At 41.4% G+C, this 144,179-nt stretch overlaps 1 protein-coding gene and 1 pseudogene across 1 annotated transcript; one reads left to right on the top strand and one right to left on the bottom strand.

Moving 5' to 3' along the window:
• Window positions 1–24,044: 24,044 nt before the first annotated feature.
• LOC120032755 (zinc finger protein 2-like) lies at window positions 24,045–29,458 on the bottom strand (the record flags this gene model as incomplete). The annotated part of the gene is made up of 3 exons (XM_038978940.1): window positions 29,434–29,458; window positions 24,577–24,943; window positions 24,045–24,414 (listed from the first exon to the last, which is right to left on the bottom strand). Coding segments are annotated over exons 1-3 (762 nt in total), but the record flags the coding sequence as incomplete, so codon positions are not given.
• Window positions 29,459–43,572: 14,114 nt separating this feature from the next.
• On the top strand, window positions 43,573–121,061 carry LOC120032754 (annotated as a pseudogene).
• Window positions 121,062–144,179: the final 23,118 nt, after the last annotated feature.

Below are 144,179 nucleotides of genomic sequence, written 5' to 3'. Positions count from 1 at the left end.
TAACAAAAAAAGAGCTGTGTTACACTTACTGCGTTGGTGACGCACTTGAATCAAAATGCAACACTTCAAAATGTAGCTAGCTGTTTTCTACAAGTTGAAAAAGCTGCTTGTTTAAAAAATACATGTAATATGATAATTGTTGCAGATGTTTGTGTATATACACATGAAAGCAGTATAATAAATTGGTCTAATCAATTTTTATTAGCAATCTGACATCACTCCAGTATTTCTTGACAACATTCAAATGCTAATTGTCTTTATTCCACTACTGAAGAAGCATGACTCAAATCACCTCATATTTCAAACATTCAGCCTGACAAAAGACATGTTTTATTATTCCATGCCTCACCATTAAGTGAAGTATTGCCAATACATATTAACAAAGGGGTGTACGTTTGGGTTTGATTTTCATATTTACAATTTGTAACATTTAGTAATCATAATTATTTATGCAACCAGCTGACCATTTTTGGGTACAATTATATTGACATTGTTGCCCTACCTTTAGATATAATTATATTGACGTTGTTGCCCTTCTTTTAGAATATCAGGATTCATTCTCAGATGTGCCAACCCAAATGCATGACATTGGGGACTGGGCCCCGATCCAACAACATGCCTATCGAGTGAACCCTGAAAAGAGAGCGAAGCTCCGCAATGAGGTGGAAAGTTACTACAGATATTGCTGTTGTTGGTTGCTGATTGTCTCAAGGGTGGGCAGTCAGCAAGTTTTGCGTTTAGCCATTGCTTTGCCATGGATCACTATTTATTTTGTTCCAAGGGGACGAGAGTTCTAGAACTTAGTGAGTTTTAGGAAGACGAGAGTTCCAGAAGCTTGTGGGGGAAAAATATAGGATCTATTTGTTGTCTTAAGGGGAAAAGTGTTACATTTATGTTTTGAGGTTGGACTTTATCACGTATAGCACGTATAGCTCGTTAGCGCGTAGGACGCACTGATTGGTGTCACCTCATTAGTCAGTATGTGTTACACCTGTGCTGGCTTGTCCATCTCGTTAGTGGGAAGGTGTTTCACCTGAGCTGGTCCAGGTTCTATTTAAGAGTGTCTGGCCCAGTGCTCCAGTTGTCTTGATAGATGTGGAGAGTCAACACCTTTAGTTGCTCCACCTTTTTGGTTTGCTTCCTGTCTTTAAGTTTGTTATGTGTCTTTCATTTGTTTGCCTCTTCTTGGGCAGATTTAGTGGGTCTCATGGTGGGTGTCTTTTAGGTCCCAGTTGTTGTTACTAGTCAACTTTCAGTGGACACCCCCATAGTGTCTTTCAGAACCCATTATAAAACCCCACCTGTTTAGTTGTGGTTGTTGTCAGTGACTCTTTGTTAGTACCCTCTTCTATTTAAGGGACATTTCTGGTTTTCTTGCTGGGGAACGTAACAACAAACAATGTTGGATTTTGCATCCAATTGTTAATATTTTAATCAATGGAATTTCCTTAGAATGTTCATTAGTCTTTCAGTTAGTATTCTGTTTTTTATCCTCTTATGTTTGTTGTGTACTAAATATTTCTGTTAATTTTTTTTCTGTGATGCCATTGCGTTGCATGCATGTCTGAAATGTGCTGTATAAATAAAGCTTGATTTGATTTGAACATATTGTAGAACAGATGAACCCAATGACTGACCAATCAACAGACTGTTGCCAAACCAATGAACAAATATATGTAAAAGCAACACATTTCTTGGTCCATCTTATTATGAAAAACTGTATCACATTTCAAGCCTGCTGAAGGCGTGGTGGAGTGGTAAACACCACCCCCGGCTCTACCAGGGGCTTGAGGTGATCTCCCACAGCTCTGCTGGTGGAGTGGTAAACACCACCCCCGGCTCTACCAGTGGCTTGAGGTGATCTCCCACAGCTCTGCTTATGTCATGTTCTGTGGCCTTGCCGTTCCATTTCTTGACGGCCCCTGCAACACAGAAACACATTTAGTCATATTATATAAAACACTCAGGACCGGTTTCACATAAAAGGCTTAAGTTTAGTCCCAGACCAAAATGAGCTGTCTTAACTCAAAGCGACTTGCACAGACTTATATTAAAATAGTGGTAGATTTAGCCTGTTCTGGACTCAACAAAGCCGATTGCAAGAGGGAGGATTAGAGCTACTTTAGGACTAAATAAAAGCTTAAATGAATCTTTCAAAGAGGCAGGTTTAATTTCTGCTTCGTGCTGTTTGTGAGGGAGCCTGGACTATGTGGAATGTCTAAATGAAGACCAACATGCACTACGGAGGCCAGACCGGTACTTGTGGATAGGAGTAATCCATTACATTACTTTGAGACAGCTTTCATATGTACAAAGAAAATGCATTGGAGATAATATTTCTGCTTGAGCCTCGACTTCCCTCTCTGTCTCAAAGAGGAAGGCCTTCACCCAATTCTCTCCAACTTCTGATCACTTTGAGGTTTTAGGCATCTGGAATCTTTCATTGTGAAACTGGTGATTTGTGTGGTGCCAATGAAGCAACTGTGTGTTTAATTGTTCACAACGTCTGCAGGGCCATTTGTGAACTGAGTCTTTACATCAAGTCTCCTGATGCTGCTGGTCAAGCCAACTATAAAGTCTGCAGGGCCATTTGTGAACTGAGGAGTCTTTACATCTAGTTTCCTGATGTTGTTGGTCAAGCCAACTATAAAGTCTGCAGGGCCATTTGTGAACTGAGGAGTCTTTACATCTAGTCTCCTGATGCTGCTGGTCAAGCCAACTATAAAGTTTGCAGGGCCATTTGTGAACTGAGGAGTCTTTACATCTAGTTTCCTAATGCTGCTGGTCAAGCCAACTATAAAGTCTGCAGGGCCATTTGTGAACTGAGGAGTCTTTACATCAAGTCTCCTGATGCTGCTGGCCAAGCCAACTATAAAGTCTGCAGGGCCATTTGTGAACTGAATCTTTACATATAGTTTCCTGATGTTGCTGGTTAAGCCAACTATAAAGTTAAATTCTATGAATATGGGCAGTTCCCAGGAGTGATTGGCTGGTTAGATGGATGTCATGTTCCCATCAAGTATCCATCAACTCCTGATGCTGAGGAGAACCGTAACCATAACAACTAGTTTACCATCAACTCCTGATGCTGAGGAGTACCGTAACCATAACAACTGGTTTACCATCAACTCCTGATGCGGAGGAGTACTGTAACCATAACAACTGGTTTACCATCAACTCCTGATGCTGAGGAGTACCGTAACCATAACAACTGGTTTACCATCAACTCCTGATGCTGAGGAGTACCGTAACCATAACAACTGGTTTACCATCAACTCCTGATGCTGAGGAGTACCGTAACCATAACAACTGGTTTACCATCAACTCCTGATGCTGAGGAGTACCGTAACCATAACAACTGGTTTACCATCAACTCCTGATGCGGAGGAGTACTGTAACCATAACAACTGGTTTACCATCAACTCCTGATGCTGAGGAGTACCGTAACCATTACAACTGGTTTACCATCAACTCCTGATACGGAGGAGTACTGTAACCATAACAACTGGTTTTCCATCAACTCCTGATGCTGAGGAGTACTGTAACCATAACAACTGGTTTATCATCAACTCCTGATGCTGAGGAGTACCGTAACCATAACAACTGGTTTACCATCAACTCCTGATGCTGAGGAGTACCGTAACCATAACAACTGGTTTATCATCAACTCCTGATGCTGAGGAGTACCGTAACCATAACAACTGGTTTTCCATCAATGTTCAGGGTGGATGCACTCCTCATTTAGAGTTCGCACACATTGTTGCCCGTTGGAAAGATGCAACTCAGGATTGAAGGATTTCCCTCAACTCTTCATTGGTCTCAGTCTCAGAGAGGACAACATAGTGGACAACTACTTGGTGACAGTGGATATTAAGGTGAGAAACATGGTCTACTAATATGGTCTACTACATAGTAACATGGTCTACTAATAGTTACTACATAGTAACATGGTCTACTACTAGTTACTACATAGTAATATGGTCTACTAATAGTTACTACATAGTAACATGGTCTACTAATAGTTACTACATAGTAACATGGTCTACTAATAGTTACTACATAGTAACATGGTCTACTAATAGTTACTACATAGTAATATGGTGTACTAATAGTTACTACATAGTAATATGGTCTACTAATAGCTACTACATAGTAACATGGTCTACTAATAGTTACTACATTGTAACATGGTCTACTAATAGTTACTACATAGTAACATGGTCTACTAATAGTTACTACATAGTAATATGGTGTACTAATAGTTACTACATAGTAATATGGTCTACTAATAGCTACTACATAGTAACATGGTCTACTAATAGTTACTACATAGTAATATGGTCTACTAATAGCTACTACATAGTAACATGGTCTACTAATAGTTACTACATAGTAATATGGTGTACTAATAGTTACTACATAGTAACATGGTCTACTAATAGCTACTACATAGTAACATGGTCTACTAATAGTTACTACATAGTAATATGATCAGAGTAACTTTTTATTCACTCCAGACATAAATCCCACAACAGCTGAGCAGCAAAGATATAACAGAGCTCATATGCACACGAGAGGGATGGTCGAGTGTGTGTTTGGAGTATGGAAAAATAGATTCCAGTGTTTTCGCAATATACTTCGTTTCAAGCCAAGAAGATGCTGCAAGGTGATCATTGCTACAGCTGTGCTGCCCAACTACCTGAAGCAGCATGACTGTCCTGATGCTCCCATGATCAGCATCAAACAGATGTACCCGTGGCTGAGGCAGATATACCCGTGGCTGAGGTAGATGTGTCCGTGGCTGAGGCAGATATACCCATGACTGAGGTAGATGTGTCCGTGGCTGAGGCAGATGTGTCCGCGGCTGAGGTAGATGTGTCCGCGGCTGAGGTAGATGTGGCTGAGGCAGATGTGTCCGTGGCTGAGGCAGGTGTGTCCGCGGCTGAGACAGATGTGCCCATGGCTGAGGTAGATGTGTCTATGGCTGAGGTAGATGTGGCTGAGGTAGATGTGTCCGTGGCTGAGGTAGATGTGTCCATGACTGAGGCAGGAAATGACCAACGAGGACTTGCACACGGAGTTGCTTCACATTGCAGCACTTCAACTAGATGAGATGCATTTAAATATGGAATGTGTTCATTATGGATTATTTTTGGTTTGATAATGTTTGTTCTGTACAAAATTCTCTGGTTAATGTTTCATGCATTGTCATCTTCTTTGTTCTCTGCTGAAAGGTGGTGGCAGCATCTTCTCTCAGGGATGTTATAGCAGATGTGGAGGGAACACACTCACTGTGTACTAGCTCTTCCAACCTGTTCACATTACACACTCACTGTCTACTGGCTCTTACATCCTGTTCACATTACACAATCACTGTGTACAGTCGTGGCCAAAAGTTTTGAGAAGGACACAAATATAAATTTTCACAAAGTCTGCTGCCTCAGTTTGTATGATGGCATTTAGCATATACTCCAGAATGTTATGAAGAGTGATCAGATGAATTGCAAAGTCCTTCTTTGCCATGCAAATGAACTGAATCCCCCAAAAACATTTCCACTGCATTTCAGCCCTGCCACAAAAGGACCAGCTGACATCATGTCAGTGATTCTCTCGTTAACACAGGTGTGAGTGTTGACGAGGACAAGGCTGGAAATCACTCTGTCATGCTGATTGAGTTTGAATAACAGACTGGAAGCTTCAAAAGGAGGGAGGTGCTTGGAATCATTGTTCCACAGAGTCTATAAAAGGCAGAGATCATTTAATAATAGAAGTGATGTCACACAATATGAATATGAGAAATGTGAAATCCTGATAGTAATGCAGATCTCACCTCTAGTTGTTGTTTCTTCTTGTAATCCTGATAATAATGCAGATATCTCACCTCTAGTTGTTGTTTCTTCTTGTAATCCTGATAATAATGTAGATATCTCACCTCTAGTTGTTGTTTCTTCTTGTAATCCTGATAATAATGCAGATATCTCACCTATAGTTGTTGTTTCTTCTTGTAATCCTGATAATAATGCAGATATCTCACCTGAAGTTGTTGTACTCTTCTTGTGGTCACATTTCCATTGAATTCACAGCAAATTGCAGCCCAACCCTCTTGTTCTACTGCTCAGTAGCAGCAGTGTGCTTTTTACCTTCAATAACTGGATGGTTTGACAACATTTGTTTTGGAGCGTTTTAATGAGCAGCATTAGACCAACAGAATGTGTTCATATTGAACCTAATCAGGATTAACCCAGGTGTTCATACTGAACCTAATCAGGATTAACCCAGGTGTTCATACTGAACCTAATCAGGATTAACCCAGGTGTTCATACTGAACCTAATCAGGATTAACCCAGGCGTTCATATTGAACCTAATCGGGATTAACCCTGGTGTTCATACTGAACCTAATCAGGATTAACCCAGGCGTTCATACTGAACCTAATCAGGATTAACCCAGGTGTTCATACTGAACCTAATCAGGATTAACCCAGGCGTTCATACTGAACCTAATCGGGATTAACCCTGGTGTTCATACTGAACCTAATCAGGATTAACCCAGGTGTTCTCATTTAGGCTTACTTACCTGACTCCAGGACTCCAGTCTCCGACGAACTAAGCCTAATTTAAGCCACGTTCAGGAAAGCTACTTAAATGTCCTAGTTTAACTAGTCCTGGCTTAATCTAAGCCCTGCAGGGTCTGAATCAAACCCAATGTCCACCTGGTACACTGGCAGGGTCTGAATCAAACCCAATGTCCACCTGGCACACTGACAGGGTCTGAATCAAACCCAGTGTCCAGTGGGATTGATCTGTTTGATCCAATTGTTTGTTTCAGTTTACAGTAGTTGAATCCTTTGATGTATTGTTGATTTCAACATTTTTCAGTTTCAACAAATGCACTGGGTTGGTCGAAACGTTATACTGTTTTGACATAGTGGAAGATATACTGAATTTATACTGTTTTTCATACTAAGATGGACCAAAATATGTGCTGGAGAAGACAGTCAGCTACATTTTGAGTTTATGGGTCCCCAACACTAAGAGAAACGCAACACTTATTTGTCATCACTCATATTGCGCGAGAGAGGGGGGACATCCTGTTAAAATTAACAGCTCAAAAACCACACAGAATCTGGGAATAATGTGTACATCACTGGTTAGAGGATAATTTCTAGAAAACAGCTTGCTACATTTAAGTGCTGCATTTTGATTCAAGTGGGTCACCAACGTATAACCCAACTCTTTTTGTTAGTCACTTTTTGTTAAATCACATAAATAGTACTCATTCAATTCAGAGCCTGGATTTTCCCCCTGAGGCTAATATCCATATCATGTTGAAATCAATAGAACAGGGGGCAAATGTTTAGTCTTCTACATTGTGACATCATTAAAATACTCCAACTACAATGTTAAAACATTCTACATTGTGACATCATTAAAATACTCCTTCTACAATGTTAACACATTCTACATTGTGACATCATTAAAATACTCCTACTACAATGTTAAAACATTCTACATTGTGACATCATTTCATTGATATCATGAAACAACTCCTTCATGTATGAATTCTCTGATGTTTGATCAGAGATCTTTTATCAGAGTATCTCTTCCCACATTGATCACAGCTATGAGGTTTCTCTCCTGTGTGTGTTCTCAGATGTACTATCAGAATGTTTGGCTGAGTAAAACTCTTCCCACATTGATTACAGCTATAAGATTTCTCTGTGTGTGTTCTCTGATGTGTCGTCAGATAGTTAGATGCAACAAACCTCTTCCCACATTGATCACAGCCATAAGGTTTCTCTCCGGTGTGTGCTCTCTGGTGCACTATCAGGCTGCCTGACTGAGCAAAACTCTTCTCACATTGATCACAGCTATAAGATTTCTCTCCTGTGTGAATTCTCAGGTGTCCTTGTAGTGAATTTAATCTTGAGTAATGTTTCCCACAGTAAGAGCAGCAGAAAGATTTCTCTCCTGTGTGAATTCTTTGGTGTACTTTAAGTGAATCTGATCTTGAGAAACTTTTCCCACAGTCAAAACAGTGGTTAGATTTCTCTCCTGTGTGTGTTCTCTGGTGCACTTTTAGTGAATCTGAACATGAGTAACTCTTCCCACAGTAAACACAGTGGTTAGATTTCTCTCCTGTGGATCTCTCCGGGTGTTTCTTGAGGTGTTCTAATGTGGAGAGACTTTTCTCTGCATCATGATGTTGTTGAGGCTCCCCAGAGGACCCACGGTAGTCCCGTCTCTCTCCTGTGTGAACAACAAAGTCAGACAGATGGTTTAAGGCCCACAACTGCAGAAATCCACTGTAAAAGGTGATGCCAACAGCGTAGCCATGACGTTGTACAACAATTGACGTCTGTAATGAAAGTTAAAATGATTTAACAAATGTCTGAATATGAGAAATAATAGTCATATTTTGATCTTGTTTTCACATTAGTAGTAACATCTAAGATTGTAGGCTAGAAATAAGTTATTCATGTTGTTGAAACTCTAAGCAGTGTGCCAGCTGACTTTTGGTCTCCAATATTGGCCCCTTTCTGTGTTTAATAAAATAGCGGCACGAGGGCAAAGCACATACAATTTGGTTGCAGAAACTCCTCCCTGCTAATGAGGAAACCGATAGTTATGGATGTAGTATATCTGGTAATGAGGAAACCACTAGTTATGGATGTAGTATATCTGCTAATGAGGAAACCACTAGTTATGGATGTAGTATATCTGCTAATGAGGAAACCACCAGTTATGGATGTAGTATATCTGGTAATTAGGAAACCACTAGTTGTATGCAGTTGTATGCAGTATATCTGGTAATGAGGAAACCACTAGTTATGTATGTAGTATATCTGGTAATGAGGAAACCACTAGTTATGGATGTAGTATATCTGGTAATGAGGAAACCACTAGTTATGGATGTAGTATAACTGGTAATGAGGAAACCACTAGTTATGGATGTAGTATATCTGGTAATGAGGAAACCACTAGTTATGGATGTAGTATATCTGGTAATGAGGAAACCACTAGTTATGGATGTAGTATAACTGGTAATGAGGAAACCACTAGTTATGGATGTAGTATATCTGGTAATGAGGAAACCGCTAGTTATGGATGTAGTATATCTGGTAATGAGGAAACCACTAGTTATGGATGTAGTATATCTGGTAATGAGGAAACCACTAGTTATGGATGTAGTATAACTGGTAATGAGGAAACCACTAGTTATGGATGTAGTATATCTGCTAATGAGGAAACTACTAGTTATGGATGTAGTATATCTGGTAATGAGGAAACCACTAGTTATGGATGTAGTATATCTGGTAATGAGGAAACCGCTAGTTATGGATGTAGTATATCTGCTAATGAGGAAACCACTAGTTATGGATGTAGTATATCTGGTAATGAGGAAACCACTAGTTATGGATGTAGTATAACTGGTTATGAGGAAACCACTAGTTATGGATGTAGTATATCTGGTAATGAGGAAACCACTAGTTATGGATGTAGTATAACTGGTAATGAGGAAACCACTAGTTATGGATGTAGTATATCTGGTAATGAGGAAACCGCTAGTTATGGATGTAGTATATCTGGTAATGAGGAAACCACTAGTTATGGATGTAGTATAACTGGTAATGAGGAAACCACTAGTTATGGATGTAGTATATCTGGTAATGAGGAAACCACTAGTTATGGATGTAGTATAACTGGTAATGAGGAAACCACTAGTTATGGATGTAGTATATCTGGTAATGAGGTAACTGCTAGTTATGGATGTAGTATATCTGGTAATGAGGAAACCGCTAGTTATGGATGTAGTATATCTGGTAATGAGGAAACCACTAGTTATGGATGTAGTATAACTGGTAATGAGGAAACCACTAGTTATGGATGTAGTATATCTGGTAATGAGGAAACCACTAGTTATGGATGTAGTATAACTGGTAATGAGGAAACCACTAGTTATGGATGTAGTATATCTGGTAATGAGGAAACCGCTAGTTATGGATGTAGTATATCTGGTAATGAGGAAACCACTAGTTATGGATGTAGTATATCTGGTAATGAGGAAACCACTAGTTATGGATGTAGTATATCTGCATAGAGCAAAAATGGTGAGCCAAGATTTTAGTTTTTCCACAATGTATTCAGAATTTTACAGCGCAAGATCAGGAGTGCTACTCAAGGAAACTCACATTAAGCTCTTTGTATATTCACTAATTCACCACCGTGGGGGAAAACTCAGGGGAGTTCTCATAGGCTGACAGCAAAAATAGCCTCTATTTACAGGTTGCTTATGAGTGCATTTCACACTACTTTGGATTATAACTGTAAGGCTCGTTTGAATGTCCTGATTGATATAATGTTGGTGTTATTGTCGAAAATGTACTACTTTATATTTAAAAATGACTTCAACCAGTAAAATGCTCTTTGGCTCCATCAGCCTGACAATGAAGGTTTGTACACTAAGTGTTGAATAAATTGGCCCATAACTTAACCTAACAACAACCTAGACCTACTGTAGGACCCATACCTTCATCTAACAACAACATAAACCTACTGTAGGACCTATAACTTCACCTAACAACAACATAGACCTACTGTAGGACCCATAACTTCACCTAACAACAACCTAGACCTACTGTAGGACCCATAACGTCACCTAACAACAACATAGACCTACTGTAGGACCCATAACTTCACCTAACAATAACATAGACCTACTGTAGGACCCATAACTTCACCTAACAACAACACAGACCTACTGTAGGACCCATAACTATAACATAGACCTACTGTAGGACCCATAACTTCACCTAACATAGACCTACTATAGGACCCATAACTTCACCTAACAACAACATAGACCCATAACTTCACCTAACAATAACATAGACCTACTGTAGGACCCAAAACTATAACATAGACCTACTGTAGGACCCATAACTTCACCTAACATAGACCTACTATAGGACCCATAACTTCACCTAACAATAACATAGACCTACTGTAGGACCCATAACTTCACCTAACAATAACCTAGACCTACTGTAGGACCCATAACTTCACCTAACAACAACCTAGACCTAGGACTATCAATCAATCAAGTTTATTTTATATAGCCCTTCTTACATCAGCTAATATCTCGAAGTGCTGTACAGAAACCCAGCCTAAAACCCCAAACAGCAAGCAATGCAGGTGTAGAAGCACAGTGGCTTGGAAAAACTCCCTAGAAAGGCCAAAACCTAGGAAGAAACCTAGAGAGGAACCAGGCTATGAGGGGTGGCCAGTCCTCTTCTGGCTATGCCGGGTGGAGATTATAACAGAACATGGCCAAGATGTTCAAAATGTTCATAAATGACAAGCATGGTCAAATAATAATCAGGAATAAATGTCAGTTGGCTTTTCATAGCCGATAATTAAGAGTTGAAAACAGCAGGTCTGGGACAGGTAGGGGTTCCATAACCGCAGGCAGAACAGTTGAAACTGGGACAGCAGCAAGGCCAGGTGGACTGGGGACAGCAAGGAGTCATCATGCCCGGTAGTCCTGACGTATGGTCCTAGGGCTCAGTTCCTCCGAGAGAGAGAAAGAAAGAGAGAAGGACCCGTGTGGCTCAGTTGGTAGAGCATGGCGCTTGCAACGCCAGGGTTGTGGGTTCAATTCCCACGGGGGGACCAGGGTTCAATTCCCACGGGGGGACCAGGATGAATATGTATGAACTTACCAATTTGTAAGTCGCTCTGGATAAGAGCGTCTGCTAAATGACTTAAATGTAAATGTAAATGTAAGGAGAGAATTAGAGAGAGCCAAGATTTTCAAAATGTTCATAAATGACAAGCATGGTCAAATAATAATCAGGAATAAATGTCAGTTGGCTTTTCATAGCTGATCATTAAGAGTTGAAAACAGCAGGTCTGGGACAGGTAGGGGTTCCATAACCGCATGCAGAACAGTTGAAACTGGGACAGCAGCAAGGCCAGGTGGACTGGGGACAGCAAGGAGTCATCATGCCCAGTAGTCCTGACGTATGGTCCTAGGGCTCAGGTCCTCCGAGAGAGAGAGAGAAAGAAAGAGAGAAGGAGAGAATTAGAGAGAGCATACTTAAATTCACACAGGACACTGGATAAGACAGGAGAAGTACTCCAGATATAACCAACTGGCCCTAGCCCCCCGACACAAACTACTGCAGCATAAATACTGGAGGCTGAGACAGGAGGGGTCAGGAGACACAGGAGACTATAAATCATTTCATATTTCAGGTGAAACATGGAAACTAAAATGTCTTTGTCATGACATTTCATAACCTGATCACCAGATAATTTTGTGAATAATCCCACTAGGCTACTCTGTAATGTGTTGTCATTCTAAATGTCCTGAATAAAGGAAAATAGCTCTGTGTGTTGTACAATAGCCTATCTATCAAGGAACAGTTCTCTACACATTATGAGCAAAGTATCTCTGTGTCCAAACAGACTAACGAGACCCTACAGTAAATCAAGCAGACAATAACATTATCAACATCAATTTGTTAGGGATGTTGGATCCAACATGGAGCACGGCATAACTGTCTTTACCAGAGTAACGAATGAAGAAGCACTTTGGTTGTTGTTGCATGTCGTGATGTTTGTCATTTGACTGTCAAAATTGTCCGACAGCAAGATCCAGTATTTATGTTGAAGTTTATCACAAGCTGACTATAACTACTGTTCCCTGAAGGAGGGAAACTAGGTTTTCATAATGCTGACCCAAAAGTGTGTGTCCCATCATTGCAGCTTACTGACAACTGTCATCTTTATATTTTGGATTTTGGGGATTTTCTCTGCCATCATTCTGTATGTCTCTTTTTATCTGCAGTTATGTTTTAGTTGGGTTTTGTTAGTTGGGTTCTAACTGGTCTCCGGTAGTTGGGCTCCAGCTCGCTGACCATAGCTAGTTGACTAAATAGCTAATGTTAGCTGGCTGGCTAAGATAACTGCATATAGCTAATGTTAGCTGGCTGGCTAAGATAACTGCATATAGCTAATGTTAGCTGGCTGGCTAAGATAACTGCATATACCTAACGTTAGCTGGCTGGCTAAAATAACTGCATATAGCTAACATTCTTTGATTGGTTAGATGGCGTTATGTATTTCCAAAACGTTGGTTTACTTTAATCACTCAAATCATGAGTGGAAACGATTGGTTTAATATGAAGTTATACATCAAGTTATTTCTGTTGTAGTTTACATCATAGGGAATAGGCTGGTCCTCCATATTACATCGCACCTGACTTTGGCATTCTTCTGATTTCTGATTGGTTTTATGTAATAAGGTGTAACTTTGCATTGGGACTTCAAACATATATTTCATTTGATATTTTATAAACATACACATACAAATTACAACATCATACAAACATTAACCACATCACACCTGCCCAGACCCAATAGAACACACCTCCATCTCCATTAACTACATCACACCTGCCCAGACCCACTAGAACACACCTCCATCTCCATTAACTACATCACACCTGCCCAAACCCACTAGCACACACCTCCATCTCCATTAACTACATCACACCTGCCCAGACCCACTAGAACACACCTCCATCTCCATTAACTACATCACACCTGCCCAGACCCACTAGAACACACCTCCATCTCCATTAACTACATCACACCTGCCCAGACCCACTAGAACACACCTCCATCTCCATTAACTACATCACACCTGCCCAAACCCACTAGAACACATCTCCATTAACTACATCACACCTGCCCAGACCCACTAGAACACACCTCCATCTCCATTAACTACATCACACCTGCCCAGACACACTAGAACACACCTCCTTCTCCAGCGCCTGCATCACTCTCCTCCCCATAGCCTCAAACTACACCATTTGATTTCTCTCGATCCCCCAGACACTAGACACTAGTCTCCCAGTCCCTGCCGCTGAAAAACGTCCCTACAGCATGTTGCTGCCACCACTCTATCATAAGTGCACCTGGTGACCCAAAACGGCCTTCGTGCACCCGGTAACCATGCCATAAAGACCTGATTGGTGGAGTGCTGCATAGATGGTTGTCCTTCTGGAAGGTTCTCCCATCTCCACAGATGAACTCTAGAGTTCTGTCAGAGTGACCATCGGGTTCTTGGTCACCTCCCTAACCAAGCCCCCCCCCCCCCCCCCCCCGAATTCTCAGTTTGGCCAGGCAGCCAGCTCTAGGAAGAGTCTTGGTGGTTCCAAACTTCTTCCATTTAAGAATGATGGAGGCTTTTCCAAATCATGTCCAATCAATTGAATTTACTACAAGTGGACTCCAATCAAGTTGCAGAAACATCTCAAGGATGATCAATGGAAACAGGATGCACCTGAGCTCAATTTCGAGTCTCATAGCAAAGGGTCTGAATAATTATGTAAATAAGGTATCTTTTTTTATATTTTTTTTATAAATTTACAAACATTTCTAAAAAATGGATTTCACATTGTCTTAATGGGTTATTGTTTGTAAGATTAATGAGGATTATTTTTTTTTTTCACTGACTGCATTTACTGGCTACATTCACTAGCACCATTGTTCTTATGTAATATAACCATGTACAATGTCTTAAAGTGATGGACTGTGCCATCCCCACGGCCTCCCAATGGATCAGTCCACTCAGACAGGAGCCTCCCAATGGATCAGTCCACTCAGACAGGAGCCTAGTACAGTGTAGTCTACTAGATGGGGTCAGTCCCAGTACAGTGTAGTAAATGGGGTCAGTCCTAGTACAGTACAGTCTACTAAATGGGGTCAGTCCTAGTACAGTCTACTAAATGGGGTCAGTCCTAGTACAGTCTAATAAATGGGGTGAGTCCTAGTACAGTGTAGTCCACTAAATGGGGTGAGTCCTAGTACAGTGTACTAAATGGGGTACGTCCTAGTACAGTCTAATAAATGGGGTCAGTCCTAGTACAGTCTACTAAATGGGGTGAGTCCTAGTACAGTCTAATAAATGGGGTCAGTCCAAAAAATTTGTGCTGTGTAGAAATGACCAGGCAGGAGACGGGAGTACAGTTAGTTTTCGTTTGGTCAAAACCTCTCGAGCTCTACAGTTCCCGGGCACATCTATTAGGTGTAGTAACTGTCATAATACATCACCGCTTAGTAACATCATAGTAACTAATATAAACAGATGTAGATCCCAGATATTACACTCCTCCCCCATAGTGGTTAACTCCCAGAGGTTCCAATGGATTTACTGGCTGCAGTAACTAGTTCCATCGGGCCCTAGGACTTCCCAATGGATTTACTGGCTGCAGTAACTAGTTCCATCGGGCCCTAGGACTTCCCAGAGGATTTACTGGCTGCAGTAACTAGTTCCATCGGGCCCTAGGACTTCCCAGGGGATTTACTGGCTGCAGTAACTAGTTCCATCGGTTCCTAGGACTTCCCAGTGGATTTACTGGCTGCAGTAACTAGTTCCATCGGGTCCTAGGACTTCCCAGGGGATTTACTGGCTGCAGTAACTAGTTCCATCGGGCCCTAGGACTTCCCAGGGGATTTACTGGCTGCAGTAACTAGTTCCATTGGGCCCTAGGACTTCCCAGTGGATTTACTGGCTGCAGTAACTAGTTCCATCGGGCCCTAGGACTTCCCAGGGGATTTACTGGCTGAAGTAACTAGTTCCATCGGGCCCTATGACTTCCCAGGTGATTTACTGGCTGCAGTAACTAGTTCCATCGGGCCCTAGGACTTCCCAAAGGATTTACTGGCTGCAGTAACTAGTTCCATCGGGCCCTAGGACTTCCCAGGGGATTTACTGGCTGCAGTAACTAGTTCCATTGGGCCCTAGGACTTCCCAGGGGATTTACCTGCTGCAGTAACTAGTTCCATCGGGCTCTAGGACTTCCCAAGGGATTTACTGGATTTATTGGCTGCAGTAACTAGTTCCATCGGGCCCTAGGACTTCCCAGGGGATTTACTGGCTGCAGTAACTAGTTCCATCGGGCCCTAGGACTTCCCAGGGGATTTACTGGCTGCAGTAACTAGTTCCATTGGGTAGTAAGTCAAGGGGTCTGAATACTTAACATGTCAAATGGCCATCCCTAAGCCAAGCTGGGTAACGTGTCAAATGGCCATCCCTAAGCCAAGCTGGGTAACATGTCAAATGGCCATCCCTAAGCCAAGCTGGGTAACGTGTCAAATGGCCATCCCCAAGCCAAGCTGGGTAACGTGTCAAATGGCCATCCCTAAGCCAAGCTGGGTAACGTGTCAAATGGCCATCCCTAAGCCAAGCTGAGTAACGTGTCAAATGGCCATCCCTAAGCCAAGCTGGGTAACATGTCAAATGGCCATCCCCAAGCCAAGCTGGGTAACGTGTCAAATGGCCATCCCTAAACCAAGCTGGGTAACCTGTCAAATGGCCATCCCTAAGCCAAGCCGGGTAACGTGTCAAATGGCCATCCCTAAGCCAAGCTGGGTAACATGTCAAATGGCCATCCCCAAGCCAAGCTGGGTAACGTGTCAAATGGCCATCCCTAAGCCAAGCTGGGTAACGTGTCAAATGGCCATCCCATTAATTAAAACCTCTTAAAGATCTCTACAGATCGGTGTCCCATCCACGGGAAGGTTGAGCTAATGTGCGCTAATGGGATTAGCATGAGGTTGTAAGTAACAAGACATTTTCCCAGGACATAGACATATATGATATTGGCAGAAAGCGTAAATTCTTGTTAATCTAACTGCATTGTCTAATTTACAGTAGCTATTACAATGAAAGAATACCACGCTATTGTTTGAGTTTTTCAAAGTTATGAACTTGAAAAGAATACATTATGGCCTTTCTTCTGCATTTCAAAGATGATGGTATAAAAACAATACAAAAAACGTTTTTTTCTTTTCTTTGTATTATCATTTACCAGATTTATTGTGTTATATTCTCCTACATTAATTTCATCCCTAAGCCAAGCTGGGTAACGTGTCAAATGGCCATCCCATTAATTAAAACCTCTTAAAGATCTCTACAGATCGGTGTCCCATCCACGGGAAGGTTGAGCTAATGTGCGCTAATGGGATTAGCATGAGGTTGTAAGTAACAAGACATTTTCCCAGGACATAGACATATATGATATTGGCAGAAAGCGTAAATTCTTGTTAATCTAACTGCATTGTCTAATTTACAGTAGCTATTACAATGAAAGAATACCACGCTATTGTTTGAGTTTTTCAAAGTTATGAACTTGAAAAGAATACATTATGGCCTTTCTTCTGCATTTCAAAGATGATGGTATAAAAACAATACAAAAAACGTTTTTTTCTTTTCTTTGTATTATCATTTACCAGATTTATTGTGTTATATTCTCCTACATTAATTTCATCCCTAAGCCAAGCTGGGTAACGTGTCAAATGGCCATCCCATTAATTAAAACCTCTTAAAGATCTCTACAGATCGGTGTCCCATCCACGGGAAGGTTGAGCTACGTTCCATAAACTTCAAAGTGTTTCCTTTCAAAAGGTATCAATAATATGTATATCCTTGCTTCAGGTCCTGAGCTACAGGCAGTTAGGCAAAAATTGAAAAAAATGGGCGGCTCCTTAAGAGTTAACTGTTGAAATTAAAGATCCCAGAATATTTCCATATGCACAAAAAGCTTAACTATCTCAAATGTTGTGAACACATTTGTTTATATCCCTGTTAGTGAGCATTTCTCCTTTAACAAGACAATCCATCCACCTGACAGGTGTGGCATATCAAGAAGCTAATTAAACAGCAACACCAAACTGGAAGTCTTCCGACTAGCTTGGAAAGACAGTACCGTGCAGTATCGAAGAGCCCTCACTGCTGCTCGATCATCCTACTTTTCCAACTTAATTGAGGAAAATAAGAACAATCCCAAATTTCTTTTTGATACTGTTGCAAAGCTAACTAAAAAGCAGCATTCCCCAAGAGAGGATGGCTTTCACTTCAGCAGTAATAAATTCATGAACTTCTTTGAGGAAAAGATCATGATCATTAGAAAGCAAATTACGGACTCCTCTTTAAATCTGCGTATTCCTCCAGGGCTTAGCTGTCCTGGATCTGCACAGCTCTGCCAGGGCCTGGGATCGGGAGAGACACTTAAGTGTTTTAGTACTATATCTCTTGACACAATGATGAAAATAATCATGGCCTCTAAACCTTCAAGCTGCATACTGGATCCTATTCCTACTAAACTACTGAAAGAGCTGCTTCCTGTGCTTGGCCCTCCTATGTTGAACATAATAAACGGCTCTCTATCCACCAGATGTGTACCAAACTCACTAAAAGTGGCAGTAATAAAGCCTCTCTTGAAAAAGCCAAACCTTGACCCGGAAAATATAAAAAACTATCGGCCTATATCGAATCTTCCATTCCTCCTCAAAAATTTTAGAAAAAGCTGTTGCGCAGCAACTCACTGCCTTCCTGAAGACAAACAATGTATACGAAATGCTTCAGTCTGGTTTTAGACCCCATCATAGCACTGAGACTGCACTTGTGAAGGTGGTAAATTACCTTTTAATGGCGTCAGACCGAGGCTCTGCATCTGTCCTCGTGCTACTAGACTTTAGTGCTGCCTTTGACACCATCGATCACCACATTCTTTTGGAGAGACTGGAAACCCAAATTGGTCTACACGGACAAGTTCTGGCCTGGTTTAGATCTTATCTGTCGGAAAGATATCAGTTTGTCTCTGTGAATGGTTTGTCCTCTGACAAATCAACTGTACATTTCGGTGTTCCTCAAGGTTCCGTTTTAGGACCACTATTGTTTTCACTATATATTTTACCTCTTGGGGATGTTATTCGAAAACATAATGTTAACTTTCACTGCTATGCGGATGACACACAGCTGTACATTTCAATGAAACATGGTGAAGCCCCAAAATTGCCTTCGCTAGAAGCCTGTGTTTCAGACATAAGGAAGTGGATGGCTGAAAACGTTCTACTTTTAAACTCGGACAAAACAGAGATGCTTGTTCTAGGTCCCAAGAAACAAAGAGATCTTTTGTTAAATCTGACAATTAATCTTGATGGTTGTAAAGTCGTCTCAAATAAAACTGTGAAGGACCTCGGCGTTACTCTTGACCCTGATCTCTCTTTTGACGAACATATCAAGACTGTTTCAAGGACAGCTTTTTTCCATATACGTAACATTGCAAAAATCAGAAATTTTCTGTCCAAAAATGATGCAGAAAAATTAATCCATGCATTTGTTACTTCTAGGCTAGACTACTGCAATGCTCTACTTTCCGGCTACCCGGATAAAGCACTAAATAAACTTCAGTTAGTGCTAAATATGGCTGCTAGAATCCTGACTAGAATCAAGAAATTTGATCATATTACTCCAGTGCTAGCTTCCCTACACTGGCTTCCTGTTAAGGCAAGGGCTGATTTCAAGGTTTTACTGTTAACCTATAAAGCGTTACATGGGCTTGCTCCTACCTATCTTTCCGACTTGGTCCTGCCGTACATACCTACACGTACGCTACGGTCACAAGACGCAGGCCTCCTAATTGTCCCTAGAATTTCTAAGCAAACAGCTGGAGGCAGGGCTTTCTCCTATAGATCTCCATTTTTATGGAATGGTCTGCCTACCCATGTGAGAGACGCAGACTCGGTCTCAACCTTTAAGTCTTTACTGAAGACTTATCTCTTCAGTAGGTCATATGATTGAGTGTAGTCTGGCCCAGGAGTGTGAAGGTGAACGGAAAGGCTCTGGAGCAACGAACCGCCCTTGCTGTCTCTGCCTGGCCGGTTCCCCTCCACTGGGATTCTCTACCTCTAACCCTATTACAGGGGCTGAGTCACTGGCTTACTGGTGCTCTTTCATGCCGTCCCTAGGAGGGGTGCGTCACTTTAGTGGGTTGAGTTACTGACGTGATCTTCCTGTCTGGGTTGGCGCCCCCCCTTGGTTTGTGCTGTGGTGGAGATCTTTGTGGGCTATACTCGGCCTTGTCTCAGGATTGTAAGTTGGTGGCTGAAGATATCCCTCTAGTGGTGCGGGGGCTGTGCTTTGGCAAAGTGGGTGGGGTTATATCCTTCCTGTTTGGCCCTGTCCGGGGGTATCATCGGATGGGGCCACAGTGTCTCCTGACCCCTCCTGTCTCAGCCTCCAGTATTTATCCTGCAGTAGTTTATGTGTCAGGGGGCTAGGGTCAGTTGGTTATATCTGGAGTACTTCTCCTGTCTTATCCAGTGTCCTGTGTGAATTTAAGTATGCTCTCTCTAATTCTCTCCTTCTCTCTTTCTTTCTCTCTCTCTCGGAGGACCTGAGCCCTAGGACCATCCGTCAGGACGACCGGGCATGATGACTCCTTGCTGTTCCCAGTCCACCTGGCCTTGCTGCTGTTCCAGTTTCAACTGTTCTGCCTGCGGTTATGGAACCCCTACCTGTCCCAGACCTGCTGTTTTCAACTCTTAATGATCGGCTATGAAAAGCCAACTGACATTTATTCCTGATTATTATTTGACCATGCTTGTCATTTATGAACATTTTGAACATCTTGGCCATGTTCTGTTATAATCTCCACCCGGCACAGCCAGAAGAGGACTGGCCACCCCTCATAGCCTGGTTCCTCTCTAGGTTTCTTCCTAGGTTTTGGCCTTTCTAGGGAGTTTTTCCTAGCCACCGTGCTTCTACACCTGCATTGCTTGCTGTTTGGGGTTTTAGGCTGGGTTTCTGTACAGCACTTCGAGATATTAGCTGATGTACGAAGGGCTATATAAAATAAACTTGATTGATTGATTGAACTCATGTTATTCTGGTAAACAGTGAGAGACTAGTTGATTACGGACTAACAGTCTAACAGTTTGAAGGACACAACTCATGTTATTCTGGTTAAACAGTGAGAGACTAGTTGATTAAGGAGTGAGGATTTTTTGACAATTAGGAAATAATATGTCATGTTTTACTCGTACCTCAGCCAGCATTGTGAATGGTGTCTGATGCAGTGACATACTAGACCAGGGCAGTAAATCTAATACTTAGGTGCTTTTAGTCATGCATGAAAGGTCTGTGGTGGTTCTGTGGTTATAAGTTACATCTCTGGCCATGCTGGCAGGGTCTGAATCAAACCCAATGTCCACCTGGCACACTGACAGGGTCTGAATCAAACCCAAAGTCCACCTGGCACACTGACAGGGTCTGAATCAAACCCAATGTCCACCTGGCACACTGACAGGGTCTGAATCAAACCCAATGTCCACCTGGTACACTGGCAGGGTCTGAATCAAACCCAGTGTCAAGTGGGATTGATCTGTTTGATCCATTTGTTTGTTTCAGTTTTCAGTAGTTGAATCATTTGATGTATTGTTGATTTCAACATTTTTCATTTTCAACAAATGAACTGGGTTGGTTAAAAAGTGATACTAAAATGACATACCATGAACTATATTGACATAGTGGAAGATATACTGAATTGATACTGTTTTTCATACTAAGATGGACCAAGATATGTGTTGCTTTTGCACATATTTGTTCATTGGTTTTGCAAGAGTCTGATTGGTCTGTCATTGGGTTAATTTGTTTGGCAATATGTTCAAATCAAATCAAGCTTTATTTATACAGCACATTTCAGACATGGATGCAACGCAATGGCTTCACAGGTCAAAACAAATAAAAAACTATGAAAATAAAAATAAATATTTAGTACACAACAAACATAAGAGAAAAAAAAAGAAGAATAACAACTGAAAGACTAATGAACATTCTAAGGAAATGTCATTGATTAAAATATTAACAATTGGATGCAACATCCAACCCGAACAAGATGGACAAGCCAACACAGGTGTAACACATTCTCACTAACGAGATGGACAAGCCTGCACAGGTGTAACACATTCTGACTAACGAGATGGACAAGCCAACACAGGTGTAACACATTCTGACTAACGAGATGGACAAGCCAACACAGGTGTAACACATTCTGACTAACGAGGTGATACCAATCGGTTCGCCCTACGTGCTGTGGTGGAAATTCTACCCATAATCAATAATGAGGAGAGGCAAAATTAATAATCAATCAAGGTTTTACTTTTATTAAAAGACTTGTTATAACAAGGAGGCTTGCTTCTGGGTTATATACTATCTCAGGATAGGTGCAACCTCAGAGACGACGTACAATGGTTCCAAACACCAACCCCACACACCCTGTGCCAGACCTTGGACCCCAAATACAAGAGGTCAATAGTTCATATCAGCATATTCTGCAGATAATACATCGTAATTATCTATGTTACTTAGCTAATTCTGATTTCTCCACCACAATCTTTCCCCAGAAACAGGCTCCAAAACAACAGCTCTGTTACTGGTGTGCAGGATATAACCTTTACTCTGTGGAGGATCAAGAGGAACCAGTCAGTTTCTGTCATATTCTTGGCTGAGTGTCCGAACATCATGGGTTCATTCTACACACCCAGAACAGTTAGAACAGGCCTCTATCAACAAACTGTTCTATGTTATAGGAGTTAGGTTCTTTACCAATCTCAAGCACAATGCCTCGGCTTAAAGAATTATATTTTACTACACAAGCTTTAGTAATGTTTAACAGAAATTTCCCTCGCAGTGCTAACGAGCTATACGGGCTAAAGTCCAACCTCAACATAACTGGAAAAACCAAAGCCTGTAACACCTTCCCCCTTAAGACAACAAATATATCCTATATTTTTGTTGGACAAGTTTGCTCACCACCAACAAAAAACAACTTGCTGTCAGCAATTTAAAACAAGAAAAAACACATTAAAAAAAATACAATAGTATTATTTTTTTTATTTATTTCTCCTTTTTCTTTCTATAGAATCCTAAAACTCACTAGCTTCTAGAACTCTCATCCCCTTGGAACGAGCCCAAACAAAACTCATCTCCAATACGGAAAAACATGCAGTCATAATAAATTGTGATCCATGGCAACGCACTGGCTACACGCAAAACACAAACATTTTAAGTGCCCACCCGTGAGACAATCAGCAAGTTTTCCTTTAAACGGACATGTCTGGTTTCAAGAGGAAACTCCTGCAATATCAATAGTAACTTTCCACCTCACTGCGGAGCTTCTCTCTCTTTTCAGGGTTCACTCGATAGGCATGTTGTTGGATCGGGGCCCAGTCCCCAATGTCATGCTCTAGTACATTTGGGTTGGCACATCTGAACATGAACCCTGATATTCTATAAGCAGGGCAACAATGTCAATATAATTGCACCCAAAAATGGTCAGCTGGTTGCATAAACAATTATGATTACTAAAAGTTACATGATTTGTAAATATGAAATATCAAAACCAAATGTACATTAATATGTATTGGTAATAATTATCTTAATACAAACATCTGCCACAATAATCATATTACTTTTATTTTTTTGAACAAGCATCTTATTAACTGCACAAGCACCAGAAACGCTGTTGTTTTGACAAGTAGCAATAAATCGCTGATATCAATTAGGGGGAAATCAGGTTGTTCGTGCTGTTGAAACTAACACAACTAAAACACACATGGAAATGGGAGATATCTTTTACCTCACTGGTTAGAGGACAACCTGCAGAAGACAGTCAGCTACATTTGGGAGTGATGCATTTAAATTTAGGGGTCGCCAAACAAAGGAACGCAACACTTATTTGTCATCACTCATCAATATCACGTTGAAATCAATTGTGCCGAGAGGAGGGAGATGAGGTTACACGTCCTGTTAAAACTAACGGCTCAAAAACCACATGGAATCTGGGAATAATGTGAACATCCCTGGTTAGAGGACCATGTGTATAAAACATCTAGCTACATTTAGAATGAAGTGGGTCACCAATGCTGTTAGTGCAACACAGGTCTTTTTTTGTTTTGTTAAATGACATAAATAGTACTCTTTCAATTCAGAGCCTAGATTTTTCCCCTCAGGCTAATATCCATATCATGTTGAAATCAATAGAACAGGGGGCAAACGTTTAGGCTTCTACATTGTGACATCATTTCATTGATATCATGAAACAACTCCATGTATTTTCTGATGTTTGATCAGAGATCTTTTATCAGAGTATCTCTTGTCACATTGATCACAGCTATGAGATTTCTCTCCTGTGTGTGTTCTCTGGTGTACAATAAGACGGCTAGATGTAACAAAACTCTTCTCACATTGATCACAGCTATAAGGTTTCTCTCCTGTGTGTGTTCTCTGGTGTACAATAAGACGGCTAGATGTAACAAAACTTTTCCCACATTGATCACAGCTATAAGGCTTCTCTCCTGTGTGTGTTCTCTGGTGTGATACCAGGTTGCTTGACTGAGTAAAACTCTTCCCACATTGATTACAGGAAAAAGATTTCTCTCCTGTGTGTTTTCTCTGGTGTGATAACAGGCTGCATAAGTGAGTAAAACGCTTCCCACATTGAGTACAGCTATAAGGTTTCTCTCCTGTGTGTGTTCTCTGGTGTACAATCCGATGGCTAGATGTAGTAAAACTCTTTCCACATTGATCACAGCTGTAAGGTTTCTCTCCTGTGTGTGTTCTCTGGTGTGATAACAGGGTGCTTGACTGAGTAAAACTCATCCCACATTGATTACAAATATAAGATTTCTCTCCTGTGTGTTTTCTCTGGTGTGATAACAGGTTGCTTGACTGAGTAAAACTCTTCCCACATTGAGTACAGCTGTATGGTTTCTCTCCTGTATGTGTTCTCTGGTGTATAATCAGATAGCTAGATATAGTAAAACTCTTCCCACATTGATCACAGCTGTAAGGTTTCTCTCCAGTGTGAATTCTCATGTGTACTTTTAGTGATTTTAATCTTAAGTAACTCTTCCCACAATCAAAACAGTGGTGAGATTTCTCTCCAGTGTGAATTCTTAGGTGTACTTTTAGTGAATTTGATCTTGAGAAACTTTTCCCACAGTCAGAGCAGCAGTATGGTTTCTCTCCTGTGTGTACTCGCTGGTGTATTTTAAGATCTGATGAAGATTTGCAATGTTTCCCACAGTCAGAGCAGCAATGAGATGTCTTCCCTGTGGGTCTCTGCTGGTGTTTCTTGGGGTGTTTTGATCTAGAGAGACTCTTCTCTGCCTTGTCAGCATCATGAGGTTGTTGAGGCTCCCCAGAGGATCCACGGTAGTCCCGTCTCTCTCCTGTGTGAACAACAAGTCAGACAGATGGTTAACTTCTTATGGATAGGGGGCAGGCATTTTCACGTTTGGATGAAAAGCGTGCCCAGAGTAAATGGCCTGCTACTCAGTCCCAGTTGCTAATATATGCATATTATTAATAGATTTGGATAGAAAACACTCTGAAGTTTCTAAAACTGTTTGAATGATGTCTGTGATTATAACAGAACTCATATGGCAGGCAAAAACCTGAGAAAAAATCCAACCAGAAAGTGGGAAATCTGAGGTTTGTAGTTTTTTCAACTCAGCCCCTATTGAAGACACAGTGGGATATTGGTCATCTTGCACTTCCTAAGGCTTCCACTAGATGTCAACAGTCTTTAGAACGTTGTTTCAGGCTTCTACTGGGAAGCGGGGCTGCATGAGAGGTGAATGAGTCAGGACGTCTGCCAGCAGCCACGGGCTGGTCATGAGAAAGTTACCTCTCGTTCCATGGCTTTTCTACAGACAAAGGAATTCTCCGGTTGGGACATTATTGAACATTTATGATAAAAACATCCTAAAGATTGATTCTATACATCGTTTGATATGTTTCTACGACCATATATAACTTTTTGGAATTTTTGTCCGACATTTCCGCTGGACTTGCCCGCGCCTCGTGAGTTTCGATTTGTTTACTAAACGCCCTAACAAAAGGAGGTGTTTGGACAGAAATTATGAACTTTATCGAACAAATAAAACATTTATTGTGGAATATTTATAATGCCATTTCTGACTAATGTTGACTGCACAATATGGCAGATATTTCTTTGGCTGGATTGGGCTCTGAGCGCCGTACTCAGATTATGCTTTTTCCGTAAAGTTTTTGGGAATTATGACACAGAGGTTGCATTAAGGAGAAGTTTATCTGAAGTTCCATGTATAATAGTCGTATCTTTATCAATGTTTATTATGCGTATTTCTGTAAATTGATGTGGCTCTCTGCAAAATCACTGCATGTTTTGGAACTACTGAACATAACACGCCAATGTAAAATGAGATTTTTGGATATAAATATTCACTTTATCGAACAAAACATACATGTATTGTGTAACATGAAGTCCTATGAGTGTCATCTGATGAAGATCATCAAAGGTTAGTGATTAATTTTATCTATATTTCTGCTTTTTGTGACAACTCTCTTTGGCTGGAAAAATTGCTGTGTTTTTCTATGACTTGGTGGTGACCTAACATAATTGTTTGTGGAGCTTTCGCTGTTAAGCCTTTTTGAAATCAGACACTGTGGCTGGATTAACGAGAACTGTATCTTTAAAATTGTGCCCAATACTTGTATGTTTGAGAAATTTGATTTATGGAGATTTCTGTTGATTGAATTTGGCGCCCTGCAATTTCATTAGCTGTTGGCGAGGGGTTCCGCTAGTTCCCAGACAGGTTAAAGGCCAACAACAGCGGAAATCCACTGTAAAAGGTGATGCCAACAGTGTAGCCATGATGTTGTACAACAATTGACATCTGTAATGAATGTTAATTATTTTACAATTGTCTTAAGACAGTCAATGTTACGGATACAGGTATCCTGTGTGTGTATATCCTGTGTGTATTTATTTTCTCTCCTTCTCCCCTCACAGGTGGCAATCATCATTCCCCAATCAGAAGACACCTGCTCCTGTTTCCATTACCCAATCACATCCCCCAATCAGTCACCAATCAGAAGACACCTGCTCCTGTTTCCATTACCCAATCACATCCCCCTTCCCTTGGTTTAAAAACCCTGTCAGTTGTTCTCTCTGGAGCTCAATCTTTCTGTCAATGCCATCTGTCTGTAGATCTCTTGTTTGGTTTAGCAACTACATGTCACTTTGTCCGTTACCCTGTGAGTATTGTTTTTGTTCTGGTGTTTGACTGTTTGTTTGATGGTGGGAAACAGGGGTACCAAGACAAGTTGCCCATGGGCATACACTACCCGTAGGTAAACTTTGTCTAAGAACACTAGTTAGAACTGGGCGGACCACCCTCCGTATTTTTGGTTAGTTAGCTAGCTGTTGTTGAAGCAGGTAGTCTAGCTTAGGGGTGTTTATGGATGCTTATTATTTCTTTCCTTGGGTCAGCCCCTTTTCCCACTCCCCTTTACTGTGTGTTTACCAATAAACCATGAGTGTTTGACAGTAATTTAGTTGTCTGTGGTTATTTGTTCTCACTGTTCCTTTTTCACTAGTATACTTTGCATGAGTTATGTTACGGGTCTCGTTACCATCCCCCTAGACTGCTGGGCCAAAGGGATTCGTAACAGTCAAGTCAGAAACTATAGTAGTATTTTGTCTTGTTTTCACATTAGTAGAAACATCGATGATTGTAGACTAGAAACAAGTTATTCATGTTTTTGAAATCCTAAGCATTGTGCCAGACGACTTTTGGTCTCCAATATAAGCCCATTTCTGTGTTTGCTAAAATTGGCGCACCAGGGCAAATGAGGGCGATGCACATGCAATTTGGTTGCAGAAACTGCTCCATGCTAATGCGGAAACCGCTAGTTATACCAAATAGACCTACTGTAGGACCCATAACTTCACCTAACAACAACATAGACCTACTGTAGGACCCATAACTTCACCTAACAACATAGACCTACTGTAGGACCCATAACTTCACCTAACAACAACATAGACCTACTGTAGGACCCATAACAACAACATAGACCTACTGTAGGACCCATAACTTCACCTAACAACATAGACCTACTGTAGGACCCATAACTTCACCTAACAACATAGACCTACTGTAGAACCCATAACTTCACCTAACAACATAGACCTACTGTAGGACCCATAACTTCACCTAACAACATAGACCTACTGTAGAACCCATAACTTCACCTAACAACATAGACCTACTGTAGGACCCATAACTTCACCTAACAATAACATAGACCTAGGACTATAAATCATTTAATATTTCAGGTGAAACATGGAAACAAATGTCTTTGTCATGACATCTCATAACCTGATCACCAGATAATTTTTGTCAATAATCCCACTAGGCTACTCTGTAATGTGTTGTCATTCTAAATGTCCTGAATAAAGGAAAATAGCTCTGTGTTGTGCAATAGCCTATACATCAAGGAACAGTTCTCTACACATTATGAGCTAAGCATCTCTGTGTCCAGACAGACTAATGAGACCCTACAGTAAATCAAGCAGACAATAACAGATTATAAACATCAATTTGTTAGGTATGTTGGATCCAACGTGGAGCACAGCATAACTGTCAGAGTAATTTCCAGAGTAATGAATGAAGAAGCACTTTGGTTGTTGTTGCATGTTGTGATGTTTGTCATGTGACTGTCATTCAGAAAATTATTTCCTGGATCAGCTGATGATAGTTGAACATGTGACTGTAACTAAACAGCTACAGTATTAAGAATTATGTGTAACTATTAAAGAACCGCATTAATGACAGTATCCATTTGGGTGTTGTGAATCAACTTAAGGTGACTCTCGGATATAGCAAACTCTGAAATGATTTAGGATTTCTGTGCCCATAAACTGTTATCCCAGCATAACATAAGGAGAAACTAAATGTTACGTAGTTAGAGAGAATTTCAGAGATCTGAAAACAAAAAACTGTCCAACAGCAAGATCCAGTATTTAAGTTGAAGTTCATCATTTGATAAGTGTAACGTTATGACTATAACTACTGTTCCCTGAAGGAGGGAAACTAGGTACAACATACTATCAAATCCATGCCTCGCTGGAATCCCCGCCTTCCACAGGTGATGAGCGTGAGGCTTGTATATATTACTTAAATTTAATACCGCACTTCAACAACCCAGGAAGTGGTGGGTCCAAACAGGTGTTGTAACTCGTTCATAACTGGCACGCAGATCCGTAGAAATGGTCAGATAAATTGGCACTCCAAATGGAAAAAGTTTGCCGGAGCATAACGTCAGAATTTACGAAGGCCAGCAGCAGGTGGGGAATTGGTTATTTTCTTCTGGTTAAATTGATCTCTGGCTTCCTCAAGTCATTTGTGTGTGTTAATTATTTAATCAAACTCTTGAAACATCAGTTCAGTTCCACACATACAGTTGATTTTATTAAATTACCCATCAATTAATTGGTAGAAAGAAAATACTCTTTTATATCTGGGACACCCAGAACATACAACATACATGCATTCAGTCCCTTCCCTTTTTACACATTTTGTTACGTTACAGCCTTATTCTAAAATGGATTACATTTTAAAAAGTGCTCAATCTACAGACAATACCTCATAGCGACATCACAATAACCCCATAATGACATCACAATACCCCATAATGACATCAAAATAACCCATAAGTGAGAAAAAAGTTAGAAATGCTTGCATACCAGTGGTTGTATCCCTGTAGGACATGCCAGTAGGTTACAGTAGGTTCTATCTCTGTAGGGCACGCCAGTAGGCTACAGTAGGTTGTATCACTGTAGGACAAGCCAGTAGACTACAGTAGGTTGTATCTCTCTAGGTCATGCCACTAGGCTACAGTAGGTTGTAACTCTGTAGGTCATGCCAGTAGGTTACAGTAGGTTGTATCTCTGTAGGTCAAGCCAGTAGGTTACAGTAGGTTGTAACTCGCTAGGTCATGCCAGTAGGCTACAGTGGGTTGTATCTCTCTAGGTCATACCAGTAGGCTACAGTAGGTTGTAACTCTCTAGGTCATGCCAGTAGGATACAGTAGGTTGTAACTCTCTAGGTCATGCCAGTAGGCTACAGTAGGTTGTAACTCTCTAGGTCATGCCAGTAGGTTACAGTTGGTTGTATCTCTCTAGGTCATGCCAGTAGGCTACAGTAGGTTGTATCTCTCTAGGTCATACCAGTAGGCTACAGTAGATTGTATCTCTCTAGGTCATGCCAGTAGACTACAGTAGGTTGTATCTCTCTAGGTCATGCCAGTAGGCTACAGTAGGTTGTATCTCTCCAGGTCATAACAGTAGGCTACAGTAGGTTGTATCTCTCCAGGTCATGCCAGTAGGTTACAGTAGGTTGTAACTCTCTAGGTCATGCCAGTAGGTTACAGTAGGTTGTAACTCTCTAGGTCATGCCAGTAGGCTACAGTAGGTTGTAACTCTCTAGGTCATGCCAGTAGGTTACAGTAGGTTGTATCTCTCTAGGTCATGCCAGTAGGTTACAGTAGGTTGTATCCCTCTAGGTCATGCCAGTAGGTTACAGTAGGTTGTATCTCTCTAGGTCATGCCAGTAGGTTACAGTAGGTTATATCTCTGTAGAACAAGCCAGTAGGCTACAGTAGGTTGTATCACTGTAGGACAAGCCAGTAGACTACAGTAGGTTGTATCTCTCTAGGTCATGCCAGTAGATTACAGTAGGTTGTATCTCTCCAGGTCATGCCAGTAGGTTACAGTAGGTTGTAAATCTCTAGGTCATGCCAGTAGGCTACAGTAGGTTGTAACTCTCTAGGTCATACCAGTAGCCTACAGTAGGTTGTAACTTTCTAGGTAATGCCAGTAGGCTACAGTAGATTGTATCTCTCTAGGTCATGCCAGTAGGTTACAGTAGGTTGTATCTCTCCAGGTCATGCCAGTAGGTTACAGTAGGTTGTATCCCTCTAGGTCATGCCAGTAGGTTACAGTAGGTTGTAAATCTCTAGGTCATGCCAGTAGGCTACAGTAGGTTGTAACTCTCTAGGTCATACCAGTAGACTACAGTAGGTTGTATCTCTATAGGTCATGCCAGTAGGCTACAGTAGGTTGTATCTCTCCAGGTCATGCCAGTAGAATACAGTAGGTCATATCTCTCCAGGTCATGCCAGTAGGTTACAGTAGGTTGTAACTCTCTAGGTCATGCCAGTAGGTTACAGTAGGTTGCATCTCTCTAGGTCATGCCAGTAAGTTACAGTAGGTTGTATCTCTCTAGGTCATGCCAGTAGGCTACAGTAGGTTGTAACTCTCTAGGTCATGCCAGTAGCCTACAGTAGGTTGTAAATCTCTAGGTCATGCCAGTAGGTTACAGTAGGTTGTATCTCTCTAGGTCATGCCAGTAGGTTACAGTAGGTTGTATCTCTCTAGGTCATGCCAGTAGGCTACAGTAGGTTGTATCTCTCTAGGTCATGCCAGTAGACTACAGTAGGTTGTATCTCTATAGGTCATGCCAGTAGGCTACAGTAGGTTGTATCTCTCCAGGTCATGCCAGTAGAATACAGTAGGTTGTAACTCTCTAGGTCATGCCAGTAGGTTACAGTAGGTTGTAACTCTCTAGGTCATGCCAGTAGGTTACAGTAGGTTGTAACTCTCTAGGTCATGCCAGTAGGCTACAGTAGGTTGTATCTCTCTATGTCATGCCAGTAGGTTACATTAGGTTGTATCTCTAGGTCATGCCAGTAGGCTACAGTAGGTTGTAACTCTCTAGGTCATGCCAGTAGGCTACAGTAGGTTGTAAATCTCTAGGTCATGCCAGTAGGTTACAGTAGGTTGTATCTCTCTAGGTCATGCCAGTAGGCTACAGTAGATTGTATCTCTCTAGGTCATGCCAGCAGGCTACAGTGGGTTGTAACTCTCTAGGTCATGCCAGCAGGCTACAGTAGGTTGTAACTCTCTAGGTCATGCCAGTAGGTTACAACTCTCTAGGTCATGTCAGTAGGCTACAGTAGATTGTATCTCTCTAGGTCATGCCAGTAGGTTACAATAGGTTGCATCTCTCTAGGTCATGCCAGTAAGTTACAGTAGGTTGTATCTCTCTAGGTCATGCCAGTAGGCTACAGTAGGTTGTAACTCTCTAGGTCATGCCAGTAGCCTACAGTAGGTTGTAAATCTCTAGGTCATGCCAGTAGGTTACAGTAGGTTGTATCTCTCTAGGTCATGCCAGTAGGTTACAGTAGGTTGTATCTCTCTAGGTCATGCCAGTAGGCTACAGTAGGTTGTATCTCTCTAGGTCATGCCAGTAGGCTACAGTAGGTTGTAACTCTCTAGGTCATGCCAGCAGGCTACAGTAGGTTGTATCTCTCTAGGTCATACCAGCAGGCTACAGTAGGTTGTATCTCTCTAGGTCTTGCCAGTAGGTTACAGTAGGTTGTATCTCTGTAGGTCAAGCCAGTAGGTTACAGTAGGTTGTGACTCTCTAGGTCAAGCCAGTAGGCTACAGTAGGTTGTAGCTCTCCAGGTCATGCCAGTAGACTACAGTAGGTTGTATCTCTCTAGGTCATGCCAGTAGGTTACAGTAGGTTGTATCTCTCCAGGTCATGCCAGTAGGTTACAGTAGGTTGTAAATCCTAGGTCATGCCAGTAGGCTACAGTAGGTTGTAACTCTCTAGGTCATACCAGTAGACTACAGTAGGTTGTAACTTTCTAGGTAATGCCAGTAGGATACAGTAGATTGTATCTCTCTAGGTCATGCCAGTAGACTACAGTAGGTTGTAACTCTCTATAGGTCATGCCAGTAGAATACAGTAGGTCATATCTCTCCAGGTCATGCCAGTAGGTTACAGTAGGTTGTAACTCTCTAGGTCATGCCAGTAGGTTACAGTAGGTTGTAACTCTCTAGGTCATGCCAGTAGGTTACAGTAGGTTGTAACTCTCTAGGTCATGCCAGTAGGCTACAGTAGGTTGTATCTCTCTAGGTCATGCCAGTAGGTTACATTAGGTTGTATCTCTAGGTCATGCCAGTAGGCTACAGTAGGTTGTATCTCTCTAGGTCATGCCAGTAGGCTACAGTAGGTTGTATCTCTCTAGGTCATGCCAGCAGGCTACAGTGGGTTGTAACTCTCTAGGTCATGCCAGCAGGCTACAGTAGGTTGTAACTCTCTAGGTCATGCCAGCAGGCTACAGTAGGTTGTAACTCTCTAGGTCATGCCAGTAGGTTACAGTAGGTTGTAACTCTCTAGGTCATGTCAGTAGGCTACAGTAGATTGTAACTCTCTAGGTCATGCCAGTAGGTTACAATAGGTTGTATCTCTCTAGGTCATGCCAGTAGGTTACAGTAGGTTGTATCTCTCTAGGTCATGCCAGTAGGCTACAGTAGGTTGTATCTCTCTAGGTCATGCCAGTAGACTACAGTAGGTTGTATCTCTATAGGTCATGCCAGTAGGCTACAGTAGGTTGTATCTCTCCAGGTCATGCCAGTAGGTTACAGTAGGTCATATCTCTCTAGGTCATGCCAGTAGGTTACAGTAGGTTGTAACTCTCTAGGTCATGCCAGTAGGTTACAGTAGGTTGTAACTCTCTAGGTCATGCCAGTAGGTTACAGTAGGTTGTAACTCTCTAGGTCATGCCAGTAGGCTACAGTAGGTTGTATCTCTCTAGGTCATGCCAGTAGGTTACATTAGGTTGTATCTCTAGGTCATGCCAGTAGGCTACAGTAGGTTGTAAATCTCTAGGTCATGCCAGTAGGTTACAGTAGGTTGTATCTCTCTAGGTCATGCCAGTAGGCTACAGTAGGTTGTATCTCTCTAGGTCATGCCAGTAGGCTACAGTAGGTTGTAACTCTCTAGGTCATGCCAGCAGGCTACAGTAGGTTGTAACTCTAGGTCATGCCAGCAGGCTACAGTAGGTTGTAACTCTCTAGGTCATGCCAGTAGGTTACAGTAGGTTGTAACTCTCTAGGTCATGTCAGTAGGCTACAGTAGATTGTAACTCTCTAGGTCATGCCAGTAGGTTACAATAGGTTGCATCTCTCTAGGTCATGCCAGTAAGTTACAGTAGGTTGTATCTCTCTAGGTCATGCCAGTAGGCTACAGTAGGTTGTAACTCTCTAGGTCATGCCAGTAACCTACAGTAGGTTGTAAATCTCTAGGTCATGCCAGTAGGTTACAGGAGGTTGTATCTCTCTAGGTCATGCCAGTAGGTTACAGTAGGTTGTATCTCTCTAGGTCATGCCAGTAGGCTACAGTAGGTTGTAACTCTCTAGGTCATGCCAGCAGGATACAGTAGGTTGTAACTCTCTAGGTCAAGCCAGTAGGCTACAGTAGGTTGTATCTCTCCAGGTCATGCCAGTAGACTACAGTAGGTTGTATCTCTCTAGGTCATGCCAGTAGGCAACAGTAGATTGTATCTCTCTAGGTCATACCAGTAGACTACAGTAGGTTCTAACTTTCTAGGTAATGCCAGTAGGCTACAGTAGATTGTATCTCTCCAGGTCATGCCAGTAGAATACAGTAGGTCGTATCTCTCCAGGTCATGCCAGTAGGTTACAGTAGGTTGTAACTCTCTAGGTCATGCCAGTAGGTTACAGTAGGTTGTAACTCTCTAGGTCATGCCAGTAGGTTACAGTAGGTTGTAACTCTCTAGGTCATGCCAGTAGGCTACAGTAGGTTGTATCTCTCTAGGTCATGCCAGTAGGTTACATTAGGTTGTATCTCTAGGTCATGCCAGTAGGCTACAGTAGGTTGTAACTCTCTAGGTCATGCCAGTAGGCTACAGTAGGTTGTAAATCTCTAGGTCATGCCAGTAGGTTACAGTAGCTTGTATCTCTCTAGGTCATGCCAGTAGGCTACAGTAGGTTGTATCTCTCTAGGTCATGCCAGCAGGCTACAGTGGGTTGTAACTCTAGGTCATGCCAGCAGGCTACAGTAGGTTGTAACTCTCTAGGTCATGCCAGCAGGCTACAGTAGGTTGTAACTCTCTAGGTCATGCCAGTAGGTTACAGTAGGTTGTAACTCTCTAGGTCATGTCAGTAGGCTACAGTAGATTGTAACTCTCTAGGTCATGCCAGTAGGTTACAATAGGTTGCATCTCTCTAGGTCATGCCAGTAAGTTACAGTAGGTTGTATCTCTCTAGGTCATGCCAGCAGGCTACAGTAGGTTGTAACTCTCTAGGTCATGCCAGTAGGTTACAGTAGGTTGTAACTCTCTAGGTCATGTCAGTAGGCTACAGTAGGTTGTAACTCTCTAGGTCATGCCAGTAGCCTACAGTAGGTTGTAAATCTCTAGGTCATGCCAGTAGGTTACAGTAGGTTGTATCTCTCTAGGTCATGCCAGTAGGTTACAGTAGGTTGTATCTCTCTAGGTCATGCCAGTAGGCTACAGTAGGTTGTATCTCTCTAGGTAATGCCAGTAGACTACAGTAGGTTGTATCTCTATAGGTCATGCCAGTAGGCTACAGTAGGTCATATCTCTCCAGGTCATGCCAGTAGGTTACAGTAGGTTGTAACTCTCTAGGTCATGCCAGTAGGTTACAGTAGGTTGTAACTCTCTAGGTCATGCCAGTAGGTTACAGTAGGTTGTAACTCTCTAGGTCATGCCAGTAGGCAACAGTAGATTGTATCTCTCTAGGTCATACCAGTAGACTACAGTAGGTTCTAACTTTCTAGGTAATGCCAGTAGGCTACAGTAGATTGTATCTCTCCAGGTCATGCCAGTAGAATACAGTAGGTCGTATCTCTCCAGGTCATGCCAGTAGGTTACAGTAGGTTGTAACTCTCTAGGTCATGCCAGTAGGTTACAGTAGGTTGTAACTCTCTAGGTCATGCCAGTAGGTTACAGTAGGTTGTAACTCTCTAGGTCATGCCAGTAGGCTACAGTAGGTTGTATCTCTCTAGGTCATGCCAGTAGGTTACATTAGGTTGTATCTCTAGGTCATGCCAGTAGGCTACAGTAGGTTGTAACTCTCTAGGTCATGCCAGTAGGCTACAGTAGGTTGTAAATCTCTAGGTCATGCCAGTAGGTTACAGTAGCTTGTATCTCTCTAGGTCATGCCAGTAGGCTACAGTAGGTTGTATCTCTCTAGGTCATGCCAGCAGGCTACAGTGGGTTGTAACTCTCTAGGTCATGCCAGCAGGCTACAGTAGGTTGTAACTCTCTAGGTCATGCCAGCAGGCTACAGTAGGTTGTAACTCTCTAGGTCATGCCAGTAGGTTACAGTAGGTTGTAACTCTCTAGGTCATGTCAGTAGGCTACAGTAGATTGTAACTCTCTAGGTCATGCCAGTAGGTTACAATAGGTTGCATCTCTCTAGGTCATGCCAGTAAGTTACAGTAGGTTGTATCTCTCTAGGTCATGCCAGCAGGCTACAGTAGGTTGTAACTCTCTAGGTCATGCCAGTAGGTTACAGTAGGTTGTAACTCTCTAGGTCATGTCAGTAGGCTACAGTAGGTTGTAACTCTCTAGGTCATGCCAGTAGCCTACAGTAGGTTGTAAATCTCTAGGTCATGCCAGTAGGTTACAGTAGGTTGTATCTCTCTAGGTCATGCCAGTAGGTTACAGTAGGTTGTATCTCTCTAGGTCATGCCAGTAGGCTACAGTAGGTTGTATCTCTCTAGGTCATGCCAGTAGGCTACAGTAGGTCATATCTCTCCAGGTCATGCCAGTAGGTTACAGTAGGTTGTAACTCTCTAGGTCATGCCAGTAGGTTACAGTAGGTTGTAACTCTCTAGGTCATGCCAGTAGGTTACAGTAGGTTGTAACTCTCTAGGTCATGCCAGTAGGCTACAGTAGGTTGTATCTCTCTAGGTCATGCCAGTAGGTTACATTAGGTTGTATCTCTAGGTCATGCCAGTAGGCTACAGTAGGTTGTAACTCTCTAGGTCATGCCAGTAGGCTACAGTAGGTTGTAAATCTCTAGGTCATGCCAGTAGGTTACAGTAGGTTGTATCTCTCTAGGTCATGCCAGTAGGCTACAGTAGGTTGTATCTCTCTAGGCCATGCCAGTAGGCTACAGTAGGTTGTAACTCTCTAGGTCATGCCAGCAGGCTACAGTAGGTTGTAACTCTCTAGGTCATGCCAGCAGGCTACAGTAGGTTGTAACTCTCTAGGTCATGCCAGTAGGTTACAGTAGGTTGTAACTCTCTAGGTCATGTCAGTAGGCTACAGTAGATTGTAACTCTCTAGGTCATGCCAGTAGGTTACAATAGGTTGCATCTCTCTAGGTCATGCCAGTAAGTTACAGTAGGTTGTATCTCTCTAGGTCATGCCAGCAGGCTACAGTAGGTTGTAACTCTCTAGGTCATGCCAGTAGGTTACAGTAGGTTGTAACTCTCTAGGTCATGTCAGTAGGCTACAGTAGGTTGTAACTCTCTAGGTCATGCCAGTAGCCTACAGTAGGTTGTAAATCTCTAGGTCATGCCAGTAGGTTACAGTAGGTTGTATCTCTCTAGGTCATGCCAGTAGGTTACAGTAGGTTGTATCTCTCTAGGTCATGCCAGTAGGCTACAGTAGGTTGTATCTCTCTAGGTCATGCCAGTAGGCTACAGTAGGTTGTATCTCTCTAGGTAATGCCAGTAGACTACAATAGGTTGTATCTCTATAGGTCATGCCAGTAGGCTACAGTAGGTCATATCTCTCCAGGTCATGCCAGTAGGTTACAGTAGGTTGTAACTCTCTAGGTCATGCCAGTAGGTTACAGTAGGTTGTAACTCTCTAGGTCATGCCAGTAGGTTACAGTAGGTTGTAACTCTCTAGGTCATGCCAGTAGGCTACAGTAGGTTGTATCTCTCTAGGTCATGCCAGTAGGTTACATTAGGTTGTATCTCTAGGTCATGCCAGTAGGCTACAGTAGGTTGTAAATCTCTAGGTCATGCCAGTAGGCTACAGTAGGTTGTATCTCTCTAGGTCATGCCAGTAGGTTACAGTAGGTTGTATCTCTCTAGGTCATGCCAGTAGGCTACAGTAGGTTGTATCTCTCTAGGCCATGCCAGCAGGCTACAGTAGGTTGTAACTCTCTAGGTCATGCCAGCAGGCTACAGTAGGTTGTAACTCTCTAGGTCATGCCAGCAGGCTACAGTAGGTTGTAACTCTCTAGGTCATGCCAGTAGGTTACAGTAGGTTGTAACTCTCTAGGTCATGTCAGTAGGCTACAGTAGATTGTAACTCTCTAGGTCATGCCAGTAGGTTACAATAGGTTGCATCTCTCTAGGTCATGCCAGTAAGTTACAGTAGGTTGTATCTCTCTAGGTCATGCCAGTAGGCTACAGTAGGTTGTAACTCTCTAGGTCATGCCAGTAACCTACAGTAGGTTGTAAATCTCTAGGTCATGCCAGTAGGTTACAGGAGGTTGTATCTCTCTAGGTCATGCCAGTAGGTTACAGTAGGTTGTATCTCTCTAGGTCATGCCAGTAGGCTACAGTAGGTTGTATCTCTCTAGGTCATGCCAGTAGGCTACAGTAGGTTGTAACTCTCTAGGTCATGCCAGCAGGCTACAGTAGGTTGTATCTCTCCAGGTCATGCCAGTAGACTACAGTAGGTTGTATCTCTCTAGGTCATGCCAGTAGGCTACAGTAGGTTGTAACTCTCTAGGTCATGCCAGTAGGCTACAGTAGATTGTATCTCTCTAGGTCATACCAGTAGACTACAGTAGGTTGTAACTTTCTAGGTAATGCCAGTAGTCTACAGTAGATTGTATCTCTCTAGGTCATGCCAGTAGACTACAGTAGGTTGTATCTCTCTAGGTCATGCCAGTAGACTACAGTAGGTTGTATCTCTCTAGGTCATGCCAGTAGGCTACAGTAGGTTGTATCTCTCCAGGTCATGCCAGTAGACTACAGTAGGTCGTATCTCTCCAGGTCATGCCAGTAGGTTACAGTAGGTTGTAACTCTCTAGGTCATGCCAGTAGGTTACAGTAGGTTGTAACTCTCTAGGTCATGCCAGTAGGTTACAGTAGATTGTAACTCTCTAGGTCATGCCAGTAGGCTACAGTAGGTTGTATCTCTCTAGGTCATGCCAGTAGGTTACATTAGGTTGTATCTCTAGGTCATGCCAGTAGGCTACAGTAGGTTGTAACTCTCTAGGTCATGCCAGTAGGCTACAGTAGGTTGTAAATCTCTAGGTCATGCCAGTAGGTTACAGTAGGTTGTATCTCTCTAGGTCATGCCAGTAGGCTACAGTAGGTTGTATCTCTCTAGGTCATGCCAGCAGGCTACAGTGGGTTGTAACTCTCTAGGTCATGCCAGCAGGCTACAGTAGGTTGTAACTCTCTAGGTCATGCCAGTAGGTTACAATAGGTTGCATCTCTCTAGGTCATGCCAGTAAGTTACAGTAGGTTGTATCTCTCTAGGTCATGCCAGTAGGCTACAGTAGGTTGTAACTCTCTAGGTCATGCCAGTAGCCTATAGTAGGTTGTAAATCTCTAGGTCATGCCAGTAGGTTACAGTAGGTTGTATCTCTCTAGGTCATGCTAGTAGGTTACAGTAGGTTGTATCTCTCTAGGTCATGCCAGCAGGCTATAGTAGGTTGTAACTCTCTAGGTCATACCAGCAGGCTACAGTAGGTTGTATCTCTCTAGGTCTTGCCAGTAGGTTACAGTAGGTTGTAACTCTCTAGGTCATGCCAGAAGGCTATAGTAGGTTGTAACTCTCTAGGTCATACCAGCAGGCTACAGTAGGTTGTATCTCTCTAGGTCTTGCCAGTAGGTTACAGTAGGTTGTATCTCTCTAGGTCATGCCAGTAGGTTACAGTAGGTTGTATCTCTCTAGGTCATGCCAGTAGGCTACAGTAGGTTGTATCTCTCTAGGCCATGCCAGTAGGTTACAGTAGGTTGCATCTCTCTAGGTCATGCCAGTAGGCTACAGTAGGTTGTAACTCTCTAGGTCATGCCAGTAGGTTACAGTAGGTTGTATCTCTCTAGGTCATGTCAGTAGGCTACAGTAGGTTGTATCTCTCTAGGTCATGCCAGTAGGTTACAGTAGGTTGTATCCAAGTGGAAACAATGATCAACCCAATGTGGAAAGTGTCGAATTTGGTCAACAACAAAATGAATGGCTTATTTGCTACGTGAGGTTTACTTGATCTAACAGAAGTTTCGTAATGATTAAGTTGTTATGTGGACACGTGACATACCGACAACTTTGATAAAAACACTATAGGAGTTGTCTCCAGACCGCTATGTATATTCATGCTACTAGCTTAGCATCTCTCTACATTGAAAACAGGCGGTGGACGACAACAACCCTCATAGAACATAAACAATATATTACAATAATAAGATGAATCCACCAATCCAAAGAAAGGATAGGCGGGAGCTAGACAACCCGCAGTGCCGCTTTGTGGACAACAACTCCCCTTGTTAGGGCGGAGAGACATCTTGTCAGTATATCCATAATCTTTGGTGTTGCCAACCCAACTCTCGCATGGCACTATTGGGGGGCACGGTGTGCAGTAAATCATAACTACATGAAAATCACTACATGCCGTGCCCCCCAGACTGCGGTCAGCAGATAGACCCTTCTCAAATATATATGTTAAGTCACTTTTTGGAAACGGAACGGAGAAAACAAGGGGTAGCTTACTCTCTACGTCGTCTGATTCTAGACATATCAGTCATCATCCTGGGGCTCTCCGTTGAAGAGGTATTGACGAGCCAACTCCGAATATCCAAAGTTAAAAACACATTTAAGGCGGTACTTACTGGTGTTAATCAGATCTCCTATTTCCCCCTCTTCGTCTTTCAATGTGACAGTAATCTCCCCTTCCTTCTTCACTCCAAAAACTGCATCCTCCTCCTCTTTCACTCTGAACGCATCTTCCTCTTCTTTCACTGAAACGTCTTTCTCTTCTTCTTTCACTGTAACCGCCTCACCCTCTACTTCTTGTTTTACTGTGACATCCTCTTCTTCCTTCTCCTCTTTCACGACAATGTTCAGCCCCAGAGCTTCTTTCTCCGTCCAGCAGACCGCCTCTTCTTTAACAGGAGGGGAGAAGTTTAGGGAGCTCATTTCAGGGATGTTAGCTAGCTAGCTATCATTAGCGACTAGGCTAGTGCTAACTAAACCAGCCAGCTACTATAGCTGACTAATACAAAATAACGTAATATTAAATTATATAGGTTAACAAGTAGATAGGACAGAAGTGTGTCTAAAACACAGTAGGTAATATACACCGAAAGCGTATAAATAGCTTGAATCTTTCGGCTGTTGGCTAGCAAGCTACCGAGGTGGTTGACGAGCTGTTTATGAAGAACCGTCCACTAGATTATACGTCACGCTGGCAGCATCGCCTGAAAGACGCAGATCGCCAGCTGCTGACTGGAGGGGAAACGCAGTTGAGGATCATATTTTATTTTCAGACAAAGATTCTTTTAAATGGATTTAATTAAATAATACTATTATATTGAGACATACAAAGACCTGAATGTGTTGATTGATTAGTGCGAATATTTTTTTTTTACTACAGCACAAACTAAATCTAAATAAGTAGCTAGCTACTGTAGGTCTATACTGCTCCTACATGGTGTAACAATACATCATGTAGATGTATATAATGAACAGACTAGGTCTATACTGCTCCTACATGGTGTAACAATACATCATGTAGATGTATATAATGAACAGACTAGGTCTATACTGCTCCTACATGGTGTAACAATACATCATGTAGATGTATATAATGAACAGACTAGGTCTATACTGCTCCTACATGGTGTAACAATACATCATGTAGATGTATACTACCGTTCAAAGTTTGGGGTCACTTAGAAATGTCCTTGTTTTTTAAAGAAAAGCACATTTTTTTGTAAACAGTGTGTGGGCCTTCTTGTTCTTTAACAAAGCTTTTGTAAACAGTGTTTTTGAATGCAGCAATTCAACCATGAAGGCCTGATTCACGCAGTATCTGAACAGTTGATGTTGAGATGTGTCTGTTACTTGAACTCTGTGAAGCATTTATTTGGGCTGCAATCTGAGGTGCAGTTAACTCTAATGAACGTATCTTCTGCAGCAGAGGTAACTCTGGGTCTTCCTTTCCTGTGGCGGTCCTCATGAGAACCACCCATACCTTGTCACAACACAACTGATTGGCTCAAACGCATTAAGAAGGAAAGAAATTCTACAAATTAACATTTCACTAGGCACACCTGTTAATTGAAAATAATTCCAGGTGACTACCTCATGAAGCCGGTTGAGAAAATGCCAAGAGTGTGCAAAGCTGTAATCAAGGTAAAGGGTGACTGCTTTGAAATATCTCAAATATAAAATATATTTTGATTTGTTAAACCCTTTTTTGGTTACTACCTGATTCCATATTTGTTATTTCATTGTTTTCATATCTTCACTATTATTCTACAATGTAGACAATAGTAAAAATAAAGACAATCCCTTGAATGAGAAGGTGTGTCCAAACTTTTGACTGGTACTGTATGTAAATGTGATATTTCAGTTGATGTTTTCTTTCCATTTGAAACATTTATAAAAATCTGTTTTTGTTTTGTGATGTCATTATGGGTATTGTGTGTAGATTAATGAGGGAAAAAATATTTACATCCATTTTAGAAAAAGGCTGTAACGTAACAAAATGTGGAAAAAGTGAAGGGGTCTGAATACTTTCCAAATGCGCTGTATATATAGGGGCAGTACTTAGTGACATCACTTCATGAAACAGGAGTTACAAATATATAACATAGGTTCACAATATCAACATTCAATGTATTAAAATATATGACCAAGCTGGAAGTGTAAACGCCAGTCCAGCCACAATCCTAGAGGTTCACTGATGATCAACCTCCTCCTTCACATCTGACTCCTGATGATCAACCTCCTCCTTCACATCTGACTCCTGATGATCAACCTCCTCCTTCACATCTGACTCCTGATGATCAACCTCCTCCTTCACATCTGACTCCTGATGATCAACCTCCTCCTTCACATCTGACTCCTGATGATCAACCTCCTCCTTCACATCTGACTCCTGATGATCAACCTCCTCCTTCACATCTGACTCCAGTGATCAATCGAGAGCGTCTTCTTTTTTGGGGAATCCCGATGGACAACGTCATCCAATAGGCCGTCATCACCACCACCGCCCACAAGTTAATTGTCATTCAGGTTATTAATGGGAAGAGCATTAGCAATATGTCCTGTCTGGTAACTTGTCTCGTTCAATGGATTAACATTGGCAGGTGCACAGGGAGAAACCCCATTAAAAAAACTCAGTTGATCTTAAACTGCGGAAACACTTTTGGAAGTCTATAACTGCATCAAAGTCTGTGGCCTGTGATGTTGGGCCAAATGATAGTCCCTTATTATACAAGAGACAAAATTCACAAATTCTACAGCACAACGGCAGCGTCATGTCTTCAGTGTAAAACTATCCTTCTGGGAATGTTATGATGTCATAAAGTTATGGGAGGAGTTAGAAAGTTGGCTGTCAGAAGTACAGTTATACAATGTAAAATTACTTTTAATCTGTCTGTCTGTATATTTCAAAACATGGAATTTGAGGGTGCAGTGAGATACCCCAGAGTTGGATGATAATTTTCTCATAAATTATCTTAAATATTATACTTAATTAAACCTGAAAATCAACCAATCCTCTGTTGTTAATTCAATAGAAAGGTCAAATGCTTTATTATCTAAAAGTTGAAAGTGACGGAGAGAAATAAAATGATGCTGATGCGTGCGCTGGCTGTGTTCTAGTGGGTCTGGGCAGGTGTGATGTAGTTAATGGAGATGGAGGTGTGTTCTAGTGGGTCTGGGCAGGTGTGATGTAGTTAATGGAGATAGAGGTGTGTTCCAGTGGGTCCGGGCAGGTGTGATGTAGTTAATGGAGATGGAGGTGTGTTCTAGTGGGTCTGGGGAGGTGTGACGTAGTTAATGGAGATGGAGGTGAGTTCTAGTGGGTTTGGGCAGTTGTGATGTAGTTAATGGAGATGGAGGTGTGTTCTAGTGGGTCTGGGCAGGTGTGATGTAGTTAATGGAGATGGAGGTGTGTTCTAGTGGTTCTGGGCAGGTGTGATGTAGTTTTAATGGAGATGGAGGTGTGTTGTAGTGGGTCTGGGCAGGTGTGATGTAGTTAATGGAGATGGAGGTGTGTTCTAGTGGGTCTGGGCAGGTGTGATGTAGTTAATGTTTGTATGATGTTGTCGTTTGTATGTTTTTTATTGTTTATAAAAAGATAAATAAAATATTTTTAACAATGCAAAGTTACTGTTCTATTTTTGGAGTTATTACATTAAACCAATCAGAATTCAGAAGAATGCCAAAGTCAGGTGTGAAGTAATATGGAGGGCCAGCCTATTCCCTATGATGTAAACTACAACAGAAATAACTTAAACTGTATAACTTTAAATTAAACCAATAATTTGCACTCATTACTTGAGTGATTAAAGTAAACCACAGTTTTGTAAATACATAACGCCATCCAACCAAATATCAAATAATTTTATCTATATGCCGTTATCTTAGCCAGTCAGCTAACGTTAGCTATATGCAGTTATCTTAGCCAGCCAGTGTTAGGATTTATGTTTATGCACTATAGCTTGCTAGCATATTGTTTGAAGATGAATATTGTTTTGTTACACACACACACACAAACAATACAGATGTGTGTGTGTGTAGGTGTGTAAGGACTGACCAACACAGGCCATAAAAGCTGTGGTCAATCTGGAGAGGGGAGTGTTTGAGTGTAGAATCGACGGGAAAAAACAAGACGGATCTAATCTACCCAACAACCAGATGTGGACAGAGGAGAGCGCTAAGGGACTTGGACAAGTCTGAGTGACAGCAAAGGCAGAGCAAACTTTAAACCGCACTCAGCCTCTACTATGATAGGCCAACAGAAGAGTTGGAACTAAAGCTGTCATAGTATAAGAACTGCTATTTGAGTACATTCCACAGTTCCCTGTTTTACCCTGCGCGGTGATACAGCGAACCCGTATATACGAAAATTGCATTTTCCATTTATCGCATGAGTTTAAATAAAAATACTTAAAGTATATTCGGTGACTCTGAATCACATTTTGTCCTGATACCAGATTTGAACTGACTCAAATCTCTTTCACCAGCTAACATTAGCTATATGCAGTTATCTTAGCCAACCAGCTAATGTTAGCTATTTAGCCAACTAGCTATTAGCCTAACCAGCGTAGCCAACTAGCACGGTTATGGTCAGCGAGACCAACTACCGGAGAAAAAGTTACAAAACTCCCGTAGTCTAATTCACAGAAAACATGCTGAAAAGTAGCGATGGGTAAACAAAGCTTTCGGAATCATTGGCTCTTTCCAGCCAATTGTGTCAAAAATAGGTTCATTACTCAACGATTTGAGCGACACAGAATTTAGAACAGCCACATTTTATAGATGAAGTCACACACCGTAGCAGCGTAGCCATTATGTCATATATTAAACCACTGGCCGTGTTCGAGAGCATCAAATCCATATTGCGTTGTGGGTAAACGGTGACTGGCGGACTGATTTATAAATAATAATGAGTAGTTATTTATGATGCAAGGTGATTTGTAAATTAGTCAGTCAGCAGTCAGCAGCCACCTGCACTGTCGGCTGCAATGTCGAACGAGCCCAATACCAAACCAATCAGGTGTTCGACGAAATTATTCTTCAGACGTCATTGATCACGTGATGCTGATAAAGTGACACTGCTTTGAATTATACCGCTTAGCGACTTCAGTACAGGCCTCATAGCTCCAGTCTCAAACTTAACCCCGTACCTGCTGAAGAAGAGGAGGTCTGAACACACACAGGAGAGAAACCTTATAGCTGTGATCAATGTGGGATGAGTTTTACTACATCAAGCCATCTGATTCGACACCAGAGAACACACACAGGAGAGAAACCTCATAGCTGTGATCAATGTGGGATGAGTTTTACTACATCAAGCCATCTGATTCGACACCAGAGAACACACACAGGAGAGAAGCCTTATATCTGTGATCAATGTGGGAAGAGTTTTGGCCAATCTGGAGCGCTGACAGTGCACCAGAGAACACACACAGGAGAGAAACCTTTTAGTTGTAATCATTGTGAGAAGAGTTTTACTACATCTTGCTCTCTGACTGTACACCAGAGAACACACACAGGAGATAAACCTCATAGCTGTGATCAATGTGACAAGAGATACTCTGATAAAAGATCTCTGATCAAACATCAGAAAATGCATACATGAAGAAGTTGTTTCATGATATCAATGAAATAAGGTCACAATGTAGAATGTTTTAACATTGTAGTAGGAGTATTTTAATGATGTCACAATGTAGAATGTTTTAACATTGTAGTATGAGTATTTTAATGTCACAATGTAGAATGTTTTAACACTGTAGAAGGAGTATTTTAATGATGTCACAATGTAGAATGTTTTAACATTGTAGAAGGAGTATTTTAATGATGTCACAATGTAGAATGTTTTAACATTGTAGAAGGAGTATTTTAATGATGTTCTACCTTATCCTTTGCCCTGTTCAATTGATTGCAGCATGATATGGATATTAGCCTCAGGGGAAAATCCAGGCTCTGAATTGAAAGAGTATTATTTAACAAAAAGTGACTAACAAAAAAAGAGCTGTGTTACACTTACTGCGTTGGTGACCCACTTTAATCAAAATGCAGCACTTGAAAATGTAGCTAGCTGTTTTCTACAAGTTGAAAAAGCTGATTGTTTAAAAAAATACATGTAATATGATAATTGTTGCAGATGTTTGTGTATATACACACATGAAAGCAGTATAATAAATTGTTAATAAAATTGATTACAGACCAATCTGACATCACTCCAGTATTTCTTGACAACATTCAAATGCTAATTGTCTTTATTCCACTACTGAAGAAGCATGACTCAAATCACCTCATATTTCAAACATTCAGCCTGACAAAAGATACATGTTTTATTATTCCATGCCTCTCCATTAAGTTAATTATTGCCAATACATATTAACAAAGGGGTGTACATTTGGTTTTGATTTTCATATTTACAATTCATGTAACATTTAGTAATCATAATTATTTATGCAACCAGCTGACCATTTTTGGGTACAATTATATTGACAATGTTGCCCTGCTTTTAGAATATCAGGGTTCATTCTCAGATGTGCTAACCCAAATGCATGACATTGGGGACTGGGCCCGATCCAACAACATGCCTATCGAGTGAACCCTGAAAAGAGAGAGAGAAGTAAGGTGGAAAGTTACTACGGACATTGCAGGAGTTGGTTGCTGATTGTCTCAAGGGTGGGCAGTCAACAAGTTTTGCGTTTAGCAAGTGCGTTGCCATGGATCACAATTTATTTTGACTGCACGTTTTTCCGTATTGGAGACTAGTTTTTTGGGGGGCTCGTTCCAAGGGGACGAGAGTTCTAGAAGCTAGTTAGTTTTAGGATTCTATTGAAAGAAAAAGGATTTAAAAAATAATACGATTGTATATTATTTTTTAGAAATACTTGTTTTTTCTTGTTTTTAATTGTTGACAGCCAGCAGACACTATGTTTATATTGTAGAAGTATTGTAGTTGATTATGTGAAAGTTTTCTGTTGGGGGTGAGCAAACTTGTCCAACAAAAATATAGGATATTTGTCTTAAGGGGGAAGGTGTTACAGGCTTTTGTTTTTCCATTTATGTTTTGAGGTTGGACTTTAGCACGTGTAGCTCGTTAGCACGGGTAGCTCATTAGCACGTGTAGCTCGTTAGCACGTGTAGCTCGTTAGCACGTGTAGCTCGTTAGCACGTGTAGCTCGTTAGCACGTGTAGCTCGTTAGCACGTGTAGCTCGTTAGCACGTGTAGCTCGTTAGCACGTGTAGCTCGTTAGCACGTAGAATGCACTGATTGGTGTCACCTCGTTAGTCAGTATGTGTTACACCTGTGCTGGCTTGTCCATCTCGTTAGTGGGAAGGTGTTTCACCTGAGCTGGTCCAGGTTCTATTTAAGAGTGTCTGGCCCAGTGCTCCAGTTGTCTTGATAGATGTGGAGAGTCAACACCTTTAGTTGCGCCATCTTTTTGGTTTGCTTACTGTCTTTAAGTTTGGTGTGGGTTTTTCTTTTGTTTGCCTCTTCTTGGGCAGATTTAGTGGGTGTCATGGTGGGTGTCTTTTATGTCCCAGTTGTTGTTACTAGTCAACTTTCATTGGACACCCCATAGTGTCTTTCAGATCCCCTCCTAAAACCCCACCAGTTTAGTTGTGGTTGTTGTCAGTGACTCTTTGTTAGTTCCCTTCTCTATTTAAGTGACATTTTTGGTTTTCTTGTTAGATATTACTGCACTGTCCGGAGCTAGAAATACAAGCATTTCACTACACCCGCAATAACATCTATTAACATCTACACGTGTATGTGACCAATAAAATGTGAATTTGATTTTAAATACACGTCCTATTTATGGAAGATTCTGTTGGCTGGGGTCAAAATGACTCCAAAGGATTTGAAATTGTTAAAAGTCAATTTTGATACAGAAACTCTAATCCATGATTTAGATTTATTAAGAACAAGTTGATTGACAAAGTCATCAAGAATTGAATAAACCACATTTTGGCTATGATAAAAGATATGCCTCTGGGGTCAAAATGATCCATGTCAGAAGTATGGTTCAATGCAAATGTGTAGTGGGTGTAAAGTTTGTTTTAAACTCTCACTCATTAAACACGAATCAATCAACACATGCTTCTCTTTGAACGACTTAATATAATATTAAACTTTTAGGAAATAAATGAAAATAAACTTTTGGTTCCTCAACTGCGTTGCCCACTCCAGTCAGCAAATGGTGATGTGCGTCTTTTAGGTTCAGGCGACGCTGCCACTGTGACGTATAATCTAGTGGACGGGACGCTCTTTCAACAACAACAGCTAGTCAGACACCTCGGTAGCTTTCTAGCAAACATAGCTACAACATTCACGCTCTTTACACTGTTATGGTGTATATTAGTCGAGGTGTATTAAACACACTTCTGTCGTATGTACTTGTTGGCCCATTTAATTATATATTTACGTTGTTTGTCAGCTAGCTGGTTTGCTAAGTTAGCTTAGAACTAGGCTAGTCGCCAATGCTAGCTAGCTAACATCTCCGACCATGAGTTCACTAAGCTACTCTCCTCTTGCTAAGGAAGAGGAGATCTGCTGGATGGATAAAGAAGCTTTCGTGAAAGAGGAGGACGAAGAGAAGGTTGTTACAATACAAAAACAAGTAGAGGGTGAGGCTGTTACCGTGAAAAAAGAAGAGAAAGACGTTTCAGTGAAAGAAGAAGAAGACGCGTTCAGAGTGAAAGAGGAGGATGTTACAGTAAAAGACGAGGAGGAAGAAAAAGAGGAGGATGCAGTTTTTGGAGTGAAAGAGGAGGAGGGGGAGATGACTGTCACATTGGCGGAAGAGGAGGTTGGAGATCTGTTTAACACCAGTAAGTACCGTCTCTGCAGTCGTTGAACCAATATGCAGTAAAGGGGTTCTACACTTTAATGTTGTTCTGTAGGAATGGCTGAAGCTACACTGTAACGTGTAGAACATCAAGAGTGGACCATCAACAAAACGTTAACAATTGATCAAATGCATCTAATGAAAATGCCTGAAATACTGTAGTCCTCAATATCTCCTGTTAGATTAGCCCAATATGTAGTCTTAAAGGGGCAATCAGCAGTTGTTACATCCATTTTGGGACTTATACATTAATGATATATACCCATCTGTTTCTCAAAGAAATCACTTATAAATGCCTCATGAGCTTAGTTCAACTGTCGTACCCCATCAGAATGGAAAATATAAGCTTTTTTTTACTCACTTCAATGTAAATAAGACATACTTACTCCAATGTTTGTCAGTAAATATAAACAAACACTGTATATCCTCAAAACATGGTTAAAACTAGAATGTTGATATCATGGATGGTTGCATTTCTCCAGCCCCATCCCTCAGCTTTTTACCGAAACGGGCAGGGAGTACGCTTTGTTATTGTTTCTACTGCTGATTGCTGCCCCCGTTACTCCTCAAGGTCCAAGGACTGTATGCTATTTTCAGAGGTAGACTGGCTCTGGCAGGTAAAATAGTCAAATAATCAACCTAAATGTGAATCGATTCTCAATTGTTGCTGTATACAGTGCATTCTGAAAGTATTCAGACCCCTTGACTTTTTCAACATTTTGTTACGTTAAAGCCTTATTCTAAAATGTATTAAATTATTCCCCCCCCCTTTCATTTAGCTAATTTATTTGGCACACATGCATTTGGGGAGTTTCTCCCATCCTTCTCTCCAGATCCTCTCTAGCTCTGTCAGGTTGATGGGGAACATCACTGCACAGCTATTTTCAGGTCTCTCCAGAGATGTTAAATCGGGCTCAAGTCCGGGCTCTGGCTGGGTTACTCAAGGACATTCAGAGACTTCTACCAAAGCCACTCCTGCGTTGCCCCAAAATAATGTTCTTGTGTCCCCACCTAAAGTACATCTTGGTCAACCAAGAGTCGTCTGTTCTTTCTACCAAACGATTGGTTGAAATGTTATAACATGTATTTTTCCATATATAGACACACCCCATGTGTTTTAATAAACGCTGTTTGATTAAATAATGAAGACACACAAATGACTCGAGTGAGCCAGAGATCAAGATAACCTAACCAGAAGAGAGAGAAATTCTGCCGTTATGCTCCTGAAGTTTCCTGTAATGGGCTACACCAGCGGTGGGCAACCTTTTCCATTTGGAGTGCCAAGTTATGTTACCATTTTTACCAATCTGCGTGCCAGTTATGATTTTCATATGCACATTTTCGTGGAACAGTTTCATTTCATTTATAGTAGTATCTCAAAATCATTGTCTGTGGTTAATCTACATTTAATCTAAATGAAAATTATATAAATCTAAAAGTAACTTTTATTGCCATTGCCAACCTATGTAAAAATTGCCTACATAAAGCCAACAAATAAAAACATTGCATCCTGCAGGTAGAAAATATCCTATAAATCACATTTGCTGCACATGGCCGGTCTACAACGAACTTGAAACATAGTTGATACAATCAACTGGGTCGGCCCCTTGTGACAGCAAGCAACCAATCAACTATCAACTTGGTCTAGCTGAAACTCCTGATAGTTATAGCAAGCTTGCAACATTGTATAAAATATTCTGTGCCCTCAGTTTCCCGTGCCAGTGAGTTTGGGACAGACACAGCTGTTGGCTATTTGTGCAAAGAATAAGAAGTAATCAGGTATTTTATGACATTTCCACTGGATCAGAGCATTAAATTTTTCCCTTTTATGCCGAGTGGTTATCGAAAGGGCAAGAGCTGGAAATCTTGTATAAAATACTTTGAGGAACTATTGTCATTCGCAATTGATTTTGATTAGACTTTGTTTACTTGCTGTTTGAGGTGAAGAAAAAATTTATTTGAGAAGCTCCACTACTCATTAGTGGTGGTGCGTTAAGACAATCAGAAATACTATCAGACATCCCCAAATGGGCACATTTATAGGCCTACATTTGCGCGCAGGACAGGTAGACTAGTCCTACTTCTATATGCATAATCAGGTGTGCGTCCTTACTCAACATTGACAGGAGTGTTTCAAACAAAAGACAATAAATTAATTGACAAAACTGACACATCTTGCGGGGTCAGGTCTGGGTGGTCTGCCATGGGCCATTTCATTTAATAACCGTTTGGGTCAGCATGGGGAATGATTGTATTTTCCCATAGTATGTTGTACCGAAGTTGACAGACTGAAAGGGAGTGTAACTTTATGACTATAATTACTGTTCCATGAAGGAGGGAAATGAGGTACAACACCTGTTTGTCCCCGCCCTTTCCTGGGTCGGTGAAGAGCGGTATTAAATTTAAGGAATAAATCCAAGCCTCACGCTCATCACCTGTGGAAGGCGGGGCTTCAACTTCAACTTAAATACTGGATCTTGCTGTGGGACAGTGTTTTGTATTCAGATCTCTGAAATGCACTCTAACTACGTCACATTTAGTGTGTCCTTATGTTTCGCTGGGAAAACAGTTTTCATGGGCACAGAAATCCTAAATCATTTCAGAGTTTCCTAAATCCAATGGTTCTAACCGAGAGTTACCTTAACTTTATTGACAACACCCAAATCAATACTGTCATTAACGTGGTTCTTCAATAATTACACATATTTCCTATCACTGTAGCTGTTTTGTTAGTCACATGTTCAACTATCATCAGCTGATCCAGGAAATCATTTTCTGAATGACAGTCAAATGACAAACATCACGACATGCAACATCAACCAAAGTGCTTCTTCATTCATTACTCTGGTAAAGACAGTTATGCCGTGCGCCACGTTGGATCCAACATCCCTAACAAATTGGTGTTTATAATGTTATTGTCTGCTTGATTTACAGTAAGGTCTCGTTAGTCTGTTTGCACACAGAGATACTTTGCTCATAATGTGTAGAGAACTGTTCCTTGATGGATAGGCTATTGTACAACACACAGAGCTATTTTCCTTATTCAGGACATTTAGAATGAAAACACATTACAGAGTAGCCTAGTGGGATTATTCACAAAATTATCTGGCTATATGGTTATGAAATTTCATGACAAAGACATTTTAGTTTCCATGTTTCACCTGAAATATTAAATTATTTTTAGTCCTCGGTCTATGTTATTGTTAGGTGAAGTTATGGGTCCTACAGTAGGTCTGTTAGGTGAAGTTATGGGTCCTACAGTAGGTCTATGTTGTTGTTAGGTGAAGTTATGGGTCCTACAGTAGGTCTATGTTGTTGTTAGGTGAAGTTATGGGTCCTACAGTAGGTCTATGTTATTGTTAGGTGAAGTTATGGGTCCTAAAGTAGGTCTATGTTATTGTTTAGTGAAGTTATGGGTCCTACAGTAGGTCTATGGTATTGTTAGGTGAAGTTATGGGTCCTACAGTAGGTCTATGTTGTTGTTAGGTGAAGTTATGGGCCAGTTTGACATACACAGTGTTCAAACCCTCATTGTCAGGCTGATGGCAAAGCTAGCCAAAGAGCATTTTACTGGTTGAAGTGTTTTTTAAGTATAAAGCAGTTGATTTGCGACAATAACACAAACATATTAACTTCTCTAGGGTAGGGGGCAGCATTTTCACGTTTGGATGAAAAGCATACCCAAATTCAACTGCCAGCTACTCATCCCCAGAAGATAAGATATGCATATTATTAGTAGATTTGGATAGAAAACACTCTGAAGTTTCTAAAACTGTTTGAATCATGTCTGTGAGTATAACAGAACTTATTTAGCAGGCGAAACCCCGAGGACAAACCATTCAGATTTGTTTTTTGTTTTTGAGGTCACTCTTTTCAATGAGTTTTCATTGGGAAACCAGATTGCTAAGCAAACTGCTTGCAGTTCCTACGGCTTCCACTGGATGTCAACAGTCCTGAGAAATTGGTTGAGGTTATTCCCTTGTGTAATGAAGAAATATGGCCATCTTGAAGTCGAGTCACTCCAGGTGTCCTGTTTGATTGAAGCGCATGACCAGAAGGCATGCTACATTTGGTTTTAATCCTGTATTGAACACAGATCATCCCGTCTTCAATTTTATCGATTATTAACGTTAAAAAATACCTGAAGTTGTATTACAAAAGTAGTTAGAAATTTTTTGGCAAAGTTTACAGGTAACCTTTGAGATATTTTGTCGTCACGTTTGAGCAAGTTGGAACCTGTGTTTTTCTGGATCAAACGCGCCAAATAAATGGACATTTTGGATATATATCGACGGAATTAATCGAACAAAAGGACCATTTGTGATGTTTATGGGACCTATTGGAGTGCCAACAACAGAAGCTCGTCAAAGGTAAGGCATGAATTATATTTTTATTTCTGCTTTTTGTGTCGCGCCTGCAGGGTTGAAATATGCGTATCTCTCTTTGTTTACAATGTTGCTATACTCAGATAATAGGCTTTTCGGCAAAAGCATACGATGCTATTTGAATTCTGACATGTTGGCTGGATTCACAACCAGTGTAGCTTTAATTTGGTATCTTTCATGTGTGATTTAATGAAAGTTTGATTTTAATTTGAATATGGCTTTTTGCCAAGTGAGACAAATCTGAGCCTAAACTCAGATTTTTTGATATAAATATTAACTTTACCGAACAAAACATAGATGTATTGTGTAACATGAAGTCCTATGAGTGTCATCTGATGAAGATCATCAAAGGTTAGTGATTAATTTAATCTCTATTTCTGCTTTTTGTTACTGCTCTCTTTGGCTGGAAAAATAGCTGTCTTTTTCTGTGACTTGGCTCATACCTAACATAATCGTTTGGTGTGCTTTAGTCGTAAAACCTTTCTGAAATCGGACACTTTGGCTGGATTTACAACAAGTGTAGCTTTAAAATGGTGTAAAATACTTGTATGTTTGAGGAATTAAAATTATGGGATTTCTGTTGTTTTGAATTTGGCGCCCTGCAGTTTCACTGGCTGTTGACGAGGTGGGACGCTACCGTCCCACATACCCTAGTGAAGTTAAGCAGGAGATTCAAACGAGCCTTACAATTTTAATCCCAAAGTAATGTGAAATGCACTTATATTCAACCTGTAAATGGAGGCTATTTTTGCTGTCAGCCTATGAGAACTCCCCTGAGTTTTCCCCCACGGTGGTGAATTAGTGAATAGACACAGAACTTAATGTGAGTTTCCTTGAGTAGCACTCCTGATCTTGCACTGAGAGTGTTCTGTAATATTCAGAATACATTGTTAAAAACTAAAATCTTCGCTCACCATTTTTGCTCCATGCAGATATACTACATCCATAACTAGCGGTTTCCTCATTAGCAGGGAGGAGTTTCTACAACCAACTTGCCTGTGCATCGCCCTCATGCTGCAATTTAAGCCAACACAGAAAGGGGCCTGTATTGGAGACCAATAGTTGTCTGGCACACTGCTTAGGATTTCAGCAACATTAACTTTTTTCTGGTTACTACTAATGTGAAAACAAGACTAAATATAACTATTGTTGCTAACTTGACTGTCTTAATTGTCAAATAATTTAAAAGACGTCAATTGTTGTACAACATCATGGGTACGCTCTGGGCATCACCTTTTACCTCAAATAAACAGTGGATTTCTGTTGTTGGTGGGACTTTAACCATCTGTCTGAATTTGTTGTTCACACAGGAGAGAGACGGGACTATCGTGGATCTTCTGGGGAGCCTCAACAACATCATGATGCTGACAAGGCAGAGAAGAGTCTCTCCACATCAGAACACATCAAGAAACACCAGCAGAGACCCAGAGGAGAGAAACCTTTCTGCTGCTCTGATTGTGGGAAACGTTTCTCAAGACCAAATTCACTAAAAGTTCACCTGAGAATTCACACTGGAGGGAAATCTAACTGCTGCTCTGACTGTGGGAAAAGATTCAACTCTTCAGTAAAACTTAAAATACATCAAATAATTCACACTGGAGAGAAACCTTTTAGCTGTGATCAATGTTGGAAGAGTTTTTTTCAGCTAAAAACCCTGACATCTCACCAGAGAACACACACTGGAGAGAAACCTTATGGCTGTGATCAATGTGGGAAGAGTTTTACTGTGTCAAGCTCCTTGACAGTGCACCAGAGAACACACACAGGAGAGCAGCTTCACCATTGTTCATATTGTGGGAAAAGCTTCTCAACATCACACACTTTGAAGGTGCACCAGAGAATGCACACAGGAGAGCGACCTTATAGCTGTAATCAATGTAGGAATATTTTTTTTTACATCTAGCAATCTGACTAAACACCAGAGAACACACACAGGAGAGAAACCATATAGCTGTAATCAATGTGGGAAGAGTTTTGTTCAATCTGGAGATCTGAAGATACACCAGAGAATACACACAGGAGAGAAATCTTATGGCTGTGATCAATGTGGTAAGAGTTTTAATCAGTCAGGCAGCCTGGTATCACACCAAAGAACACACACAGGAGAGAAACCTCATAGCTGTAATCAATGACAAGAGATTCTCCGATAAAAGATATCTGATCAAACATCAGAAAATACATACATGAAGGAGTTGTTTCATGATATCAATGAATTAATGTCACAATGTGGAATGTTTTAACATTATAGTAGGAGTATTTTAATGATTGTCAGAATGTAGAACCCTAAACGTTTGCTCTGAATTGAAAGAGTACTATTTATGTGATTTAACAAAATGTGACTAACACAAAAAGAGCTGTTACACTTACCATGTTGGTGACCCACTTGAATCAAAATGCAACACTTCAGAATGTAGCGATCTGTTTTATACAAATTGTCCTCTAACCAGGGATGTACACATTATTCCCAGATTCCGTGTGATTTTTGAGCTGTTAGTTTTAACAGGACGTGCAACCTCATCTCCCTCCTCTCGGCACAATTGATTTCAACATGATATCGATGAGTGATGACAAATAAGTGTTGTGTTCCTTTATTTAGCGACCCCTACATTTAAATGCATCACTCCAGAATGTAGCTGACTGTCTTTTGCAGGTTGTCATCTAACCAGTGAGGTAAAATATATCTCCCATTTCCATGTGTTTTGTTTAGTTGTGTTAGTTTCAACAGCACGTACAACCTAATTTCCCCCCTAATCGATATCAGTGATTTATTGCTACTTGTCAAAACAACAGTGTTTTTGGTGCTTGTGCAGTTTAAAATGAGCTTGTTTAAAAAAAATATACAAGTAATATGATTATTGTGGCAGATGTTTGTGTATATAGCATGTTATGTTTAGGTTTTCAATTAATCACAACTGTTGATTTGGACACGTTAAAACACGTTGTTTTGACTTTTTCCCACCAAGCAAAATGTCATTGAAAACACGTTGCAAAGAAGACTATGCCCGACAATTACAGTTGGAGTCGGAAGTTTATGTACACATTGAAACTCGTTTTTCAACAACTCCACAAATTTCTTGTTAACAAACTATAGTTTTGGCAAGTTGGTTAGAACATCTACTTTGTGCATGACACAAGTAATTTTTCCAACAATTGTTTACAGACAGATTATTTCACTTATAATTCACTGTATCACAATTCCAGTGGGTCTGTCTCCTAGAGATGAACGTACTTTGGTGCGAAAAGTGCAAATCAATCCCAGAACAACAGCAAATTACCTTGTGAAGATCCTGGAGGAAACAGTTACAAAAGTATCTGTATCCACAGTAAAATGAGTCTTATATCAACATAACCTGAAAGGCCGCTCAGCAAGGAAGAAGCCATTGCTCCAAAAACCGCCCTAAAAAAGCCAGACTATTGTTTGTAACTGCACATGGGGACAAAGATGGTACTTTTTGGAGAAATGTCCTCTGGTCTAATGAAACAAAAAAATAACTGTTTGGCCATAATGACCATCGTTATGTTTGGAGGAAAAAGGCGGAGGCTTGCAAGCCGAAGAACACTATCCCAACCGTGAAGCACGGGGGTGGCAGCATCATGTTGTGGGGGTGCTTTGCTGCAGGAGGGACTGGTGAACTTCACAAAATAGATGTAATCATGAGGAAGAAAATTATGTGGATATATTAAAGCAACATCTCAAGTCATCAGTCAAGAAGTTAAATCATGGTCGCAAATGATTCATCCAAATGGACAATGACCACAAGCATACTTCCAAAGTTGTGGCAAAATGGCTTAAGGACAACAAAGTGAAGGTATTTGAGGGGCCATCCCAAAACCCTGACCTCACCCTATAGAAAATGTGTGGGCAGAAGTGAAAATAGCATTTGTGAGCAAGGAGGCCTACAAACCTGACTCAGTTACACCAGCTTTGTCAGGAGGAATGGGCCAAAATTCACCCAACTTATTGTGGGAAGCTTGTGGAACGCCACCTGAAATGTTTGACCCAAGTTAAACAATTTAAAGGCAATGCTACCAAATACTAATTGAGTGTATGTAAACTTCTGACCCACTAGGAATTTGATGAAAGAAATAAAAGCTGAAATAAATCATTTTCTCGACTATTATTCTGATATTTCACATTCTTAAACAAAGTGGTGATCCTAACTGAGCTAAGACAGGGAATTTCTACTAGGATTAAATGTCAGGACATGTGAAAAACTGAGTTTAAATGTATTTGGCTAAGGTGTATGTAAACTTCCGACTTCAACGGTACTTTCAATTTTAGTTGAAAGTTGAGATGTCGTTTTTTTCAATGACTTGAAAACAACTTAATTTCAATGTACTTGCAGCCTATACACATGGACTCAGTATAATACACTACTGAAGAAGCATGTTTCAAATCACCTCATATTTCAAACATCCAGACTGACAAAAGATACATGTTTTATTATTCCATGTGTAACGATCGTCCTCCTCCTCTTCGTCCGAAGAGGAGGAGTAGGGATTGGACCAAAGCGCAGCGTTGTTATATGACATAATGACATTTATTAAAGTAAAAACGAAACACGAAAATACTTCAACAAACTACAAAACAAATAAACGATGTAGACAGACCTGAACTAGAGAACTTACATAAACACGAAGAACGCATGAACAGGTACAGACTACACAAACGAAACAGTCCCGTGTGGTGCACAGACACAAACACGGAAGACAACCACCCACAAACAAACAGTGTGAACAACCTACCTTAATATGGTTCTCAATCAGAGGAAACGTAAAACACCTGTCCCTGATTGAGAACCATATCAGGCTAAATGACAATGAACCTAAACATAGAAACACATAACATAGAATGCCCACCCAAAACTCACGCCCTGACCAACTAAACACATACAAAAACAAGAGAAAACAGGTCAGGAACGTGACATAACCCCCCCCCCCCCCCTCCCCTCAAGGTGCGAACTCCGGACGCACCACCAAAAGTCTAGGGGAGGGTCTGGGTGGGCATCTGTCCACGGTGGCGGCTCAGGCTCTGGGCGTGGTCCCCATAGTCAATCCCCGCTTTTGTAGCCTCCTCCCAATGACCACCCTCCAAATGAAACCCACTGGATTAAGGGGCAGCACCGGACTAAGGGGCAATACCGGAATGAGGGGCAACACCGGAATGAGGGGCAATACCGGAATGAGGGGCAACACCGGATTGAGGGGCAACTCCGGACTGGCTGACGGCTCTGGCTGACGGCTCTGGCTGGTCATGGCTGGCTGACGGCTCTGGCTGGTCATGGCTGGCTGACGGCTCTGGCTGGTCATGGCTGGCTGACGGCTCTGGCTGGTCATGGCTGGCTGACGGCTCTGGCTGGTCATGGCTGGCGGACGGCTCTGGCTGATCCTGTCTGGCGGACGGCTCTGGCTGATCCTGTCTGGCGGACGGCTCTGGCTGATCCTGTCTGGCGGAAGGCTCTGGCTGATCCTGTCTGGCGGAAGGCTCTGGCTGCTCCTGTCTGACGGAAGGCTCTAGCGGCTCCTGTCTGGCGGACGGCTCTGAAGGCTCATGGCAGACGGGCGGCTTTGCAGGCTCAGTACAGACGGGCAGTTCAGGCGCCGCTGGGCAGACGGGCAGTTCAGGCGCCGCTGGGCAGACGGCAGACTCTGGCCGGCTGAGACGCACTGTGGGCCTGGTGCGTGGTGCCGGAACTGGAGGTACCGGGCTAAGGACACGCACCTTCAGGCTAGTGCGGGGAACAACAACAGGGCACACTGGACTCTCAAGGCGTACTATAGGCCTGGTGCGTGGTACCGGCACTGGTGGTACCGGGCTGAGGGCACGCACATCAGGCCGAGTACGGGGAGATGGAACAGTGCGTACAGGGCTCTGGAGACGCACAGGTGGCCAGATATGTAGAGCCGGCTTCATGGCACTTGGCTCAATGCTCAATCTAGCCCGGCCGATACGAGGAGCTGGTATGTACCGCACCGGGCTATGCACACGTACAGGAGACACCATGCGCTCTACTGCGTAACACGGTGTCTGCCCGTACTCTCGCTCTCCACGGTAAGTACAGGGAGTAGGCGCAGGTCTCCTACCTGACTTCGCCACTCTCCCTTTTAGCCCCCCCCCTAGAAAATTTTTGGGGTTTACTTTCGGGTTTCCTACCGCGTCTTCGTGCTGCCTCCATTCGCCGGTATCCCTCCTCGCACTGCGCCAGAGAATCCCAGGCGGGCTCCGGCACTCGCCCTGGGTCGATCGCCCACCTGTCGATCTCCTCCCACGTAGTGTAGCCCAGATCCTTCTCCTGCTTCCGAGCTAGCTCCTCAAAACGCCGCCTCTCTGCTTTCGCTGCCTCCAGCTCAGCTTTGGGGCGGCGATATTCTCCTGGTTGAGCCCAGGGTCCCTTTCCGTCCAATATTTCCTCCCAAGTCCACGAGTCCTGTTTTTTTGGCCGCTGTTGCTGGTTCCTCTCACGCTGCTTGATCCTTGTTTGGTGGGTGGTTCTGTAACGTTCGTCCTCCTCCTCTTCGTCCGAAGAGGAGGAGTAGGGATTGGACCAAAGCGCAGCGTTGTTATATGACATAATGACATTTATTAAAGTAAAAACGAAACACGAAAATACTTCAACAAACTACAAAACAAATAAACAATGTAGACAGACCTGAAATAGAGAACTTACATAAACACGAAGAACGCATGAACAGGTACAGACTACACAAACGAACGAACAAACGAAACAGTCCCGTGTGGTGCACAGACACAAACACGGAAGACAACCACCCACAAACAAACAGTGTGAACAACCTACCTTAATATGGTTCTCAATCAGAGGAAACGTAAAACACCTGTCCCTGATTGAGAACCATATCAGGCTAAATGACAATGAACCTAAACATAGAAACACATAACATAGAATGCCCACCCCAACTCACGCCCTGACCAACTAAACACATACAAAAACAAGAGAAAACAGGTCAGGAACGTGACACCATGCCTCACCATTAAGTTAATTATTGCCAATACATATTAACAAAGGGGTGTACATTTGGTTTTGATATTTCATATTTATAATTAATGTAACATTTAGTAATCATAATTATTTATGCAACCAATTTGACATTTTTGGGGACAATTATATTGACATTGTTGCCCTACTTTTAGAATATCAGAGATCTTTCTCAGATGTGCCAACCCAAATGTACTAGAGCATGACATTGGGGACTGGGCCCCAATCCAACAACATACCTATTGAGTGAACCCTGAAAAGAGAGAGAAGCTCTGCAGTGAGGTGGAAAGTTACTACGGATATTGCAGGAGTTTCCTCTTGAAACCAGACATGTCTGTGGTAAGGACAACTTGGTTGCTGATTGTCTCAAGGGTGGGCATTCAAAAAGATTTGTGTTTTACGTTTAGCCAGTGAGTTGCCATGGATCACAATTTATTTTGACTGCACGTTTTTCCCGTATTGGAGATGAGTTTTGTTTGGGCTCGTTCCAAGGGGACCAGAGTTCTAGAAGCTAGTGAGTTCTAGAAGCTAGTGAGTTTTAGGAAGACGTGAATTCTAGAAGCTAGTGAGTTTTAGGAAGACGAGAGTTCTAGAAGCTAGTGAGTTTTAGGAAGAAGAGAGTGGGGGGAAAAAAATCTCTTTCTTGCTTTTAATTGTTGACTGCCAGTAGACACCATGTTTATATTGTAGGTGAAGCATTGTAGTTGATTATAATGTGAAATGGAAGTTGTTTTCTGTTGGTGGTGCGCAAACTTGTCCAACAAAAATATAGGATATATTTGTTGTCTTAAGGGGGAAGGTGTTACAGGCTTTGGTTTTTCCATTTATGTTTTGAGGTTGGACTTTATCAGCACATCCAGCTCGTTAGCATGTAGGGAGAACTGATTGGTGTCACCTCGTTAGTCAGTATGTGTTACACCTGTGCTGGCTTGTCCATCTCGTTATGGTTGAATATTTCATCCAATTGTTAATATTTTAATCAATGGAATTTTCTTAGGATGCTCATTAGTCTTTCAGTGGTTAATCTTATGTTCGTTGTGTAGTAAATATTATTGTTTGTTTTTCATTGTTTTTCATTTTTTCCTGTGAAGCCATTGTGTTGCATCCATGTCTGAAATGTGCTGTATAAATAAAGCTTGATTTGAACATATTGCAAAACAAATGAACCTCATGACTGACAATCAACACACTTAATTATTTTTTTATTTTATTTAACTAGGCAAGTCAGTTAAGAACAAATTCTTATTCACAATGATTGCCTACCAGGGAACAGTGGGTTAAATGCCTTGTTCAGGGGCAGAACAACATATTTTTACCTTGTCAGCTCTAACCACGAGGCTACATGCCACCCTCTTGCATAACCAATGAGCACATATTTTAGTTCATCTTAGTATGAAAAACAGTATAAATTCAGTATATCTTTCACTATGTCAAAACAGTTTCACTTTTCAACTAACACAGTGCATTTGTTGAAACTGAAAAGTTTTGAAATCAACAATACGTCAAAGGATTCAACTACTGGACACTGAAACAAACAATTGGATCAAACCGATCAATCCCACTGGACACTGGGTTTCATTCAGACCCTGCAGGGCTTAGATTAAGCCAGGACTAGTTAAACTAGGACATTTAAATAGCTTTCCTGAACGTGGCTTAAATTAGGCTTAGTTAGTCAGAGACTGGAGTCCTGGAGTCAGTTAAGTAAGCCTAAATGAGAACACCTGGGTTAATCCTGATTAGGTTCAGTATGAACACCTGGGTTAATCCTGATTAGGTTCAGTATGAACACCTGGGTTAATCCTGACTAGGTTCAGTATGAACACATGGGTTAATCCTGATTAGGTTCAGTATGATTACATGGGTTAATCCTGATTAGGTTCAGTATGAACACCTGGGTTAATCCTGACTAGGTTCAGTATGAACACATGGGTTAATCCTAATTAGGTTCAGTATGAACACCTGGGTTAATCCTGACTAGGTCCAGTATGAACACATGGGTTAATCCTGACTAGGTTCAGTATGAACACCTGGGTTAATCCTGATTAGGTTCAGTATGAACACCTGGGTTAATCCTGATTAGGTTCAGTATGAACACATGGGTTAATCCTGATTAGGTTCAGTATGAACACCTGGGTTAATCCTGATTAGGTTCAGTATGAACACCTGGGTTAATCCTGATTAGGTTCAGTATGAACACATGGGTTAATCCTGACTAGGTTCAGTATGAACACATGGGTTAATCCTGACTAGGTTAAGTATGAACACCTGGGTTAATCCTGATTAGGTTCAGTATGATTACCTTGGTTAATCCTGATTAGGTTCAGTATGAACACATGGGTTAATCCTGATTAGGTTCAGTATGATTACATGGGTTAATCCTGATTAGGTTCAGTATGAACACCTGGGTTAATCCTGACTAGGTTCAGTATGAACACATGGGTTAATCCTGATTAGGTTCAGTATGATTACATGGGTTAATCCTGATTAGGTTAAGTATGAACACCTGGGTTAATCCTGATTAGGTTCAGTATGATTACCTTGGTTAATCCTGATTAGGTTCAGTATGAACACATGGGTTAATCCTGATTAGGTTCAGTATGATTACATGGGTTAATCCTGATTAGGTTCAGTATGAACACCTGGGTTAATCCTGACTAGGTTCAGTATGAACACATGGGTTAATCCTGATTAGGTTCAGTATGAACACCTGGGTTAATCCTGACTAGGTTCAGTATGAACACATGGGTTAATCCCGATTAGGTTTAGTATGAACACCTGGGTTAATCCTGATTAGGTTCAGTATGAACACCTGGGTTAATCCTGATTAGGTTCAGTATGAACACCTGGGTTAATCCTGATTAGGTTCAGTATGAACACATGGGTTAATCATGATTAGGTTCAGTTTGAACACCTGGGTTAATCCTGATTAGGTTCAGTATGAACACATGGGTTAATCCTGACTAGGTTCAGTATGAACACCTGGGTTAATCCTGATTAGGTTCAGTATGAACACCTGGGTTAATCCTGATTAGGTTCAGTATGAACACCTGGGTTAATCCTGATTAGGTTCAGTATGAACACCTGGGTTAATCCTGATTAGGTTCAGTATGAACACCTGGGTTAATCCTGATTAGCTTCAGTATGAACACATGGGTTAATCCTGACTAGGTTAAGTATGAACACCTGGGTTAATCCTGATTAGGTTCAGTATGAACACCTGGGTTAATCCTGATTAGGTTCAGTATGAACACCTGGGTTAATCCTGATTAGGTTCAGTATGAACACCTGGGTTAATCCTGATTAGGTTCAATATGAACACATGCTGTTGGTCTAATGGTGCTCATTAAAACCCAGAATAGAAAACACCAATACTGGTGTGAATCTTGAGACGAAACAATGGCAGGCAAAAATAATTTGTTAAAAAAAAACTTTTGTGTGAATGAAAAAACGCTCCAAAACAAATGTCAAACCATCCAGTTATTGAAGGTAAAAAGCACACTGCTGCTACTGAGCAGTAGAACAAGAGGGTTGGGCTGCAATTTGCTGTGAATTCAATGGAAATGTGACCACAAGAAGAGTAGAACAACTTCAGGTGAGATATCTGCATTATTATCAGGATTACAAGAAGAAACAACAACTAGAGGTGAGATATCTGCATTATTATCAGGATTACAAGAAGAAACAACAACTAGAGGTGAGATATCTGCATTATAATCAGGATTACAAGAAGAAACAACAACATTCTAAGGACCATATGAGTTTATTTGTGCTTCTAACCGTGTTCTTATTCCAGAGGAAAGGAATGTTACTATGTAATAACTATGAGTAGACCATGTTACTATGTAGTAACTATTAGTAGACCATATTACTATGTAGTAACTATTAGTAGACCATATTACTATGTAGTAACTATTAGTAGACCATATTACTATGTAGTAACTATTAGTAGACCATGTTACTATGTAGTAACTATTAGTAGACCATATTACTATGTAGTAACTATTAGTAGACCATATTACTATGTAGTAACTATTAGTAGACCATATTACTATGTAGTAACTATTAGACCATATTACTATGTAGTAACTATTAGTAGACCATTTTACTATGTAGTAACTATTAGTAGACCATGTTACTATGTAGTAACTATTAGTAGACCATGTTACTATGTAGTAACTATTAGTAGACCATGTTACTATGTAGTAACTATTAGTAGACCATGTTACTATGTAGTAACTATTAGTAGACCATATTACTATGTAGTAACTATTAGTAGACCATATTACTATGTAGTAACTATTAGACCATATTACTATGTAGTAACTATTAGTAGACCATGTTACTATGTAGTAACTATTAGTAGACCATGTTACTATGTAGTAACTATTAGTAGACCATGTTACTATGTAGTAACTACTAGTAGACCATGTTTCTCACCCTAATATCCACTGTCACCAAGTAGTTGTCCACTATGTTGTCCTCTCTGAAACTGAGACCAATGAAGAGTTGAGGGAAATCCTTCCATCCTGAGTTGCACCTTTCCAACGGGCAACAATGTTTGACAACTCTAAATGAGGAGTGCACCCTCCCTGAACATTGATGTAAAACCAGTTGTTATGGTTACGGTACTCCTCAGCATCAGGAGTTGATGTAAGCCAGTTGTTATGGTTACGGTACGAGTTGATGGTAAACCAGTTGTTATGGTTACGGTACTCCTCAGCATCAGGAGTTGATGGTAAACCAGTTGTTATGGTTACGGTACTCCTCAGCCTCAGGAGTTGATGGTAAACCAGTTGTTATGGTTACGGTACTCCTCAGCATTAGGAGTTGATTGTAAACCAGTTGTTATGGTTACGGTACTCCTCAGCATCAGGAGTTGATGGTAAACCAGTTGTTATGGTTACGGTACTCCTCAGCATCAGGAGTTGATGGTAACCCAGTTGTTATGGTTACGGTTCTCCTCAGCATCAGGAGTTGATGGACACTTGATGGGAACATGACATCCATCTAACCAGCCAATCACTCCTGGGAACTGCCCATATTCATAGAATTGCACTTTATAGTTGGCTTAACCAGCAGCATCAGGAGACTTGATGTAAAGACTCCTCAGTTCACAAATGGCCCTGCAGACTTTATAGTTGGCTTGGCCAGCAGCATCAGGAAACTAGATGTAAAGACTCCTCAGTTCACAAATGGCCCTGCAAACTTTATAGTTGGCTTGGCCAGCAGCATCAGGAGACTTGATGTAAAGACTCAGTTCACAAATGGCCCTGCAGACTTTGTGAGCAATTAAACACAGTTGCTTCTTTGGCACCACACAAATCACCAGTTTCACAATGAAAGATTCCAGATGCCAAAAACCTCAAAGTGATCAGAAGTTGGAGAGAATTGGGTGAAGGCCTTCCTCTTTGAGACAGAGAGGGAAGTCGAGGCTCAAGCAGAGATATTATCTCCAATGCATTTTCTTTGTACATACGAAAGCTGTCTCAAAGTAATGTAATGGATGACTCCTATCCACCAGTACTGGTCTGGCCTCTGTAGTGCATGTTGGTCTTCATTTAGACATTCCACATAGTCCAGGCTCCCTCACAAACAGCACGAAGCAGAAGTTAAATCTACCTCTTTGAAAGATTCATTTAAGATTCAATTTAGTCCTACAGTAGCTCTAATCCTCCCATCTTGCAATCGACTTTGTTGAGTCCAGAACAGGCTAAATCTACCACTATTTTAAGATAAGTCTGTGCAAGTCGCTTTTAGTCTGGGAGTAAGCTTAAGATTTGCTGGGAAACCGGCCCTGAGTGTTGTATATAATATGACTAAATGTGTTTCTTTCTGTGTTGCAGGGGCAGTCAAGAAATGGAACGGCAAGGCCACAGAACATGACATAAGCAGAGCTGTGGGAGACCACCTCAAGCCCCTGGTAGAGCCGGGGGTGGTGTTTACCACACCTTCAGCAGGCTGGAAAAGTGGGATTGATACTGTTTTTCATACTAAGATGAACCAAGAGTCTGTTGATTGGTCAATCATTGGGTTAATATGTTCAAATCAAATCAAGCTTTATTTATACAGCACATTTCAGACATGATCACAGGAAAAAACAAAGATAAATATTTAGTACACAACATTAGTGGATAAAAAACTGAAGAAGAACAACTGAAAGAGTAATGAGCATTGAAAGGAAATGCCATTGATTCAAATATTAATAGGATGCAACATCCAACCAAACCCAAAATATAAGCTGTTTTTTAGGAGGGGTTCTGATAGACACTATGGGGGTGTCCACTGAAAATTGACTAGTAACAACAACTGGGACCTAAAAGACACCCACCATGAGACCCACTAAATCTGCCCAAGAAGAGGCAAACAAAAGAAAAACCCACAACAAACTTAAAGACAGGAAGCAAACCAAAAAGGTGGAGCAACTAAAGGTGTTGACTCTCCACATCTATCAAGACAACTGGAGCACTGGGCCAGACACTCTTAAATAGAACCTGGACCAGCTCAGGTGAAACACCTTCCCACTAATGAGATGGACAAGCCAGCACAGGTGTAACACATACTGACTAACGAGGTGACACCAATCAGTGCGTCCTGCGTGCTAACGAGCTAGACATGCTAACGAGCTATACGTGCTAAAGTCCAACCTCAAAACATAAATGGAAAAACCAAAGACTAACACCTTAAGAGAATGCTTACCACCAACAGAAAACAACTTCCATTTCACATTATAAACAACTACAATGCTTCACCTTCACCAATATAAACATGGTGTCTGTCTAACAACAATTAAAAACAAGATTAATTTGTATTATTCCCACAAAGAATCCTAAAACTCACTAGCTTCTAGAACTCTGGTCCCCTTGGAACGAGCCCAAACAAAACTCATCTCCAAAACGGAAAAACGTGCAGTAAAAATAAACTGTGATTCATGACAATGCACTGGCTAAACGCAAAACACAAAACATTTTGACTGCCCACCCTTGAGACAATCAGCCACCAAGTTGTCCTTACCACGGACGTGTCTGATTTCAAGAGGAAACTCCTGCAATATTCGTAGTAACTTTCCACCTCACTGTGGAGCTTCTCTCTCTTTTCAGGGTTCACTAGATAGGCATGTTGTTGGATCGGGGCCCAGTCCCCAATGTCATGCTCTAGTACATTTGGTTTGGCACATGTGAGAATTAACCCTGATATTCTAAAAGCAGGGCAACAATGTCAATATAATTGTACCAAAAAACTGTCAGTTGGTTGCATAAATAATTATCACTACTAAATGTTACATGAAATGTAAATATGAAATATTTGGTTGCAGTCATATTTTCAATGTCTTTTCAATGACATTTTGCTAGGTGGGATAGCCCAATGTCAAAACACAGTTTTAACGTGTCCAAATCAATAACCAATATTCAGAAACAGTTTGGGATCAATTGAAAACCTAACATGTGGTATTTGGATGCAATATTCAACCATAACGACATGGACAAGCCAGCACAGGTGTAACACATACTGACTAACGAGGTGACACCAATCGGTGCGTCCTACGTGCTAACGAGCTATACGTGATAAAGTCCAACCTCAAAACATAAATGGAAAAACCAAAGTCTGTAACACCTTAAGAGAATGCGCACCACCAACAGAAAACAACTTCCATTTCACATTATAATCAACTACAATATAAACATGGTGTCTACTGGATGTCAACAATTAAAAACAAGAAAAAGTGTATTTTTTCCCTACCTAAAACTCACGAGCCCAAACAAAACTCATCTCTAATACGGAAAGTCAAAATAATTTGTGATCCATGGAATGCACTGGCTAAACACAAAACACAAATCTTTTTGACTGCCCAACCTTGAGACAATCAGAAACCAAGTTGTCCTCACCATGGACACAAGCACCAAAAACGCTGTTGTTTTGACAAGTAGCAATAAATCACTGAAATCGATTAGGGGGGGAAATCAGGTTGTACGTGCTGTTGAAACTAACAACTAAAAAAACACATGGAAATGGGAGATATCTTTAAGCTCACTGGTTAGAGGACAACCTGCAGAAGACAGTCAGCTACATTTTGGAGTGATGCATTTAAAATGTAGGGGTCGCTAAACAAAGGAACGCAACACTTATTTGTCATAACTCATCGATATCATGCTAAAATCAATTGTGCGAGAGGAGGAAGATGAGGTTGCACGTCCTGTTAAAACTAACAACTCAAAAACCACACGGAATCTGGGAGTAATGTGTACATCCCTGGTTAGAGGACAATTTGTAGAAAACAGATCGCTACATTTTGAAGTGTTGCATTTTGATTCAAGTGGGTCGCCAACGTGGTAAGTGTAACACAGCTCATTTTGTGTTAGTCACTTTTTGTTAAATCATATAAATAGTACTCTTTCAATTCAAAGCCTGGATTTTCCCCCTGATGCTAATATCCATATCATGCAGAAATCAATAGAACAGGGGACAAACGTTTAGGGTTCTACATTGTGACTACATTAAAATACTCCTTCTACATTGTTAAAACATTCTACATTGTGACATCATTAAAATACTCCTTCTACAATGTTAAAACATTCTACATTGTGACATCATTAAAATACTCCTTCTACAATGTTAAAACATTCTACATTGTGACATCATTAAAATACTCCTTCTACAATGCTTAAACATTCTACACTGTGACATCATTAAAATACTCCTTCTACATTGTTAAAACATTCTACATTGTGACATTATTTCATTGATATCATGAAACAACTCCTTCATGTATGTATTTTCTGATGTTTGATCAGATATCTTTTATCAGAGTATCTCTTGTCACACTGATCACAGCTATAAGATTTCTCTCCTGTGTGTGTTCTCTGGTGTTGAGTCAGATGGTAAGATCGACCAAAACTCTTCCCACATTGAACACAGCTGTAAGGTTTCTCTCCTGTGTGTGTTCTCTGGTGCACTGTCAGCTCTCCAGAGTGACCAAAACTCTTCCCACATTGATCACAGCTAAAAGGTTTCTCTCCTGTGTGTATTCTCTTGTGTTGAGTCAGATGGCAAGATCGACCAAAACTCTTTCCACATAAAACACAGCTGTAAGGTTTCTCTCCTGTGTGTGTTCTCTGGTGCACTGTCAGCTCTGCAAATTGACCAAAACTCTTCCCACATTGACCACAGCTATAATATTTCTCTCCTGTGTGTATTCTCCTGTGTTGAGTCAGATGGCCAGACTGACCAAAACTCTTCCCACATTGAACACAGCTGTAAGGTTTCTCTCCTGTGTGTGTTCTCTGGTGTAGAGTCAGAGTGCTAGATGCAGCAAAACTCTTCCCACATTGAACACAGCTGTAAGGTTTCTCTCCTGTGTGTGTTCTCTGATGAATTTTAATGCCTGCTGAGGAGGTGAATCTCTTCCCACAGTCAGAGCAGCGGTGAGTTCTCTTCCCTGTGGGTCTCTGCAGGCGTTTCTTGAGGTGTTCTGATCTGGAGGGCCTCTTCTCTGCCTCTTCAGCATCATGAGGTTGTTTAGGCTTCCCAGGGGATCCACGATAGTCCTGTATCTCTCCTGTAGACTCCACAGAGGATCCACAATAGTCCCGTCTCTCTCCTGAGTGAACAACAAAGTCAGACAGATGGTTAAAAACCCACAACAGCGGTAATCCACTGTAAAAGGTGATGCCAACAGCTTAGCCATGATGTTGTACAACAATTGACGTCTGTAATGAATGTTAAAATTATTTGACAATTGTCTTAAAATGAGCAAAAAGTCATATTTTGTCTTGTTTTCACATTAGTAGAAACATCTAAGATTGTTGACTAGAAATAAGTTATTCATGTTGTTGAAACTCTAAGCAGTGTGCCAGACGACTTTTGGTCTCCAATATAGGCCCCTTTCTGTGTTTGTTAGAATTGCGTCACGAGGGCAATTTGATTGCATAAACTCCACGAGGGCGATGCACATGCAATTTGGTTGTAGAAACTCCTCCCCGCTAATGAGGAAACCGATAGTTATGGATGTACTATATCTGCCAGGAGCAAAAATGGTGAGCAAAGATTTTAGTTTTTCACAATGTATTCTGAATGTGAATGGCGGAAACTCAGGGGAGTAACCTCCATTTCCAGGTTGCTTATGAGTGCATTTCACACTACTTTGGGTTATAATTGTAAGGCTCGTTTGAATGTCCTGCTTAATATAATGTTTGTGTCATCATCGCAAATCAACCGCTTTGTACTTTAAAAAAACACTTCAACCAGTAAAATACTCTTTGGCTAGCTTTTCCATCAGCCTGACAATGAGGGATTGTACACGGTTTGCCAAATTGGCCCATAACTTCACCTAACAACAAATAAAGGAAAATAGCTCTGTGTGTTGTACAATAGCCTATCCATCAAGGAACAGTTCTCTACACATTATTACCAAAGTAGGGATGTTGGATCCAAAGTGGAGCACGGCATAACTGTCTTTACCAGAGTAATGAATGAAGAAGCACTTTGGTTGATGTTGCATGTCCTGATGTTTGTCATGTGACTGTCATTCAGAAAATGATTTCCTGAATCAGCTGATGATAGTTTAACATGTGACTGTAACTAAACAGCTACAGTATTAAGAATGATGTGTAATTATTGAAGAACCGCGTTAATGACAGTATCCATTTAGGTGTTGTCAATAAAGTTACGATATATTTTTTTTTCATTTTTTTTTTCACCTTTATTTAAACCAGGTAGGCTAGTTGAGAACAAGTTCTCATTTACAACTGCGACCTGGCCAAGATAAAGCAAAGCAGTGCGACAAAAACAACACCACCGAGTTACATGTGGGATAAACAAACATACAGTCAATAACACAATAGAAAAATCTATATACAGTGTGTGCAAATGGAGTACGGAGGTAAGGCAATAAATAGGCCATAGTAGCGAAGTAATTACAATTTAACAAATTAACACTGGAGTGATAGATGTACAGATGATGATGGGCAAGTAGAAATACTGGTGTGCAAAAGAGCAAAAAAAAGTAAATCAAAACATGGGGATGAGGTAGGCAGTTGGATGGGCTATGTACAGGTGCAGCGATCGGTAAGCTGCTCAGATAGCTGATGCTTAAAGTTAGTGAGGGAGATATATGTCTCCAACTTCAGCGATTTTTGAAATTCGTTCCAGTCATTGGCAGCAGAGAACTGGAAGGAAATGCGACCAAAGTAGGTGTTGGCTTTGGGGATGAACTGTGAGATATACCTGCTGGAGCGCGTGCTATGGGTGGGTGTTGCTATGGTGACCAGTGAGCTGAGTGAAGGCGGCCTAGCAAAGACTTATAGATGACCTGGAGCCAGTGGGTTTGGCGACGAATATGTAGCGAGGGCCAGCCGACGAGAGCATACAGGTCCTAGTGGTGGGTGGTATATGGGGCTTTGGTGACAAAACGGATGGCACTGTGATAGACTACATCCAGTTTGCTGAGTAGAGTGTTGGAGGCTATTTTGAAAATGACATCACCGAAGTCAAGGATCGGTAGGATAGTCAGTTTTACGAGGGTATGTTTGGCAGCATGAGTGAAGGAGGCTTTGCTGCGAAATAGGAAGCCGATTCTAGATTTAATTTTGGATTGGAGATGCTTAATGTGAGTCTGGAAGGAGAGTTTACAGTCTAGCCAGACACTTAGGTATTTATAGTTGTCCACATATTCTAAGTTAGAACCGTCCAGAGTAGTGATGCTGGACGGGTGGGTGCGGGCAGCGAAAGGTTGAAGAGCACACATTTAGTTTCACTAGCGTTTAAGAGCAGTTGGAGGTCACGGAAGGAGTTTTGTATGGCATTGAAGCTCGTTTGGAGGTTTGTTAACACAATGTCCAAAGAAGGGCCAGATGTATTCAGAATGGTGTCGTCTGCGTAGAGGTGGATCAAGGAATCACCCGCAGCAAGAGCAACATTGTTGGTATATACAGAGAAAAGAGTCGGTCCGAGAATTGAACCCTGTGGTACCTCCATAGAGACTGCCAGAGGTCCGGATAACAGGCCCTCTGATTTGACACACTGAACTCTGTCTGAGAAGTAGTTGGTGAAACAGGCGAGTCAGTCATTTGAGAAACAAAGGCTGTTGAGTCTGCCGATAAGAATACGGTGATTGACAGAGTCGAAAGCCTTGGCCAGGTTGATGAAAACGGCTGCACAGTACTGTCTTTTATCGATAGCGGTTATGATATCGTTTAGTACCTTGAGCGTGACTGTGGTGCACCCGTGACCAGCTCGGAAACTGGATTGCACAGCGGAGAAGGTACGGTGGGATTCAAAATGGTCTGTGATCTGTTTGTTAACTTGACTTTCGAAGACTTTTGAAAGGCAGGGCAGGATGGATATAGGTCTGTAACAGTTTGGGTCTAGAGTCATCCCCCTTTGAAGAGGGGGATGACCGCGGAAGCGTTCCAATCTTTAGTAATCTTGGACGATACGAAAGAGAGGTTGAACAGAATAGTAATAGGGGTTGCCACAATGGCGGCGGATAATTTTAGAAAGAGAGGGTCCAGATTGTCTAGCCCACCTGATTTGTAAAGGTCCAGGTTTTGCAACTCTTTCAGAACATCAGCTATCTGGATTTGGGTGAAGGAGAAGCTAGGGAGCCTTGGGGAAGTAGCTGCGGGGGGTGGGGAGCTGTTAGTGCAGTATGCCACAGGATGTTTTTGTGCTGGTCGAGGGCAGTCAGGTCTGGAGTGAACCAAGGGCTATATCTGTTCTTAGTTCTACATTTTTTGAAAGGGGCATGCTTATTTAAGGTGGTGAGTAAATTACAATTAAAGAACAACCAGGCATCCCCTACTGACGGGATGAGGTCAATATCCTTCCAGGATATCCGGGCCAGGTCGATAAGAAAGGCCTGCTTGCAGAAGTGTTTTAGGGAGCGTTTGACAGTAATGAGGGGTGGTCGTTTGACCGCGGACCCATAACGGATGCAGGCAAACGACCACCTCTCATCACTGTCAAACGCTCCCTAAAACACTTCTGCAAGCAGGCCTTTCTTATCGACCTGGCCCGGAAGGGCCCCTCATCCCGTCAGTGGGAAAGGGATACCTGGTTGTTCTTTAATTGTAATTTACTCGCCACCTTAAATAAGCATGTCCCTTTCAAAAAATGTGATCGCTGAGATCCTGATTGAAAACAGCAGAGGTGTATTTGGAGGGCAAGTTGGTCAGGATATCTATGAGGGTGCCCAAATTTACGGATTTAGGGTTGTACCTGGTGGGTTCCTTGATAATTTGTGTGAGATTGAGGGCATCTAGCTTGGATTGTAGGATAGCCGGGATGTTAAGCATTTCCCAGTTTAGGTCACCTAACAGAACAAACTCTGAAGATAGATGAGGGCAATCAATTCACATAAGGTGTCCAGGGCAAAGTTGGGAGCTGAGGGGGGTCTGTAACAGGCGGCAACAGTGAGAGACTTATTTCTGGAGATTCATTTTTTAAATTAGAAGCTTGAACTGTTTGGGCGTAGACCTGGAAACTATGACAGAACATTGCAGGCCATCTCTGTAGTAGATTGCAACTCCTCCCCCTTTGGCAGTTCTATCTTGATGGAAAATGTTGTAGATGGGGATGGAAATATCAGAATTTTTGGTGGCCTTCCAAAGCCAGGATTCAGACACGGCAAGGACATCAAGGTTGGTGGAGTGTGCTAAAGCAGTGAGTAAAACAAATTTAGGGAGAAGCCTTCTGATGTTAACATGCATGAAACCAAGGCTTTTATGGTTACAGAAGTCAACAAATGAGAGAGCCTGGGGACACACAGGGCCTGGGTTAACCTCTACATCACCAGAGGAACAGAGGAGTAGGATGAGGGTACGGCTAAAGGCTATCAGAACTGGTCATCTAGTGTGTTGGGAACACAGAATAAAAGGTGCAGATTTCTGGGCGTGGTAGGATATATTCAAGGCATAATGTACAGACAGGGGTATGGTAGGGTGCGGGTACAGTCGAGATAAACGTAGGCATTGAGTGGCGATAAGAGAGGTTGCATCTCTGGAGGCACCAGTTATGCTAGGTGAGGTCACCGCATGTGTGGGAGGTGGGACAAAAGAGTTCCCTGAGGCATGTTGAGTGGGACTAGGGGCTCCGCAGTAAAACAAAACAATAATAACTACCCTAAACAACAGTATACAAGGCATATTGACATAAGAGAGAAATAAAGCGAGGCATAAAGCAATCACAGGTGTTGATTGGGAGAGCTAGCTAAGACAACAACGGGTAAGACAACAGTTAAACAGCTAAGACAACAACAACACGTAAAATGGCGATGAACGGGAAGAGAGGGTCAGTTAACTACACACAGGGCCTGAGTTCAAGGCTGGGGCCGACAGATAAACAAAATAGAGAACCGTGATTAATGAACAGTCCAGCAGGCATCAGCTATGTAGCAAAGTGATCATAGGGTCCAGTGAACAGCAATATATAAACCAGGAAGGCCGTTAGCTAGTCGTTACTATGCTGGCTGGGAGCCGGCCCTGGCTCGAGGCTAACTGGTGCTAGCTTCGGGACAAGGGCGTCACCGACGTCTTGCAAAGGCCGGTTGAGGGCACATCTGACGGAATTGCGTCGGCAGACCAGTCGTGATGGATCGGCGGGGCTCTGTGTCGACAAAGGGTCCAGGCCAATTGGCAAAAGAGGTATTGTAGCTGGAGTAATTTTGCTAGCCGGGAGATGCACCTGGATCGAGGCTAACTGGTGCTAGCTTCGGTACAAGGGCGTTAGCCACTATACCCAATCCGGTGCAAAGGTCCAGAGCTCACGGCAGGAATCCGGTGATGTAGTGGCTTCTAGTCGTCTTAGTGAAGAGTTTGGGAGGCATCAGCTGTGTAGCCGAGTGATGTAGTGGCTTCTAGTCGTCTTAATGAAGAGTCTGGGAGGCATCAGCTGTGTAGCCGAGTGGCTTCTGCAAATTAATTTCTTAAAAATCAATGTGATTTTCTGGAATTTTGTTTTAGATTCCGTCTCTCACAGTTGAAGTGTACCTATGATAAAAATTACAGACCTCTACATGCTTTGTAAGTAGGAAAACCTGCAAAATGTATGTAATGTAAATATATGTATGTAAAAATGTAATAAAAAAATGGAAAAAAAGATTGCAATACAGTGGGGCAAAAAAGTATTTAGTCAGCCACCAATTGTGCAAGTTATCCCACTTAAAAAGATGAGAGAGGACTGTAAAAAAATCCAGAAAATCACATTGTAGGATTTTTAATGAATTTATTTGCAAATTATGGTGGAAAATAAGTATTTGGTCAATAACAAAAGTTTCTCAATACTTTGTTATATACCCTTTGTTGGCAATGACAGAGGTCAAACGTTTTCTGTAAGTCTTCACAAGGTTTTCACACACTGTTGCTGGTATTTTGGCCCATTCCTCCATGCAGATCTCCTCTGGAGCAGTGATGTTTTGGGGCTGTTGCTGGGCAACACGGACTTTCAACTCCCTCCAAAGATTTTCTATGGGGTTGAGATCTGGAGACTGGCTAGGCCACTCCAGGACCTTGAAATGCTTCTTACGAAGCCACTCCTTCGTTGCCCGGGCGGTGTGTTTGGGATCATTGTCATGCTGAAAGACCCAGCCACGTTTCATCTTCAATGCCCTTGCTGATGGAAGGAGGTTTTCACTCAAAATCTCACGATACATGGCCCCATTCATTCTTTCCTTAACATGGATCAGTCGTCCTGGTCCCTTTGCAGAAAAACAGCCCCAAAGCATGATGTTTCCACCCCCATGCTTCACAGTAGGTATGGTGTTCTTTGGATGCAACTCAGCATTCTTTGTCCTCCAAACACGACGAGTTGAGTTTTTACCAAAAAGTTCTATTTTGGTTTCATCTGACCATATGACATTCTCCCAATCTTCTTCTGGATCATCCAAATGCTCTCTAGCAAACTTCAGACGGGCCTGGACATGTACTGGCTTAAGCAGGGGGACACGTCTGGCACTGCAGGATTTGAGTCCCTGGCGGCGTAGTGTGTTACTGATGGTAGGCTTTGTTACTTTGGTCCCAGCTCTCTGCAGGTCATTCACTAGGTCCCCCCGTGTGGTTCTGGGATTTTTGCTCACCGTTCTTGTGATCATTTTGACCCCACGGGGTGAGATCTTGCGTGGAGCCCCAGATCGAGGGAGATTATCAGTTGTCTTGTATGTCTTCCATTTCCTAATAATTGCTCCCACAGTTGATTTCTTCAAACCAAGCTGCTTACCTATTGCAGATTCAGTCTTCCCAGCCTGGTGCAGGTCTACAATTTTGTTTCTGGTGTCCTTTGACAGCTCTTTTGTCTTGGCCATAGTGGAGTTTGGAGTGTGACTGTTTGATGTTGTGGACAGGTGTCTTTTATACTGATAACAAGTTCAAACAGGTGCCATTAATACAGGTAACGAGTGGAGGACAGAGGAGCCTCTTAAAGAAGAAGTTACAGGTCTGTGAGAGCCAGAAATCTTGCTTGTTTGTAGGTGACCAAATACTTATTTTCCACCATAATTTGCAAATAAATTCATTAAAAATCCTACAATGTGACTTTCTAGATTTTTTTTTCTCATTTTGTCTGTCATAGTTGAAGTGTACCTATGATGAAAATTACAGGCCTCTCTCATCTTTTTAAGTGGGAGAACTTGCACAATTGGTGGCTGACTAAATACTTTTTTGCCCCACTGTATATTTCAATATATACAAAACAAAAAAACATTTCCAACAAACACGTTAATGCTACGCCATCTGATTACAAGATTTACATTTACATTTACATTTAAGTCATTTAGCAGACGCTCTTATCCAGAGCGACTTACAAATTGGTGCATTCACCTTATGATATCCAGTGGAACAACCACTTTACAATAGTGCATCTAACTCTTTTAAGGGGGAGGGGGGGGTAGAAGGATTACTTTATCCTATCCTAGGTATTCCTTAAAGAGGTGGGGTTTCAGGTGTCTCCGGAAGGTGGTGATTGACTCCGCTGACCTGGCGTCGTGAGGGAGTTTGTTCCACCATTGGGGTGCCAGAGCAGCGAACAGTTTTGACTGGGCTGAGCGGGAGCTGTACTTCCTCAGAGGTAGGGAGGCGAGCAGGCCAGAGGTGGATGAACGCAGTGCCCTTGTTTGGGTGTAGGGCCTGATCAGAGCCTGAAGGTACGGAGGTGCCGTTCCCCTCACAGCTCCGTAGGCAAGCACCATGGTCTTGTAGCGGATGCGAGCTTCAACTGGAAGCCAGTGGAGAGAGCGGAGGAGCGGGGTGACGTGAGAGAACTTGGGAAGGTTGAACACCAGACGGGCTGCGGCGTTCTGGATGAGTTGTAGGGGTTTAATAGCACAGGCAGGGAGCCCAGCCAACAGCGAGTTGCAGTAATCCAGACGGGAGATGACAAGTGCCTGGATTAGGACCTGCGCCGCTTCCTGTGTGAGGCAGGGTCGTACTCTGCGAATGTTGTAGAGCATGAACCTACAGGAACGGGTCACCGCCTTGATGTGAGTTGAGAACGACAGGGTGTTGTCCAGGATCACGCCAAGGTTCTTAGCACTCTGGGAGGAGGACACAATGGAGTTGTCAACCGTGATGGCGAGATCATGGAATGGGCAGTCCTTCCCCGGGAGAAAGAGCAGCTCCGTCTTGCCGAGGTTCAGCTTGAGGTGGTGATCCGTCATCCACACTGATATGTCTGCCAGACATGCAGAGATGCGATTCGCCACCTGGTTATCAGAGGGGGGAAAGGAGAAGATTAATTGTGTGTCGTCTGCATAGCAATGATAGGAGAGACCATGTGAGGATATGACAGAGCCAAGTGACTTGGTGTATAGCGAGAATAGGAGAGGGCCTAGAACAGAGCCCTGGGGGACACCAGTGGTAAGAGCGCGTGGTGCGGAGACAGATTCTCGCCACGCCACCTGGTAGGAGCGACCTGTCAGGTAGGACGCAATCCAAGCGTGGGCCGCGCCGGAGATGCCCAGCTCGGAGAGGGTGGAGAGGAGGATCTGATGGTTCACAGTATCAAAGGCAGCCGATAGGTCTAGAAGGATGAGAGCAGAGGAGAGAGAGTTAGCTTTAGCAGTGCGGAGCGCCTCCGTGACACAGAGAAGAGCAGTCTCAGTTGAATGACTAGTCTTGAAACCGGACTGATTTGGATCAAGAAGGTCATTCTGAGAGAGATAGCAGGAGAGCTGGCCAAGGACGGCCCGTTCAAGAGTTTTGGAGAGAAAAGAAAGAAGAGATACTGGTCTGTAGTTGTTGACATCGGAGGGATCGAGTGTAGGTTTTTTCAGAAGGGGTGCAACTCTCGCTCTCTTGAAGACGGAAGGGACGTAGCCAGCGGTCAAGGATGAGTTGATGAGCGAGGTGAGGTAAGGGAGAAGGTCTCCGGAAATGGTCTGGAGAAGAGAGGAGGGGATAGGGTCAAGCGGGCAGGTTGTTGGGCGGCCGGCCGTCACAAGACGCGAGATTTCATCTGGAGAGAGAGGGGAGAAAGAGGTCAAAGCACAGGGTAGGGCAGTGTGAGCAGAACCAGCGATGTCGTTTGACTTAGCAAACGAGGATCGGATGTCGTCGACCTTCTTTTCAAAATGGTTGACGAAGTCATCCGCAGAGAGGGAGGAGGAGGGGGAGGAGGATTCAGGAGGGAGGAGAAGGTGGCAAAGAGCTTCCTAGGGTTAGAGGCAGATGCTTGGAATTTAGAGTGGTAGAAAGTGGCTTTAGCAGCAGAGACAGAAGAGGAGAATGTAGAGAGGAGGGAGTGAAAGGATGCCAGGTCCGCAGGGAGGCGAGTTTTCCTCCATTTCCGCTCGGCTGCCCGGAGCCCTGATCTGTGAGCTCGCAGTGAGTCGTCGAGCCACGGAGCAGGAGGGGAGGACCAAGCCGGCCTGGAGGATAGGGGACATAGAGAGTCAAAGGATGCAGAAAGGGAGGAGAGGAGGGTTGAGGAGGCAGAATCAGGAGATAGGTTGGAGAAGGTTTGAGCAGAGGGAAGAGATGATAGGATGGAAGAGGAGAGAGTAGCGGGGGAGAGAGAGCGAAGGTTGGGACGGCGCGATACCATCCGAGTAGGGGCAGTGTGGGAAGTGTTGGATGAGAGCGAGAGGGAAAAGGATACAAGGTAGTGGTCGGAGACTTGGAGGGGAGTTGCAATGAGATTAGTGGAAGAACAGCATCTAGTAAAGATGAGGTCAACCGTATTGCCTGCCTTGTGAGTAGGGGGGGAAGGTGAGAGGGTGAGGTCAAAAGAGGAGAGGAGTGGAAAGAAGGAGGCAGAGAGGAATGAGTCAAAGGTAGACGTGGGGAGGTTAAAGTCACCCAGAACTGTGAGAGGTGAGCCATCCTCAGGAAAGGAACTTATCAGGGCGTCAAGCTCATTGATGAACTCTCCAAGGGAACCTGGAGGGCGATAAATGATAAGGATGTTAAGCTTGAAAGGGCTGGTAACTGTGACAGCATGGAATTCAAAGGAGGCGATAGACAGATGGGTCAGGGGAGAAAGAGAGAATGTCCACTTGGGAGAGATGAGGATCCCAGTGCCACCACCCCGCTGACCAGAAGCTCTCGGGGTGTGCGAGAACACGTGGGCAGACGAGGAGAGAGCAGTAGGAGTAGCAGTGTTATCAGTGGTAATCCATGTTTCCGTCAGTGCCAAGAAGTCGAGGGACTGGAGGGACGCATAGGCTGAGATGAACTCTGCCTTGTTGGCCGCAGATCGGCAGTTCCAGAGGCTGCCGGAGACCTGGAACTCCACGTGGGTCGTGCGCGCTGGGACCACCAGGTTAGAGTAGCGGCGGCCACGCGGTGTGAAGTGTTTGTATGGTCTGTGCAGAGAGGAGAGAAGAGGGATAGACAGACACATAGTTGACAGGCTACAGAAGAGGCTACGCTAATGCAAAGGAGATTAGAATGACAAGTGGACTACACGTCTCAAATGTTCAGAAAGTTAAGCTTACGTTGCAAAAAATAAAATAAAATAAAAAATAATAAATAAATAAAAAAATATATAATCTTATTGACTAAAATGATATAGTACTGCTGGCTGGTGAAGTAGGCTGGCTAGCAGTGGCTGCGTTGTTGACTTTGTTTGAAAGTGTAGCTGGCTAGGTAACCTCTAACTGGCTAGGTAACCTCGACAATTTCTCAAAATTTCTCTAAACTACACAATTATCTTGGATACAAGGACAGCAAAGACAACTATGTAGCTAGCTAACACTACGCTAATCAAGTCGTTCCGTTGTAATGTAAGTTTCTACAGTGCTGCTATTCGGTAGAAGTTGGCTAGCTAGCAGTGTTAGCTAGCAGTGTTGACCAGGTAGGAGAACGGCAGCGCGGCGGACGAAAATAGCTGGCTAGCTAACCGATAATTACTCAAAACTACACAATTATCTTAGATACAAAGATAGCAAAGACAACTATGTAGCTAGCTAACACTACACTAATCAAGTCGTTCCGTTGTAATGTAATCGTTTCTACAGTGCTGCTATTCGGTAGAAGTTGGCTAGCTAGCAGTGTTAGCTAGCAGTGTTGACCAGGTAGGAGAACGGCAGCGCGGCGGACGAAAATAGCTGGCTAGCTAACCGATAATTACTCAAAACTACACAATTATCTTAGATACAAAGATAGCAAAGACAACTATGTAGCTAGCTAACACTACACTAATCAAGTCGTTCCGTTGTAATGTAATCGTTTCTACAGTGCTGCTATTCGGTGGCTAGCTGGCTAGCTAGCAGTGTTGACTACGTTACGTTACGTTAGGACGAAAATAGCTGGCTAGCGAACCTCAATAACTACACAATTATCTTTGATACAAAGACGGCTATGTAGCTAGCTAAGATCAAACAAATCAAACCGTTGTACTGTAATGAAAATGAAATGGTAATACTACCTGTGGAGCGAAGCGGAATGCGGAATGCGACTACTCGCTCCAACCCGGAAGCAATGTCAAGATGACACTCAGTTAAAAACCATTGGATTTAGCAAACTCTGAAATTATTTAGTATTTCTGTGCCCACAAACTGTTTTCCCAGCGTAACATAAGGAGCCACTAAATGATACATAGTTCAAGTGCATTTCAGAATACAAAAAAACTGTCCGACAGCAAGATCCAGTATTTAAGTTGAAGTTCATCATATGACAAGCGTAACGTTATGACTATAACTACTGTTCCCTGAAGGGAAACAATGTACAACATACTATTAAATTCATGCCTAGCTCGGGTTTATTCCTTAAATTTAATACCACTCTTCACCGACCCAGGAAGGAGTGGGGCCAAACAGGTTTTGCACCTCGTTTCCCTCCTTCAGGGAACAGTAATTATAGTGTTAGGTTCTAATTTTTCAGAGTAAATAACTCACGGACACTAGAGAAGCTTAACCAAGTTTAATTCTTCCCAAAGGGTCGTTACAGCTGTAATTCAGACAAAAACATGTTCTCACCATCACAAGTATATATACCCCACTTTGGACACTCCTCCTTCTCTCCAATCCTTAAATCTTCTGGGTCGACAGGAAGATGGTAACAGGATACTAAACCCCTATTTACTCCCTTCAGGGGATCTGACCTGACCTCAACCCTTCCTTCGCCTAATCCACAGATGTCCATCCGCTTCCCCTATAGCAATCCTGTGATCTCCTCCCGTCCACCCAGCACATTCCACAGCCACTCTGTCTTTCTACAGATCTCACTCCTTTATATACTCTGCGTCTGATCTATCATGTCTTCAATATCTCAATGTTCAAAGTTTAGCCCGAATCCAGTCATAAAGTTACACTCCCTTTCAGTCGGTCAACTTCGGTAAAACATACTATGGGAAAATACAATCATTCCCCATGCCGACCCAAACGGATACTAAATGAAACGGCCCCTGGCAGACCACCCAGACCTTACTTCGCAAGATTTTTCAATTTATGAATTGTATTTTGTTTGAAACACTCCTGTCAATATTGAGTAAGGACACACACTCAATTACGCATATAGAAGTAGGACTAGTCTTCCTGGCCTGAGCGTAAATGTAGGCCTATAAATGTGCCCATGTGGGGATGTCTGATAGTATTTCTGATTGTCTTAACGCACCACCACTAATAAGTTGTTGAGCTTCTCAAAGCACATTGTTTTTTCACCTCAAACAGCAAGTAAACAAAGTCTAATCAAAATCAATAGCGAATGGCAATAGTTCCTCAAAGTATTTGAAAAATATTTCCAGCTCTCGCCCTTTCGATAACCACTCGGCACGAAAGGGAAAAACATAATGCGCTGATCCAGTGGAAATATCAAAACACCTGATTACTTCTTATCCCTTTCACAAATAGCCTACAGCTGTGTCGGTCGAGAGCTCACTGGGAGGGGAAACTGAGGGCCCAGAATATTTTATACAATGTTGCAAGTTCGTTTTAGACAGGCCATGCAATTTATAGGACATTTATTTGCAATGTTTTAATTTGTTGGCTTTATGTAGGCTATTTTTTACATAGTTGGCAATGGCAATAAAAGTTACTTTTAGATTTGTATAATTTTCATTTAGATAGAATGTAGATTAATCACAGACAATGATTTTGAGATACTATTATAAATTAAATGAAACTGTTCCAGTAAAATGAACATATGAAAATCATAACTGTCACCAGATCGGTAGAAATGGTAAGATAAATTTGCACTCCAGATGTAGGTTTCCGACTGCTTGTGTAGCCTATTACCAGCAACGTCAGAATTTATAAAGGCCAGCAGGAGGAGGTGGTTCAGGAAGAGTTTGTTTCTTCTTCTGGTTGGGCTATATTGATGTAATGGCATGAAAATAAATTGGCTGAATATTATACAATGACTTATCAACAGCTCTAATAATTTGCCCCCACAGGAAATCTTCACAGGCAATTCTAGAATATACTATATCCTAGAAACCTGGTTAAACTATCATTATGACATCATGGATGAATTCTGGAATATACTATATAGCCTAGAAACCTGGTTAAACTATAATTTTGACCTCATGGATGGCCAGTTCTTGTATTCATAGTGTAGTGAATTCAGGGGGTTGCCCTGAGCTGAACTCAAACCTGTGTCTAGCGACTGTCAAGCCAACACCTTATAACTGTTTTGCCAAGATGTCTGAACTTCTTGACGAGGTCGCTAGGTGTTGGATTACGGTTGATACAATAGCTTTCTCTATGAATTTGAGAGTGGTTACATTTCTCCAGACCCCATCCCAGCCCCATCCCTCAGCTGTTTACCAAACCAAGTCTCTGGGCAGCCATTTTGTTGCTGTTTAAATACTAGGTTGTCCCTTTAAAAAAGCCACACAAGAATCAATCAACTAATAACAAAGCTGTAATTCCACCACTGTTTTGCTAATAAGATGATGGATGGGGGTGGAGAAATGTAAATACTTTCAAATTTATAGACAGACCTATGGATGCAAGGACTGACCATCCATGATATCAACATTATAGTTTTAACCATGTTAATGCTATACAGTGTTGATTTACATTGTTTCTAAACATTGGGGTAAAAAAAAAAAATCTTATTCTGGGTTCTGATGGGGTACAACAGTTGAACTAAGCTCATGAGGCATGTGTTATATTCTTCAAGAATCAATGCCTATAAATAAATAATTAAAAAATCTAAATATGGATGTAGTAATTGCAGATTTCCCCTTTAACACCACACATCCTTCCAGTTCTCTGCTGCCAGTGACTGGAACGAATTTCAAAAATCGCTGGAGACTTATATTTCCCTCACCAACTTTAAACATCAGCTATCTGAGCAGCTAACCGATCGCTGCAGATGTACATAGTCCATCTGTAAATAGCCCGCCCAATCTACCTACCTCATCCCCAAACTGTTTTTATTTGATTTACTTTTCTGCTCTTTTGCACACCAGTATCTCTACTTGCACATCATCATCTGCTCATTTATCACTCCAGTGTTAATCTGCTAAATTGTAATTCTTCGTTACTATGGCCTATTTATTGCCTACCTCCTCATGCCTTTTGCACACACTATATATGGACTTTCTTTTTTTCTACTGTCATTGACGTGCTTATTGTGTTATTGGCTTGTTTATTGTATGTTATTCCATGTGTAACTCTGTGTTGTTGTCTGTGTCACACTGCTTTGCTTTATCTTGGCCAGGTCGCAGTTGTAAATGAGAACGTGTTCTCAACTGGCCTACCTGGTTAAACTATCATTATGACATCATGGCCACCTAGTTAAACTATCATTATGACATCATGGCCTACCTGGTTAAACTATCATTATGACATCATGGCCACCTGGTTAAACTATCATTATGACATCATGGCCACCTAGTTAAATAAAGGTTAAATAAAAAAACATCAGTTCAACAACTGCAGAGTTTGTGTCTCTGTTTTTAAGACTGTACTTACTAGTGTTAATCAGGGAACGGTCTCTCAAAACCATCTTATGGCTAAGTTCATCCTTAGAACCATTGGATGCCTTAAGATGCGTTTGGGAAACCGGGCCCAGATATCCAGTTTCCCCCTCCTCCTTTTTCGATGTGACAGTCATCTCCCCCTCCTCCTCTTTCACCCCAAAAGCTGCATCCTCCTCCTCTTCTTTTACTGTAAAATCCCCTTCCTCTTTAACTCTGAACACGTCTTCCTCTTCTTTCACTGAAACGTCTTTCTCTTCTTTTTTCACTGTAACAGCCTCACCCTCTACTTCTTGTTTCACAGTAACGGCCTCACCCTCTAATTCTTGTTTTACTGTGATATCCTCCTCTTCCTCCTCCTCTTTCACCAGAGCTTCTTTCTCCGTCCAGCAGTCCTCCTCTTCATTAACAAGAGAGTAGTTTAGTGACCTCATGGTTGGAGATGTTAGCTAGCTAGGCTAATGCTAACTTAACCAGCCCGCTAGATGAATAAAAACAATACCGTAAATATGAAATTAAAACGGATAACTAACTAGACGACAGAAGTGGGTTTAAAATACGGTGGCTAATATACACTAAAGCGTCTAAAGAGATTTATTGGTTCGTCTATTATGTCTAGCAAGCTACCGATGTGGCTGACGAACTGTTGCTGCTGTGGAAAGAAGCGTTCCGTCCACTAGAATATACGTCACACTAACAGCATAACCTAAAAGTCTTATACGTCACACCAACAGCATTGCCTTGAATTCTCACACCAATCCCCAGACCGCTATCTGCTGAATGGAGTGGGTAACGCAGTTGAGTAAAATGTAATTTAAATTATTTTCAGACAAAAAGTAGGTAGGAATCAGGGACGTAGCTATTCCTAAAATATTAATTAGCCCCTCCCTAAATAAATCAGTATCAGTCAATATATTCTTTCTGTGATCTCTTATTTTCGTCAACCGTTCCATCGCATCTTAAACTTCTTAACGGGCCGGCACTAGGACCGGGGGAGGCTGCTGCTGCACTAGTGACTGTTAGACTTTCTTCAGCAAAGATATACTAGGAGAGAGGGGAACCCTTACACAGAACTGAACTGAATCAAAGATGGCGAACAGAAATACTAGAAGAGAGGGGTACCCCTACACAGAACTGAACTGAATCAAATATGGCGAACATAAATACTAGAAGAGAGGGGTACCCCTACACAGACCTGAACTGAATCAAAGATGGCGGACAGAAATACTAGAATGGAAGCAAATGTAAGGGATTATAACGTCATAACGAATCATGTAAAAAAACATGTACAGTTGACAGGAATGTTAGTTCATGTAGAGACAAACGATTATGCATTTTTTTTAAACCGTAGTTCATTTACGAAAATCGTGATTTAGCCAGCTGACTAGCTAACATTAGCCAGCTAGCTGGCTAGCTTTATGGGTGTTGTGACATGAGTATGCAATTGTAATTCTGGTTGTTTTAGGGACTCCTGAAACAACCAGCAAACCAGACTGTCGTTTTGGGAAACAGTGGATGTATAGAATCTAGCTAGCTGAAGAATTTACTGCAAATTGAATGTACAATTTTGTAAGCTTTCCTTGCTGATATTTGCCATGCAGATAGATGAAATCACGTAGCTAGCTATGTTCTTGCTTATTGTGCAGTGGATGATTAAAATCCCTGTATGCCCATGGATGTGTAGCTAGCTATTTAGCCGATCTTTGTATAGACCCAAACGTTTGGTATACATATTAGTTCAGAACCTAGCTATGAACCTCAGCTATCATAGCCAGTTGTATCAACTTCAAAACAGCCTGAATGACATTAATGAAGCCTATGGATTGAGTAGAATATAATATGTTGTGCCAAGGATGCAAGTCGTATATACATGTAGTTATTACCATGCATGAGATCCTCACATTGTAGCCTGTACATTTAATATATTCACTGATCATGTACTCTACCTTGGCAAATAAAGGCGCAGTTTAGGTATGAATGTCTTTGAGATTATTTTTCAGTCATACCCAATACCAGGAGTATCACATTCCAGTCTTTGAATGACGCTGTGTCTTCATGTATGTATTACAATTATACACTTCAACAGTGTTTACCAATCTTGGTCCTGGGACATCAATGGTTACACATTGTAACTAATAGACTAGAAACAGGATTTAACTAGTTAATTCATATATACAGAAATATAATGTTAAAAAACAGAACACTACACTTCCTATGCATCATGTAAATACTCTAACACCGGTTCATCTCAACATCTAATGCCCTTCATCTGCATTGATCTGATAAACACAGGATAGGTGGAGTATTTCATCACATTACACTTCATTTCAACCAGTAGAGAATGTGAAACGCTTTATTGAAAAGCTCATTATCCAAGTGTTATAAATAAAAGTTCAATCTGTACTTCAATGCACATCTGTTGTGCATTAGGAAGAAAGAGGAGGTGGCGGGAGAGGTGTAAAAGACAAAGGGAAAAAGGTAAACACATAGGAGCAGGGAAGGCAGCACATGATTAATGAATCACAGTGCTACCGAAATATTCTCTCCGTTCATCACAATTACATAATAGTATCTCACGTCGGCCTAAAGGTTATCTTAAAAGAGGGTGAGGTGGCGATGATGGGATTGGGGACTCACATCAAAACATATCTGCAGACGAGAGACAGATGGAGAGAGAGAGCATGTTTAAGCCTTGTGTTTTTATTTTTTATTCTAACATTGTTAGTCATCAATCAGGAGGTGAAATGCAAAACTGACCTTGGATCATTAACTCTGGGACTACTGCATCTCTGTCTGTATTTCAATGTAAAGCATCTCTTTAATAATACTCCCTGTATAATATAAACTGACCTGGGATCATTAACTCTGGGACTACTGCATCTATCTGTATTTCAATGTAAAGCATCTCTTTAATAATACTTCCTGTATAATATAAACTGACCTGGGATCATTAACTCTGGGACTACTGCATCTCTGTCTGTATTTCAATGTAAAGCATCTCTTTAATAATACTTCCTGTATAATATAAACTGACCTTGGATCATTAACTCTGGGACTACTGCATCTATCTGTATTTCAATGTAAAGCATCTCTTTAATAATACTTCCTGTATAATATAAACTGACCTTGGATCATTAACTCTGGGACTACTGCATCTCTGTCTGTATTTCAATGTATTTCAATGTAAAGCATATCTTTAATAATACTTCCTGTTGACCTGACCAAGTGACCTCTCACCTATGATCATGCTGTGTCCTCCATGTAGCCAGTTCAGATGCAGGAGGGGTTCACCGACAGAGCTGATATAACCTAGAGGATTTAGGGAGAAGGGGGGAGAGGGATGAAGTAAAGGAGAGAGACTGTTATTGAGAAAATAATGTAGTTAAAGCGACAGTGTTCAACAGGAATCTGTGTGTGTGGGGCCTCACCTGGTGTCCACACCACACTAAGTGGCTGCAGAGCACTTTATGCTGAAAAACATGCAAAGACACATGAGGACAAACAATATAGTGTAGTTATAGAAATAATGAAGTGTCTTACTCTTCTCCATGTTTGGCCCTCTTGCCTATTCTTTGAAGGTGGAAGGAGCCACATTTATACACCGGAGCCTGCTTACTGCACAACACAATCCATCAATCAGATTGATACATGAGTGTGTAGGTGTGGGTTATAGGGTGTCTAATTGTTCTACATTTTTTCAATATGGGTGATTTAAAATAGCCTGTTTTGTTTTTTACACAGACATCACACCCTTACCTAAACAGCACCCTCACCTGAGAAGTAGAAATCAAAGGGAGAGAAACTGGGAATTGAATAACTGCAGTTGACATAGCTAAGTAAATGGAAGAATACTCTTATTGCAATGTGGATGGCTCTTAAAAGAGCCTTTGGTTGTGCATAGTGTAGTCTATGGTGTTGCCAGGGAACAGTACCCTCTTTGAAGAAGTAGGAGGTGAAGATCTCCTGCACACGGATTGCCTCTCTTGCTACGTTGTTGGACCCCATCTTTGAAACATCCTGCAGAGCAGCAGACTCCTCCTCTGGGACACGGCGGCGAGCTGCAGATCCCCTCCTGGTCCTCGTGTCCATCCTCATGAAGTTACGCAGGACACAGGTAGCCTTCACACACCTGAATTCCTCCAGGAGGCAGTCCCAGATGACCCTGGTCACCCAACCTTGCAGTGCCCTACATGGTAACTGTAGGCAATCGTTTTGAAGGAATCTCCAGTTACAAGGTATCTGTAGGAATATGGAAGACAATGTAATTATTAGACTGTTACATCACCAGGTCATTGTGGATTACTAAAGTATAATATCCCTGATAACAAATCATGATAACATTGGATTGATAGATGGATGGACACACATATGTACATGTGTAGCATGTGACAATAACAGGATAATATCAAGGATAGCATCACAAATGAATACATAAATACCACTTGAAGCTTGATGATGAGTTGATCATTTGAATCAGCTGTGCAGTGCGAAGGCAAAAACAACAATGTGCCCCTCTGAGTCCCCAGGACTGAGAACCACTGCTCTTCATTGGGACCTCTTCATATGTTGACTGGCTTTCATAGCGCTCTTTATCTGAGGACAGAAAACCTCACAAGAAACACACTTCATTATAGTCAAATTACACCACACTGAATATTATGTTACGATTATCTCCGTCCTCACTTCTAGGGACAGGAACTACACAAAAGTACCTCCCCTATCCAGAATAGCCGTTGGGCTGCAGTTGGGGCTGCTATCCTTTCCATGGCTGTTAGCTAGCTAGCTACCTACAAATGCATTTGGAGTTTGTTTTTTACAGTGATAAATACATCAAGACAGCTAGCTAATATGACTTTAGGTAAGTCAGCTGGTGATATTTCATTCACTGAGCTATCTATCTATACAGAATGTGACGTTGGCTAGATAGCTAGCTATCTATCTATACAGAATGTGAAGTTATTTAGCCAACTAGCTAGCTCATTTAGCAGCTCATTAGTTAGCCTGCACTGTAGCTAGTTAGCTAATAATACATTGTTGTTTTTTTACATTTTCAAAATCTATTTCCTTACTTGAATATGTTCTCCCAGCCATGTGGCAATTGGAAACAGGGCAGCAAAGTTTGTCACCAGAGCGTTTTAGAGGATATTACTATTGAACTATGTACCCATTTAATAACCAGACCTTCATACAAACTTGCTCTGCTGAATTTTTGACGGAGTCACAACGGGCGGCCTAAGCGGCACACAGCAGTTTACCGCTATCTATCTAGTGTACATTCACCCTCAGTCACCTTGTCCTAGAGAGATTTACATGGTTATCAAAACGTCACACCAGGGTAAGCCTAAACAAAACACAGCCCTGTGGGGAAAATTAATGGTGGAAAAACGATGTGAACCATTTCCCTGTTTGAACTGTTGTTGTTGTGGATATTATGACTCTACAGCGCCCCACAGTGGACGGGTCACAATATGTTACATTGATAAGCAGACATTATTTAACCTCCATGACGGGTCACAATATGTTACATTGATAAAGCAGACTTTATTTAACCTCCATGACGTGTCAAAATATGTTCCATTGATAAGCAGACTTTATTTAACCCCAATGACGTGTCAAAATATGTTTAATTAATAAAGCAGACTTTATTTAACCTCCATGTCATCTTGTTTCTACATGGCGTTGTAGATTGTAGCGGTATACAGGATGCATTTTGGATGTTTTCAGTGTGTTTTTAACCCTTCAGAAAATGGATTCATCACCCCAAAATGTTTTTCTTGTGCACTAACATTACAAAAACTAAACTCAAGTCTGACAGCCCAAACAAAAACACACATTCTCACTGCAATTTTAATTTCAGTTTAATCCACCTGAAAACCCAGAACCAATAATACAACAAATATTTTGGTAAACTCAAATATACTAATTGATTTAAAAAAACGTATTTTTCGAAGAAATAAAAAATAAAAAATAAAGTATAATTTTTGTGAATGATATCATAAATAGGACTGGTGGAGTTATATCGCACATGCAGCTAACACAGACATACGGAAATGTCTGCTCTACCCAAAATTACAACCAATTATTTGCAGCATTACCACAAACATGGAAGAGGCAAGTAGAAGGGGAAGAAAGTAAGGAACATGTATGTCGGCCCTGCATTCAAGAACATAAATTGTTAAAGAAAAGTGTGATAAATAAAAACATATACCAATTTAATTTAAGGACCAAAAAACTGACAGCTGTGCCATATAAATTGCAAAATAGTTGGGAAGAGATTTTCGATGTACCGATTCCATTTTTCAATTTAAATTATTATACAAAATTCTTGCAACTAATAGAATGTTATATATATGGGGGATACAATCTTCCCAGCTCTACAGATTCTGCTGTGAGGAGGCAGAGTCATTAGATCATTTATTTTGGTATTGTCCATATGTAGCTCGTTTTTGGTCACAGGTCCAGGAATGGCTGAAGAATTGCAACATTTGCCTAGAACTAACGCTACAGATAGCAATACTGGGTGATTTGAAAAGCCATAGTCAATCAATCAATAATATAATAATTATTTTAGCAAAAACGTTTTTTTTAAATGTACAATCTGTAGAAGCTATGAGAATAGAAAGGTTCAATTATTTTGTGAAGCATCACAGCACAGTTAAATAATATATGGCAAATAGAAAACCAAAATGGATTATGTTGATAGATAGATGGGAGGGGTTGAATGGAGCTGAAGGGTGGGACTAATAACAAGATAACCAATGTAAAACACACGGGGTCTGTAAAATGTATATAGGTTCAGAACTTGTGTGAAATAACACAGTTACAAATAGAAATCAAACTGGATGGACATCAGAAATAGAGGAAGGACCAAGAACAAACAAGAGAGAACTATTGTAAAGTAGACTGTGTCTGTAAAATGTGTGTAAGATGTATAAACTGAAGGTAGAAGCCTAAGTGTTTATTAGTTTACTCCAATTGGGGGAAGGGTGGTAGGGTTTGTGGAGTAATAAAGGTATATTCTAAAAAAAGTATGTATGTCTATATAGGTATGTGTATGTATATATGTATGTATATATAGGTATGTGTATGTATATATGTGTATATGTATGTATATATACAGTGGGGAGAACAAGTATTTGATACACTGCCGATTTTGCAGGTTTTCCTACTTACAAAGCATGTAGAGGTCTGTAATTTTTTATCATAGGTACACTTCAACTGTGAGAGACGGAATCTAAAACAAAAATCCAAAAATCACATTGTATGATTTTTAAGTAATTAATTTGCAATATCATGCAAATTTGCAATATCAGCAATTTGATAATATCATGTTTATAGGCTGAGCAGAAATCTATAATAATAGATAATGTTATGTTTACAGGCTGAACAGAGCTCTATAATAATAGATAATGTCATGTTTATAGGCTGATCAGAGCTCATTTACATGAATTACAATGAAAATGGGTGGTCAGCTAGCAGGGTGTAGAAGGGTCTATGTAGTCAAAGTTATTATTATTATTATTGTTGACTATTTTAATATAAATCATTCACGGTAAGGTAGTTATGTTGGATAAATAAAACACATAAGAAGCCGTATGTATCTTACATTAAAGGGCCAATGCAGCCGTTTTTAATCTCAACATCAAATCCCTTCTGGGTAATGATGAAGTAGCTTCCTGGTTTTGTTTTCAAAGATGTCCACTGTCTGGGTGTTCACTTCCCCCACGGGTTACTATAGCAACACACATCCCGTGTCATTTATATCTTGTTTGTCAATTCTGATTGACATTAAAGTTGTGAATTTGCTAATCCACTGTTAAGGTTTTGTTGGTGACCCGCTCTTTGGTGGTATACACATCTTACAGTGTAGTTATCAATTCCTACATTAAATAATAACACATTCAAGCATAAACATTCAGTAGAACGCTGCTTTAAAACCACGCATCAGTTCATCAATAGTTTGTGCTTCTATTTTTAAGACAGTACTTACTGGTCTTAATCAGATCGCCTGTCTCCCCCTCCTGTTCTTCCTTCTCCTCCTTCAATGTGACAGTTATCTCTCCCGTCTCCTTCACTCCAAAAACAGTATCCTCCTCTTCCTCTTCCTCCTCTTCTTTTACTGTGACATCCTCCTCCTCCTCTAACTCTGAACGCGTCTTCCTCTTCTTTCACTGTAACGTCTTTCTCTTCTTCTTTCACTGTAACAGCATCACCCTCTACTTCTTGTTTTACTGTGACATCCTCCTCTTCCTCCTCTTCCACAACAACGTTCAGTCACAGGCCCATTTTCTCCGTCCAGCAGACCTCTTTATTAGCAGGAGAGTAGCTTAGTGAATTCATGGTCGGGAATGTTAGCCAGCTAACCTAGCTAGTTAGCGACTAGCCTAGTGATAGGCTAATTTATCAAGCCAGCTACCGTTACCTGACTAAACGGAAATATGACATTAAATGGGGAAACTAGTTATATGACAGAATTATGTTTCAAATACAGAGGCAAATATACACCGAAGCGGTCTGAACAGCTTGAATGGTTCGGCTAGGAAGCTACCGAGGTGGCTGACTAGATGTTGTTGAAGTGTTCCGTCCACTAGATTATACGTCACTCCGATAGCGTCGCCTGAAAGACGCACATCGCTATCTGTTGACTGGAGTGATTAACGCACATAAATGTTTATTTTATTTCCAGACAAAAGTTGAATTTTGACATTTCTTTCATTAAGTAATAATATAATAGTCAGACAACTGCAGATTTGTAATAAGTATGAATTTAAGACCTACTTCTACATTCTACCAACCCAACAGATGTTTCTACTACAGGGAATATTAACCAATGAGGTGGGTCTTTACACATTCTACCAACCCAACAGATGTTTCTACTACAGGGAATATTAACCAATGAGGTGGGTCTTTCCACATTCTACCAACCCAACAGATGTTTCTACTACAGGGAATATTAACCAATGAGGTGGGTCTTTCCACATCCTACCAACCCAACAGATGTTTCTACTATGAGCGCTTTCAGGTTGATTAAAGTTTAATTCCCAAATAGCCGATACAGGTTTGGTCATTATCAGGTACTGGAGCGTTGAAAGATGATGCACAACAACGGTTTCTTCCAGGAAACCACGACTCCAATAACCACCGCGGTCTAAATAACTGTCAAGTACGTCGCCATCGAAACGACTACCGCTACACTCGACCTGTTCACAATACATGGGTATTGGGATCTGACCTCATTGATCTGTCAGTAAGCTATGTCTACATGGGTATTGGGATCTAACCTCATTGATCTGTCAGTAAGCTATGTTTACATGGGATCTGACCTCATTGATCTGTCAGTAAGCTATGTTTACATGGGTATTGGGATCTGACCTCATTGATCTGTCAGTAAGCTATGTCTACATGGGTATTGGGATCTAACCTCATTGATCTGTCAGTAAGCTATGTTTACATGGGATCTAACCTCATTGATCTGTCAGTAAGCTATGTTTACATGGGATCTGACCTCATTGATCTGTCAGTAAGCTATGTCTACATGGGTATTGGGATCTGACCTCATTGATCTGTCAGTAAGCTATGTCTACATGGGTATTGGGATCTAACCTCATTGATCTGTAAGTAAGCTATGTTTACATGGGATCTGACCTCATTGATCTGTCTGTAAGCTATGTTTACATGGGTATTGGGATCTGACCTCATTGATCTGTCAGTAAGCTATGTTTATATGGGTATTGGGATCTGACCTCATTGATCTGTCAGTAAGCTATGTTTACATGGGTATTGGGATCTGACCTCATTGATCTGTCGGTAAGCTATGTCTACATGGGTATTGGTATCTGACCTCATTGATCTGTCAGTAAGCTATGTCTACATGGGATCTGACCTCATTGATCTGTCAGTAAGCTATGTTTACATGGGTATTGGGATCTAACCTCATTGATCTGAGAGAGAAAGAGACAGAAGAATGCACAATGGTCAATGCTATCTGGAATCCTTGGGACATTCCTACCCTAAACCCTACCTTAACCATTTTAAATGTCAACTTCAATGGGCTAGGATGTATCTCTACCTGAAAATACATGATCTAAGTGATTGATAGTTGGTATTCAGCAGTCATAAAGCCTTATTTACTTTAATGAACTACTAAAATAGTGATTTTGTCAGACAGCATAGACAGCAGCTCTACACTTTATTGACTGACTGATCCATTCATCCTTCCATCCCTCCTCAGCCTTCCTCTCCTCTGAAGACCCAGTGAGGGTGTAGCTCAGTCAGAGAGCTGTTGAGGGACTGGTTAGGAAGAACACTTCTACAGCCAGAGAGGTGAGAGGTCACACAAGGTTTAGATGGTAAATATTTATGTCCCCTTAGCGGTTCATCACGTCAGCAAAAGGTAATATGTTCCATAATCCATGTTTATTTACATTATTGCAAATTGTCCACTGATATTGGTGTAATTTCTCACCCCTTTTGGCTGTATGAAAGTTAATTTCCCCTCAGACACACACATTTGTTCTTTGATATTATGAAGGTAATTTGTGTCAAATGTACTTTTCCCCACTCATTCACCCCATCTCTTTACATTGCTTATGCATATTCAGTGGCCTGACTGCATCCAGACTATGTCAAAGGCCCATCTTGGTATATCTGAACCTAATTCAGCTTGGAGTGATCGGATGACAGAAGTCACATTTAGGTGCCAGGTGTAACTGAGGCCATAGACGCTCCATATCCATTACTTTTAATGTTTTATATAATATGACTAAATGTGTTTCTTTCTGTGTTGCAGGGGCAGTCAAGAAATGGAACAGCAAGGCCACAGAACATGACATAAGCAGAGCTGTGTGAGACCACCTCAAGCCCCTGGTAGAGCCGGGGGTGGTGTTTACCACTCCACCACGGCTTCAGCAGGCTGGAAAAGTGATACTGTTTTTCAAATTAAGCTTTATTTATACAGCACATTTCAGACATGGATGCAACACAATGGCTTCACAGGAAGAAAAAAAATGAAAATAAACAAAAATATTTAGTACACAACAAACAGAAGACTAACAACTGGAAGACTAATGAACATTAAGGAAATTCCATTGATTAAAATATTAATAGGATGCAATATCCAACCTAAAAATATTAGCTTGTTTTTTAGGAGGGGCTCTGAAAGACACTATGGGGGTGTCCACTGAAAGTTGACTAGTAACAACAACTGGGACCTAAAAGACACCCACCACGAGACCCACTAAATCTGCCCAAGAAGAGGCAAACAAAAGAAAAACCCACAGCAAACTTAAAGACAGGAAGCAAACCAAAAAGGTGGCGCAACTAAAGGTGTTGACTCTCCACATCTATCAAGACAACTGGAGCACTGGGCCAGACACTCTTAAATAGAACCTGGACCAGCTCAGGTGAAACACCTTCCCACTAACGAGATGGACAAGCCAGCACAGGTGTAACACATACTGACTAACGAGGTGACACCAATCAGTGCGTCCTACGTGCTAACGAGCTATACGTGCTGAAGTCCAACCTCAAAACATAAATGGAAAAACCAAAGCCTGTAACACCTTCCCCCTTAAGACAACAAATATATTCTAAGTTTGCTCACCACCAACAAAAAACAACTTGCTGTCAACAAGAAAAAACACGTATTTCTAAATAATAATATACAATCGTATTTTTTTTCTCCTTTTTCTTTCTATAGAATCCTAAAACTAACTAGCTTCTAGAACTCTCATCTTCCTAAAACTCACTAGCTTCTAGAACTCTCGTCTTTATAAAACTCACTAGCTTCTAGAACTCTCGTCTTCCTAAAACCCACTAGCTTCTAGAACTCTCGTCCCCTTGGAACGCCCAACAAAAATCTAATTGTATTAGTCATGTCTGATTTCAAGAGCAAACTCCTGCAATATCTCGATAGGCATGTTGTTGGATCGGGGCCCAGTCCCCAATGTCATGCTCTAGTACATTTGGGTTGGCACATCTGAGAATGATCCCTGATATTCTAAAAGCAGGATAACATTTTCAAAATAATTTTACCCCAAAATTGTCAGTTGGTTGCATAAATAATTATGATTACTAAATGTTACATGAATTGTAAATATGAAATATAAAAACCAAATGTACACCCCTTTGTTAATATGTAGTGGCAATAATTCACTTAATGGTGAGGCATGGAATAATAAAACATGTATCTTTTGTCAGGCTGGATGTTTGAAATATGAGGTGATTTGAGTCATGCTTCTTCAGTAGTGGAATAAAGATAATTAGCATTTGAAGTGTGAGTGATGTGATTGAGTGATGTCAGATTGTTAATCAAATTGATTATAGACCAGTTTATTATTCTGCGTCTTATTTGTCATCACTCATCGATATCATGTTGAAATCAATTGTGTGACAGAAGGGACATGAGGTTGCACGTCCTGTTAAAACTAACAGCTCAAAAACCACACGGAATCTGGGAATAATGTGTACATCACTGGTTAGAGAACAATTTGTAGAAAAACAGATCGCTACATTTTGAAGTGTTGCATTTTGATTCAAGTGGGTCAACAATGTGGTAAGTGTAACGACTCCTCTTTTCTTTTGTTAATCACTTTTTGTTAAATCACATAAATAGTACTCTTTCAATTCAGAACCTGGATTTTCCCCCTGAGGCTAATATCAATATCATGTTGAAATCAATAGAACAGGGGACAAACGTTTAGGGTTCTACATTGTGACATCTTAAAATACTCCTACTACAATGTTAAAACATTCTACATTGTGACATCATTATATTGTGACATTATTTCATTGATATCATGAAACAACTTCTTCATGTATGTATTTTCTGATGTTTGATCAGAGATCTTTTATCAGAGTATCTCTTGTCACATTGACCACAGCTAAGAGGTTTCTCTCCTGTGTGTGTTCTCTGGTGTGATACCAGGCTGTTTAGCCAAGTAACACCATTCGCACATTGATTACAGCTATAAGATTTCTCTCCTGTGTGTGTTCTCTGGTGCAGCTTCAAAGTCTGTGATGTTGAAAAGCTTTTCCCACAATCTGAACAATGGTGAAGCTTCTCTACTGTGTGTGTGTTCTCTCGTGTACTATCAGGCTGCTTGACTGAGTAAAACTCTTCCCACATTGAGTACAGCTATAAGGTTTCTCTCCTGTGTGTGTTCTCTGGTGTACAATCAGATTGCCAGATGTAACAAAACACTTCCCACATTGATAACAGCTAAAAGGTTTCTCTCCAGTGTGTGTTCTCTGGTGCACTATCAGGCAGCTTGACAAAGTAAAACTCTTCCCACATTGATCACAGCCATAAGGTTTCTCCCCACTGTGTATTCTCTGGTGTGATTTCAGGTTGCTTTGCTGAGAAAAACTCTTTCCACATTGATCACAGCCATAAGGTTTCTCTCCTGTGTGTATTCTCTGGTGTGATTTCAGGTTGCTTTGCTGAGTAAAACTATTCCCACAGTGATCACAGCCAAAAGGTTTCTCTCCTGTGTGAATTCTTTGATGCATTTTAAGGTCTACTGAAGAGTTGAATCTCTTCCCACATTCAGAGCAGTAGTGAGATTTCCCTCCAGTGTGTATTCTCAGGTGAACTTTTAGTGAATCTGATCTTGAGAAACATTTCCCGCAGTCAGAGCAGCAGTAAGGTTTCTCTCCGGTGTGATTTCTCAGGTGTATTTTAAGTTCTGATGAAGATTTGCAACATTTCCCACAATCAGAGCAGCAGTGAGATTTATCAACTGTGTGAATTCTCTGGTGTAGTTTTAGTGAATCTGATCTTGAGAAACGTTTCCCACAGTCAGAGCAGCAGTAAGGTTTCTCTCCCGTGTGATTTCTCTGATGTATTTTAAGTTCTGATGAAGATTTGCAACATTTCCCACAATCAGAGCAGCAGTGAGATTTATCACCTGTGTGAATTCTCTGGTGTAGTTTAAGTGAATCTGATCTTGAGTAACTCTTCCCACAGTCAGAGCAGCAGTGAGGTTTCTTTCCTGTGGGTCTCTGCTGGTGTTTCTTGAAGTGTCCTGATCTGGAGAGACTCTTCTCTGCCTCGACAGCATCATGATGTTGTTGAGGCTCCCCAGAGGATCCACGATAGTCCCGTATCTTTCCTGTGTGAACAACAAAGTCAGACAGATGGTTAAAGGCCCACAACAACAGAAATCCACTGAGGTAAAAGGTGATGCCCAGAACGTACCCATGAAGTTGTACAACAATTGATGTCTGTTAAATTATTTGACAATTGTCTGAAGACAGTCAAGGGAGCAACAATAGTCATATTTTGTATCCCTTTACATTAGTAGTAAAATCGATGATTGTAGGCTAGCAAAAAGTTAAAGTTAAAAAAGTTAAAGCAGTGTGCCAGACGACTTCTGGTCCACAATTTTGTTCTCCAATATAGGCCCCTTTCTGTGTTTGATAAAATTGTGGCACGAGGGTGATGCGCACGTAATTTGTTTGCAGAAACTCCTCCATGGTAATGAGGAAACCAATAGCTATGGATGTAGTATATCTGCCTAGTTATACCAATACCATAGACCTACAGTAGGACCTATAACTTCACCTAACAACAACATAGACCTACTGTAGGACCCATAACTTCACCTAACAGTAACATAGACCTTGGACTATATATCATTTAATATTCCAGGTGAAACATGGAAACTAAAATGTCTTTGTCATGACATCTCATAACCTGATCACCAGATAATTTTGTGAATAATCCCACTAGGCTACTCTGTAATGTGTTGTCATTCTAAATGTCCTGAATAAAGGAAAATAGCTCTGTGTGTTGTACAATAGCCTATCCATCAAGGAACAGTTCTCTACACATTATGAGAAAAATATCTCTGTGTCCAAGCAGACTAACGAGACCCTACAGTAAAATCAAGCAGACATTAACACATTATAAACATCAATTTGTTAGGGATGTTGGATCTAACGTGGAGCACGGCATTACTGTCTTTACCGACGTAATGAATGAAGAAGCACTTTGGTTGTTGTTGCATGTTGTGATGTTTGTCATTTGACTGTCATTCAGAATTCCCCTTTAACACCACATCAGTCCCACGATTGCCTCTGTTTTAACACAGTAACGGTACCTACAGTTGAAGTCGGAAGTTTACATACACCTTAGCCAAATACATTTAAACTCAGTTATTCACAATTCCTGACATGTAATCCTAGTAAAAATTCCCTGTCTTAGGTCAGTTAGGATCACCACTATTTTAAGAATGTGAAATGTCAGAATAATAGCAGAGAGATTTATTTCAGCTTTTATTTCTTTCATCACATTCCCAGTGGGTCAGAAGTTTACATACACTCAATTAGTATTTGGTAGCATTGCCTTTAAATTGTTTAACTTGGGTGAAACATTTCAGGTAGCCTTCCACAAGCTTCCCACAATAAGTTGGGTGAATTTTGGCCCATTCCTCCTGACAGAGCTGGTGTAACTGAGTCAGGTTTGTAGGCCTCCTTGCTCGCACATGCTTTTTCAGTTCTGCCCACTAATTTTCCATAGGATTGAGGTCAGGGCTTTGTGATGGCCACTCCAATACCTTGACTTTGTTGTCCTTAAGCCAGTTTGCCACAACTTTGGAAGTATGCTTGGGGTCAGCTAACATCAGCTATTTAGCCAACTAGCTATGGTCAGCGAGCTGGAGTACCAAATACCGGAGACCACTTAGAACCCAACTAACAAAACCCAACTAAAACATGACTGCAGATCAAAAGAGCAGAGACATACAGAATGATGGCAGGAAAAATCCCCAACATCCAAAATAGATAGATTCCAGATGTCAGTCAGCTAGCGCGCTAGCAGTAAGCCAAGGTGGAAAAACGTACAAAACTTCCGTAGTCTACTTCACAGACATGCTGAAAAGTAGTGATGGGGAACAACTTCCTGAAGCATTGACGCTTTCCAAACAATAGTGTCAAAAATCGTTTTATTACTCAAAGCTTTGAGAATCACAGAATTTATAACAGCCAAACTATTATTAAATTATTATAGATGACGTGCCACACCGTAGCAGCATAGCTTTTATGTCTTTGACTAATCCACTGGCCGTGTTCGAGATGATCAATTCCATGCTGCATTGTGGGTAAATGGTGACTAGCTGACTGATTTATAAATAACAATGAGTAGTTATTTATGATGCAAGGTGATTTGTAGATCAGTTAGTCTGCAGTCGGTTCTGAAACGTCAAAAGGAGCAAACAGGTATGATTTTCTCTTTGTTTTGAAACCACAGCAAGAAGGTGCCAGAGCCTACGTTGCTAATGGGTTCCCTCTAGATAACACAACCATACAGTGCATGAAAAGCATGAGGTGTGGCTAACGTTTGCAAACTTGAGCTAGCATACAGTCTCGATAGCACAGAGTAGATCCTCCATATGACGTTGAGAAATACTGCATTGTGGGTAGTTTAAAATATATCCCAAAATAAATTTAAAAAAATGTAATGACGCAAAAACATAACTGTTTGTACTTATAGGAAACCAGATCTTCAATACAACTAGCTTACTAAGTCTTTAACCACACTGTGTTGTTACACTGGTGAGTAAAAACTCATGTTTCCTACACGCTAACTTTTTGTCTGAAGATAAAATATACATATTTCTCTACTGCGTTACCAACTCCAGTCAGCAGATGGCAGTGTGGGAATTTAAGGCAATGCTGTTGGTGTGACGTATAATCTAGTGGACGGAACGCTTCTTTCAGCAGCAGCAACAGTTCGTCAGCCACCTCCGTAGCTTGCTAGACAAAATAGCCGAACAAATAAAGCTCTTTAGACGCTTTAGTGTATATTAGCCACTGTGTTTTAAACCCACTTCTGTCGCCGAGTTAGTTATCCGATTTAATTTTAACAGTGTTGTAGTTATTAGTCAGCTAGCCGGCTGGATATGTTAGTACTAGCCTAGCTAGCTACCATCTCCAACCATGAGCTCACTAAGCTTGCTTCAGAGTTCAAGTAACAGACACATCTCAACATCAACAGTTCAGAGGACCATCAGGCCTTCATGGTTGATATTGCTGCAAAGAAACCACTTATAAAGGACACCAATAATAAGAATAGACTTGCTTGGGCCAAGAAACACGAACAATCGACATTAGACCGGTGGAAATCTGTCCTTTGGTCTGATGAGATCAAATTTTTGATTTTCAAAAATGGTTTGGGATGAGTTGGACCGCAGAGTGAAGGAAAAGCAGCCAACAAGTGCTTAGCATATGTAGTAACTCCTTCAAGACTGTTGAAAAAGCATTCCAGGTGAAGCTGGTTGAGAGAATGCAAAGAGTGTGCAAAACTGTCATCAAGGCAAACTACTTTGAAGAATCTCAAATATAAAATATATTTTGATTTGTTTTACACTTTTTTGGTTACTACATAATTCCATATGTGTTATTTCAAAGTTTTGATGTCTTCGCTATTATTCTACATTGTAGAAAATAGTAAAAATAAAGTCAAAACCCATGAATGAGTAGGTGTCCTAACTTTTGACTGGTACTGTATGTGTCCTTACTTTTGACTGGTACCATTATTTTCTCATGCAATTACAGTAGGATGTATCCATTTTGTTTTATATTTCTAGGTCATGCCAGTAGGTTACAGTAGGTTGTATCTCTCTAGGTCATGCCAGTATGCTACAGTAGGTTGTATCTCTCTAGGTCATGCCAGTAGGCTACAGTGGGTTGTATCTCTCTAGGTCATGCCAGTAGGCTACAGTAGGTTGTAACTCTCTAGGTCATGCCATTAGGCTACAGTTGGTTCTATCCAAGTGGAAACAATTATCAACCCAATGTGGAAAGTGTCGAATTTGGTCAACAACAAAATTAATGGCCTATTTGCTACGTGAAGTTCATCTAACAGATCTAACAGAAGTTTCGTAATACTTAAGTTATTATGTGGACACGTGACATATGGACAACTTTAAATAAAAACACTATAGGAGTTGTCTCCAGATCGCTATGCATATTCATGCTAGTAGCTTAGCATCTCTCTCCATTGAATACAGGCGGTTGACGACAACAACCCTCATAGAATATAAACAATAGATTACAATTAAAAGATGAATCCACCAATCTAAAGAAAGGATAGGCGGGAGCTAGACAACCCACAGTGCCGCTTTGTGGACAACAACTCCCCTTGTTAGGGCGGAGAGACATCTTGTCAGTATATCCATAATCTTTGGTGTAGCCAACCCAACTCTCACATGGCACTATTGGGGGGCACGGTGTGCAGTAAAACATCACTACATAACAATCACTACATGCCGTGCCCCCCAGTCTGCGGTCAGCAGATAGACCCTTCTCAAATATATATGTTAAGTCACTTTTTGGAAACGGAACGGAGAAAACAAGGGGTAGCTTGTTTTCTATGTCGTCTGATTCTAGACATATCAGTCATCATCCTAGGGCTCTCCGTTGAAGAGGTATTGACGAGCCAACTCCGAATATCCAAAGTTAAAAACAAATTTAACGCGGTACTTACTGGTGTTAATCAGATCTCCCATCTCCTCCTCTTCATCTTTCAATGTGACAGTAATCTCCCCTTCTTTCTTCACAACAAAAACGTCAACATCCTCGTTATCTTCCTCTTTTTTCACTGTAACATCCTCCTCCTCTTTCACTCTGAACGCGTCTTCCTCTTCTTTCCCTGAAACGTCTTTCTCCTCTTCTTTCACTGTAACAGCCTCACTCTCTACTTCTTGTTTTACTGTGACATCCTCTTCTTCCTTCTCCTCTTTCACGACAATGTTCAGCCCCAGAGCTTCTTTCTCCGTCCAGCAGACCGCCTCTTCTTTAACAGGAGGGGAGTAGTTTAGTGAGCTCATGGTCGGGGATGTTAGCTAGCTAGCTATCATTAGCGACTAGGCTAGTGCTAACTTAACCAGCCAGCTACTATAGCTGACTAATAAAGAATAACGTAATATTAAATTAAATAGGTTAACAAATAGATACGACAGAAGTGTGTCTTAAACACAGTAGGTAATATACACCGAAAGCGTATAAATAGCTTGAATCTTTCGGCTATGTTGGCTAGCAAGCTACCGAGGTGGTTGACGAGCTGTTTCTGAAGAACCGTCTACTAGATTATACGTCATGCTGGCAGCGTCGCCTGAAAGACGTACATCGCCGTCTGCTGACTGGAGTGGGAAACGCAGTTGAGGATCATATTTTATTTTCAGACAAAGATTATTGTAAATGGATTTAATTAAATAATACCATTATATTGAGACATACAAAGACAGGAATGTGTTGATTGATTAGTGCGAATAAAAAATGGTTACTACAGCACATTTAAGGCAGTTTCATTAAGTCATACTAAATCTAAATAAGTAGCTAGCTACTGTAGGTCTATACTGCTCCTACATGGTGTAACAATACATCATGTAGATGTATATAATGAACAGACTAGGTCTATACTGCTCCTACATGGTGTAACAATACATCATGTAGATGTTTATAATGAACAGACTAGGTCTATACTGCTCCTACATGGTGTAACAATACATCATGTAGATGTATATATTGAACAGACTAGGTCTATACTGCTCCTACATGGTGTAACAATACATAATGTAGATGTATATAATGAACAGAATAGGTCTATACTGCTCCTACATGGTGTAACAATACATCATGTAGATGTATATATTGAACAGACTAGGTCTATACTGCTCCTACATGGTGTAACAATACATAATGTAGATGTATATAATGAACAGAATAGGTCTATACTGCTCCTACATGGTGTAACAATACATCATGTAGATGTATATAATGAACAGTCTAGGTCTATACTGCTCCTACATGGTGTAACAATACATCACGTAGATGTATATAATGAACAGAATAGGTCTATACTGCTCCTACATGGTGTAACAATACATCATGTAGATGTATATAATGAACAGTCTAGGTCTATACTGCTCCTACATGGTGTAACAATACATCATGTAGATGTATATATTGAACAGACTAGGTCTATACTGCTCCTACATGGTGTAACAATACATAATGTAGATGTATATAATGAACAGAATAGGTCTATACTGCTCCTACATGGTGTAACAATACATCATGTAGATGTATATAATGAACAGTCTAGGTCAATACTGCTCCTACATGGTGTAACAATACATCATCTAGATGTATATATTGAACAGACTAGGTCTATACTGCTCCTACATGGTGTAACAATACATAATGTAGATGTATATAATGAACAGAATAGGTCTATACTGCTCCTACATGGTGTAACAATACATCATGTAGATGTATATAATGAACAGTCTAGGTCTATACTGCTCCTACATGGTGTAACAATACATCACGTAGATGTATATAATGAACAGAATAGGTCTATACTGCTCCTACATGGTGTAACAATACATCATGTAGATGTATATAATGAACAGACTAGGTCTATACTGCTCCTACATGGTGTAACAATACATCATGTAGATGTACACTACCATTCAAAAGCTTGGGGTCACTTGTTTTTGAAAGAAAATCAATTTTCTTCATTTATTTACCTGTTTTTGCTTTGTCACTATGGGGTATTGTGATGTCATTATGGGGTATTGTGATGTCATTATGGGATATTGTGATGTCATTATTGGGTATTGTGTGTAGATTGATGAGGGGGGGAAATGATTTAATCCATTTTAGGATAAGGCTGTAACGTAACAAAATGTGGAAAAGGTGAAGGGATCTGAATAATTTCCAAATGCATTGTATATATAGGGGCAGTACTTAGTGACATCACTTCATGAAACAGGAGTTACAAATATATAACATAGGTTCACAATATCAACATTCAATGTATCAAAATATATGACCCAGCTGGAAGTGGAAATGCCAGCCCAGTCACAATCCTAGAGGTACACTGATGATCAACCTCCTCCTTCACATCTGACTCCTGATGATCAACCTCCTCCTTCACATCTGACTCCTGATGATCAACCTCCTCCTTCACATCTGACTCCTGATGATCAACCTCCTCCTTCACATCTGACTCCAGTGATCAGTCCAGAGCGTTTTCTTCTTTTGGGGATCCCGATGGACGACGTCATCCAATAGGCCGTCATCACCACCACCACCCACAAGTTAATTGTCATTCAGGTTATTAATGGGAAGAGCATTAGCAATATGTCCTGTCTGGTAACTTGTCTCGTTCAATGGATTTACATTGACAGGTGCACAGGGAGATACCCCATTAATTAAAACTCAGTTGATCTTAAACTGTGAAACACTTTTGGAAGTCTTTATCAAAGTCCATTGCCTGTGATGTTGGGACAAATGATAGTCCCTTATTATACAAGAGACAAAATTCACAAATTCTACAGCACAACGGCAGAGTCATGTCTTAAGTGTAAAACTAACAATGACTCAATAATCCTTCTGGGAATGTTATGACGTCATAAAGTTATGGGCGGAGTTAGAAAGTTGGCTGTCAGAAGTACAGTTATACAATGTAAAATTACTTTTAATCTGTCTGTCTGTATATTTCAAGGCATGGCATATGAGGATGCAATGAGATACCCGATGGTTGGACGATACTTTTCTCATCAATCATCTTCAATACTATTCTTAAAACCTGGAAATTCTAGAGGGTCTGGGCAGGTGTGATGTAGTTAATGGAGATGGGGGTGTGTTCTAGTGGGTCTGGGCAGGTGTGATGTAGTTAATGGAGATGGAGGTGTGTTCTAGTGTGTCTGGGCAGGTGTGATGTAGTTAATGTTTGTATGGTGTTGTCGTTTGTATGTGTATGTTTATAAAATATCAAATGAAATTTATGTTTTAAGTCCCAATGCAAAGTTACACCTTATTACATAAAACCAATCAGAATTCCAAAGAATGCCAAAGTCAGGTGTGAAGTAATATGGAGGACCAGCCTATTACTTATGATGTAAACTACAACAGAAATAACTTAAAATGTAGAACTTCAAATTAAACTAATCGTTTGCACTCGTGACTTGAGTGATTGAAGTAAACCAACGTTTTGGAAATACATAACGCCATCTAACCAAATATCAAAGAATGTTAGCTATATGCAGTTTTCTTAGCAAGCCAGCTAACATTAGCTATTTAGTCAACTAGCTATGGTCAGCGAGCTGGAGCCCAACTACCGGAGACCAGTAAGAACCCAACTAACAAAACCCAACTAAAACATAACTGCAGATCAAAAGAGACATACAGAATGATGGCAGGGAAAATCCCCAAAATCCAAAATATAAAGATTACAGGTGTCAGTCAGCTAGCGCGCTAGCAGTAAGCCAAGGTTGTAAAAGTTACAAAACTCCCATAGTCTACTTCACAGAGAACATGCTGAAAAGTAGTGATGGGGAAACAAAGCTTCCTGAAGCATTGATGCTTTCCAGCCAATTGTGTCAAAAATAGGTTCATTACTCAAGGCTTTGAGCGAAACAGAATTTAGAACAGCCAAATTATTATAGATGACGTCCCACACCGTAGCAGCGTAGCCTTCATGTCTTCTACTAAACCACTGGCCTTGATCGAGAGCATCAAATCCATGCTGCATTGTGGGTAAATTGACTGGCTGACTGATTTATAAATAATAATGAGTAGTTATTTATGATGTATAGTGATTTGTAGATCAGTCAGTTGGCAGTCGCCTGCAGTGTCGAACAAGCCCAATACCAAACCAATCAGGTGGTTGTTCGACGAAATGAAGGTTCAGACGTCATTGATGACGTGCTGCTGATAAAGTGATACAGGCATCAGCACACTGCTTTGAATGATTGGTTAGTGATTTGGACGCATGGCTCGTAGCTCCGGTATCAAATGTAACATATCGACAAGTTGACAAAACATAAGGAGCAAGCAGGTTGATTTTCTCTGTCGATTTGAGCCCACGCAAGAAGGCACCAGAGCCTACCGTGCTAACGGGTTCCCACTAGATAACACAATCACACAGTTTATGAAAAGCATGAGGTGAAGCTTGAGCTAGATATCAACCTAGCATGACCTTCCTAGATATCGAGCTAGTTCCTAGTCCCTTCCCTCAAGTCAGTGAGTCAACACAGGAAGGAGCAATGAATGGATAGTTCATTTATTTCCAAAGCTACAATGATGGGACACACACAGTATGGATGAATGATCAGTAGTGACGGGATATAAATAGCACTCCCACAGCAATTCTACATTAATCTGCCCTATAATATACTAACAAAAAAACTATTGAAATGTCTATCAAAGTCATTGTGATCGTATAGTGGATTTAACAATTCCTACTAATTCATAATTTACTATAATAAATAAATACATTGTTTCCATGTGTCTCATATTCACTACATCAGAATAAACTGTCATCCATTTTACTATCAAAATATATCAAATTAACCTGGAAAATGACTAAATGTCCCCCTCTGGTGGCGAAGAAGTATAATACACCTAAACTAACAAAACCGGGCTAATAAACTGGCTGGTGTTCATGAGTTTATAAAACATATACTTTATACATTTGTCATAAATTACCTGCATTGATGGGACACACAGTGTGGATGAATGATCAGTAGTCGACAGGGTAAAAATAGCACTCCTAAAGAAGATTTTCCAGTTAGATACCAACTTGAAAGAGGGAACTTTAGCATAAAACCCACATGGAAAACTGAGATTCGGCAAATAACATATAAAGAGGCTTATTTGACGCCAAACCAACAACAGTAGTTGCTAAAACATAAATTGCTAATGTACGATGTAAAAGTATACTATAATAGTATACTATTATAGTATACTATAATACTATTATAGTCAACACACCCACAGCAATTCTCCATAAATCTGCTGTGGATTACCCAGAATCCCGAAATAAATTAATACATATGTGATAATTCAAAAACATAACTGGTTGTGCTTATAGGGAACCAGATCGTGACTACAACTAAGTTACTATTAAGCATTTAACCACACTGTGTTGTTTCACTGGTGAGTAAAAACTTATGCTTCCTACACTAACTTTTTGTCTGAACATTATAATATATATTTTACGTCACAGTAGCGTCATTGGCATCTCCCTGCCAGTGTAGTAACGACTACCATATCGGCTTCCCTGTTTCATATATTGCTGTTCACTGGAGCCTATGATCACTTGGCTACATAGCTGATGCCTGCTGGACTGTTCATTAATCACGGTACTCCATTTTGTTTGTTTTGTTTATCTGTCGGCCCCAGCCTCGACCTCAGGCCCTGTGTGAACTTCTTGTCAATAGGGGGGCGCCATTTCGACTTTGTAAAAATTCGTTCCCAAATTAAACTGCCTCGTACTAAATTTTTGCTCGTACAATATGCATATTATTATTACAATTGGATAGAAAACACTCTCTAGTTTCTAAAACCGTTTGAATTATTTCTCTGAGTGAAACAGAACTCATTCTGCAGCACACTTCCTGTCAAGGAGTGAGATTTCTGAAATCGAGGTCTCTGTTCTAGGATCAGTTTATAAATTCCCATGTAAGATATGGGGCTACATGCACTGCATACGCCTTCCTCTAGATGTCAGTAAGCGGTGAGAATTTGAATGGAGTGGATTGCACCATCTGGGGCACTATAAAAGCTTTTGGAACGGAAGGTCCGTTCTTTTCAACGGGGCGCCTGGCGCAGGAGGGACATCACAATGGCGTCCTGAAAAGCTTTCGTTTTAGCAGTTCTATATCTCCGGCTCTGATTTAATTTGATTTTTGTCTTAAAAACTTCATAAGGTAGTTAATTTAAACCGACTTATAGCAGTTTATATCAGTTTATTGCGATTTTCTGGAATTTCTTTGTCACACGCTATCGCTAGTTGGACACCTCTCCGGCACATGGCTAGCGTTAGCTGCTATTTCTACAGGAGAAGAGGACATCTTTCAACCAAAAGACGATTGTTCTGGAGAAAGGACACCTTGCCCAAGATTCTGATGGACGCTCGTCAAATAGTAAGAAGTCTTTATGCTGTTAATTCGTATTTATGTTGACAAATGTTAAACAATAATTCCGCCATGAATTTCGGTGCGGTCTCGCTTTAGCGCACGCTGTATGCGCAGTAACGTTAATTTTAAAAATCTAACACAGCGGTTGCATTAAGAACTAATGTATCTTTCATTTGCTGTCCAACCTGTATTTTTTAGTCAAGTTTATGAATAGCTATCGATTAGATTAGGTGCCTCTCCAAGATGGCGCCGGACAGATTGCTTGAAGTTTGGCCACTACTCACATTGTATAACCACGATTTGTGCCGCTACATATGCACATTTTCGAACAAACCCTATATGCATTGTGTAATATGATGTTACAGGACTGTCATCTGAGGAAGTTTATGAAGGTTAGTCAAAAATTATATATCTTTTGCTTGCTTGTTACGATCGCTAACCTTTGCTGCTGGTAAATGGTGTTGTGTTTCTGGCTATTGTGGTAAGCTAATATAATGCTATATTGTGTTTTCGCTGTAAAACACTTAAAAAATCTGAAATATTGTCTGGATTCACAAGATGTTTGTCTTTCATTTGCTGTACGCTGTGTATTTTTCAGAAATGTTTTATGATGAGTATTTAGGTAATTCATGTTGCTCTCTGTAGTTATTCTAGTCGCTTTGGTGAGAGTTGTGATGGTGGCTGCAATGGTAAACTATGATTTATACCTGAAATATGCACATTTTTCTAACAAAACATATGCTATACAATAAATATGTTATCAGACTGTCATCTGATGAAGTTGTTTCTTGGTTAGTGGCTATTTATATCTTTATTTGGTCGAATTTGTGATAGCTACTGATGCAGTAAAAAAATGGTGGAGTAAAAAAAGTGGTGTCTTTTGCTAACGTGGTTAGCTAATAGATTTACATATTGTGTCTTCCCTGTAAAACATTTTAAAAATCAGAAATGATGGCTGGATTCACAAGATGTGTATCTTTCATCTGGTGTCTTGGACTTGTGATTTAATGATATTTAGATGCTAGTATTTACTTGTGACGCTATGCTAGGCTATGCTAGTCAGCTTTTTTACTGATGGGGGTGCTCCCGGATCCGGGATTGGGAGGAATTAGAGGTTAACTGACCCTCTCTGCCCATTCATCGCCATTTTACCAGTTGTTGTTGTCTTAGCTGATTAACTGTTGTTGTCTTACCCGTTGTTGTCTTAGCTAGCTCTCCCAATCAACACCTGTGATTGCGTTATGCCTCACTTTATGTCTCCCTCTAATGTAAATATGCCTTGTATACTGTTTAGGGTAGTTATCATTGTTTTATTTTACTGCAGAGCCCCTAGTCCCACTCAACATGCCTCAGAGAGCTCTTTTGTGCCACCTCCCACACATGCGGTGACCTCACCTATCATAACTAGTGCCTCCAGAGATGCAACCTCTCTTATTGTCACTCAATGCCTAGGTTTACATACACTGTACCCACACCCTACTATACCCCTGTCTGTACATTATGCCTTGAAAATATCCTACCACGCCCAGAAATCTGCTCCTTTTATTCTCCGTTCACAACGCACTAGACGACCAGTTCTGATAGCCGTACCCTCATCCTACTCCTCTGTTCCTCTGGTGATGTAGAGGTTAACCCAGGCCCTATGTGTCCCCAGGCGCTCTCATTTGTTGACTTCTGTAACCATAAAATCCTTGGTTTCATGCATGTTAACATCAGAAGCCTCCTCCCTAAATTTGTTTTACTCACTGCTTTAGCAACCTTGATGTCCTTGCCGTGTCTGAATCCTGGATTCGGAAGGCCACCAAAAATTCTGACATTTCCATCCCCAACTACAACCCGTCAAGATAGAACTGCCAAAGGGGGAGGAGTTGCAATCTACTGCAGAGATGGCCTGCATAGTTCTGTCATACTTTCCAGGTCTATGCCCAAACAGTTCGAGCTTCTAATTTTTTTAATTCATCTCTCCAGAAATACGTCTCTCACTGTTGCCACCTGTTACAGACCCCCCTCAGCTCCAAGCTGTGCCCTGGACACCATATGTGAATCGATTGCCCCCCATGTCACGTTCCTGACCTTATTTTTCCTTTGTTTAACTTTGTTTAGTTGGTCAGGACGTGAGCTGGGTGGGTAGTCTATGTTATGTGTTTCTATGTGGGGTTAAATGTGTTGCCTGATATGGTTCTCAATTAGAGGTAGGTGTTTGACGTTTCCTCTGATGGAGAACCATATTAAGGTAGGCTGTTCTCACTGTTTGTTTTTGGTGGTGATTGTTCCTGTGTCTGTGTCTGTTGCACCACCTGGGACTGTTTCGTTTGTTCGTTCGTTTGGCTAGTCTTTCCTGTTCGTGCGTTCTTCGTGTCTATATGTAAGTTCTCAAGTTCAGGTCTGTCTACGTCGTTTGTTGTTTTGTAGTTTGTGTAAGAGTTTTCGTGTTTCGTCTTTCTTTAATAAATATCCATTATGTCTGCATACAACGCTGCGTTTTGGTCCGACCCTTACTCCTCCTCCTCATCCGAGGAGGAGGCATTAGACAGCCGTTATAGAATCACCCACCAACAAAGGACCAAGCGGCGTGGGAGAAAGCAACAGCGATTGCAGGATTCATGGACATGGGAGGAAATATTGGACGGAAAAGGTCCATGGGCACAGCCAGGAGAATATCGCCGCCCTCGTGAAGAGCTGGAGGCAGCTAAAGCCGAGAGGCGGTGGTATGAGGAGGCAGCACGGAAGCGAGGCTGGAAACCTGTGAGTCAAGCCCAAACATTTATTGGGGGGGGGGGGCTACAAGGGAGTGTGGCGAAGTCAGGTAGGAGACCTGCGCCAACTCCCCGAGCTTACCGTGGAGAGCGAGAGTATGGGCAGACACCGTGTTATGCGGTAGAGCGCACGGTGTCTCCTGTACGTGTGCATAGCCCGGTGCGGGTTATTCCACCTCCCCGCACTGGCAGGGCTAGATTGAGTATTGAGCCGGATGTCATGAAGCCGGCCCAACGCATCTGGCCACCATTGCGTCTCCTCGGGCCGGCATACATGGCACCAGCCTTACGCATGGTGTCCCCGGTTCGCATACACAGCCCAGTGCGGGTTATTCCACCTCCCCGCACTGGTCGGGCGACGGGGAGCATACAACCAGGTAAGGTTGGGCAGGCTCAGTGCTCAAGGGAGCCAGTACGCCTGCATGGTCCGGTATATCCGGCGCCACGTCCCCGCCCCAGCCCAGTACCACCAGTGCCGGCACCACGCACCAAGCCTCCTGTGCGTCTCCAGAGCCCTGTTCCTCCTCCACGCACTAGCCCTATGGTGCGTGTCTCCTGCCCATTACCACCAGTGCCTACACCACGCACTAAACCTCCTGTGCGCCTCCAGAGTCCTGTGCGTCCTGTTGCTGCTCCCCGCACTAGCCTGAAGGTGCGTGTCCTTAGCCCGGTACCTCCAGTTCCGGCACCACGCACCAGGCCTACCGTGCGCCTCAGCCGGCCAGAGTCTGCCGTCTGCCCAGCGGCGCCTGAACTGCCCGTCTGCCCAACGGCGCCTGAACTGCCCGTCTGCCCAACGCCGTCTGAGCTGTCCGTCTGCCAAGCGCCGCATGAACTGCCCGTCTGTACTGAGCCTGCAAAGCCGCCCGTCTGTACTGAGCTTTCAAAGCCGCCCGTCTGTCATGAGCCTTCAGAGCCATCTGCCAGACAGGAGCAGCCAGAGCCTTCCGCCAGACAGGAGCAGCCAGAGCCTTCCGCCAGACAGGAGCAGCCAGAGCCTTCCGCCAGACAGGAGCAGCCAGAGCCTTCCGCCAGCCATGAGCAGCCAGAGCCTTCCGCCAGCCATGAGCAGCCAGAGCCTTCCGCCAGCCATGAGCAGCCAGAGCCGCCAGCCAGCCATGAGCAGCCAGAGCCGCCAGCCAGCCATGAGCAACCAGAGCCGCCAGCCAGCCATGAGCAACCAGAGCCGCCAGCCAGCCATGAGCAGCCAGAGCCGCCAGCCAGCCATGAGCAGCCAGAGCCGCCAGCCAGCCATGAGCAGCCAGAGCCGCCAGCCAGCCATGAGCAGCCAGAGCCGCCAGCCAGCCATGAGCAGCCAGAGCCAGCCAGCCAGGATCCGCCAGAGCCAGCCAGCCAGGATCCGCCAGAGCCAGCCAGCCCGGTGCTGCCCCTCAGTCCGGAGCTGCCCCTCAGTCCGGAGCTGCCCCTCATTCCGGTGTTGCCCCTCATTCCGGTGTTGCCCCTTAGTCCGGTACTGCCCCTTAATCCAGTGGGGTTAATTTGGAGGGTGGCCATTTGGAGGAGGCTACGGAAGCGGGATTGACTATGGTGGGGTGGGGACCACGTCCGGAGCCGGAGCCGCCACCGTGGACAGATGCCCACCCAGACCCTCCCCTTGAGGTTCAGTTATGCGGCCGGAGTCCGCATCTTGGGGGGGGGGGGTACTGTCACGTTCCTGACCTTATTTTTCCTTTGTTTAACTTTGTTTCGTTGGTCAGGACGTGAGCTGGGTGGGTAGTCTATGTTATGTGTTTCTATGTGGGGTTAAATGTGTTGCCTGATATGGTTCTCAATTAGAGGCAGGTGTTTGACGTTTCCTCTGATTGAGAACCATATTAAGGTAGGCTGTTCTCACTGTTTGTTTGTGGGTGATTGTTCCTGTGTCTGTGTCTGTTGCACCACCTGGGACTGTTTCGTTTGTTCGTTCGTTTGGCTAGTCTTTCCTGTTCGTGCGTTCTTCGTGTCTATATGTAAGTTCTCAAGTTCAGGTCTGTCTACGTCGTTTGTTGTTTTGTAGTTTGTGTAAGAGTTTTCGTGTTTCGTCTTTCTTTAATAAATATCCATTATGTCTGCATACAACGCTGCGTTTTGGTCCGACCCTTACTCCTCCTCCTCATCCAAGGAGGAGGCATTAGACAGCCGTTACACCCCATCTATCTTCAGAGTTCGTTCTGTTAGGTGACCTAAACTGGGATATGCTTAACACCCCGGCCATCCTACAATCCAAGCTAGATGCCCTCAATCTCACACAAATTATCAAGGAATCCACCAGGTACAACCAGGTAAATCTGTAAACATGGGCGCCCTCATAGATATTATCCTGACCAACTTGCCCTCCAAATACACCTCTGCTGTTTTCAATCAGGATCTCAGCGATCACTGCCTCATTGTCTGCATCCGTTATGGGTCCGCGGTCAAACGACCACCCCTCATCACTGTCAAACGCTCCCTAAAACACTTCTGCCAGTAGGCCTTTCTAATCGACCTGGCCCGGGTATCCTGGAAGGATATTGACCTCATCCCATCAGTAGAGGATGCCTGGTTGTTCTTTAAAAGTAATTTCCTCACCACTTTAAATAAGCATGCCCCTTCAAAAAATGTAGAACTAAGAACAGATATAGCCCTTGGTTCACTCCAGACCTGACTGCTCTCGACCAGCACAAATACATCCTGTGGCATACTGCACTAGCGTCGAATAGTCCCCGCGATATGCAACTTTTCAGAGAAGTCAGGAACCATTACACACAGTCAGTTAGGAAAGCAAAGGCTAGCTTTTTCAAACAGAAATTTGCATCCTGTAGCTCTAAATCCAAAAAGTTTTGGGACACTGTAAAGTCCATGGAGAATAAGAGCACCTCCTCCCAGCTGCCCACTGCACTGAGGCTAGGAAACACTGTCACCACCGATAAATCCACTATAATCGAGAATTTCAATAAGCATTTCTCTAAGGCTGGCCATGCTTTCCTCCTGGCTACCCCAACCCCGGGCCAACAGCTCCACACCCCCCGCAGCTACTTGCCCAAGCCTCCCCAGCTTCTCCTTCACCCAAATCCAGATAGCTGATGTTCTGAAAGAGTTGCAAAACCTGGACCCGTACAAATCAACTGGGCTAGACAATCTGGACCCTCTTTCTAAAATTATCCGCCGCCATTGTTGCAACCCCTATTACTAGTCTGTTCAACCTCTCTTTCGAATCGTCCGAGATTCCTAAAGATTGGAAAGCTTCCACAGTCATCCCCCTCTTCAAAGGGGGTGATACTCTAGACCCAAACTGTTACAAACCTATATCCATCCTGTCCTGCCTTTCTAAAGTCTTCGAAAGCCAAGTTAACAAACAGATCACTGTCCATTTCGAATCCCACCGTACCTTCTCCGCTGTGCAATCCGGTTTCCGAGCTGGTCACGGGTGCACCTCATCCACGCTCAAGGTACTAAACGATATCATAACCGCCATCGATAAAAGACAGTACTGTGCAGCCGTCTTCATCAACCTGGCCTGTTGTCCGGACCTCTGGCAGTCTCTATGGGGTTACCACAGGGTTCAATTCTCAGGCCGACTCTTTTCTCTGTATATATCAACGATGTCACTCTTGCTGCGGGTGATTCCTTGATCCACCTCTACGCAGATGACACCATTCTGTATACATCTGGCCCTTCTTTGGACACTGTGTTAACAATCCTCCAAACGAGCTTCAATGCCATACAACACTCCTTCTGTGGCCTCCAACTGCTCTTAAACGCTAGTAAAACTAAATGCATGCTCTTCAACCGATCGCTGCCCGCCCGACTAGCATCACTACTCTGGACGGTTCTGACTTAGAATATGTGGACAACTACAAATACCTAAGTGTCTGGTTAGACTGTTAACTCTCCTTCCAGACTCATATTAAGCATCTCCAATCCAAAATTAAATCTAGAATCGGCTTCCTATTTCGCAACAAAGCTTCCTTCACTCACGCTGCCAAACATACCCTCGTAAAACTGACTATCCTACCGATCCTTGACTTCGGCGATATCATTTACAAAATAGCCTCCAACTCTCTACTCAGCAAACTGGATGCAGTCTATCACAGTGCCATCCGTTTTGTCACCAAAGCCTCATATACCACCCACCACTGCGACCTGTATGCTCTCGTCGGCTGGCCCTCGCTACATATTCGTCGCCAAACCCACTGGCTCCAGATCATCTATAAGTCTTTGCTATGTAAAGCTCCGCCTTAACTCATATCACTGGTCACCATAGCAACACCCTCCCATAGCACGCGCTCCAGCAGGTATATCTCACTGGTCATCCCCAAAGCCAACACCTCTTTGGCCGCCTTTCCTTCCAGTTCTCTGCTGCCAATGACTGGAACGAATTGCAAAAATCGCTGAAGTTGGAGACTTATATCTCCCTCACTAACTTTAAGCATCAGCTATCTGAGCAGCTTACCGATCGCTGCAGCTGTACACAGCCCATCTGTAAATAGCCCATCCAACTGCCTACCTCGTCCCCATGTTTTTATTTACTTTTTTTGCTCTTTTGCACACCAGTATTTCTACTTGCTCATCATCATCTGCACATCTATCACTCCAGTGTTAATTTGCTAAATTGTAATTACTTTGCTACTATGGCCTATTTATTGCCTTTCCTCCGTACTCCATTTGCACACACTGCATATAGATTTTTCTATTGTGTTATTGACTGTACGTTTGTTTATCCCACGTGTAACTCTATTGTTTTTTTGTCGCACTGCTTTGCTTCATCTTGGCCAGGTCGCAGTTGTAAATGAGAACTTGTTCTCAACTGGCCACCTGGTTAAATAAAGGTGAAATAAAAAATAAAATCGTAACTTTCTTGACAACACCCAAATGGATACTGTTATTAATGTGGTTTTTCAATAATTACACATAATTCTTAATACTGTAGCTGTTTAGTTACAGTCACATGTTCAACTATCATCAGCTGATCCAGGAAATAATTTTCTGAATGCCAGTCAAATGGCAAACATCACGACATGCAACAACAACCAAAGTGCTTCTTCATTCATTACTCTGGTTAAGACCGTTATGCCGTGCTCCACGTTGGATCCAACATCCCTACTTTGGTCATAATGTGTAGAGAACTGTTCCTTGATGGATAGGCTATTGTACAACACACAGAGCTATTTTCCTATATTGTTAGGTGAAGTTATGAGTCCTACAGTAGGTCTATGTTATTGTTAGGTGAAGTTATGGGCCAAATTGGCAAACCGTGTACAAACCCTCATTGTCAGGCTGATGGAAAAGCTAGCCAAAGAGCATTTTACTGGTTGGTGTTTTTTAACTTCTAGTTCCTCCCAATCCCGGATCCGGGAGCACCCCCACCAGTAAAAAAGCTGACTAGCATAGCCTAGCATAGCGTCACAAGTAAATACTAGCATCTAAATATCATTAAATCACAAGTCCAAGACACCAGATGAAAGATACACTTCTTGTGAATCCAGCCACCATTTCTGATTTTTAAAATGTTTTACAGGGAAGACACAATATGTAAATCTATTAGCTAACCACGTTAGCAAAAGACACAATTTTTCTTACTCCACCATATTTTCACTCCATCAGTAGCTATCACCAATTCGACCAAATAAAGATATAAATAGCCACTAACCAAGAAAAAACTTCATCAGATGACAGTCTGATAACATATTTATTGTATAGCATATGTTTTGTTAGAAAAATGTGCATATTTCAGGTATAACTCATAGTTTACAATTGCAGCCCCCATCACAACTCTCACTAAAATGACTAGAATAACTACAGAGACCATAGTGTATTAGCTAATTACTCATCATAAAACATTTCTTAAAAATACACAGCGTACAGCAATTGAAAGACACAGATCTTGTGAATCAAGACAATATTTCAGATTTTCTAAGTGTTTTACAGCGAAAACACAATATATCGTTATATTAGCTTACCACAATAGCAAACCAGACAACAGCATTGATTCCAGCCAAACACAGGGATAACGTATTCACCACCAAAATAAATTAATTTTTCACTAACCTTCTCAGAATTCTTCAGATGACAGTCCTGTAACATCATATTACACAATCCATATAGGTTTTGTTCGAAAATGTGCATATTTAGCAGCACAAATCGTGGTTATACAATGTGATCAGTGGCAACAGGTCATGCATTCTGGCCGGCGCCATCTTGGAAAGGCACCTAATCTAATCAATAAATAATCGTAAACTTGACTAAAAAATACAGGTTGGACATCAAATGAAAGATGCATTAGTTATTAATGCAACCGCTGAGTTAGATTTTTAAAATTAACGTTACTAGACATACAGTGTGCGTTACAGCCAGACTAGTGCCGCAATAATGGCGGACAAATCCGTTTACATTTTTCCACATAAATACGGAATAACATCATAAATAGCTCTTACTTTTGGACGAGCTTCCATCAGAATCTTGTGCAAGTGGTCCCTTGTCCAAAATAATCGTTGCTTGGTTGTAAAACGTCGTCTTCAACTTCGGAATTAGCAGCTAAGAATAGCTATGTGGCCACAACATGCCCAAATCCTCCAAACGCAATACTAAGGAAATTCCAAAAATAGCAATATACTCGCATAAACTGATATAACTCGGTTTAAAATAACTTCGTTATGATGTTTCTAACACCTATATCGAATTAAATTACAGACGGATATATCTAAGGTCGATAACTGAGCGTTTCAAAATGCCATCCTGAGGTCCTGCTTTGCGCAATGACGAACGTCGAAAAGAGAGCTCCCCTCGTTCCTTGGCCTTTTATAAACTCTGAGAACTACGTAGAAACTCCATTCCACTTCTCATTGGTTACTGACATCCAGGGGAAGGCGGGTGCAGTTCATGTCGACCCATAGGATACATACAGAGCTTTAAACTGATCTGAGAACAGAGCCTCATTTTCAGACCTTCGCAGTTCCTGTCATGGATTTCGCTGCAGGTAGAGTTCTGGTTCACCCACAGACATAATTCAAACGGTTTTAGAAACTAGAGATTGTTTTCTATCCAATAGTAATAATAATATGCATATTGTACGAGCAAGAATTGAGTACGAGGCAGTTTAATTTGGAGACCAATTTTCACTAAGTCGAAACAGCACCCCCTATATTCTCAAGAGGTTTTAAGTACAAAGCGGTTGATTTGCAATGATGACACAAACATTATATTATGCAGGACATTCAAACGAGCCTTTACAATTATAATCCAAAGTAGTGTGAAATGTACTCATAAGCAACCTGTAAATAGAGGGTTTCCCCCATTCACATTCAGAATAGATAGTGAGCTGTAATATTCAGAATACATTGTGAAAAACTAAAATCTTTGCTCACCATTTTTGCTCCAGGCAGATATACTACATCCATAACTAGTGGTTTCCTCATTACCAGATATACTACATCCATAACTAGTGGTTTGTTCATTACCAGATATACTACATCCATATCTATCGGTTTCCTCATTAGTGGGGAGGAGTTTCTACAACTAAATTGCATGTGCATCGCCTTCATGCAGCAATTTTATTAAACACAGAAAGGGGCCTATATTGGAGACCAAAAGTTGTCTGGCACACTGCTTAGAGTTTCAACCACATGAATAACTTATTTCTAGTCTACAATCATCGAGTTCACTACTAATGTGAAAACATGACAAAATATGAGTATTCTTGCTCATTTTAAGACAATTGTCAAATAATTGTAACATTCATTACAGACGTCAATTGTTGTATAACATCATGGCTATGTTGGCATCACCTTTTACAGTGGATTTCCGCTGTTGTGGGCCTTTAATCATCTGTCTGACTTTGTTGTTCACACAGGAGAGAGACGGGACTATCGTGGATCCTCTGGGGAGCCTCAACAACCTCATGATGCTGACAAGGCAGAGAAGAGTCTCTCCACATTAGAACACCTCAAGAAACACCCGCAGAGATCCACAGGGAAGAGAACTCACTGCTGCTCTGATTGTGGGAAGAGATTCACCTCATCATCAGGCATTAAAATACATCAGAGAATCCACACAGGAGAGAAACCTTATAGCTGTGGTCAATGTGGGAAGAGTTTTGTTCAATCTGGCCATCTGACTCAACACCAGAGAACACACACAGGAGAGAAACCTTATAGCTGTGATCAATGTGGGAAGAGTTTTACTACATCTAGCTCTCTGACTCTACATCAGAGAACACACACAGGAGAGAAACCTTATAGCTGTGATCAATGTGGGAAGAGATTTGCTACATATGGCTCTCTGACTCTACACCAGAGAACACACACAGGAGAGAAACATTATAGCTGTGGTCAATGTGGGAAGAGTTTTGTTCAATCAGGCCAGCTGACTCAACACCAGAGAACACACACAGGATAGAAATAATTATAGCTGTGGTCAATGTGGGAAGAGTTTTGCTGCATCTAGCAATCTGACTCTACACCAGAGAACACACACATGAGAGAACCCTTATAGCTGTGGTCAATGTGGGAAGAGTTTTGCTGCATCTTGCAATCTTAATCTACACCAGAGAACACACACAGGAGAGAAACCTGATATCTGTGGTCAATGTGGGAAACGTTTTGGTCAATCTGGCCATCTGACAGTACACCAGAGAACACACACAGGAGAGAAATCTCATAGCTGTGACCAGAGATAATCTGATAAAAGATCTCTGATCAAATATTAGAAAATACATACATGAAGGAGTTGTTTCATGATTTCAATGAATTAATGTCACAATGTGGAATGTTTTAACATTGTATTAGGAGTATTTTAATAGTCACAATGTAGAAGCCTAAACGTTTGCCCCCTTATCAATTGATTTCAACATGATATGGATATTCGCCTCAGGGGAAAAATCCAGGCTCTGAAATGGAAGAGTACTATTTATGAGATTTAACAAAAAAGAGTTGTGTTACGCTGTTTACCACGTTGGCGACCCACTTAAATCAAAATGTAGCTAGCTGTTTTCGACAAATTGTCCTCTAACCAGTGATGTACCCATTACTCCCAGATTCCGTGTGGTTTTTGAGCTGTTAGTTTAAACAGGACGTGCAACCTCATCTCCCTCTTAATTTTCAGGTATAATTATATTGACGTTGTTGCCCTTCTTTTAGAATATCAGGGTTAATTCTCAGATGTGCCAACCCAAATGTACCAGAGCATGACATTGGGGACTGTGTCCCGATCCAACAACATGCCTATCGAGTGAACCCTGAAAAGAGAGAGAAGCGCCGCAGTGAGGTGGAAAGTTACTATGGATATTGCAGGAGTTTCCTCTTGAAACCAGACATGTCCGTTTTAAGGAAAACTTGCTGATTGTCTCAAGGGTGGGCAGTCAAAAAGTTTTGTGTTTTGCGTTTAGCCAGTGCGTTTTTCTGTATTGGAGATGAGTTTTGTTTGGGCTCGTTCCAAGGGGACGAGAGTTCTAGAAGCTAGTGAGTTTTAGGAAGACGAGAATTCTAGAAGCTAGTGAGTTTTGGGGAGATGAGAGTTCTAGAAGCTAGTGAGTTTTAAGATTCTATAGAAAGAAAAAGGAGTAAAAAAAATAATACGATTGTATATTATTATTTAGAAATGTGTTTTTTCTTGTTGACAGCAAGTTGACACCATGTTTATATTGGTGAAGGTGAAGCATTGTAGTAGATTATAATGTGAAATGAAAGTTGGTTTCTGTTGGTGGTGAGCAAACTTGTCCAACAAAAATATAGGATATATTTGTTGTCTTAAGAGGGAAGTTGTTACAGGCTTTGGTTTATCCATTTATGTTTTGAGGTTGGACTTTAGCACGTCTAGCTCGTTAGCACGTAGGGCGCACCGATTGATGTCACCTCGTTAGTCAGTATGTGTTACACCTGTGCTGGCTTGTCCATCTCGTTAGTGGGAAGGTGTTTCACCTGGTCCAGGTTCTATTTAAGAGTGTCTGGCCAGGCCTCCTGGTCTAGGGCTCTGGGTTCGCGCCCAGGCTCTGTCGCATCCGGCCGCGTCGTCCGGGTTAGGGAGGGTTTGGCCGGTAGGGATATCCTTGACTCCTGTGGCGGGCCGGGCGCAGTGCGCGCTAACCAAGGGAGCCAGGTGCACGGTGTTTCCTCCGACACATTGGTGCAGCTGGCTTCCGGGTTGGAGGCGCACTGTGTTAAGAAGCAGTGCGGCTTGGTTGGGTTGTGTTTCGGAGGACGCATGGCTTTCGACCTTCGTCTCTCCCGAGCCCGTACGGGAGTTGTAGCGATGAGACAAGATAGTAATTACTAGCAATTGGATACCACGAAAATTGGGGAGAAAAGGGGGTAAAATAAAAAATTAAAAAGAGTTTCTGGCCCAGTGCTCCAGTTGTCTTGATAGATGTGGAGAGTTAACACCTTGAGTTGCTCTACCTTTTTGGGTTGCTCCCTGTCTTTAAATTTGGTGTGGGTTTTTCTTTTGTTTGCCTCTTCTTGGGCAGATTTAGTGGGTCTCATGGTGGGTGTCTTTTAGGTCCCAGTTGTTGTTACTAGTCAACTTTCAGTGGACACAGAGCAAAATTGCAAGATTATGTTATAATACTTTTGTTGCATCAAATGGTTGTTTTATGCAACAGAATAGAGGGTTCTTAGAACTATTGTGTCTGTGTGTTCTACTGAGGATGGGCCTCTGGGAGATAACACTGACAGGAGATTTACAATGTCTTTTGGGTGATGAGACCGCATTCCAGAGCATGAGTTAATGTTTCTGTTCTATATGGTACCAGGGAGAGATGACCCCAGGGCCAGACCCTGGTCTCTACAGAGCCCCTCCTAAAAAAAAGAGCTTGATTTTTGGGATGGATATTGCATCCAATTAATATTTTAATCAATGGCATTTCCTTAGGGTGCTCATTAGTCTTTCAGTTGTTAGTCTTCTGTTTGTTGTGTACTAAATATTTAATTTGTTTATTCCTGTGAAGCCATTGTGTTGCATCCATGTCTGAAATGTGCTGTATAAATAAAGCTTGATTTGATTTCAACAAATGAACCCATTGACTGACCAATCAACAGACTCTTGGTCCCTTTTAGTATTTGTTAATGAATAGAATACAGTATATACATATGAGATGAGTAATACATAGACTAAAATACAGTAGAATAGGATACAGTATATACGTATGAGATGAGTAATACATAGACTAGGATAGAATACAGTATATACATATGAGATGAGTAATACATAGACTAAGATACAGTAGAATAGGATAGAATACAGTATATACATGAGATGACTAATACGTAGAATAGGATAGAATACAGTATATAGATATGAGATGAGTAATGCCAGATGTCTAAACATTATTCAAGTGACTAGTGTTCCATTCCTTAAAAGTGGCCAATGATTTCAATTCTGTGTATGTAGGCAGCAGCTTCTCTGTGTTAATGATGGCTATTTAACAGTCTGATGGCCTTGAGATTGAAAAACAGCTTCTGTCTCTCGGTCCCAGCTTTGATGCACCTGTACTGACCTCGCCTTCTGGATGATAGCGGACTGAACAGGCAGTGGCTCGGGTAATAACAAAGAACAAATGTGTGTGCCCTGAGGGGAAATTCACTTTCATACGGCCAAAAGGGGTGAGAAATTACACCAATATTAGTTGACAATTTGCACTAATGTAAATTAACATAGATGGAACATATTCCATTTTGCTTAAGTGGTGAACCGCTAAGGGGACTCTCACCTCTCTGTAGAAGTGTTCTTCCTAACCAGTCCCTCAACAGCTCCCTGACTGAGCTCCACCCTCACTGGGTATTCAGAGGAGAGGAAGGCTGTGGAGGGATGGAAGGATGAATGGATCAGTCAGTCAATAAAGTGTAGAGCTGCTGTCTGACAAAATCACTATTTTAGTAGTTCATTAAAGTAAATTAGGCTTTATGACTGCTGAATACCAACTATCAATCACTTAGATCATGTATTTTCAGGTAGAGATACATCCTTGGGACGTCCCTAGTCCATTAAAGTTGACATTTAAAATGGTTAAGGTTAGGGTTTAGGGTAGGGATGTCCCAAGGATCCCGGATAGCATTGACCATTGTGCATTCTTCTGTCTCATTTACATAGCAGGTGATGGGTTCTGACTTCTGAACTTGAAAATATGAAATATCCTTATTATGTGAAATTGAATGAAACAATAATGTATGTTGAAGCTAATATGAAGTACAATATTCCATGACTTTTCTATATGATAACAATAGAGTAATATATTTAATATGCCATATAGTATTTTTTAACAGTTTCACTAATTCATTTTAATTAACTTAATCATTATGATTCAACATCAATTTATCGTCTCACCTCATACTGTATTGGAGCAGCAGCTGACTGCCCAGTTCAACATCAGTTCACCGTCTCATTTTAAAATGTATTGGAGCAGCAGCAGCTGACTGCCCGGTTCAACGTCAGTTCACCGTCTCACCTCATACTGTATTGGAGCAGCAGCAGCTGACTGCCCGGTTCAACGTCAGTTCACCGTCTCACCTCATACTGTATTGGAGCAGCAGCAGCTGACTGCCCGGTTCAATGTCAGTTCACCGTCTCACCTCATACTGTATTGGAGCAGCAGCAGCTGACTGCCCGGTTCAACGTCAGTTCACCGTCTCACCTCATACTGTATTGGAGCAGCAGCAGCTGACTTGATCGTTGATGCTAATCATCATGTTTTGAATCTGAGAGTAAATAGAGCGACTACACTCTAAAACTGAAGGGTTCAACTGGAATTGTTCTCAGATCCCCTAAGAACCGTACAGTTCTTGGTCAATGAAAAACAGCCCCAAAAGGTTCTTCAAAGAACTTGTTAGAAGGTGGGTTCATCGAGGAACCTCCGTTGTTGCTGGACTTCTTCTGGGATCTTCGCAATTACAACTGAAAACGATGGTGACAAGTTTTGATGCGACAACAGTTAAAAAGGTTAAGTTGGATTGATGTTTGGCTCTGAATGTCTCGAAATAATTTATTATAATAATATAACATACTAATAATGAATAACGAAGACAATGATGGTTTTCTGTGAATAGCTTCCATAACGTTACTATAGTTAATTACCGTAAATATTATAAAGCCGGGTTTAACCGTCAGCGTTGTATGAGCTACAGTACAGTACCGTTATCTAGCTAGATAACGTTATGTCCTAACTAGGCACAACTAGGTTTGGATTATTTCCCTCAACTATATTCTTTCCCATATATTGTATATCGTTTCCATAAAGCCAACATGGCTTTACACTCATTAACGTAAGTTCCCAATCTAGAGCAGTTCTCACTTTTGTGAGAATGAACTAGCTAACTTTAGTTTCGTTAACTAACTAACTAACTAAGGACGGTGACCTGTCCAGACGAGATGTTACAACGAACTGAATCGTCAATGGAGGGCTTCCTCTTTATATAGCCTGCTACAGCATGCAATACTATTAACTCACAAGGGGGCATAACGTTAAATGGACAATACTATCCCATTTTGGAAACGTTACATGGACAATACTATCCCATTTTGGAGACGTTACATGTACAATACTATCCCATTTTGGAAACGTTACATGGACAATACTATCGCATTTTGGAAACGTTACATGGACAATACTATCCCATTTTGGAAACGTTACATGGACAATAATATCCCATTTTGGAAACGTTACATGGACAATACTATCCCATTTTGGAAACGTAACATGTACAATACTATCTCATTTTGGAAACGTTACATGGACAATACTATCCCATTTTGGAAACGTTACATGTACGCCCCCTTGTGGAGGGGAATTAATAGCTTAGATGGTAGCTGTAGATGGGATTCAAATGCATAATGGTATTAATACAGTGTCTAGACTACCTCTTTTGTATAAATGCACTTCAGAATCCAAACACAGTATTGCCATGCAGCAAAATGTTGCGTATAATCTTTCAAGTCAGTCTGATGAAATATTGAACAATTTGTGTACAAAGATATCTTGAAATGTGATATTAGGCCTGTATGGCAGTACTGTAATTGTATGGCAGTACTGTATTGGCTAGTGCTTTCTCCAATACGTTCTTCTATTTTCCATTACATTGTATGTCGATGCCATTTATCTTTCAATATTTATTTAATATATATATGTTTTAATGCTTGTAAGACTATTATTTGACACATTTTCTCTTCCTTTGAAATTCTTATAGGACAGAACATGGACACAATGCAATTGGGATCAAGAAGGTACAGATCTGTTGTAGGACAGCTGCATTTGAAGTGTACATTTAACCTACATAGCAGTCAATACAAACTGAAATCTATTAGCATACAAATGTGTACAAATGATCTTTTCAGGTCTTATCAGAAATGAATCAAGTACATGGAATGGATATAGACAAAAAGAGAATTCAAGGACTAGCAGAGGTAGAGAGGCGAGGCAGGGGTGAGGACATCATCCTGCTATTTTGACAGTCCCTGAAGTACAATACAGAAGAGGGATTTGCTCTTATTCCTTCCCTTTCTCTAATGTATTTTGTAATAAAATGATCAAGTGTAGTAAGATCATTGCTTTACTGGAGACCACAGCAGCGATTCTGTTCTACCTCTTCAATGAGGACCCGAGTGGCCTCTATGTCCGTGACAAGGTATGCCTATGCACCAATCATCTGTTTCTTCATAAACATAGGTGTGCAAAACTACAGCTGAACATTTGTTATGTTCTTTGTTAATTTTATGTGTAATAATCTTTTCTTACTTTTGTTGACACAGATTTCACCGCTCTTCACTCCTTTACTGCACATCAGCGGAAATCCATTTCACCATGAGAGTGAAATCCCACTGGCCTTTGATGGGGAGAACATCCACGCCCTCGAGGACGTCCCCACGGGACTTGGGGCTCTGCTAGGGCTGTATTTTTTTTTCCCCTTAAATTTCCCCAAAATGTCAGAAAAACACATATGTTCTCAAGTTACTGCGTTCTGGGGAGAAGAGAAGTTGGGGTGAAGTTACCAGGGCCGGAAATAAAGATAGCGAACTTCCTAACATAACTAAGTGGATATGATATACACACTAAAGCTGAAAAATCTGTATTTAGCATCAAGTCTACAATATTGTTCGTTTACCAATGATTCATTTTTAATGTATGTTGTTTTTATTGTACATCATTATTTGTATATATTTTTTAAATGTCATGAAAAGCACTATACAAAGTAAATGTATGATTTATTATGGTCTGACATGTCTGCAGAAATGTTGCAATTTTGTAATGTGTTTTGTTTGGAAAATTGTTTTGTAAATATGAACTCACATTTGTGGTGCCACTAAATAAACAATGAATTATTTAAATCAATATTGTCAATATTATTATTTAAATATGTTTTTATAATGCAGGGAGGGTGGACAGAGAGTTAAAAAAATGAACCCCAAAAGGTTTTTTGAGGAACCATGATAAAGGGTTCTTCAAAGAACTTATAGGGGTTCCCACAAAACGTTCTTCAAATAACTTTTAGGGGTTCCCCCCCAGTTTCAATTTGAAGAACCCCTAAAGGATAATCCAGGAACCTCTACTTTTAGAGTGTATAAAAGTCACCTTGTCCGAGAGACATTTACATAGTTATACACAGCCCAATTTGGGATGACTATTTTGGGGAGAAATAGCGGCCACAACAGACAGACCTGATATCGCCCGTAATTCAACGTCCTTGGACGTCACGGGCTGAGTGGGTATGACCAAAGTTATCCTGTCTAGGACAGCCCACATTCCACTGAAAAGGCAGCACGCGAAATTCAAAAAATATTTTTTTGAAATATTTAACTTTCACACATTAACAAGTCCAATACAGCAAATGAAAGATAAACATCTTGTGAATCCAGCCAACATGTCCGATTTTTTAAATGTTTTACAGCGAAAACACCACGTATATTTATGTTAGCTCACCACCAAATACAAAAAAACACAGACATTTCTTTCACAGCACAGGTAGCTTGCACAAAACCAACCAAACTAACCAAGAACCAACCAAACTAACCAAGAAAAAACTTCATCAGATGACAGTCTTATAACATGTTATACAATAAATCTATGTTTTGTTCGAAAAATTTGCATATTTCAGGTATAAATCATAGTTTTACATTGCAGCTACAATCACAAATAGCACCGAAGCAGCTAGAACAATTACAGAGACCAACGTGAAATAACTAAATACTCATCATAAAACATTTATGAAAAATACATGGTGTACAGCAAATGAAAGACAAACATCTTGTGAAACCAGCCAATATATCAGATTTTTTAAGTGTTTTACAGCGAAAACACAATATAGCATTATATTAGCTTACCACAATAGCCAAAAACACAACCCATTTATCAGCAGCAAAAGTTAGCGATCGCAAAAAAACAGCAAAAGATATATCATTTTTCACTAACCTTGACAAGCTTCATCAGATGACAGTCCTATAACATCAGGTTATACAATACACCTATGTTTTGTTCGAAAATGTGCATATTTAGAGCTGAAATCCATGGTTATACATTGTGAAAACGTAGCAACTTTTTTCCAGAATCTCCGGATATATTTCTGACACTCACCTATTCTGACCAAATAACTCATCATAAACTTTACTAAAAAATACATGGTGTACAGAAAATGATAGATACACTAGTTCTTAATGCAATCGCCGTGTTAGAATTCTAAAAATAACTTTAGTACGACATACAGCTTACGTTATAGCGAGACAGCGCCCAAAATCAGGGTGGAAAATAATACTAAACATTTTCGACAGAAATACGAAATAACATCATAAATGGGTCCTACTTTTGCTGAGCTTCCATCAGAATCTTGTACAAGGGGTCCTTTGTCCAGAATAATCGTTGTTTGGATTTAGAATGTCCTCTTCGTCTGTCGAATTAGCAACCAAAGCTAGCCAAGTGGCGCGAAGCTGTCCATCGTCACCAAACGCAGAGAACGGAACACGCCAAAACTCCCGATAAACTTTCAATAATCTGATAAAACTATATTGAAAAAACATACTTTACGATGATATTATCACATTTATCAAATAAAATCAAAGCCGGAGATATTAGCCGTCTATAACGAAAGCTTTTCAGAAGGCAATCCAGAGTTCCTTCCCGCGCCTTGCTGAACAAAGGAAATTGGGGTCATGTCATTCCAAGAGCTCTCTTTTGACCTCAGATAAAGCTAGACACCCCATTCCACCTCTCACTGCCTATTGACATCTAGTGGAAGGCGTATGAAGTGCATGTATATCCATAGATTTCAAGCAAATGAATAGGGAGGCCCTGGAACAGAGCCTCGATTTCAGATTTTTCACTTTCTGACAGGAAGTTTGCTGCAAAATGAGTTCTGTTTTACTCACAGATATAATTCAAACGATTTTAGAAACTTGAGAGTGTTTTCTATCCAATAGTAATAATAATAATATGCATATTGTACGAGCAAGAATAGAGTACAAGGCCGTTTAAATTGGGCACGATTTTTTCCCAAAGTGAAAACAGCGCCCTCTATCCCAAACAGGATTTATTGTATTTAGCTACACTTTGTAGTACATTTTTACACTATAATAAATGTTTGATGCCACATCGCCCCTTTTCAAAGGGAGTCGTTGGTTTTTAGGGGCAGTCGCTTTTGAGTGTTTTCTCAACTGCGATACCAACTCCAGTCAGCAGATAGCGATGTGCGTCTTTCAGGTGATTCTGCCACTGTGACGTTTAATCTAGTGGACGGGACGATTCTTCAACATCAACAGCTAGTCAGCCACCTTGGTTCTCTCTAACTTTATGGAAAAGGGTTTATTCAATAAATCTAGCAACTCCTCTCATACTGGGAAGAACCCCCCCCCCCCCCCACAGGCCTTAAGGGCAGTTTTATTTCAATTGTAGTACCCGGACGTTTTATAGTTACATCGTTAGGGTAACTTACCCTAAAGTGGACACTCCCATCAGTTTCTGAAACAACTGCCCAGACTTTGTAGACTGTTTAATAATGCTTAAACCTCATCTTTATCAAATTATCCATTAAAGATACCAACTCAAAACCTACCTTCGTCTACATATGGGTTGTTTAAATTGTATCTAATTATATTCCCAGTATTACTTTATCAAATCTCTAGTAATCGATTATAGACACATACAATTCATCATATTATCACAGAATCCATATAAAACGTAAGAAATTCTCAGGTACTCACGACAACCATTCCATTTGCTTTTTCAAGGACTTTCCATAGCTACGAAGCAGCTCTCCAAACATACTCCCAGCAGAACAAAAAATAAACTTTTGTTTCCCGGACAATGACCATGGGATCCCCAACAGTTCTCTAACCTCCCAGAGACCACGGCAAAATCAAGCCTCCCAGGAACTATAGACCTTCCGCTGCTTTCTAAAATATCATCTCGCTTATTATCCAAATTTCAATCATCTGATTAAGCATATTTCTATATGTTACTATCCAAACGTCAGATTAAGACTCATTTCCATATTCACACAACTCTCATATCACAGTCACACAATGCTATTCTCAAACATACCTAATCAATTAGTTGTTTTCAAGAATATTTTAACCCGCAGGAATATTTTCACATTTCTATCTCATGGTTAGTTCCTAGGATAATGCAACTCTTACATTTACATCTTTCAATACTTCTAAAATGGGGTCCAGGTTTAAAACAATTACAGGTTTAAAACAATTACAGGTTCACCTTACTATCTTATACTATATCATAAATGGTCTTAACTAGTAAACACAGATTCTAGTTTTCATCCAGTTCACACAGATAGCTGACTCAGCCTCAGAGCCTCCTGACAGGGCCCCGTTTACACCTCCTCACAGGAATACACACTCAGAGCCTCCTGACTGGGCCCTGTTTACACCTCCTCACAGGAATACACACTCAGAGCCTCCTGACTGGGCCCTGTTTACACCTCCACACAGGAACACACACGCAGAGCCTCCTGACTGGGCCCTGTTTACACCTCCACACAGGAATACACACTCAGAGCCTCCTGACAGGGCCCTGTTTACACCTCCACACAGGAATACACACTCAGAGCCTCCTGACTGGGCCCTGTTTACACCTCCACACAGGAACACACACGCAGAGCCTCCTGACTGGGCCCTGTTTACACCTCCACACAGGAATACACACTCAGAGCCTCCAGACAGGGCCCTGTTTACACCTCCACACAGGAATACACACTCAGAGCCTCCTGACAGGGCCCTGTTTACACCTCCACACAGGAATACACACTCAGAGCCTCCTGACAGGGCCCTGTTTACACCTCCACACAGGAATACACACCCAGAGCCTACGAGGCTTAACTCCACTTTGCGAGTTTCCTCTTAATTAAAAAAAAAATACTTTGGAGATGTGATATCCACTCGGCTCGCTGCCTCTCAGATCAAAGGTGGGTCCATCTGCTCCGTTCACAAAGTGTGGTCTCCCTGAGATCCCAAGTTTGAGCGATCCCTTGTGCACCATTTACCCAGGTCGTCAGGAGCCAGGTCATTTACCCAGGTCGTCAGGAGCCAGGTCATTTACCCAGGTCGTCAGGAGCCAGGTCATTTACCCATGTCGTCAGGAGCCAGGTCATCAGGAGCCAGGTCATTTACCCAGGTCGTCAGAAGCTGTCACCAAGTGAAGATTCACATCCCCATCGCCAAATGTGGTGGGTAGCTTCTTTAATATCAAATGAGGAGAGAAACTTATCACACAAGTCAGAGTTATTCTTAAACTAAATCTTTATTCACTTATTAATAAGGGAGCAGGTCAATACAACGTACACATATAAAGTGAATCAATTGAGTGCTCTACGATAATGATGGCTGGTCGACCCAAAGGACAAAAGTACAAAGGTCTTTTATAGCCAAGATACTCTCCTTTCAACCTACATGACGAACAATAGATGTATAGAACGGGTCACAAGATTTAGATTTGTATGAAAGATACCTATAATTCTCAGCAGACAGTATCTGCTGTAAAAACAGTAGTATTTGTGTAGAGACCAGAGTCTGGCCCTGGGGTCATCTCTCCCTGGTACCATATAGAACAGAAACATTAACTCATGCTCTGGAATGCGGTCTCTTTAGGTTTTATCACCCAAAAGACATTGTAAATCTCCTGTCAGTGTTATCTCCCAGAAGCCCATCCTCAGTAGAACACACAGACACAATAGTTCTAAGAACCCTCTATTCTGTTGCATAAAACAACCATTTGATGCAATAAACGTATTATAACATAATCTTGCAGTTTTGCTCTCAGTGTCCACTGAAAGTTGACAAGTAACAACAACTGGGACATAAAAGTCACCCACCATGAGACCCACTAAATCTGGCCAAGAAGAGGCAAACAAAAGAAAAACCCACACCAAACTTAAAGACAGGAAGCAAACCAAAAAGGTGGAGCAACTAAAGGTGTTGACTCTCCACATCTATCAAGACAACTGGAGCACTGGGCCAGACACTCCTAAATAGAACCTGGACCAGCTCAGGTGAAACACCTTCCCACTAACGAGATGGACAAGCCAGCACAGGTGTAACACTAACGAGGTGACACCAATCAGTGCATCCTATGTGCTACCGAGCTATACGTGCTAAATGTAAGATGTATATACGTGCTAAATGTAAGATGCTATACATGCTAAATGTAAGATGTAAGATTGTTAATACAATTGATTATAGACCAATTTATTATACTGCGTCCATGTGTTTAGGCTGCAAGTATGTTGAAATTAAGTCATTGAAAAAACAACCCGAAAACTACAACTACAACCGAACATATATTGGACGTCGGGCATAGTCTTATTTTCAACGTCTTTTCAATGACATTTTGCTGAATTGGAATAGCGCAATGTCAAAACACAGTTTTAACGTGTCCATGACCTGCTGGAGGTCATTTTGCAGGGCTCTGGCAGTGCTCCTCCTTGCACAAAGGCGGAGGTAGCGGTCCTGCTGCTGGGTTGTTGCCCTCCTACGGCCTCCTCCACGTCTCCTGATGTACTGGCCTGTCTCCTGGTAGCGCCTCCATGCTCTGGACACTACGCTGACAGACACAGCAAACCTTCTTGCCACAGCTCGCATTGATGTGCCATCCTGGATGAGCTGCACTACCTGAGCCACTTGTGTGGGTTGTAGACTCCGTCTCATGCTACCACTAGAGTGAAAGCACCGCCAGCATTCAAAAGTGACCAAAACATCAGCCAGGAAGCATAGGAACTGAGAAGTGGTCTGTGGTCACCACCTGCAGAACCACTCCTTTATTGGGGGTGTCTTGCTAATTGCCTATAATTTCCACCTTTTGTCTATTCCATTTGCACAACAGCATGTGAAATTTATTGTCAATCAGTGTTGCTTCCTAAGTGGACAGTTTGATTTCACAGAAGTGTGATTGACTTGGAGTTACATTGTGTTGTTTAAGTGTTCCCTTTATTTTTTTGAGCAGTGTATATTCATTGGTTTAGCAAGAGTCTGTTGATTGGTCAGTCATTGGGTTCATTTGTTTTGCAATATGTTCAAATCAAGCTTTATTTATACAGCACATGTCAGACATGACGCAACACAATGGCTTCACAGGAAAAAACACTGAAAATAAACAGAAAAAAAGAGACATATTTAGTACACAAACATAAGATAAAAAAACTGAAGAATAACAACTGAAAGACTAATGAGCATTGAAAGGAAATGCCATTGATTAAAATATTATTAGGATGCAATATCCAACCCAAAATATCAGCTTGTTTTTTAGGAGTGGTTCTGATAGACACTATGGGGGTGTCCACTGAAAATTGACTAGTAACAAAACTGGGACCTAAAAGACACCCACCATGAGACCCACTAAATCTGCCCAAGAAGAGGCAAACAAAAGAAAAACCCACACCAAACTTAGACAGGAAGCAAACCAAAAAAGTGGAGCAACTAAAGGTGTTGACATTCCACATCTATCAAGACAACTGGAGCATCGGGCCATGCACTCTTAAATAGAACCTGGACCAGCTCAGGTGAAACACCTTCCCACTAACGAGATGGATAAGGCAGCACAGGTGTAACACATACTGACTAACGAGGTGACACCCTACGTGCTAACGAGCTATACACGCTAAAGTCCAACCTCAAAACATAAATGGAAAAACCAAAGACTGTAATACCTTATTTAAGAGAATGCGCAACACCAACAGAAAACAAATTCCATTTCTCATTATAATCAACTACAATGCTTCACCAATATAAAAATGGTGTCTACTGGCTGTCAACAATTCAAAACAAGAAAAAAAAACATTTTTTCCCTACCTAAAACTCACTCGCTTCTAGAACTCTCGTCTTCCTAAAACTCACGAGCACAAACAAAACTCCTCTCTAATACGGAAAGTCAAAATAATTTGTGATCAATGGAACGCACTGGCTAAACACAAAACACAAATATTTTTGACTGCCCAACCTTGAGACAATCAGAAACCAAGTGGTCCTCACCATGGACACAAGCACCAAAAACGCTGTTGTTTTGACAAGTAGCAATAAATCACTGATATCGATTAGGGGGGGAAGTCAGGTTGTACTTGCTGTTGAAACTAACACAACTAAAAAAACACATGGAAATGGGAGATATCTTTTAGCTCACTGGTTAAAGGACAACCTGCAGAAGACAGTCAGCTACATTTTGGAGTGATGCATTTAAATTTAGGGGTCGCTAAACAAAGGAACGCAACACTTATTTGTCATCACTCATCGATACCAGGCTAAAATCATTTGTGCTGAGAGGAGGGAGATGAGGTTGCACGTCCTGTTGAAACTAACAGCTCAGAAACCACACGGAATCTGGGAATCACTGGTTAGAGGACAACTTGTAGAAAACAGCTCGCTACATTTTGAAGTGTTGCATTTTGATTCAAGTGGGACACCAACGTGGTAAGTGTCACACAACTCTTTTTTTGTTAGTAGATTTTTGTTAAATCACATAATTAGTACTCTTCCATTTCAAGAGCCTGGATTGTCCCCGAGGCTAATATCCATATCATGTTGAAATCAATAGAACAGGGGGCAAACGTTTAGGGTTCTACATTGTGACATTATTAAAAAACTCCTACTACAATGTGTTAACATTCTACATTGTGACAGTAATTCATTGATATCATGAAACATCTCCTTCATGTTTTTTCTGATGTTTAATCAGAGATCATTTATCAGATTATCTCGAGATGTCTTTCCTGTGTGTGTTATCTGGTGTTGTACCAGGCTGTTAGACCGAGTAAAACTCTTCCCACACTGATTACAGCAATACGATTTCTCTCCTGTGTGTGTTCTCTTGTGAAGAGTCAGATTGCCAGATGTAGTAAAACTCTTTACACATTGAGTACAGCTATATGGTTTCTCTCCTGTGTGTGTTCTCTGGTGTATCTTCAGATGGCTAGATGTAAAAAACCTCTTCCCACATTGAGTACAGGTATAAGGTTTCTCTCCTGTGTGTCTTCTCTGGTGTGATATCAGGCTGCTTGAATGAGTAAAACTCTTCCCACATTGAGTACAGCTATAAGATTTCTCTCCTGTGTGTGTTCTCTGGTGTATTTTCAGATGGCTAGATGTAAAAAAGCTCTTCCCACATTGAGTACAGCTATAAAGTTTCTCTCCTGTGTGGATTCTCTGGTGTGATATCAGGCTGCTTAGCTGAGTAAAACTCTTCCCACATAGATCACAGCGATAAATTTTCTTTCCTGTGTGTGTTTTTTGGTGTACAATAAGATGACTAGATGCATCGAAACTCTTCCCACATTGAGTACAGCTATATGGTTTCTCTACAGTGTGGATTCTCTGATGAATTTTAATGCCTGATGAGGTGAATCTCTTCCCACAGTCAGAGCAGCAGTGAGTTCTCTTCCCTGTGGATCTCTGCAGGTGTTTATTGAGGTGTTCTGATCTGGAGGGACTCTTCTCTGCCTCTTCAGCATCATGAGGTTGTTGAGGCTCCCCAGAGGACCCACGGTAGTCCCGTCTCTCTCCTGTGTGAACAACAAAGTCAGAAAGATGGTTAAAGGGCCACAACAGTGGAAATCCCCTGTAAAAAGTGATGCCAACAGCGTAGCCATGATGTTGTACAACAATTGACGTCTGTAATGAATGTAATGATTATTTGACATTTGTCTTAAAATGAGAAAGAACAGTCATATTTTGTATTGTTTTCACATTAGTAGTAACATCTAAGCTTGTAGACTTGAAATAAGTTATTCATGTTGTTGAAACTGTAAGCGGTGTGCCAGACGACTTTTGGTCTCCAATATAGGCCCCTTTCTGTGTTAAATATAATTGCGGCACGAGGGCGATGCAAAGGCAATTTGGTTGTAGTAACTCCTCCCTGCTAATGAGGAAACCACTAGTTATGGATGTAGTATATCTGGTCATGAGGAAACCAATAGTTATGGATGTAGTATATATGGTAATGAGGAAACCACTAGTTATGAATGTAGTATATCTGGTAATGAGGAAACCACTAGTTATGGATGTAGTATATCTGGTAATGAGGAAACCGCTAGTTATGGATGTAGTGTATCTGGTTGTAGAAACTCCTCCCTGCTAATGAGGAAACCGATAGTTATGGATGTAGTATTTCTGCTAATGAGGAAACCGCTAGTTATGGATGTAGTATATCTGGTAATGAGGAAACCACTAGTTATGGATGTAGTATATCTGGTAATGAGGAAACCACTAGTTATGGATGTAGTATATCTGGTAATGAGGAAACCGCTAGTTATGGATGTAGTATATCTGGTAATGAGGAAACCACTAGTTATGGATGTAGTATATTTGGTAATGAGGAAACCACTAGTTATGGATGTAGTATATCTGGGAATGAGGAAACCACTAGTTATGGATGTAGTATATCTGCTAATGAGGAAACCACTAGTTATGGATGTAGTATATCTGGTAATGAGGAAACCACTAGTTATGGATGTAGTATATCTGGTAATGAGGAAACCACTAGTTATGGATGTAGTATATCTGGTAATGAGGAAACCGCTAGTTATGGATGTAGTATATCTGGTAATGAGGAAACCACTAGTTATGAATGTAGTATATCTGGTTGCAGAAACTCCTCCCTGCTAATGAGGAAACCACTAGTTATGGACGTAGTATATCTGGTAATGAGGAAACCACTAGTTATGGATGTAGTATATCTGCTAATGAGGAAACCGCTAGTTATGGATGTAGTGTATCTGGTTGTAGAAACTCCTCCCTGCTAATGAGGAAACCACTAGTTATGGATGTAGTATATCTGCTAATGAGGAAACCGATAGTTATGGATGTAGTATATCTGCTAATGAGGAAACCGCTAGTTATGGATGTAGTGTATCTGGTTGTAGAAACTCCTCCCTGCTAATGAGGAAACCGATAGTTATGGATGTAGTATATCTGCTAATGAGGAAACCGCTAGTTATGGATGTAGTATATCTGGTAATGAGGAAACCGCTAGTTATGGATGTAGTATATCTGGTAATGAGGAAACCACTAGTTATGGATGTAGTATATCTGGTAATGAGGAAACCACTAGTTATGGATGTAGTATATCTGCTAATGAGGAAACCGCTAGTTATGGATGTAGTATATCTGCTAATGAGGAAACCACTAGTTATGGATGTAGTATATCTGCTAATGAGGAAACCGCTAGTTATGGATGTAGTATATCTGCTAATGAGGAAACCACTAGTTATGGATGTAGTATATCTGCTAATGAGGAAACCGCTAGTTATGGATGTAGTATATCTGGTAATGAGGAAACCACTAGTTATGAATGTAGTATATCTGGTTGCAGAAACTCCTCCCTGCTAATAAGGAAACCACTAGTTATGGACGTAGTATATCTGGTAATGAGGAAACCACTAGTTATGGATGTAGTATATCTGGTAATGAGGAAACCACTAGTTATGGATGTAGTATATCTGGGAATGAGGAAACCGCTAGTTATGGATGTAGTATATCTGGTAATGAGGAAACCACTAGTTATGGATGTAGTATATCTGCTAATGAGGAAACCGCTAGTTATGGATGTAGTGTATCTGGTTGTAGAAACTCCTCCCTGCTAATGAGGAAACCACTAGTTATGGATGTAGTATATCTGCTAATGAGGAAACCGATAGTTATGGATGTAGTATATCTGCTAATGAGGAAACCGCTAGTTATGGATGTAGTGTATCTGGTTGTAGAAACTCCTCCCTGCTAATGAGGAAACCGATAGTTATGGATGTAGTATATCTGCTAATGAGGAAACCGCTAGTTATGGATGTAGTATATCTGGTAATGAGGAAACCGCTAGTTATGGATGTAGTATATCTGGTAATGAGGAAACCACTAGTTATGGATGTAGTATATCTGGTAATGAGGAAACCACTAGTTATGGATGTAGTATATCTGCTAATGAGGAAACCACTAGTTATGGATGTAGTATATCTGCTAATGAGGAAACCGCTAGTTATGGATGTAGTATATCTGCTAATGAGGAAACCGCTAGTTATGGATGTAGTGTATCTAGTTGTAGAAACTCCTCCCTGCTAATGAGGAAACCGATAGTTATGGATGTAGTATATCTGCTAATGAGGAAACCACTAGTTATGGATGTAGTATATCTGCTAATGAGGAAACCGCTAGTTATGGATGTAGTGTATCTGGTTGTAGAAACTCCTCCCTGCTAATGAGGAAACCACTAGTTATGGATGTACTATATCTGCTAATGAGGAAACCACTAGTTATGGATGTGGTATATCTGGTAATGAGGAAACCACTAGTTATGGATGTAGTGTATCTGGTTGTAGAAACTCCTCCCTGCTAATTAGGAAACCAGACACTTCAGAACAAACTTCCTTTAGATGTTTTTGGGGAAACAATGTTACTATGGTAACTGTTGTTCCAAGTTGTGAATGTCATCCAATGTGTTACTATGGTTACTGTTGTTACATGTTGTGAATGTTATCCAATGTGTTACTATGGTTACTGTTGTTCCATGTTGTGAATGTTATCCAATGTGTTTCTATGGGTTATAGCAGTATGGCCTAATAATTGCCAGTAGGCTACAGTAGGTTGTAACTCTCTAGGTCATGCCAGTAGGATACAGTAGGTTGTATCTCTCTAGGTCATGCCAGTAGGCTACAGTAGGTTGTATCTCTCTAGGTCATGCCAGTAGGCTACAGTAGGTTGTAACTCTCTAGGTCATGCCAGTAGGCTACAGTAGGTTGTAACTCTCTAGGTCATGCCAGTAGGCTACAGTAGGTTGTAACTCTCTAGGTCATGCCAGTAGGTTACAGTAGGTTGTATCCAAGTGGAAACAATTATCAACCCAATGTGGAAAGTGTCGAATTTGGTCAACAACAAAATGAAAGGCATATTTGCTACGTGAGGTTTACTTGAACCAACAGAATTTTCGTAATGCTTAAATTGTTATGTGGACACGTGACATACCGACAACTTTGATTAAAACACTATAGGAGTTGTCTCCAGATCGCTATGCATATTCATGTAAGTAGCTTAGCATCTCTCTCCATTGAATACAGGCGGTTGACGACAACAACCCTCATAGAATATAAACAATAGATTACAATTAAAAGATGAATCCACCAATCCAAAGAAAGGATAGGCGGGAGCTAGACAACCCACAGTGCCGCTTTGTGGACAACAACTCCCCTTGTTAGGGCGGAGAGACATCTTGTCAGTATATCCATAATCTTTGGTGTAGTCAACCCAACTCTCGCATGGCACTATTGGGGGGCACGGTGTGTAGTAAAACATCACTACATGAAAATCACAATCACAGCGCAGTGCAACCCAGGCTGCGGTCAGCAGATAGACCCTTCTCAAATATATATGTTAAGTCACTTTTTGGAAACGGAACGGAGAAAACAAGGGGTAGCTTACTCTCTACGTCGTCTGATTCTAGACATATCAGTCATCATCCTAGGGCCCTCCGTTGAAGAGGTATTGACGAGCCAACTCCGAATATCCAAAGTTAAAAACAAATTTAAGGCGGTACTTACTGGTGTTAATCAGATCTCCTATTTCCTCCTCTTCATCTTTCAATGTGACAGTAATCTCCCCTTCCTTCTTCACTCCAAAAACGGCATCCTCCTCTTTCTCTTCCCCCTCTTCTTTTACTGTAACATCCTCCTCCTCTTTCACTCTGAACGCGTCTTCCTCTTCTTTCACTGAAACGTCTTTCTCTTCTTCTTTCACTGTAACAGCCTCACCCTCTACTTCTTGTTTTACTGTGACATCCTCTTCTTCCTTCTCCTCTTTGACAACAATGTTCTGCCACAGACCCTCTTCCTCCGTCCAGCAGACCTCTTCTTTAACAGGAGGGGAGAAGCTTACTGACCTCATGTTCAGGGATGTTAGATAGCTAGCTATCATTAGCGACTAGGCTAGTGCTAACTAAACCAGCCAGTTACTATAGCTGACTAATACAAAATAACGTAACATTAAATTAAATAGGTTAACAAGTAGATACGACAGAAGTGTGTCTAAAACACAGTAGCTAATATACATCGAAAGCGTATAAATAGCTTGAATCTTTCGGCTATGTTGGCTAGCAAGCTACCGAGGTGGTTGACGAGCTGTTTCTGAAGAACCGTCCACTAGATTATACGTCACGCTAGCAGCATCGCCTGAAAGACGCAGATCGCCAGCTGCTGACTGGAGGGGAAACGCAGTTGAGGATCATATTTTATTTTCAGACAAAGATTCTTTTAAATGGATTTAATTAAATAATACTATTATATTGAGACATACAAAGACCTGAATGTGTTGACTGATTAGTGCGAATATTTTTTTTTTACTACAGCACAAACTAAATCTAAATAAGTAGCTAGCTACTGTAGGTCTATACTGCTCCTACATGGTGTAACAATACATCATGTAGATGTATATAATGAACAGACTAGGTCTATACTGCTCCTACATGGTGTAACAATACATCATGTAGATGTATATAATGAACAGACTAGGTTTATACTGCTCCTACATGGTGTAACAATACATCATGTAGATGTATATAATGAACAGACTAGGTCTATACTGCTCCTACACGGTGTAACAATACATCATGTAGATGTATATAATGAACAGACTAGGTCTATACTGCTCCTACACGGTGTAACAATACATCATGTAGATGTATATAATGAACAGACTAGGTCTATACTGCTCCTACACGGTGTAACAATACATCATGTAGATGTATATAATGAACAGACTAGGTCTATACTGCTCCTACACGGTGTAACAATACATCATGTAGATGTATATAATGAACAGACTAGGTCTATACTGCTCCTACAAGGTGCAACAATACATCATGTAGATGTATATAATGAACAGACTAGGTCTATACTGCACCTACATGGTGTAACAATACATCATGTAGATGTATATAATGAACAGACTAGGTCTATACTGCTGCTACATTTTTATATTATAATTTTGTATTTATTTGTCCTTTATTTAACCAGGTCGGTCAGTTGAGAACAAGTTCTCATTTACAACTGCAACCTGGCCAAGATAAAGCAAAGCAGTGCGACAAAAACAACAACACAGAGTTACAATAAACATTCAGTCAATAACACAATAGAAGATAGAGAATATTTTTTTTGTTTAGGAATACTGTGAAACAGGATCTTTACACTATTAATGCAGATATTATGGACATTTTATTTAAAACATGTAATTACATTTTAATTGTAGCTCCTTTAATTTAGACCCAAAATGTATTTGCTATAATGTGTGCCTGTTACGAATCCCTTTGGCCCGACAGTCTAGGGGGGATGGTAATGGGACCCGTAACACAACTCATGCAAATTATAGTAGTGAAAACGTAACAGTGAGAACAAATAACACAGACAACTTAATTACCGTCAAACACTAAATGTTTATTTATAAACACACGGTAAATGGGGGGGGAAGCAGGAAAAGGGGCTGAGCGGGACCCAAGGAATGAAAGAATAATAATTCAAAAACACCCCTAAGCTAGACTAGCCTACTTCACAAACAGCTAACTAACTAACCAAAAATACAGGGGGTGGTCCGCCCAGTTCTAACTAGTGTTTTTAACAATGTTTAACTACGGGTAGTGTAGCCCAAGGGCAACTTGTCTGGTTACCCCCTTTTCCCACCATCAAACAAACACTCAAACACCATAACCAAAACAATACTCACAGGTGGGGACAAAGTGACATGTAGCTGCAAAACACACAAGCGACCTACAGACAGAAGGCATGTTACAAAGAGATTGAGCTGAGCTACTGAGAAAACAACTGACAGGGGTTTTAAACCAAGGGAAAGGGACTGTGATTGGGTAAGGGAAAAGGAGCAGGTGTCTTCCGATTAGCGACTGATTGATGACTGATTGGGGAATGATTATTGTCACCTGTGAGTAGGGGAGAAGGAGAGAAAAGAAATATACACAGGATACACACAGAACACTTGTATCCGTAACAGTGCTATGGCCTGGCTATTAAAAGGGACAGGCGACTATTTGAGACTCAGCCTCAGGAATGTTTCGTCACATGGAATCAACTGACTTGATGTCTACGGTGCAAAGAGATTGATAGTTGGTGGTGTTGGGAGTGTTGAGTGTGTTGATATAACGGTAATAATGTCAAAATTCCACTTTTAACAACCATCAGAATTGGTTAAAAAAAGGTTATGCTTGAGTGGTACAGCGATCTAAGGTACTGTATCACAGTGTTAGAGGTGTCACTATAGACCCGAGTGGTGCAGCAGTCTAAGGTACTGCATCACAGTGTTAGAGGTGTCACTATAGACCTGAGTGGTGCAGCGGTCTAAGGTACTGCATCGCAGTGTTAGAGGTGTCACTATAGACCCGAGTGGGGCAGCAGTCTAAGGTACTGCATCGCAGTGTTAGAGGTGTCACTATAGACCCGAGTGGCACAGCGATCTAAGGTACTGCATCACAGTGTTAGAGGTGTCACTATAGACCCGAGTGGTGCAGCAGTCTAAGGTACTGCATCGCAGTGTTAGAGGTGTCACTATAGACCAGAGTGGTGCAGCAGTCTAAGGTACTGTATCACACTGTTAGAGGTGTCACTATAGACCCGAGTGGCACAGCGATCTAAGGTACTGTATCGCAGTGTTAGAGGCGTCACTATAGACCCGAGTGGTGCAGCAGTCTAAGGTACTGTATCGCAGTGTTAGAGGTGTCACTATAGACCCGAGTGGCACAGCGATCTAAGGTACTGTATCGCAGTGTTAGAGTTGTCACTATAGACCCGAGTGGTGCAGCAGTCTAAGGTACTGCATCGCAGTGTTAGAGGTGTCACTATAGACCTGAGTGGTGCAGCAGTCTAAGGTACTGCATCGCAGTGTTAGAGGTGTCACTATAGACCCGAGTGGTGCAGCAGTCTAAGGTACTGCATCGCAGTGCTAGAGGCGTCACTACAGACCCGGGTTCGATCCCGGTCTGTACCACAACCTGCTGTGATTGGGAGTCCCATAGGGCGGCACACAATTGGCCAAGCCTCGTCCGGGTTAGGGGGGGGTTTGGCCCGGGGGGGGGGGGGGGGGGGGGGGGGGCTTTACTTGGCTCATCGCGCTTTGTGGCGAAATCTTGCTTGTCTGTAGGTGACCAAATACTTATTTTCCACCATAATTTGCAAATAAATTCATTTTAAAAAATTTGCCCCAATGTATACTGTATTCTATCCTATTCTACTGT

Source organism: Salvelinus namaycush, chromosome 39 (assembly GCF_016432855.1).
Source record: "Salvelinus namaycush isolate Seneca chromosome 39, SaNama_1.0, whole genome shotgun sequence".
In the NCBI taxonomy this organism is placed as follows: domain Eukaryota; kingdom Metazoa; phylum Chordata; class Actinopteri; order Salmoniformes; family Salmonidae; genus Salvelinus; species Salvelinus namaycush.
Note: the sequence above shows the minus strand (reverse complement) of the source record. Positions and strands in the feature narration are given on the sequence as shown.